The sequence below is a fragment of the Heterodontus francisci genome, chromosome 26 (genome assembly GCF_036365525.1).
Source record: "Heterodontus francisci isolate sHetFra1 chromosome 26, sHetFra1.hap1, whole genome shotgun sequence".
In the NCBI taxonomy this organism is placed as follows: Eukaryota; Metazoa; Chordata; class Chondrichthyes; order Heterodontiformes; family Heterodontidae; genus Heterodontus; species Heterodontus francisci.
In genome coordinates, this window is record NC_090396.1 from 59,222,070 (window position 1) to 59,366,248 (window position 144,179).

General features: G+C 42.7%; 2 protein-coding genes across 6 annotated transcripts; one reads left to right on the top strand and one right to left on the bottom strand.

Moving 5' to 3' along the window:
- Positions 1 to 876: 876 nt before the first annotated feature.
- On the bottom strand, positions 877 to 56,715 carry cog1 (component of oligomeric golgi complex 1). 5 transcript variants are annotated; one of them, XM_068058342.1, is made up of 14 exons: positions 56,126 to 56,715; positions 47,446 to 47,681; positions 40,838 to 41,019; positions 40,448 to 40,618; positions 31,816 to 31,972; positions 29,213 to 29,423; positions 27,036 to 27,833; positions 23,657 to 23,803; positions 9,853 to 10,014; positions 7,708 to 7,835; positions 7,483 to 7,591; positions 6,130 to 6,239; positions 4,864 to 4,942; positions 877 to 1,100 (listed from the first exon to the last, which is right to left on the bottom strand). In XM_068058342.1, the coding sequence occupies exons 1-14, from the start codon at positions 56,438 to 56,440 to the stop codon at positions 957 to 959; spliced, it is 2,949 nt and encodes a 982-aa protein (XP_067914443.1). In that variant the 5' UTR covers positions 56,441 to 56,715; the 3' UTR covers positions 877 to 956. The 5 variants fall into 5 exon arrangements, with proteins under 5 accessions (XP_067914443.1, XP_067914441.1, XP_067914442.1 ...); XM_068058340.1 differs by having other exon boundaries at positions 40,799 to 41,019; XM_068058341.1 differs by having other exon boundaries at positions 47,446 to 47,684.
- Positions 56,716 to 56,732: 17 nt separating this feature from the next.
- LOC137384380 (soluble calcium-activated nucleotidase 1-like) lies at positions 56,733 to 78,089 on the top strand. Its single transcript, XM_068058344.1, has 4 exons — positions 56,733 to 56,908; positions 72,889 to 73,545; positions 74,560 to 74,763; positions 76,576 to 78,089. Exons 2-4 carry the CDS (start codon positions 72,912 to 72,914, stop codon positions 76,944 to 76,946), a joined length of 1,209 nt encoding a protein of 402 aa, XP_067914445.1. The 5' UTR covers positions 56,733 to 56,908; positions 72,889 to 72,911; the 3' UTR covers positions 76,947 to 78,089.
- Positions 78,090 to 144,179: the final 66,090 nt, after the last annotated feature.

Here is a 144,179-nt window from a genome sequence, read left to right on the forward strand (position 1 = left end):
AAGGAACTATTACCTCAAGTGCTAATCCATTTACAAACTTGGGATATGAAATTCCATTTAAACTTTATTGCTAGAAAAAAAATTACTGACCGCTATATTTGACAGTGCAGCTTCATTTGGGAGGTTATGAGACAAGAAAATATGTTTTTTCTCTAGCTATGTGTTGCTTTGGGCACTAATGCATAAAAATCATATGGCTATAATCCAACCCTCCATTTCCACAAGCACTAGTAACACAGATAATGGTTCGATCCAGCTGAAAGAACCAGTCAGCAAACTATTTAGTGTTGATTTTTTTGGAAAGAGAATTCCATCTTTTTGTGATTCGTAAAGGCGGTAAATCTGTTTTCTAATTTAACTGAAATCTTGAAACATTCTTTGTGCTCTAGTTTATGATTTTGCTACAAAGAAGAAACAGGAAATATTCCCGAGCTGTTTTTCTTGCATCTGTGCCCTATTAAAGAAAGATGTAAGCATTGAAAGATACTTCTTCAAAATAGGACTACATATCCCATAGTCCTAATGAAATGGAAGTTTGCTATTTGATGGATGTGTACTGACAAAAACTGCATGTTGAAAGAGAGAATGGCTGCTTGTGTGAACAGCTGAAGAATTCATTCATTAGAATGCTGCCCCTGCTCATGTTACCAATCTAGTTAACTAATTCAATTTCATTAGGATTTGATCGATATTTCAATTCAATAAAAGGTCCAAGTTGACATACTGCTGTCCACATGATACTGATATATGCTTTTTATAGAAAAATTGTATCCTAATAATGGTAACAGATGACCATAGCTATATTAAAGCAGCTGCCCATGGTTACAAACACGTGTTTTTGTAAGTTACAAACAGCAGTAACATTTACATTAGTGGTAATTGATATTTCTGTATTTATTAATTTGCATTTACATCACACCTTGCATCCACCAATTTTTTTTTGAAAGCTGGTATTATCACTTTGTCATACTCGATAGCCACCCTAGTTTAAATAGGGATGATGATGCTGATGATACATCATCTTCTTGAAAAGCTGCTAGCTGCCGAAATAAGGAGCCAGGCCTCAGACTTGCATCTTCTGTGACCAAAGTGGGAAGCATCTGTACAAAAAAAGACAAAAAAGTGTTAAGTGCTATATGCTGGGTACATTTACTGTTCAATATATAAAGTTTTACAGTGAAACAGCAGAGCTACCTTTAAGCTCTTTTTTCACAGCCAAGCCAACAATGTGGTCTGCAATAATTATACATTTGTAACTCCATGAAGAACATTTTAGCTTCCTTACCAAGTCAACTAGCTCAATTAGCAATTACATAGACTCACAACCACCCCCCCCCCCCCCCAGAATGAAAAGATAAAAAGACCCCATTCCAAATGTGTTCTCTTTCTGTCCTCACAGGAACATGATTAAGTCTTCCCAGAACATCTCTTTGCCCATAAACTGCAAGACTAGTTCAGAAAGATTCCTCTTTAGAGTTCAGGTGGATCATGTGTTTCAAAGCACATTATTCTATGCATACTTGCCACTGAATTAGAATATTAAATAATATACTGTTGTCATAGTTCATTAATAAAAACATGCAAACCAGAAATCAAGCTGATTTGTCGTGACTCAGGATCATCATTTTTGGAGTAACAGATCACACAAGGTAAATAGATGATATTGTGACAGTCACTTCTTTTAATTATGACAAAATGATGTCATCACATGAAGCTGAGTGAAAGCCTTTAAGTACTATTAAGTTTGGATTAGTTCTGGTCAGTCACACAGCTATTCCACCCGACAGCAAACTAGATCTGTGGGACCAGTTTTGGCTCCAACTGAAATTTCCATTGGCTCAAGGTACTAAACAGAGGATAGCTAATTTTTGGAGCCAAACTCTTTTTTCCATGTTTGGATTTAATGTCACTCAGTAAGTTCAGATTAATTTCCCCAACACCTTCTCCTTCCCAGCAAGTCAAAAAAACAGTGACAAACAATTCTCGACAACACCAACAGCCACAAGCTTTGATACATTAGATTTTCAGCAATGTAAGAGTAACTCAACTAGGAAAAAATACATTGGAAACAAATATGAAGCATTTGCAGTAATTTGTAGTAAAATCAATCACTCATTTTTGAATATAACTACACAGCTGTTTGACAGCAGTTCACATTAGAACACAATCTATTTGTCCTGTGTATATCGTTGGCGCAATACTAAGTAGGAGTTCCCGATATTGAGATGGTCATTCTAGTCGCAGACATTTGACAGGAGAAAGAGATCTGAATTTAGAACAGACCCCATCCAAAAGCTCCCATAGCACAGGCACTAGTTAAATGACTGAGCACCAACAACTAATAATGCCTTAATTAAATGGCCCTGGATGATGTCAACATACATTCTTGTTTGTGTTATATGTTACAAATTAATTTCATATTTGTGTAGTATGCACATTGACAGACACTGCAACAAGCTGGCAAATTACAGCCAACAGCATCACTTCAAAAGAACAAAACACACTGCAGTACAAACATATTTTCCATAGCAGTAAATTAAGTTAGTGAATTTGGAATACAAACAATTTATAGGAGGTATGCAGTGAGTATCACAGACAAAGACTATTAACCCTCTGAGAACTATGGCAGCATTTTACTCTACAGATTTCAGCTGAATCATCAATATCATGACTAAGTAATAATTTTGTTGTTCCTCATGTTTAATTGTACTCCTTAGCACTCAGATATTTTTATTTATAGAACTTATTTATTTGTATATGATGCCGGATAAAAGTCATGTGCAATTTGAAAGCTACCTAAAAATTCAGTCTCAAAGGATTTGGCACAATCAATTGTAGCCAAATATTAAAATTGCTACGTCTTCAACTGTGGTAGCCAAAGAGAGAGAGAAAAACTGCCTCTTTCACGCTTGCCTAATTTCACAGCAGCTTATGAATCATCTGAGTAACTAGTCAATCACCACAAGTCAATCTTGCCATAGCCAGGTGATTATTCACAGCTTCAGCTAAACAGTTCAAATAATGTACACTAAAATCGAACCACAGAAAAATATCAACTGAGTAACAAGGGGAAAAAAAAGGTAAATTATTACAATTGGGTAACTATAAAACCAGTGCATTTGAATTTAGCAGACTGCCAAATTTTACAGCAAAACAGCCTCCATAAGATCAACTTCAATTTTCCTCAAGAACAAGAAAATCTTAAAGCTATCAAAGGTTATAATACTCAAAATAATGTGTTCATTTCATGATTAACTTTTAGACTACTGGTATTTTTCTTCAGTATATACTACATGGCAAAAAGTCTTAACTAAAATTATAATAAATTGAACTGTTATGTTTAAATCCACAACACTGTTTCCTTACTCTAGATTGTGCGAATGTAATTGAATCATAAGTTTAGATAAGGGATTTGTACTTGTTTGTCAAATTGGAGTAACCTCTATTGTAATTTTGATGCAGGTTTGGTTAATCACAAAATTTGCACAGCTAGCCAAGGATTAAAAATGAGGTTTTAGATATCAGATTTTGTGCCATTTTCATACATTAGGAGATTGTGGGATCATCTTTCCTTTCCCCTACTCTCCAAAATACATGGTAGGAACCAGGATAAAGAAAAATGGTAACTATAAAGGTTTTAAAGTTAGTAAATGGCTAGAAAAGATAGATCAGGAAGAAAAATACAAGTCAGAAAATAGAACTAGCAGAGAGAATATGAAAGAAGTGGAAATGGGGGTAGAAAAGATAGGGCAAGCAATTTTTTTTTCACTATTTAACTTTCAATTTAGCAGTTTAGGATCAATATTGTAGTCTGGGAATACTAATCTGACATTTTAAATATTGTGCTTATTTCACACTGTCAGTCTGCTAGGGAAACAGGAAGCTCTGAGCTTAAAAACCAATGTGAAACTCATTGTTCTATAGTTGCTTGGAAGAAATGAGATTTCTTATCTATTTTCAGAGAACAATTCAATTCAGAGAGTGACATTATTTAACTTGGAATTGGACTGGTTCAATGTTGGATTTGGTTTTAGCAAAGTTGCTCTTAAATCGGCTTGACTGCAGCTTCACACTACACTGTACTCACTCACCACAAATCCACTGGTATTGGTAGTTACCTGATCATAATACTGTCTATTGTATATATTTAAGCTGCAATGCAAAGCCAAGTACACTGCACACAGGATGATGAAATACCCAGTGAAGCTTCATCAAGGAGATTGTAGCTGTGAGAGCTCAATGTGTCAACTGAAATTGAATTTACAGAAAGCAGTTAAATCACACACTTTACAGATAAAAATGTAATTTTTATTTAAATTTCTTATTTGTAAGACCATGTAGTGCAGTACCAACAATAAAAATAAAATGCACGGTACCAATTTAACAATCAAAATCATCCATTGTGTTGATCAGTGGGACAAGAGAAGAGCCAAGGGTTGTTTTTGTCAAGATGATGCACTTGTTTCACTGAATCAGTGTTTGGTACTTGCAGAAAAAGGTGTGCCACTTTTTCAGAATATCAATGTATTTAATTGTTAGCAGTATCTGCATGTGGCACTGAACATTAGAAAAGAACAGTACAAATAGATTTTATTCATCACTACTATAAAAGATCACTGTTTAAGTAACACATTGTAACCATGAATGACAGGTAATGCTAATCTGTCAGAATATCACCGTGCTATCATTTTATGAGGAAAAACAGGTCAATATACTAAAGGCAAACAAGCTTCAATGAGGTAAATAAACATATTTTGTAAAACATAAGGATTTAGACACTTCCTTTTATAGTATTAGAGTTAAATTTTAAACCAAGCCAATACATCACAGTAATATGAGAACGAACAAAATAATTACACTGACCTGATTCTTAACTTCGTTTCCCTGGACAGATGATTTAGGTTTTCGTGAACTTGCCATACTAAGTGGCAGCAGACCAAATCTGGAAACAGATTTACAATACTGACACCATGTATGGTTTAGTTAACCACTAGTGACAAACTATTACAGATCAGAACAAGTGAGCAAATTAGCTACACAAACATATTAAAATGCAATAAGTTAGCTGAATTGTTGACCTGCTAATGACAATATCAAGGCACAGAAATTGGAATTTGCTTCTTTGGGTCAGCTGCACACACACTTCATTTTTACCTGGCCAGGTTGCAAGTTGGCACGTAGGGGATAGAACTTTTCACCAAAAATACACATTGTAAACTAAGTTGTTGCTGTAAACTCAGGTGATCTACATGCACTTGAACATTAACAGCAGAACTGAACATAATATGGACGTTTCATCTTAATGAGTTAGAGTATTAGTTTTGCTGCCTTTTAATGCAATAAAACATAAAATTGTAGAGCAAGTGTTATTTTGAGGAAAGGTCCAACAACCTGAAACGTTAACTCCGTTTTTCTCTCCACAGATGCTGCTAAATATTTCCAGCATTTCACAGTAGTTTGCTTTTTCTATCCAACTGGTCCACTTAAAAAGGAATGCATTATTGAGGCGCACTGGGAAGATTTGAGAACTACTGTCTGTGATATAAATGAGCAAAGCAATGCCCATATGGTACTGAAGCAGAATCGCTGTGCTGGCTAATGTATTTCAACCTTAGTGGGTTTCAAGAATAAACTAGACGGGTTCTAATCAACAAATGATATTTAGGATTATAAGAAATGGACCAAGGAAATACTGTGGCTATGTAGATGAAGATCTCCTCCAGGCTGCAAGTGTTACAGCACTACCAAGCATACAGTTAAAAATGAGGACGGTATCTAATCAAGCAACTTAAATTGAGTACAAGAACATGTACTTATTTAGCACCTTTAACATAGTAAAACATCCCAAGGTGCTTCACAGGAGTGTAACCAAACAAAATTTGACCAGCAATCCTTTGGAACGGAAGTCTTCTACTTTGCAGAAGTTTAATTTCTACTGGCCAAGCAATATTATATTGGTACATACTGCTATATAGTCTCATCTGTTTCCCATTTGGATAAAAGACAGGTCACTGGTATCTAATTATCTAGCATGGATTGTGTTGCAATTCTTATCAGACCACATAAACATGTTTACTGCAGTACAACACTTTCAAGCTTGCTGCAGAAATGCAATGAGGATTCATTTACCGGATCTGACTAGAAGCCAGTGGCAAGATGTTATGAGGTTCTTGTGAGTTATATGGTACACTTCTGCTGGTGTATTGTTTCTCTGTGCCTGTTAATAACCCAAACAGCACCTAAAGGACAGAAATATGTATTTTACACAGTTATTTTCTACATCAATATAACATCCTCAGACATTATGGGCCACTGAAGTTTTGGCAAGCTTTACACTTCAAAGTCTGTCATGGTTACAAGAGCTTGGGCTTTCAATTCTGTGAAAACGCTTTCAGCTAATGAAAGACATTTTTTGGAATTGGAGATTTAAAGAGATTCAAGGCACTGAAGGATAGGGAACCAACTTATCAGTGAGAATATGGGTAATGCATGAGCAGAATTTGATACAGTACAAGATACAGCTGTGTTTTGGATTTTTAAAAAAATATATAGTATGGTTAACAATACAGTAATAAGGCTAAACTGACAGCTGGAGTTGCTTTATTATGGTATCATTAATGATTTGCTTCAGTATCACAGTACATCAAAGCATAAGGAGAAAGCATTTTACTCATTTCACAGTTTTTAAAAATTCTTTTATGGGATCTGGGCATCACTGACAAAGCCAGCATTTGTTGCCCACCCCTAATTGCCCTTGACAATAGACACATTGCTGTGGGTCTGGAGTCACATGTAGGCCAGACCAGGTAAGGTTGGCAGATTTCCTTCCCTAAAGGGCATTAGTGAACCAGATAGGTTTTTACAACAAACAATGATAGTTTCATTACTGAGCTTCGCTTTCAATTCCAGATTTTTATTAATTAATCGAATTTAAATTCCACCAGCTACCATGGTGAGATTTGGACCCGTGTCCCCAGGGTATTAACCTAGGCCTGCTGGACTACTAGTTCAGTGACATTCCCACTATGCCACCATCTCCCCCTACCAGTATTCAACCAGTACAGAAAAGCTTAAAAAGGATTTTCTGAGTCTTTCTCAGAGTATATGCTACTTTAAGTAATGGTAGGTTATAAATAAAGATGGTATTTGCAAAATTTAACTCATTGCTAAATATACTTCAAAGTGCTAAATGAGCAATTATACATTTTTTCACTTATTACAATGGAAAGTATATATATTTTCTAGTAAAATATACATTATATTTCTGTTTTATCTGTACTGCATCTCAAAAGGGAAGCATGAGAGCACACAGCCTTAGATATCTATATAGACACTGCTGCCTTGGTAATACTCCACCAACTTCCTCTTTCCCAGATCAGCTCATCAATTCAGTTTCATTAAGTATTGGCCCAATAATCCAGCCAAGGTTGCAACCTGAAAAAGACGAGACAAACTTGTTTTGAATATGGCTGCTGTACTTACTGAGGTCCTTTGTGAAAGTTTGTTCAGATTGTTGTTAAGGTGCGGAGTAAAAACATCCAAATCAAATGGATCAATATGGCTTTCCAAAGTATCTGCCACATTCTGAACCCTGATTCAATAAACAGAAGAATAGTAACCTTAAGATTTGTCTCTCCAATACCAGGAATATATAAAAGTAAGAATATAAAATGAAATAACTTTGGTATTTAAAAGGATGTTCAGTACCTCGGGTCTTGCTGGATCCTGCTGCTTTTCACCTCTTCATTTTTGGCTGTTAAAACTGAACCAAGGTACCTTAGATCAAAAAGCAGTTGCAGAGCTCTATTCTGGGTTAAAGGGAATGCAGAATCAACCTGAAACAGAACACAAGTTGAATATCAAAATGTGTGTCACATTTAGCAATTATGCTGCAAGGAAGTTAGTTCAGTAATCTAAGTTGTTTGAGAGTCAGGAAAAAACGACTTTTTGAATGAAGGACTTCTGTTCCTTAAGTACTGTGGATCTTACTTAAAACTCCACAATCACACCCTGTTGTGATTGCCTACAAGTAGTAAATTTTATAACTGAAGGTTATCAAGAGACAATTTTATCCTTCTACCTGTGTAATTTTGTCAGAAGTAATTCAGCTGGTTACCTGCCTACCCCACTGTTCGAGATAATTTAAATCAATGAGGACCTAAAGCAGAAAATAAAATAAGCTGTAATAAAAAATAAAGCCACACATTTTCTCCTGGCCCATGCTGCGCCAATGTTGCATGTGGCCCATGCATAACGCATTGTTGACTTTAGTATCTTCTAAATACTCCCAAGATCAGATTGTAATTGGATAGAGTGAGGAAGGTGCTGCCAATGTAAGCAGGATCTGTCAGTATATTCAGGAACTAGCAATTTTTGAATGGCATTCATGTGACTGTAAATCAAATAAAGAGGGATTATTCGGGGTTGTAAAGAAAATTTTTCAAAAGTCTGTTGTATTTACGCAAGTCATTTTCTTGAATGCTGGAACAGATGAAAAGTCAAAGTAACTATTTGAGACATGTGCTGCAGGGAAGGTACAAAATTGCTGTTGCCTCCCACCGTATTAAAAATGTTGACAGTAGCCTCCTAAAATACTAAAAAAAAATCAGTTAATGATTTGCTTCTCTAATCTGTTGTTACATTTCAATATGAATTTCATTTGACACTTCTCATACTTAGGTGAAGAGTTGTAAAGGATTTTCTTGTGTTTGAAGAACTGTAGATCAGTTTGGACTGTGTCAAAATGAGTCAGTTCCAACTTCTGTGCAATTGCAGCCTGGTTACTTATTTTCACAGCTATAGTTCTAGAGAATGAAAAGGTCAAAAACTTTGCTGCAATATCTAGTAACCACCACCAGATCTCTTCACATTTTTGAGCATCCATGGGCCTGCAGTGGACCAGACACAGGGATAGGGGGAATGAAACAGGCCATCTATAGGAACTTCAAGATATTCAGATTTTTCTGTCAGAGATTATATACTGTATCATAGAAATTGGGAATTAGAAGGCTGGTCTTAGTAGTGGCATTTTAAGACATTAAAAATATATTTTAATCTTTTGATGCAGTAAAATTATGAAAATAATGATGGGAAATTTTCTTAAGAGTTGCTCCCACTCCAATGATGTAACTTTACTGGAAGTCATGCCAGTAGATAAATGGTTAAAAAGCATCAGCGTTCATCACAATCTCTTACTTTTCAGTTTAATGACACAGCAAAGACAATGATCTGTGTGGATGCATGAACTGCATAGTAAATTAGTGACACCTACAAGACTTAATATACATAAACATGTATATAAACCTTTGAAATTTAAATTAGACTGACTGCTTAATTTTTGTATGGTTTTCAACCTTTTTTTGCTTTATGAAAACAATGCCTATAATAGTTTTTATTTAAAGGATTACAGATGCCATCATCAACTAACCAAATATAAAATATTTTACAAGATGAAGTAGGGGTGGGAGTTTGATACCATCATTGTGTACATGGTCTGGCTTAGATAACTGTGACTACACATACAGTTTCCTAGGCAACACATTTTTACATCCATTATCCAATCCATAAAAGTGGATTTGCTTATCCCCCTAATACCAAAGTGAAGGACACAACTCTTCATATGTGTACACACCAAAATGGTCAACTGTTTGCTTTTTATTCCAAAGGATGGACTATAAAAGGAGTTAAAGACAGCAATACATATCTGGGTTTAATGAGACTTGCAATTGTTAATTTTTTTGAAGTGCATTTCATGACTCAGGGCTTTGAATACTTTGTGTAGTATTTTACAGTTACAATACTACTTAGAGCAATGCCAACAATTGCCTGACAAGTTTGTTTTTAAATACGCACCTTATCCAGTTTTACGGAACACAGTGTTTCATAACCAGTAAGCACTTCATCCAAACAAGTCTTCAGCAACTCCTGAAGCGTGACCTTAGGAAGAGCATGACCTCCGACACGGTTTACTTCTTGGCATAAATGAAAAAGCAGTGACTGGATGTACCAAGATGGCTATGAAAAAAAAATCAAAGACATAAAACAAATTAAGTTCCAAAATAATTATTGAATGTTCTTGAAAAAATAATTTACTGAAGATAAACAACAGTGCAAGTGGTTTAGTAATTTTAAAAAGGCAACTTTAAAGAAAGGTGCCTGATAAGTGTAAAAATTCAAAATAAATACAAGGAAAATATACTTATAGTCTACAATTCTTTCTTTGGCCTCCTTATCTCAAGAGACAATGGATAAGCGCCTGGAGGTGGTCAGTGGTTTGTGAAGCAGCGCCTGGAATGGCTATAAAGGCCAATTCTAGAGTGACAGGCTCTTCCACAGGTGCTGCAGAAAAATTTGTTTGTCGGGGCTGTTACACAGCTGGCTCTCCCCTTGCGCCTCTGTCTTTTTTCCTGCCAACTACTAAGTCTCTTCAACGCGCCACACTTTAGCCCCGCCTTTATGGCTGCCCGCAATTCTGCGGGTCTATAAAAATACTATAAAATTAGATAGATGAGATCTTGCCATTAGTATAACTTTTGCAAAAAAACTCATTGTATCAAAAAATTGTGATATCTTTGACAGACTGTCTATAATATCCTTTCCAACGAAGCTTTTTGAAAATAATTTTTACAGGGAGCAGGTTGCTATCATTCAAGAAGCTGGCTGAGGGAAGTTACTGAGGCAGACAGCAAGAGAAAGCTGAGTGAACTTCAACGAAAGTTTGATCTAAGATGCTTCAACAACGTTATCATTTCAACTACTAATATTAATAAAGCTCCTTCAGTATAGAGCCCCGCAACACCTGTCAATCTCTAAAATGTCAGATGTGCTTATTAAATATTCCAAAACATGCACATAAAATCTGTCAAAGATATCACAATTCTTTGATACAATTTGATGTTTTTTAAAATAAAGTACGAATAAATGAATTTGGTGGCACTGTGGTTTAGGACACCTTTCTTGCACCTCTGGCAACTGGAGGCAAATCCACCAAAACTGATCATTTGTCTATATCAATGACCTGGATACAAACCAGATGGAGCAGTAGAATTGGAGGAGGCAGCTCAGAAATTACAAAATGAATTGAACAACTGGGCAAAATAGGAACAATTTAATGTAGACGACTGTAGAATGTTCCACGTAGGAAACAAAAAGACAACATGCATATTCCATGAATGGTATTAAAATAGCTATGGATGAAGTTAGAAGTAACCTAGGAATCTTAGGACATATTTAATGCCAAGTCTACAATCAATGTAGAACAGCAATCAACACAACCAAAAGGATGTTGAACTACAGAGCCAAAATAATAGAACACAAGTCAGAAGAGGTAATGTTAAACCATAGAGTACCCTGAATATTGCATCCAGTTCTAGTTCCTGAGAAACTAGAGAAAGACTCAAGGACTGGAAGCAATGCAGAGCATGGCCACAAGACTGATCCCCAGTAACTGGAGTCTGATTAGGAGGCAAGACTCGTGCTCTTCAGCTGTTACGGTCAAGTGAGGAGGGGTGGAAGGACTTCCCTCTTTTCCCTCTCCTTGTTTGACCGCAACAGGTTTAATTCTTTCTTAAAGTAGGTATTTGATTACTTACTTGCTATGATCATAACAAGAACCAATTGGACAGGTTTCCTTGAGTTAACAAAGAGAGGTTAACTTTATTGTACCTGAACTGAACTAATAAAATAATAAACAACATGCCAACTTTCACTCTCTCACACACACAAGAGTGGGGAAAGGTCGATTGGTTGAGTTAAGAGTCCATAGAAAAATGTTATACAGTCTGTGGAGTTTGGTGATTCAGCTGGTTTCTAGCTGAATTCAGTGGGCCTGAGGCTTTTAGTTTGAAGTAGATGACTGGTTCGGTGAGTCTCTTGAAGACAGCAATGTGGATGATTTCCTCCAACAGGGTTTCTGATCATAGCCGGAGTATGCAAAGGTGGTCAGTCAACATGCAGGATTTGAAAGCTTTCAAGCTGGAATGGAGAAAGAGAGAGAGAGAGGGGCCTCCATTTAGGGTCTGCTCATGTCAGAGTCCAGTTGCTTCTGCTCGGCTGCAGAGAAAAACACCAGCTAAAAAACAGATGTGGAGGGGCTTGTCACATGATAGTCACTCGGTGATTCAAAACACTGCAGTTAGCAGTATTTCTCTGCTTGCTGAAAGAAGGGTAGTTCCTTTAAACTTCCTGGGTCTTGGTTCTTGCTTGGAAATGCATAGACATTTCGTCTCTCTCAAGAACACAAGAAATAGGAGCATAAGTAAACCAAATGGCCCATCGAGCCTGCTCCGTCTTTCAATACGATCATGGCTGATCTTGGACTTCAATTCCACTTTCCTGCCCGTTCCCCATATCCCTTGATGCCGTGTGAGACCAAAAATCAATCCATGATGGAGTATCCACAACCCTCTGGGGTAGAGAATTCCAAAGATTCACAAGCCTTTGAGTGTAGTAATTTAAGAACATAAGAAATAGCAGGTGTAGGCCATTCAGGCTTGATGCCCTGCCATTCAATAAGATCATGGCTGATCTTCCCTAGACCTCAACTCCTCTTTCGTGCCAGCTCCTCATAGCCCTCAACTCCCCGATATTTTAAAAATATATCTATTCTTTAAATACTTTCAGTGATCTAACCTCCACAACACTCTGGGGTAGAGAATTCCAGCTATTCACTACTCCTCATCTCAGTCCTGAATGATTGGCCCCTTTTCATGAGACTGTACCCCATGTTCTAGACTCTCCGACCAGCGGAAACAATCTCTCAGCCTCTACCCTATCAAGCCCTTTCAGAATCTTGTAGTCTCATTAGATCGCCTCTCATTCTTCTAAACTCCAGAGAATATAGAACCAATTTAATCAGCCTATCATAGGACAACCCCCTCATCCCAGGGACCAATTTAGTAAATCTTCACTGCACTGTCTCCAGTGCAAGTATATCCTTTCTTAAATGCAGAGACCAAAACTGCACACAGTATTCCAGATGCAGTCGCACCAAAGCCCTGCACAGTTTTAGTAAGACTTCTTTATTCCTGTACTCCAATCCCCTTGCAGTAAAGGCCAACATACCATTTGCTTTCCTAATAGCCTACTGTACTTGCCTGTTAACTTTCCGTGTTCCTTGTAGTTACAACTTCACACTTCCCTACATTATACTCCATTTGCCATCTTGTTGCCCACTCACTTAGCCTGTTTATATCTCTTTGCAGTCTCTCTACGTACTCCGTGCAGCTTACCTTTCCACAGAGCTTTGTAACATCAGCGAACTTAGATACATTACTCTCTGTCTCTTCATCCAAGTCATTAATATAGAGTGTAAATAACTGAGGCCCCAGCATTGATCCTTGCAGCACCCCACTATTCACTGCCTGCCAACTTGAAAATGTCCCTATTATGCCCACTCTCTGCTTTCTGCCTGTTAACCAATCCTCTATCCATGCTAATATATTACCCCCAAAGCCATGAGCGCTTATCTTGCCAATTAATCTTTTATGTAGCAACTTATCAAATGCCTTTTGGAAATCCAGGTATATTACATCTACTGGTTCTCCATTATCGACCCTACTAGTTACATCCTCTAAAAACTAATAAATTTGTCAAACAGGATCTCCAAAACCATGCTGACTTGGAAAAGCATAGTATGATTCGAACAAGTGCAATGTTGAGACTTCTTTTATAATAGTTTCCAGCATCTTTCCAACAACTGGCCTGTAGATCCCCGTTTTCCCTCTACCTCCTTTCTTGAAAAGCGGCCTAACATTTGCCAACTTCCAATCTGACGGGACAACTCCGAAATCTAAGAATTCAGGAAAATCATAACCAGCGCATCCACTATTTCTTCAGCTATCTCTTTTAGAACCCTAGGATCTGGTCCCAGGGACTTGTCAGGTTTTAGTCCCTCAAGTTTCTCCAATACTTTTTCTCGGTTATCAATATCCTTAATTTCCTCACTCTTTTTAGTCCCTAAGCTACTGCTTATTTCTGGTATGGAACTAGTGTCTTCCACTTTGAAGACAGACACAAAATATTTGTTCAATGCCTCTGCCATTTCCTCATTTCACTTGATGATTTCTCCTGTCTCTGCCTCTAAGGGACCAACATCTACTTTAGCTACTCTCTTCCTTTTTATGTACTTATAAAAGCTCTTACAATCGGTTTTTAGATTGCTGGCTAGTTTACTCTCATTCTATTTTTTCCCTTTTCATCAACTTTTTGGTGGCCCTTTGCTGGTTTCTAAAACACACCTAATCCTCGGACTTGCTACTATTTTTTGCAATATTATAAGCCTCTCCTTTTAATCTAATACTCTCCCTAACTTTCTGAGTGAGCCGTGGAGGGGTCTTTCTTGATGAGTTTTTGTTTTTGAACAGAATGTACTTTTGATGAACCCTTTAAATTGTTTCTTTAAATGTTTTCCACTGTTCATTTACCGCCATACCTTCCAGTCTATTTACCCAATTAACCTTAGCCAGTTCTCCCCTCATAGCTTCGTAATTAGCTTAAATTTAAGATTCTTGTTTGTGATTCATAGGCATTGCAGTGTAGGATACAGTGTTGCAAATTAGGTGATCATCTTAAGCTGAAAGGATGACTTTGCTGGCAGCTTGCCTTAAAAACGTCTTTTAAAAAAAATAGAAATTCAGATCTCCAGCCAGTGGACCAAAGAAAATTATCATTCAACAAAACAGTGGTGTAACACAGCTCATCAAGGAATCATCTTCTTCTAAGATCATCTCTTAGATAAGACTGTTAAGGATATTAACAAAGTTAAAACAATTAAACTGTGGCGGCGGACTTCAGAGAAAACTGTCCACAAAGATGTAGCAATCTCTGTAGTGTGGATTTTCCCTTTCCCAATAGCAGTTTAAATCTGGCACCAAGTGAAGGGGATTTCCAGGCATCCAGCAGCAGTGATGTCAGCAAGCAGGGTAAGCAGCCAATCACATTTAAGTATTCTCATAGACAGCAAACTAGGAAATTAAAAGCAGATTATCCTTCACTTTTAATTTACATTTTCAAATAGCGAGATAAATGAGTAATGGATTAAGATAGAAGCTAAAATAACTTCTAAAAAATTAAAATATGGAGAAATGGGATATTCCACAAATATAAAATTGGCTTTTCAGAACCAGTGAGTTTTTAGCAGCAATTATGGACTTCATACACCATTTAAAGCCTAGTTACACCTCATTCAATAAGATGTAAATTTTGCGAAGGTTTTTACAGCAAGACCAACAGTGTAAAAGTGAAAGTTTCTGTCAATTCACTGACAAGAATAGAAGAAATAGGAGGAGTAGACCAAACAGCCCGTCAAGCCTGCTGCGCCATTCGATACGATCATGGCTGATCTTAGGATTCAACTCCGCATCGCTCCCCATATCCCTTGATTCCCTGAGACCAACAATCTGTCTATCTTGGCCTTAAATATATTCAATGATGGAGCATCCACAACCCTCTGGGGTAGAGAATTCCAAGGATTCACAACCCTTTGAGTGAAAAAATTGCTCCTCATCTCAGTCCTAAATGATCATCTCCTTATCCTTAAATATGGAGACCAAAACTGCATACAATATTCCAGGTGTGGTCTCACCAAAGCCCTGTACAATTGTAGCAAGGCTTATCATTGTACTCCAATCCCCTTGTAATTAAGGCCATGCCATTTGCCTTCCTAATTGCTTTCTGTACCTGCATGCTAATTTTCCATGTACCTTATATGAGCACATCCAAGTCCCTCTGAACATCAACATTTACAAGTTTCATGCCTTTAAAAAAAATCCAATAAGATGTAAATTTTTCAAAGGTTCTTTGCAGCGAGACTAACATAAAAGTGGAAGTTTTCATCAATTTGCTGATTGCTTAGGGATTACAGTCTACAACTACAACCTGCAACAACTACCGTGGAATCTCCCTGCTCAGCATAGTGGGGAAAGTCTTTGCTCGAGTCGCTCTGAACAGGCTCCAGAAGCTGGCCGAGCACGTCTACCCTGAGGCACAGTGTGGCTTTCGTGCAGAGAGATCGACCATTGACATGCTGTTCTCCCTTCGTCAGATACAGGAGAAATGCCGTGAACAACAGATGCCCCTCTACATTGCTTTCATTGATCTCACCAAAGCCTTTGACCTCGTCAACAGACGTGGTCTCTTCAGACTACTAGAAAAGATCGGATGTCCACCAAAGCTACTAAGTATCATCACCTCATTCCATGACAATATGAAAGGCACAATTCAACATGGTGGCTCCTCATCAGAGCCCTTTCCTATCCTGAGTGGTGTGAAACAGGGCTGTGTTCTCGCACCCACACTTTTTGGGATTTTCTTCTCCCTGCTGCTTTCACATGCGTTCAAATCCTCTGAAGAAGGAATTTTCCTCCACACAAGATCAGGGGGCAGGTTGTTCAACCTTGCCCGTCTAAGAGCGAAGTCCAAAGTACGGAAAGTCCTCATCAGAGAACTCCTCTTTGCTGACGATGCTGCTTTAACGTCTCACACTGAAGAGTGCCTGCAGAGTCTCATCGACAGGTTTGCGTCTGCCTGCAATGAATTTGGCCTAACCATCAGCCTCAAGAAAACGAACAGCATGGGGCAGGATGTCAGAAATGCTCCATCCATCAATATTGGCGACCACGCTCTGGAAGTGGTTCAAGAGTTCACCTACCTAGGCTCAACTATCACCAGTAACCTGTCTCTAGATGCAGAAATTAACAAGCGCATGGGTAAGGCTTCCACTGCTATGTCCAGACTGGCCAAGAGAGTGTGGGAAAATGGCGCACTGACACGGAACACAAAAGTCCGAGTGTATCAAGCCTGTGTCCTCAGTACCTTGCTCTACGGCAGCGAGGCCTGGACAACGTATGCCAGCCAAGAGCGACGTCTCAATTCATTCCATCTTCGCTGCCTTCGGAGAATACTTGGCATCAGGTGGCAGGACTATATCTCCAACACAGAAGTCCTTGAAGCGGCCAACACCCCCAGCTTATACACACTACTGAGTCAGCGGCGCTTGAGATGGCTTGGCCATGTGAGCCGCATGGAAGATGGCAGGATCCCCAAAGACACATTGTACAGCGAGCTCGTCACTGGTATCAGACCCACCGGCCGTCCATATCTCCGCTATAAAGACGTCTGCAAACGCGACATGAAATCGTGTGACATTGATCACAAGTCGTGGGAGTCAGTTGCCAGCATTCGCCAGAGCTGGCGGGCAGCCATAAAGACAGGGCTAAATTGTGGCGAGTCGAAGAGACTTAGTAGTTGGCAGGAAAAAAGACAGAGGCGCAAGGGGAAAGCCAACTGTGCAACAGCCCTGACAAACAAATTTCTCTGCAGCACCTGTGGAAGAGCCTGTCACTCCAGTATTGGCCTTTATAGCCACTCCAGGCGCTGCTTCACAAACCACTGACCACCTCCAGGCGTGTATCCATTGTCTCTCGAGATAAGGAGGCCCAAAAGAACAGTCTACAGCAGCATAGAATCACTGATTTCAGCGTTAATCTATGCATGTATGGATTCCCAAAGTTGCTGTCAGTTTCAGTGGAGTAATGATGGCAAACGCCAACAGTTTCTTCTTCATTACCACTGCAAAATCGGGCCCAAAGACAAGAAAGGCTATAATCGAGAGTGAGGTTTACGCTGGAAGAGCATGAGGGGCCACCGACAAGACATGAAGCCATTTCTTGTATTCTGTCCACCTATCCAACTGTTTTGGAAAAGCCTCCCCACATTAACCTCTTGGGCATTATGGAGTTACGGTTGGTCGAGTGAAAAAAATATATGTTCACGTGCCCAACTCTCCTTTTCCTACTCTATGGACCTACTTGACCAGCAAAAATCGAAGTGTGACGTCACAGGAGGGCTGGTAAGTGACTGGTGGGTATTTCTTTCCTTCTTCCGTGTCTCTTGTTGTTTTTTCCTTATTTTTTTATTTTAACCTGTAATTTAAATCAGGCGATGTCATTACAGGTTAAGAGTACACTTAAATAGTTTTTTTTCTCTTAAATACTGTGATCCAAATTAATTAATTAAATAGAATAGAGTTGGCTGGGCAGGCGATGTGTTGCAGCTGTAGTATGTGGGAGCTGGTGGACGCTAGTGTGATCCACGGTGACCACATCTGCAGCAAGTGTTGGCTGCTCAAAGAACTTTGGCTCAGAGTTGATGAGCTGGAATCCGAGCTGCGGACACTGCGACACATCAGGGAGGGGGAAGAGTTACCTGGACACTGTGTTTCAGGAGACAGTCACACCCCTTAGATTAATTACATCCAATCTTGACCCGTTATCAGGGACAGGAGGGTGTGACTGCGAGTGAGGCAGGTATGGGGATCTAGAATTTAGCTTTGGAGGAGCCTCAGCCAGTGCCCTTAATCAATAGGTATGAGGTTCTTGCTCCCAGTGTGGACAAGGGCACAGGCTGCAGGGAGGATGAGCCAACTGACCACAGCACCATGGTTCAGAATGCCATTCAAGTGGGGGGAGAAAAGAGCAATGTAGTTGTAGTAGGGGATAGCATAGTTAAGGGAATAGATACTATTCTCTGCAGCAAAGATAGAGTCCCGAAAGCTGTGTTGCCTAGCTGGTGCCAAGGTTAAGGACATCTCTTCTGGGCTGGAGAGGAACTTAGAGTGGGAGGGAATAGATCCAGTTGTCGTGGTCTACGTAGGTACCAACGACATAGGTAGCACTAGAAAAGAGGTTCTGCTGAGGGACTATGAGCAACTCGGGGCCAAATCAAAAAGCAGAACCACAAAGGTAATAATCCCGGATTACTACCTGAGCCACGTGCTAATTGGCATAGGGTAAATAAGATTAGAGAGGTAAATGTGTGGCTCAAAGATTGGTGTGGGAGAAATGGGTTCCGATTCATGGGACACTGGCACCAGTACTGGAGAAAGAAAGAGCTGTTCCGTTGGGATGGGCTTCACTTGAACCATGCTGGGCCTGGCGAATCGTATAACTAGGGTTGTAGATAAGGCTTTAAACTAAATAGTGGGGGGGGGGGGGGGGGGGGTTCAACTGAAAGGAAGTTTAAAAAATCGAAAAGTAACGAGAGAGCAGAGGTGCAGGGTAGTGAAGGAACATACATTAATCAGAGAGGGACAGGAAGGGAGAGAGAATACAAGCACAAGTGTACAGCAGAAATTAGAAACAGAGTAGGTATAAATGGTAAAAAGTCAAAGCTTAAGGCTCTTTATCTGAATGCATGTCGCATTTGTAACTAGATAGAAGAGCTGACGGCACAGATAGAAATAAATGAATATGATTTGATAGCTTTCTCCAAGACATGGTTGCAGGATGACCAGGACTGGAATCTAAATGTTCAAGGATATTCAACGTTCCGGAAGAATAGGCAGAAAGGAAAAGGCGGTGGGGTAGCTTTGCTATTAAAGGAAGGGATCAGTGCAGTTGTGAGTAATTATATATGTGTAATAGATCGTGATGTAGAATCAGTTTGGGTGGAAATAAGGAATAGCAAGGGAAAGAAATCACGGGTGGGAGTGGTCTATAGGCCCCCGAAGAGTTGCCTCTCTGAAGGACAAGATATTAAAAAGAAAATAATGGAGGCGTGTAAGAAGGGCACTGCAATTATCATGGGTGATTTTAATCTGCATATTGACTGGACAAATCAAACTGGCAAGGGTAGCATTGAAGACTAATTTGTAGAGTGCCTCAGGGATTGTTACTTAGAGCAATATGTTGCAGAACCTACCAGGGAACAGGCTATTTTAGATTTGGTATTGTATAATGAGGTAGGATTAATAAGAGATCTCATAGTTAAGGATCCTTTAGGGGGGAGCGATCATAACATGGTAGAATTTCAAATTCAGTTTGAGGGTGAGCAACTCAGGTCTCAAACCAGTGTCTTCAACTTAAACAAGGGCAATTACAGAAGTATGAACAAAGAGTTGTCTAAAGCGGGCTGGGAAGATAGACGACAGGGGAAGTCAGTAGATGAGCAGTGGCTTTTAAGCAGATATTTCACATCACTTAGCAAACATTTATTCCAGTCAGAAGGAAGGACTCGAAGAGAACGATAAACCACCCATGGATAACAAAGGAAGTTAAGGAAAGTATCAAATCAAAAGCAAAGGCGTACAATGCGGTGAAAACAAGTGGTAGGCCAGAGGATTGGGAAGTTTTTTTAGAAACCAGCAGCAGGTGACTAAAAAACTAATAGAGGGAGAACAAGAAATGCTGGTACCACTCAGCAGGTCTGGCAGCATCTGTGGAAAGAGAAGCAGAGTTAATGTTTCGGGTAGGTGACCCTTCTTCGGAAGGGTGTTCCGAAGAAGGGTCACTGACCCGAAATGTTAACGCTGCTTCGCTTTCCACAGACGCTGCCAGACCTGCTGAGTGGTTCCAGCATTTCTTGTTTTTATTTCAGATTTCCAACATCTGCAGTATTTTGCTTTTATTATAATAGAGGGAGAAAATTGATTCTGACAGTAAATTGGCAAGAAATATAAAAACAAACAGTAAGAGCTTCTATGGGTATATTAAAAGGAACAGAGTAGCTAAAGTAAGTGTGGGGCCATTAGAGGATGTGAATGGGGAATTAATAACAGGGAACAGGGAAATGGCAGATAATTTAAACCAATATTTTGCATCAATCTTCACGGTGGCGGACACCATAAACATCCCAACAATAATAGATGAACAAGGTGTAAATGGGAGGGAGGAACTTGTAACAATCTCCATCACAAAGGAAAAGGCGCTGGACAAACTGATGGGACTAAAGGCAGACAAGTCGCCAGGACCTGATGGCCTGTACCCAAGGGTTTTAAAAGAAGTGATTGCAGAGATAGTGGAGGCATTGGTCATGATATACCAAAACTCACTGGATTCTGGTAGGGTACCAACGGATTGGAAAACCGCTAATGTGACACCCCTATTCAAGAAAGGAGGGAGACAGAAAGCAGGAAACTATAGATCAGTTAGTTTATCAGTCATTGGGAAAATGCTGGAGTCCATTATTAAGGAAGAAATAGCAGGACATTTAGAAAAACATAATGCAATCAAACAGAGTCAACATGGTTTTATGAAAGGGAAATCATGTTTGACAAATTTGTTGAAGTTCTTTGAGGATATAACAAGCAGAGTGGATAAAGGGGAACCAGTAGATGTTGTGTATTTGGATTTTCAGAACGCGTTTGATAAGGTGCCACATAAAAAGGCTATTGCACAAAATAGGAGCTCAGGGTATTGGGGGTAATGTGTTGGCATGGATTGAGGATTGCCTAACATGCAGAAGGTAGAGAGTCGGGATCAATGGGTCTTTTTCAGGTTGGAAAGCCATAACTAGTGGGGTGCCACAAGGATCGGTCCTAGGGCCTCAGCTATTTTCTATCTACACTAATGACTTAGAGGAAGGGACAGAGTGTAGTGTATCCAAATTTGCTGACGATACAAAAATAGGTGGGAAGGCATGTTGTGATGAGGACACAAAGAATCTGCAAAGGGATATAGATAAGTTAAGTGAGTGGGCAAAAATTTGGCAGATGGTGTTCAATGTGGGAAAGTGTGAGGTAATCCATTTTGGTAGGAAGAATAAAAAAGGCAAATTATTTAAATGGAGAAAGACTACAAAATACTGCAGTACAGAGGGATCTGGGTGTTCTTGTGCATGAAACACAAAAGGTTAACATGCAGGTGCAGCAAGTAATTAGGAAGACAAATGGAATTTTGGCCTTTATTGCTAGGGGGTTAGAGTTTAAAAATAGGGAAGTCCTGTTACAACTGAACAGGTTGTTGGTGAGGCCACACCTGGAGTACTGCGTACAGTTTTGGTACCCATATTTAAAGAAGGAAATACTAGCATTGGAGGCAGTTCAGAAAAGGTTCACTAGGCTGATTCCTGGGATGAAGGGGCTGTCTTATCAAGAGCGGCTAAACAGGTTAGGCCTTTATTCATTGGAGTTTGGAAGAATGAGAGGTGAACTTATAGAAACATATAAGATTTTAAGGGGGCTCGACAGGGTAGATGTTGAGAAGATGTTTCCACTAGTGGGGGAATCTCGAACTTCGGGACATAATTACAGAATAAGGGGGCACACATTTAAAACAGAGATGCGAAGGAATTTCTTCTGAGGGTGGTGAATCTCTGGAATTCTCTGCCTCAGAGTTGTGGAGGCTAGGTCACTAAATGTATTTAAGGAGGAGGTAGATAGATTTTTGAAATCTCGGGGAGTCGAGGGTTATGCAGAGCAGGCCTGAAAGAGAAGTTGAGGACTGGGACAGATCAGCCATGATCTTATTGAATGGCGGGGCAGGCTTGAGGGGCTGAATGGCCTACTCCTGCTCCTATTTCTTATGTTCTTATGACTTTACTTAATAAAAATCACACCAGTAATCAGCAGGATTCACAGGAGAAAGAAAAAAGCCTGGCTGGATGGAATTGGTGTCCATCAGTAAGGCATACTGATCACGCACATTAAAAAATGCATGTGATGTACTGTAAAAGAACTCACATTTCTGGACTATCTTATTCACATCAGGGCCCCATTTTTTCCAAGCAACAAATCAGTACAAATATGCAAAAGGAGCCTTCTAAAAATGAAGTTCCAATTCCATTAACAATTATCCTCAGAGTCAATGTTTCAATAGCTGTGTTGTAATTATCCATACAATTCTACATTTCAATTCTGTATTGTATATAGTCAGGGTTTATGGTCTCACCACATCTACAGTACTGATAGATTAGATTACAGACATCTGTGGTTTCACATTACTATGAGCACTACTTTTATTGCCTCAGAAATAGCCCAGCAAATTCCATCAGCAGTCAAGTAACAGTTGTACTTTACTATAAATAACAGTAGGAATAATTATGCACACGTGAACGAATGAACATTCTACACCTCATGCTGCTTTCTGCAACAATTCCAAATCCTAGGCCAACAATGGTGCAAAACAAAGTGTGTTATGGGTTAACATCTTTTCTGAGTTTTATCAAGATAAATAACTCAATTCAACAGTGTTGGAAGCCTGTGCTAAAGGTTATCCTTGTGAAAATTTCTGGATTAACTTTGTCATACGTGGAGCAAAATCTTTATGACAATCAAAATCCTGGAACTCCCTCCCTAACAGCACTATGGGTGTACCCATAACAGATGGACTGCAGCAGTTCAAGAAGGCAGCTCACCACCACCTTTTCAGGGGCAACTGGGGATGGGCAACAAATGCTGGCCTTGCCAGTGACACCCACATCCCATGAAAGAATTTAAAAAATTGTAATTCGTCACACGAATATGAGTAGTTACCATCACCACACCCCACCATTCACCCTGCCGCCCTCAACTCCACCACCCCACACCGGCAACAAATTTGAGTAGTTTGGAAAATACCCTAACAGCAGTCCTACAATTAGTGCAGCACGTATAAATGGAGGAGCTGAAAAGCATACACAGTTTGAGGGGTCGTGGAGGGGGGGGGGGGGGGGGTAGGGGTAGTGGTTGCAGGGGGTGTATCCCTTGTTGAACTAACCTCTCCACCTTACTGGTAAAACCATCAGACAAAATAAATGGAAGTTTTACCAGAATAAAAGGAAAAATTTCAAACAATGATCAGGTATTAAGGAAGACTGTCAGCAATTAATTATATCAGTTATGTTTTTTTAATACAGAAAAGTGATTTATAGAGTTCCAACGTAAAAAAATCATCCTTCAAACCTGTACAGGAAGACGAATTTTGGAAGTAACACTATTTCCAGCTTCTGTTTCCTCTTGAATTTCAATTTCATCCCAGTTGGTGGCCGTAGATAAAATAGCTCCAGCTGCATCAGAGTGCAATGTTTGAGTGAAACGGTAAACAAGAGCCTTAAAGAAGGAAATCAAAAATAATAAGTAGTTATAAAAGGAATGAAAATCCCGGAAAGTAGAATGGCTAGTCTTCACCTCAATCTTCAAGTAAATTAATGTTTCTGCTTCCAGCCTCCAGTTGTAACAATCTCAATGTACCATGATTGTAAAACATGACATCAAAATTTCACAAAGTATAAATGATATATGAGCCCGTTATTCTAGAACTTCATGATTTAAAGATTATTGCTGAGAAAAGATACATGCTGTTGAAGCTTTTTGTCTTATCAGGACAGATGCACGGATGCCAAATTTCTAAGGGAGCAACAATTTATACTGCATGAGAAAAGGATGCTGATTGGTGGCAAGTTTGGTTGAGGAGTTGCCCTGGAGAATGCACCAGGGAACTATTGCCCCCCACGCTTTTGTTTAATTCAAAAAAGGCTCAACTCCTGGACATGTTCCTTTTGCCTGCAGAGGACAGGTTCCTATGTATGAATATATGTAGCTTCTAGCAAGCATTCGTGAGCCACATTGCGAGCCCGACTGATAATCTTAAATTGGTTGTTAGTGTAATTCAATCAGCACCCTTTTGTCATGCAATATAAATTGTTGCTACCTTTGAAATTTGGCATTCTTGTGTCTGTACTGATGAGTGTAAGACGAAAAACTTTGACAGTATGTCTCTTTTTTCCAGCAATACTCAAGTTCTGTACTACCAAGTGACTATACAAAGACTATACATAAATTTACAATCTTCACATTTCTTAGTATGTCTCAAATCCAATAAAACATACTGCAATCATAAATTCCAACAGTTTAGAGCACCAGTATTTAAGACATCTCTATTCATAGGAAATGTGGCCTTCAGTTATTACACTTATTAAAAAGCAGCCAAGCCACAAACACCATGCAAGTCATTTCATCTCGCACATTTTGCAGACTGAGTCACAATTAATCCACATGTCTATGTGTAGGAGTCCTTCATTGCAACAAATCCACCTGCAGACTCATTATTAGCTTTATAGAGTCATAGAGAGATACAGCACTGAAACAGGCCCTTTGGCCCACCATTTCTGTGCCGACCATTAACCACCCATTTATAATAATCCTACATTAATCCCATATTCTCTACCACATCCCCACCTTCCCTCAATTCTCCTACCACCTACCTACCCTCGGGGCAATTTACAATGGCCAATTTACCCATCAAGCTGCAAGTCTTTGGCTGTGGGAGAAAACTGGAGCACTCGGCGGAAACCCACGCAGTCACAGGGAGAACTTGCAAACTCCGTACAGGCAGTACCCAGAACCGAACCTGGGTTGCTGGAGCTGTGAGGCTGCAGTGCTAACCACTGCGCCGCTTTGCAATGTGACATTTCAGTTCAGTGGCATCTGATGCTAATGCTGGACAGTGGAGAGAACTCATATGTCAGGTCATTTCTATCATTTGCCCCTAATCTCAGCAATCAGCTGGCAGTAACACTCTGGAGGTGGAAGTTGCAAGTTACCATTATAATTCTCAAAAGGAACTTTCTGTTATGATGAAAAAGCCAGTGCAATAAAAAAATGAAACTTTAGTATTCTACAATAACATATGACTTAACATATTTGAAAATGATTTCTTTGTAGAATTAAGCTCTATATGTTCTGCATGAAAGTCTATGGGTATATTTGCAGAATAGATCACAGTTTCAAGCTTTTCTACAGATGAGTTCCCAAACTCCTGCTAAAATGATCTCATTTACATTGCAGCAAGATTTTACAAATAGAGATGGAAGGTATGACAAAAGGAAGTAATGCAGCTGCTAGCCCATGTGACTGAAACTTCCTGCTTCTCTCCCCCCTATCCAAGCAGCATTCAGCTGCACAGGAATCCCTCAGCAATGAGATATGCTGCAGATAATTTATTTTTTAAATCTTGCATTAGCTTTGGCAATTAATGGAAGCTCTATACAGGGAACCCATATATTTCGCAATTGATTTATAATGCTGTTAAGGCCAAAGGCCTTATGAAGCCAGAAGCAACAAAATCACCATGTTTCTAATACAGATCCATCACTTGTATTAGCAGTTAAACCAGCAGCAGATTTGTATGATGGGCTATAAAATATACTCTTTGCTGCAAAGACAACATTCCAGACAGACTCTAGCAAGAATCATCAGTATGCCCTATTGGGATTTGATAACAAATACAATGGATTAAGTACTGGTGGAACTGTCAGTTGAACAAAAACCTGTATAATGTATGGTTAACATATGAAATTAAATCAGGCAAAAGAAGAAATTGTCTGTCAGCGACTGAAATTTACACAACCATAAATCTAATACAACTACTTATAATAACAAAAGGTAAATATTTGTGTTATATACAATCCACTCTTACAGCTAACATTTGAATGGCAACTCTACATTCGATCTCCAGTCTCAGATACAGTGGGAGCTATTTTGCTGGGGTTATTTAATTTTAAATCAGCAGCAGGAGCCTGGGCTGAAGGCAGATAAAAACATTATGATCTAAACACTACAGCTCCAGAGAAGTAGAGCAACAACTCCTTCCGTGCTGTGATGCAATAACCCTTCCTTTAATTTTGGTTCCTACAACCCATTTAAAATTAAAGATAGCCCAGAAGGAAATGAGATTAAAAATCAGTAGTGCAAGACTGAACTGGAATTAGAAGAGAGAATCGGAGCACTGGGGAAGCAGAACAACAGCTGATTGAAGTACACTCGGGACAGGGATTGGCAACCGTAATTACAAGAGCAGCCATTTTTTAAAAGTTAGTCAAAAACGCAATATCTTGAGACACAATGCTGTTACTCAAATGCCAATATAATGAAAAACAAGACAGAGACACACACCAACATTTAAAACATTTTTGCAAAAAAGTTGTTAATTGTAATTATAAGAAAGTATTAGTGTGAATCAAAGTTTAAAAAAAACTAAATGAGCCATTTATTTACCATCAAATGGGGTCAATCAATTAAGGTCAGGAGCCGCATGAGTCCTTAATGAGCCGCTGTTTGCAGACCCCTGCTCTAGGACAAATGTGCTTTCCAGAAGGAAAAATAATCAATCACATTGCCCTGCAACTGTTCAGCACTTTTTTCTGCATCAATCTTTCTAGATTTTAGATACCTCTTTTTGCAGAAGGAGGAAAATTTGAATTTATAAAAACAATTCTATAGTATAAAAGCACTGTAAAATGCTCGATTTATAAACAAACATTAGGTAAAAGTAGTCACTGACCTTTGATATGGTAACATTCCAAATCCTATAAGCACTCAAGCTCTGTTGCAACAGCTGATCCTTTGCTTCCTGCCATTTAATATGTGCTGGTTTCACTTCTTGCAGTTTCCCCTTACCCAGTTTCTTGACAGGGCGGGGCTCACGTACAAGATCATTACTATTCGACTTACCCAAAATGCACTGCTTTAGGTGAGGACAGAGTTCTCCTATAGATTGGCATAATCGTGCCATGAAAAGGACAGCATTGAGATTGCAATCATTAGGAGAGTAAGTGCAGTTTTGTAATCTCTCTTCTGCCATTTTAAGCTCTGCTTTTACACAGTCCAGGATGTATTGTACACAAGAAAGGCAATGTGTCCGAAGCATTTCTTCAACTTTAGCTGTATCAGCGTACCTATCAAATGCAGAACTCTGTAGCCGTGAGGATGAGTGGTCATTTAAACTGTCTTTAACAGTAGAAGAATCTGGTGGAAGGTACATAACTAAATCATCCAATTTAACTTTTAACTTGGAGTCAAGTGCTGAACAGAAACTTTGAACGCAAAGTGAGAGAGCTTGGGCCTTCATAGAGAGTCCACTCTTTACAAACTGGCTACGATTTGTAACGCTGACCCAGGCAGTGTCTGATAAAAGGTCATTACTGCTCTCTGACCAAAGAAATGCAGCAACATTGTACTCAAACTCAACAGGTTTGTTAGAAGGAGTGGTGGAGTTCTTGGCCTGAAGTTCCTGTAGAGCCGAAACTAAGAGCAGTTTGGAACTCTTTGAGATGGATTCTAAACCTTCTTTTGTCAGTGCCTACAGAGAAGAAGGGCTTTTTATTAAATGTGTCCAATAGAACCAAAATCCCCAATTACCATCTAGAATAAAAATATTGTTGATATTCTATAACTACATTTTAAATTTTGTAAACGAAGAGACAGCATTCCTTGATTTGGTCTCAATGTGACAATAGGCATTTATATAACACTTTTAACAAAGAAAAACTTTCCACAGGTCTTTACAAAGCCTTAAGGATAAAATGAACACCAAGCCAAAGGAGGAGATATTACAGCAATGACCAAAAGCTTGGTCAAAGATGTGAGTTTTACAAACGATCTTAACAGAGGAGAGGAAGTTGAAAAGGCAGAGAGGTTTAATGAGAGGGGCTTGAACATGGAAGACGTATCTGCTAATGGGAGGGGGGTGCATAATACAGCAGCATCTGAAGAAGAGCTTGGGAGCAGAAGGGGGTGGAGGAGAGTTGCAACATTGGAGGATGTTACCGAGAAAGGGAGGAGTGAGGTCATGGATGGAATTTGGGCACAAAGATTAGAATTTTACATTTGAGGCATTGAGAAGACTGGGAGCCAATGTAAGTCAGTGAGGACAGAGGCGATGCGTGAAGAACCTGGTGCAGGATAGGATTTAGTCAGCAGAGTTATGAATGAGGTGAGGTTTATAGAAGTTGAACACAGAAGGCCAGATGTGAAAACATTAGAATAGTTGAGGCTGGAAGTCATAGAAATTTGGATGAAGGTTTCAGCAGCAGATGGATTGAAGTAGAGGCGGAGGCAATTTTACAGATGCAGAAGCAGATTTCCTTAGTAATGAAGAGGGTATGAGGCCGGTAGCTCAGCTTGATCTCAAATATGTCACCAAGCTTGCTGACAATCTGGCTCAGCCCAAGAAAGTGATAACAATGGCCAGGGCTGAAGACGATAGCCCATGTTATAATCTTAAACTATCAGCAGGTTTGTTCTGTAACTTCAAAACATATGACAAGGAGTTCTCTGATGTATCAGGTACTCTGTCTCCCCATGTAATGTTAGATTGCTGTAATTATAAGAGGTAAATAAAACAATTCCTCACTTGATTTTTCAAACATTTTAGAAATTATAAAGTATAGACTAATGCTCCCAGCTTTATCCTTTGAAACCCATCTTTTTATGCCTATTATAGAGGCCACAGGAGAAGTGAATCATTTCCTTCCCTAAACCCACAGATCAAGAAAAGGGTTACAAGATCACTATACAGAGGACATTAATGATTTGGACAGTGAAAGTGAGATGCCAGAAAACTGAAAATTTTAAGGAATCACTAACAGATTAACAACCACTAAGTTTGAGTAAGAACCTAACCACTAAACAGAACTAAATTTATTTGCATTTATTAGGTAAAGGCTTGATATTACCTACCTGTAATCTGTCGAGGAAGAGCTGCTGAAGGAAGTCCTCCCAGAAGGAGAAACGTTTCTCCAGTAGTCGGCAGCACACAGTTTCCCAGTTCTGACTTATTGATTCACTAGTGAGGAGTTCCCACACTGCGTCTCGAATTCCAGCAAGGCCCTTCAGACTTTTCACATAGATTAGCAGGTTCCCAATTCCCATCTTTATGTCATCTTTACACCTTTTTTAAAAAAAAGTGAAAGTCTAGGTCAGGATTAAAAAATAAAAATCATTGTATTTGACAATCTATATATTATTAAAAAGGTCGCATAGTTTCACAAATTTTACTTCCTGTTTCCTGATCTTTGGCCATAAATTTCTGTTGCCAACTAATATTTTGAATTGCTATACTAACATTCCCCATTCTGTTTTGTTATATTAACTATCATGATGCAAATGCATGCTCTGTAGAGCAAAATGCTAAAATCTCTCACAATTCCAATGCCAACTTGTACATAAAAGAATTTATACTCATATAATGCCAATGTCACGGAGATTTACTAATAATGAAAGAAAAGTTATGGTCTTTAAGTACAAAAGCAGATCCCAAGAACAGCTAGGCATGTAATTTAGTATTGGTGTAGGATGATCAAATGTATCTGCGAACTTAGTTTATTGTTGTGTACATTTCTCTGTTATAATAGCATTAATTTTCATCAGTTTGACTCAATGGCAGGATTCTTTATATTCTGAATCAGAAGTAATGGGCTCAAGTCAGATATGAGCATATAATCTAGCGTGAACCAAACAGATGTTGCAAGGAGGAACTTTCGGGCTTTCTAACTGAATAACTGTAGCCTCTCATATGTCATGATCTAGTGAGACTAAGTAAATGCTGAACCACAAACAGAAAATGCTGGAAATACTCAGGTTAGGCAGCACCAGTGGAGAGAAAAGCAGAATTAACATTTCAGGTCGATGGCCAGTCATCTGTTTGTGTTTCAGATTTCCAGCATCCACAATATGTTGCTTTTGTATAAGTAAATATCAATTTCCTTTCATAAATAAATGCCAGTTTTGTATTCAGATCATATTCAATAGAAAATTGTATTACTCCTGTAGGCAAAGGTACTGTTTGACTTCTCCAGAGAAAATAGACCATTTGAATTTTCGCATAAATAAAAATTACCGCAGGTACAATGTTCATCTAAATTTTCTTTGTACTGGGTGGGCTACGAACTCCACTGTGTACTACTTTTTGTCCATGGGTAGTTTAAATTTGAAAAGTCACGACTGGCATAATGCTGGAATTTCTCCCGACAAACTGAGCAGCCTCTATATTTCAATGCGCAATCCAGATTGCTGCTTGGCCACCCACACATGCATCTTAAAGGGAACACTGCACAGGTGTGTAATTAGCTGTCTGTCACACTTGAAGTGGGCCTCTGTTTTTCTCTTTAAACAGCTATGCCTACACACGAACACATGGACAGCTCCTCGGTTTCAAAAAACACAATATTCATTTCACCCGAATAAAATTTCTGAAATTTGTATGCTAGCTTTTCTTTAAATAATTTTGAAAAACAACCAGACACTGCTGCAGGGTCAGAGTAAAGAGGAAAAACACAAAAAGGGAGAAAACAGGAAGCAGATGAAAAGAAAGAGGCAGCAAAGACAGTTTGATGGTCTCAATTTTAAAGGTGAAGAAATCCATGAACTCTCTGCATTTGCAGTTGGCAATTAATCCAGAATTTAATTTTTCCAGCTCGCCGCCGATCTCAACAGTGAGCTTCAAAAAAATGGTGCGGCACACGCTCAAGATGTGCACCGCTGAGACACCGCGATATTTAGCGTGGCTGCTCATTTACATGGAGGAGGCAGAACGCCTGCCCCCGATGACGTAGAGGGAGCGGGCGCTCCGTCCCTGGCACTGGCTTCCGGCGCCACTGCACAGGCACCATTTTTAAAGGGCTTCAAGCCCTTTCGATCCATTTAAAATTTTAAAGATACAGCTCTTTAAAAAACAAATTTAAAACTTCATTAACACTTTCAATCCCCTCTCCCACGCACCCCCCCCGCCCATGACTACTTAATTTATTTGCCCTCTCCCCCAAAAAAGACAACTCTCAACCCCGAACTTTCTTCACTTTAACCTTCAACCTCTGCCCACCAACCCCTCAACCAATGACAAGAATTTCCCCGCTCCCACCTCCCCCAACGGCCCTGAAAACTTCACTCCTACCTCTCTCCGCACCAGTGTTCTGCCTCTGATCTCCAAATGGAGATTCGAAGGCATGGGAGTTCCGGCAACTGGCTGGAATATCAGAGCGGGACAGCCGTCGCATCAAGGTAGGTCTTTATTCATATAACTTAAATAAATTAAAATATTTTAATTGGGTTCCCGTCGCCGAGCGGCACAGGGGGCCACCACGAGGCCTCACCGCCGGTAATATGGGGCGGGGCTTTCCCGGCATCGAGGCCCATGGCAGGCCCCTCTCAGAGGTGTCTTCCGCGTCCTCCCATGACCCCCGACATCGGGGGCCTGGTAAAATCCAGCCCAGTGTCTTATTCTAAGGCCACTGGTTTCTGCTCTCCAGTGTTCAACAATGTGCAAATAAAATCCACTTGCTTACATGTTGATCCATTGCTGCAGAGTGTCTCTCAGGTAATCACGGTTTATTGGATGAGCAAGGGTCCTCAGAGGTGGCTGAAAATCCACAATAGAAGGTGGCAAATATTTGAACCAGGTCTCAGATTTCATCTCTTCTTTCAACACTGTGATTCCTTTATCTGCAAAGGTTAAACAAAGATGTGCTTAGTTGCCTTGCCCTGTCAATGCAACCAAAAATTCTCACCAAGGTTTGCAAATACACACTCTGGCTGAAAGCAATGATCTTCTACCTCAGATAACTGCATTTAAAACTACAGCTTTCATACAACTGAAATTTTCAACAAGACACAGAATCCAATGCTATTATTATACGCCAGTGCTTTCTTCAGTGTAGTGGGAACCATCAGTTCCAAGTTATGCTGCTGAGACTTGGTAAACTCATGTGCAAACTCATGCTGAAGTATCTTTCTATGATTGCTGGTATCCCTCTAGATCTTATGCAAGCAATCATTCTTGTAAATTCAGAGACAGAAACCAGACAAGTGGATCACAGGCTGCCGAACACCCCAGTCCAACCCTGACCGAAGCCAACAGTAACCCACTTGCAAGCTTTTTTGTTTAAGTGCTTCATGGGATGTGGGCGTCACTGGCTAGGCCAGCATTTATTGCCCATCCCTAATTGCCCTTGAGAAGGTGGTAGCGAGTCGCCTTCTTGAACTGCTGCAGTCCATGTGGGGCATGTACATCTACAGTGCCGTTAGGAAGGGAGTTCCAGGATTTTGACCCAGCGAGTGAAGGAACTGTGATATAGTTCCAAGTCAGGATGGTGTGCGACTTGGACGGGAACCTGCAGGTGGTGGTGTTCCCATGCATCTGCTCCCCTTGTCCTTCTAGGTGGTAGAGGTCGCGGGTTTGGAAGGTGCTGTCTAAGGAGCCTTGGTGCGATGCTGCAGTGCATCTTGTAGATGGTACACACTGCTGCCACTGTGCGTCAGTGGTGGAAGGAGTGAATGTTTGTAGATGGGGTGCCAATCAAGGGGGCTGCTTTGTCCTGGATGGTGTCGAGCTTCTTGAGAGTTGTTGGAGCTGCACCCATCCAAGCCAAAAGACTTGCAGGTTGGTAGGTAAATTGGCCATTATAAATTGTCACTAGAATAGGTAGGTGGTAGGGAAATACAGGGGCAGGTGGGGATGTTTGGTAGGAATATGGGATTAGTGTAGGATTAGTATAAAATGGGTGGTTGATGGTCGGCACAGACTCGGTGGGCCGAAGGGCCTGTTTCAGTGCTGTATCTCTAATCTAATCTAATCTAATCAAATGGCGAGTATTCCATCACACTCCTGACTTGTGCCTTGTAGATGGACAACAGGCTTTGGGGAGTCAGGAGAGGCAAGTTACTCGCCGCACGATTCCTAACCTCTGACCTGCTCTTATAGCCATGGTATTTATATGGCTATTCCAGTTCAGTATCTGGTCAATGGTAACTCCCAGGATGTTGATAGTGGGGAATTCAGCGATCATAATGCCATTGAATGTCAAGGAAAGATGGTTAGATTCTGTCTTGTTTGAGATAGTCTTTACCTGGCACTTTTGTGGCCAATTATCAGCCCAAACCTGGAGGTTGTCCAGGTCTTGCTGCACTTCTCACAGTCATAGTCATAGGGAGATACAGCACCAAAACAGGCCCTTCGGCCCACCGACTTCGCGCCGACCATCAACCACCCATTTATACTAACCCTACATTAATCCCATTTTCCCTCACACATCCCCACCTTCCCTTAATTCTCCTACCACCTACCTACACTAAGGGCAATTTTTTTTACAATAGCCAATTTACCTATCAACCCGCAAATCTTTGGCATGTGGGAGGAAACTGGAGCACCCGGAGGAAACCCATGCGGTCACAGGGAGAACTTGCAAACTCCACACAGGCAGCACCCAGAACCGAAGCCGGGCTGCTGGAGCTGTGAGGCTGCGCTGCTAACCACTGCGCCACTGTAGACGAACTGTTTCAGTATCTGAGGAGTACTGCATCCAGTTCTGGTCACCACACTTTAGGAAGGATGAGGGGGTTCTTGAGAGGGTGCAGAGGAGATTTACTAGTGTCAGCAGCATAACTTGGAAATAATTGTTCCCACTACACTGAAGAAACCACTGCTGTATAACAACAGCATTGGATTCAGTGTCTTGTTGAAAATTCCAGTTATATGAGAGCTGTAGTTTTAAATAGTATCACAAATGGTGCTGAACATTGTGTGAACATCAGCGAACATCCCCACTTCTGACCTTATGATTGAAGGAAGGTCATTTATGAAGCAGCTGAAGATGGTTGGGCCTAGGACACTACCCTGAGGAATTCCTGCAGTGATGTCCTGGATCTGAGATGACTGACCTCCAAAAACCACAACCATCTTCCTTTGCGCTAGGTACGACTCCAGCCAGCAGAGAGTTTCCCCCCGATTCCCATTGACTCCAGTTTTGCTCGGGCTCCTTGATGCCATACTCGATCAAATGCTGCCTTGATGTCAAGGGCAATCACTCTCACCTCTGGAGTTCAGCTCTTTTGTCCAAGGCTGTAGCTGAGTGGCCCTGGCTGAACCCAAACTGAGCATCAGTGAGCAGGTTATTGCTAAGCAAGTGCTACTCAATAGCACTGTTGACAGCACCTTCCTTCACTTTACTGATAATCGAGAATAGACTGATGCGGTGGTAACTAGCCGGTTGGATTTGTCCTGCTTTTTGTTGACAGTACATACCTGGGCAATTTTCCACATTGCCAGGTAGATGCCAGTGTTGTAGCTGTACTGGAACAGCTTGGCTAGGAGCACGGCAAGTTCTGGAGCACTGGTCTTCAGTACTATTGCCGGAATGTTGTCAGGGCCCATAGCCTTTGCAGTATCCAGTGCCTTCAGTCGTTTCTTGATATCAAGCGGAGTATATCGACTTGGCTGAAGACGGACATCTGTGATGCTGGGGACCTCAGCAGAAGGCTAAGAGGGATCATCCACTCAGCACTTCTGGCTAAAGCTTGTTGCAAATGCTTCAGCCTTATCTTTTGCACTGATGTGCTGGGCTCCCCCATCATTGAGGATGGGGATATTTGTGGAGCTACCTCCTCCAGATAGCTTTCTTCCTATCTAGACTCTATCTTTTCTCCGCTGGTCCAGTCTCTTCCCACCTACATCCGTGACTCTTCTGACGCCCTACGTCATTTTGACAATTTCCAGTTTCCTGGTCCCAACTGCCTCCTCTTCACTATGGACGTCCAATCGCTCTACACCTCCATCCCCCACCAGGATGGTTTGAGGGCTCTCCGCTTCTTCCTGGAACAGAGGCACAACCAGTCCTCATCCACCAACACCCTCCTCCGCCTGGCTGAACTTGTTCTCACATTGAACAACTTCTCCTTCAACTCCATGCATTTCCTTCAAGTAAAAGGTGTCGCTATGGGTACCCGCATGGGTCCTAGTTATGCCTGTCTTTTTGTGGGATATGTCGAGCATTCTTTGTTCCAGTCCTACTCAGGCCCCCTCCCCCAACTCTTTTTCCGGTACATTGATGACTGTATCGGTGCCGTTTCCTGCTCCCGCCCCGAACTAGAAAACTTTATCAACTTTGCTTCCAATTTCCACCCTTCTCTCACCTTTACATGGTCCATCTCTGACACTTCCCTTCCCTTCCTCGACTTCTCTGTCTCCAACTCTGGGGATAGGTTGTCTACCAATATCCATTATAAGCCCACTGACTCCCACAGCTACCTCGACTACACTTCTTCACACCCTACCTCCTGTAAGGACTCCATTCCATTCTCCCAGTTTCTCCGTCTCCGACGCATCTGCTCTGATGATGCTACCTTCCATGACGGTGCTTCTGATATGACCTCCTTTTTCATCAACCGAGGATTTCCCCCCACTGTGGTTGACAGGGCCCTCAACCGTGTCCGACCCATTCCCCGCACCTCTACCCTCACCCCTTCCCCTCCCTCCCAGAACCGTGACAGGGTTCCCCTTGTCCTCACTTTTCATCCCACCAGCCTCCATATCCAAAGGATCATCCTCCGCCATTTTCGCCACCTCCAGCGTGATGCCACTACCAGTCGCATCTTCCCCTCCCTTCCCCTGTCAGCATTCCGAAGGGATCGTTCCCTCCGCGACACCCTGGTCCACTCCTCCATTACCCCCACCACCTCGTCCCCGTCCCAGGGCATCTTCCCTTGCAATCGCAGGAGGTGTAATACCTGCCCATTTACCTCCTCTCTCCTCACTATCCCAGGCCCCAAACACTCCTTTCAGGTGAAGCAGCGATTTACTTGTACTTCTTTCAATGTAGTATACTGTATTCGCTGCTCACAGTGTGGACTCCTCTACATTGGGGAGACCAAGCGCAGACTGGGTGACCGCTTTGCGGAACATCTCCGCTCAGTCCGCAAGCAGGACCCTGAGCTTCCGGTTGCTTGCCATTTCAACACTCCCCCCTGCTCTCATGCTCACATCTCTGTCCTGGGATTGCTGCAGTGTTCCAGTGAACATCAACGCAAGCTCGAGGAACAGCATCTCATCTACCGATTAGGCACACTACAGCCTGCCGGACTGAACATTGAGTTCAATAATTTCAGAGCATGACAGCCCCCCACTTTACTTTCATTTTTAGTCATTTTTAGTTATTTTTTTCTTCCTTTTTTTTACATTCCTTTTTACATTTTTTGCAATCTTTTTTTGCATTTATTTCATTTCATCTTAGTTTGTTCAGTTTGCTTACCCACTGTTTTTTTCAGGTTGTTTTTCTTCAGGTTTGCACTTGCTGCTGTTCAATATTCAGTATATTCACACCTAATCTGTACTAATGCTTTGTCTTTCAACACACCATTAACATATTGTTTGCCTTTGCTCCGTGACCTTTTGGTCAGCTATGTGGCCTGGTCCAATCTGCACCTTCTCCTTTGTTATCTCTTGCCCAACCCCCACCTCACTTGTTTATAATCTGTGACTTTTCTAATATTTGTCAGTTCCGAAGAAGGGTCGCTGACCCGAAACGTTAACTCTGCTTCTCTTTCCACAGATGCTGCCAGACCTGCTGAGTGATTCCAGCATTTCTTGTTTTTGTTTCCTCCAGTTAGCTGTTTAATTGTCCACCACCATTCACGACTGGATATGGCAGGACTGCAGAGCTTAAATCTGATCTGTTGGTTGCGGGATCGCTTAGCTCTGTCTATCACCTGCTGCTTACACTGTTTGGCACGCAGTCCTGGGTTGTAGCTTCACCAGGTTGACATCTCATTTTTAGGTATGCCTGGTGCTGCTCCTGGCATGCCCTCCTGCACTCTTCATTGAACCAAGGCTGATCCTCTGGCCAGCTGCTAACACAGACTAGCAGCTATATCCTTTAGGACTGGGCCAGCTCGGTAAATAGTGGTGCTACCGAGCCATTCTTGGTGATGGACAGGCGTCATTGAATAGTTATGAGGAACTATAACCAAATCCTTATTTCCCTTCCCAATGGCCAAATGTACCACTCCCTCCCCACATCGATAATTTCTGCCAAGATCAACTAATTCAAACATAATCATGATCCAACCTGGTCTGTACGGCTTATTCTACCCAATATTACACACACCACTAATCCTGAACCTTTATAAAGCCCTGGTTAGGCCCCAACTGGAGTACTGCATGCAGTTCTGGTCACCACACTTCAGCAAGGATGTGAGTGTTCTTGAGAAGGTGTAGAGGAGATTTACCTGAATGGTTATTGGATGGAGGATTTTTGTTACAAGGTTAGGTTGAAAAAGCTGGGTTTGTTCTTCTTAGAACAGAGATTGGGGGGAGATTTAATAGAAATGTACAAGATTATGACAGGCTTAAATAAATTTGACAAAGAAAAAACTGTTCCCATTAACAAATGGTACAAGGGGACACAGATTGAAAGTTTTGGGCAAAAGATGCAGGGGGAATATGAGAAAGCACTTTTCTTCTTTTTTTTTTTTTACACAGCAGGTAGTAATGACCTGGAACTCGCTGCCCACAAGAGTGGTGGACGCGGAGACGATCAATGACTTCAATAAGAAGTTGGATGGCCACCTGACAGAAACAGACTTGCCGGGCTATGGGGATCGAGCTGGGGAGTGGGACTGACTGCAAAGCTCTGTGGAGAGCTGGCATGGACTCAATCGCCGAATGGCCTCCTTCTGTGCTGTAACTGACTAACTCCTTTGGGCACACTAGCTCATACTTACCATTTGGCCAGACAGCTAAGCATATTCAGGAAGTTTTTTTATTACAAGAAATACTCTTCCACATTATTTACAAAAAGGGGATATAGTATGAGACCCTACAGAACAATGTTAGTCATAGAGTCAGACGGCACAGAAACAGGCCCTTCGGCCCAACTTATCTGTTCCGGCCATGAAGCACCTATCTATTCCAATCCCATTTTCCAGCACCTGGCCCGTAGCCTTGTATGCTATGGTGTTTCAAGTGCTCATCTAAATACTTCTTAAATGTTTTGAGGGTTCCTGCCTCTACCACCCCTTCAGGTAGTGTGTTCCAGATGGAGGCCTACTACCCAACCCAAAGGGACCCAACGACATGTGTCGGGTTCAGGTCAGGCCCATCTTCCGGGGCCGGCTTTCGGGCTCGGTTTGGGTCGGGCCAGACACACACGGTAAGTGCTCTGCTGGTAAATATTAAAAATAAAAACTTACCTGAGCTGGGAGTCCGGGAGGAAACTGAGTCTGCGCAGTGAGCGAGTGACGTCTCGCACATGCGCTGAAGCTTCCTGCAGGTTCGGTGTCAGGAAGGTAAGTAAACGGATGGTCGGGTCGGGCCGAGTAGTGGGAGTTTCGGATCGGGTCGGGCTCGGGGCAAAATCGGAGGGACTCGGACCAGGTCAGGCTCGGGTCCGCTGTGGTTCAGTCGGGTTCTTTTTCTGGACATAAAGCAGGCCTCTAGTTCCAGATTCCAACCACCCTCCGGATGAAAACATTTTTCCTCAAATCCTCACTAAACTTCCTGCCCCTTACCTGAAATCGCTGCCCCCTGGTTATTGATCCCTCCACTAAGGGAAAAAGTTTCTTCCTATCTATCCTATCAATGCCCCTCATAATTTTGTATACCTCAAAGATTTGAAAATTTGTGTCAGAGCCCCTGCTATCTCCTCCCTTGCCTCACACAACAGCCTGGGATACATCTCATCTGGGCCTGGGGATTTATCCACTTTTAAGCCCGCTAAAACAGCTAATACTGCCTCCTTTTCAATGCTAATTTTGTTCAAGTATATCACAATCCCCCTCCCTGATCGCTACACCTACATCGTCCTTCTCCATTGTGAACACAGAGGAAAAGTAATCATTTAAAACCTCACCTAGGTCCTCCGGCTCCACACACAGATTGCCACTTTGGTCCCTAATGGACCCTACTCTATCCCTAGTTATCCTCTTGCCCTTAATATACTTATAAAAAGCCTTGGGATTTTCCTTTATCTTGCCCGCCAGTGTTTTTTCATGTCCCCTCTTCGCTCTCCTGATTACTTTTTTTTAACTACCCGCCTACACTTTCTATACTTCTTCAGCACTTTGAATCTGCCATAAGCCTCCTTTTTTTTCCTTATCCAATCCTCTATATACTTTGACATCCAGGGTTCCCTTGATTTGTTGGTCCTACCTTCATCTTTACGGGAACATGTTGACCCTGAGCTCTCACTATTTCCTTTTTGAATGACTCCCACTGGTCTGATGTAGACTTTCTGCAAGTAGCTGCTCCCAGTCCACTTCGGCCAGATCCTGTTTTATCATATTGAAATCGGCGTTCCCCTAATTCAGTACGTTTATTTTCAGTCCCTCTTTGTCCTTTTTCATAACTACCTTAAATCTTAGAGTTAGGGTCACTATCCCCCACTGACACTTCTACCACTTGTCCGGCTTCATTCCCTAGGATTAGGTTTAGTACTGCCCCTTCTCTTGTTGGACTTTCTATGGACTGGCTCAAAAAGCTCTCCTGTATGCACTTTAAGAATTCCACCCCCTTTAAGCCTTTTGCACTAAAACTATCCCAGTTGATACTGGGGAAGTTGAAATCCCCTACTATTATTACCCTATTATTTTTCCACCTCTGAGATTTGCCCACATATCTGTTCCTCTATCTCTCCCTGACTGTTTGGAGGCCTGTAGTACACTCCCAGCCAAGTGATTGCTGCCTTTTTGTTTTTAAGTTCTACCCAGATGGCCTCATTTGAAGAACCTTCTAAGATATCATCCCTCCTTACTGCAGTAATTAACTCCTTGATCAACAGTGCAATGCCATCTCCTCTTTTACACCCTCCCCTGTCACGCCTGAAGATTCTATACCCTGGAATATTGAGATGCCCTTCCCTCAACCATGTCTCTGTGATAGCAATAATATCATATTCCCATGTGTTAATCAATGCCCTCAATTCATCTGCCTTACTAGTAAGAGTCCTTGCTTTAAAATAGATGCAATAGAAAGTCACAACTTCCCAGCCAGAGTTTATTCCATTTGTCACCAGCTTCTGATTTCTGGTGTCAAACAATTGTCAGTTAGTAAGCAAGCAAAAGATAAGGTCTAGAATCACTTCTGTAGGCATGTTACATCTTTAGAAACAAATTTGAATAGCGACTGATATTGATAAGAACCACACATACCTGCTGGAGATTCATTTGTGATGGATGCCAAGGTAGTGAAGAGAAGGCCGCAGGTTAGTGTAACATCTGGCACTTTTCCTTGAGTCGGTGTGTAAAACACAGCTTGAGCCTGATATAATGTGGTGGCTAACAGCTCAACCAGTGAACATATCTGTGCCTTAATACCAGCACCTAAAGAAATAACACTAATTAACTTCTGCAAGTTTCGAAATGTGACTTAGCTTTTCAATCCTTAAAAGTACCATTAAAATAAAATACATTTAATCCATTAGGATCAACCCTAGACACTGGTTACAATAAATAGACAGTTTTCCTTTTTCATTTACCTAAAGGCTAGATTCAAACACTTACTTCTTTTTCGACAGAAATAAGACCAGGACTGGTGCTCACCATGGTGGGGCTGGTTAAGTAATTGCTGAATTGCTGATTTCCTAGCTAGAAGAAAATCAGCAAGAGCTTGGCGTGGTGAACTGTCTTCCAGGAGCATTATGGAACAGAGAGCCTCTGCAATAGCTTGGTCCGATACTGCTCGGCCCTTCAGAAGTGTTTTACTCTCCTGTAAAATGGATGCTCTAGAAAAAAAACAAACTGACTTAGAAACTGTACTCCAGAACAGAACAAAGCTTTCATTTCACAGATAATTAACATTAGCACATTAGCTCTCACTAAAACACAGATATTTCATTCTTTATGACTTATAGCAAGACCAAGAGTTAAGTTCTTCCTATAAAAAGATGAACGATTAAGAAGCAATGAAATGTAAACTGTTGACCGTGCTCGTTTTTGATTATGTAATAGGACAAATATTTTTGCTTTGCATCCAATAATTACAAACTATTTCAAGTTCTATCTGTGTCATCTATAACTACAGCTCTCCTACATTAGTCACTCATTCCACTTTAACCTCATCAGAAGTGCAAAACAGCCTACCGTCACTTTCATACCAACAATCTTTATCCTTGTGATCACTCGGAGACTGTCAAATTCATGCCAACTACAACTAATTCAGAAGGCAGTTGGGTGTAGTTTTAAATCCAAAAGGAACTGAATTAATATTTTTTACTCAGCAACAACGTCACTGCAGAACTGGTAAGCTTATATGCAAACACATACAGTTACTAAAATATCGCACTGAAAGATAATATACTTTACATCCAATCCTGTACAGTGGGTCACACTAGTTGTAGCGATGGTAAAGAGCTTTGTGCCTGATACCAAATGGTTTGTATAGCTGAAGTGAACCTCATTAAGCATCCTTATTAGGATGTGTGATTGATGGAGAGACAACCCCACCAACTGAATCAGCTAAGGAACATTTTCAATAGTGGCAGTAGGAATCGGGACTTGTGTGCCTGCGCTTTTCCCAAAAACCTTGTAACTTGATAAATTTTAATACAGGACTAAAGGCCTGCTTGGGTATGAAATTGAAACCCGACCCGACCACATCCAACCCAAACCCGACCTGGGCCCGAGTCCTTAGATTTTTTCCCACGCCCAACTCGACTACCTTTATAAAGTTAATTATAGCAAACATACCTTATCTAAATGTTGCAATAATCTGTTCCAGCAGCAGGCTATTCCTGCAGAAGTTCCCTCTCTGAGCAAGGCAGCACTGTGTCCGCATTCAACCCGACCTGACCCGAGCCCGAAAGCGAGACCCGACCCCGACATGTTGTCGGGTCTGGTCGGGTTCGGGTAGCCATGCTTTAACAGGGACGACCCTAAATTCTGAGTAACGTACTCTGATCTGACATTGCAAACAGACAACCATGTCTTTCAGCAGCACAATTTCTGCACATAAGTTGAATATTTACATTATAGTGTTGAGAGGCTTCTATAGTTATTTAAAAATATATTTTTTTTAAGGACATATTTAAATTGTGGAAATGGATTTAGTTGGAAGTTTTAAGAAATACTGCACTTTGGTTTTTTTTCCACTGAGGTCATTGAAAGGACACTTGACAGAAAACACTTACTGGAAGAATCAAGGAGTGCTAAAAAACCACCTCTAGTGGAGATCACCTGCCTTAAGATAAATAAACAACAAGAACCTTGGACTAAGGGGAGATGTTTACAGAGAAGCCACATGCAAAGGTTTATGGCAGTCAAGAGGTTGACTTGGTGTTTGGGGTTTGGGTTGTTTTCAGTACAGTTGGGATTTGAACTGTTTTGAAGACAGTTGGTGTTTGCCCTGTCAAGGAAGAAGACACCCCCAGCTCATCTTTCCTGCACCTCTCGAAGAGACCCTCAAAAGTCAAGTGTATCAGCTCCTCTTTCCTCTTGTCTTTGGAAAAACCCTGCATTTCAAGTGTGTGCTGGCTGAAACCCCTGAAGCAACATTTCTCCTGGAAAAACCTGCCAGATTAATTTTCAACGCCACCTGAAAAGAACTGCTCCAGAAAAGATCCCAGTGACCTGTCACCGTATATCCAGACGCCAGACCAAAAGGGACAACTAACATCCTTCCATATCTTTTTTTTTTCAAGAATTAGCAAGTATTTGGCCAAAATATTCCTATATAGTAAATGGCAGAACCCTTAGGAGTATTGACAGGCAGAGAGATCTGGGCGTACAGGTCCACAGGTCACTGAAAGTGGCAACGCAGGTGGATAGGGTAGTCAAGAAGGCATACGGCATGCTTGCCTTCATCGGTCGGGGCACAGAGTATAAAAATTGACAAGTCATGCTGCAGCTGTACAGAACCTTAGTTAGGCCACACTTAGAATATTGCGTGCAATTCTGGTCGCCACGCTACCAGAAGGACGTGGAGGCTTTGGAGAGGGTACAGAGGAGGTTTACCAGGATGTTGCCTGGTCTGGAGGGCATTAGCTATGAGGAGAGGTTGGAAAAACTCGGATTGTTTTCACTGGAACGACGGAGGTGAAGGGGCGACATGATAGAGGTTTACAAAGTTATGAGTGGCATGGACAGAGTGGATAGTCAGAAGCTTTTTCCCAGGGTGGAAGAGTCAGTTACTGGGGGACATAGGTTTAAGGTGCGAGGGGCAAAGTTTAGAGGGGATGTGCGAGGCAAGTTTTTTTACACAGAGGGTGGTGAGTGCCTGGAACTTGCTGCCAAGGGAGGTGGTGGAAGCAGATACGATAGCGACGTTTAAGAGACATCTTGACAAATATATAAATAGGAAGGGAATAGAGGGATATGGGCCCCGGAAGTGCAGAAGGTGTTAGTTTAGGCAGGCATCAAGATTGACGCAGGCTTGGAGGGCCGAATGGCCTGTTCCTGTGCTGTACTGTTCTTTGTTCTCTCTGTTTTTTCTTGTAATAGACCTCTGCAGAGAGAATTTCTGTATATTTTTTTTTTAAAGAGTGTGTGCGAGTTTGTGTGTGGGGGATTTTAAAAGGGAACTTTCATATTTCAATCTGATGCTTTGCTTCATTACTGGATAAGTCTTGTTTTATAATAAACTGATAATTTTGCTGTTTTATTAAAGAAACCTGGTTGTGTAGTTTATTCTGGGATAAACAGGAGAGATTATGATCGACCGCATAGGTAACCAGGTAAACATTTAAATATATGTTGTGACCTGTGGAGAAGTGGAACTAGAAAAGTCAGTGCACTCCTCCTCCCTCAATCGTAACAATAGCTATATTTGTGGCCTTTCTTGTCAGTTCTTTTTGTTCATAAAGCCTCTGACAGTCCTGAAAAACCAGCTGTCTGAAGACCGGGTAATGAATGTAGCAATACTAAATACCCATTAGTTCATAATCCAAGCATGGGTTAGTATTCTCTTTAATAATTGGTGTTTGTAAGTAAGCACCTTGAAGGCTGTTGAACCTAGCTGAAAGCTTTCTTAGCAATGGTTCACCATCCATACATGCTGATGTTTCTGTTTCCATTCATCTTTAAACTCCCAGTGACGAATTTGATCATCTTAAACCGAGGCGGATAATTCTGATCAGTTTTATGAGTAACTGGGAAGCATAAAGAAATAAACCAACAAAGTTGTACATTTTGTTGTAAAACTTTATGCCAGTTCATGCTCTAATCAGAAGTAGCATCCACTTAGATCCAAGATTGGCTAATTTTCCCAAACTCCTGAAAGCACTCAAGAAATATCTGGCACATCTGACCTACATCCGTGTAGGCATATGTTGATATCTTCAGAAAGTTGCCAAGCGTGATCTTTGGCTATAAAACAGAGCAAAAAAGGAACAACCTTGTTCAGGAACTTGCTGTCTCTCGCTGCCGCCCGATCAATCCTTCTAAAGAACCTACCCAAAAACTAATTTGGCCTCAGAATAGCTAGATCCAATCTAATGCTGCAGAGCACTTCATCCATTCAAACAAGTTACAGATTGGCCCTGTCTCATAGTCCTGATTTACTGCAGAACTGGAATATAAACAAAATGCTTTAGTAAATGGGAAATTCAGATGAGCAAGAAGATGGAAAAGTCTACCTTGACGAAGATTTTTCAATATAAAATTATGACAAAGTCATCAAGAATAATGTCACATGACGGGGAGGCACAGTGGCGCCGTGGTTAGCACCGCAGCCTCACAGCTCCAGCGACCCGAGTTCAATTCTGGGTACTGCCTATGTGGAGTTTGCAAGTTCTCCCTGTGTCTGCGTGGGTTTCCTCCGGGCGCTCCGGTTTCCTCCCACATGCCAAAAGACTTGCAGGTTGATAGGTAAATTGGCTATTATAAATTACCCCTGGGATAGGTAGGTGTTAGGGAAATATAGGGACTGGTGGGGATGTGGTAGGAATATGGAATTAGTATAGGATTAGTATAAATGGGTGGTTGATGGTCGGCACAGACTCGGTGGGCCGAAGGGCCTGTTTCAGTGCTGTATCTCTATATGACAAAGTGGTGGATCATAACACCAGCATTAACATAAATGTATATAGGGCCTTGAGAGTAAAATGTCCCTAAGTGCTTCGCTGGAGCATGGTGCAACCCTCCAGAACAGTTAACTCAATAAAGTTGAGAACTATGGTAACGTATTGCACAACCACCCCTCCACTAAGGTACCATGATCTCTTCAGCTACAAATATCTAACTCTTGGTAGTGTGTCTCAAACATAATCACCCAAGACGCATTTTCGATTTGCTGCTCCAGTGTAAAACTGACACTGCAGATCAGCCGCCCATTATAAAGAGAGCCCGATTTTTATTTCTACAATTGCAGATCTACCCCACTAGATAAAATAGTTGGTCAAAGTGACTGAAAACTGGTACAAGTCTGGAGGTTCTTAAGAAAACTACTTTTCCGTGTCAGTGACTCAATAACTACTTAACAATGGAAGGTAGGCAGCCTTCTAGAAGATCATAACCAGTGCATAGTACCACAAGAGTTGCTGGAGGTTCTTCACAATGCAGAGCCAGAGCTGTACCTCAGCATTTCCTATTAATTAAATACTAGTGATGGATCTTGACATCGTGTCTCCTGTTCTGTGGAAGCTTTCTCTAGCTTGTGCTCGGTCAGAAACTCCACCTCTTGATCAATGAAGTCCAAGCCTTTTCAATAAGATCATTGGAACAGACATTCGTCCATGGGAAAGCTCGGGCTTGTCCGCTGACACACCTGTAAAGATTTCCTCGGCATTTTTATGTTGGCTGCATTTGCTGACAATGCAACCACTAAGTGGCGCAGTACTTGCACATGTGCAAATGCAGGCTCTTCAACTGGAACGTCAGTGTCTGCGACATTCAGGCAGCTGCCAGGATTAAAGTTGGCACTGCTCAATTTATCACAGGAAATGCTTATGGTTAGATCGATCTAGCAAACTAACCTTACATTAGGTTGGATGGATGCCCAGTAACATGCTATGTAGTTATAGAATACTAACTGTAATCCCTAGATCCATTTAATATTCCAGTAATCCTATTAAATAAAAAAGGAACTTTATGATTGCATTTTCATTGGAAGACAGTGAATTGGCACCCTCATGGATGGATAGGAAAATTGAGCAGAGTATAAAATGTGCTGCCAATTCATTATTGTGATTCTTTTGTATGACTGACCAGTACTGATTTCACCCAAACTCAGCCTCTTGCTCCCGCCCCAAAGGCCGCTCACCTCCCTTGGCAACTCACTTTCACCCCCTCCCTACCAGCCGCTTCCCCCCTTCAGCCGCTTGCTCCAGACCTCGCTGCTCTCCGACTCGATTGTTCACCTCTCCTCGGCACCTCGCTCTCCCCCACCCGCCCACCTCCAGCCACTAGCTCCATGCCACATCGCTTCCCTCCTCTCGGCCATTCGCTCCCACGTTTGATCGGTCTCAACGCGCTGCCTGGAGAAGCAAGGGGCGACATAGGAGCGAGTGCCCGAGAGGAGGGAAGTGGCACGGCGTGGAGCTAGACAGTTTGGGGGGGGGGAAAGTGGGGAGCGAGCGGCCAGAAAGCGGTGGTGGCGCGAAGCAAAGAGAGGGGAACAATCGGCCAGGGGAGTGGGGGGAGCAACGAGGTCTGGAGCAAGCGGCTGAGGGAAGCATCGAGGCCTGGAGCGAGTTCCAGCCTCAAAGTCTGAGTGACGGGCTGGATACCCGATGACGCTGCATTGCGCATGCGTGAAGATGGACCAGGCGCAGATACGCGATGACGTTGGCGCTGCGCAGTGACATCATTCTGCGCATGCGCCACTTAGTCCTGGCAAGATGTAGCTGCGCATGTGCGCAACTTGGCGCACTCTGATGACGTCAGAGGTCCGCTGCGTTGTCAGGAATCACTTTGTTTTATGTTCTCAACAACCATCAAGATTAATTTTTAAAAACTGCACTTAGTTGTCATTTCACCCAATATACAAAAGTTAACAAATCTGACTTAAAACTATAATAATTTTCAAACAGAAGCAATTTCACAGGCATGGATCCAAAACTAGAAACAGTGTGTGAAATGTGATTTTAAAACACTGTAGCACTACTACTCAAGCCTCCAAAATTGGTGTTAAAACAATGCCAATTTATTAAGATAATGGTATTTGACTGTTAGATGAAGTGATACACAAAAGTTATTTTTATTCATGACTGACTAACCTGAAATGACCTGCTGCTGCTACTTGTCGAACAAGGATGGGAAAGCGGGCCAGGACAGGACTGTAATAGGAACCCGAGGAGTCCAACTGAAGGATACTATGAATGTGACAGCACAGAAGATACATCTGAGTAGCATGGAGATACTGTGATGACTCTAAGGCACTCCAAATTTGTTCTGGCATATTCAGAAGGAGCTTGATCTGTGCTGCCATACTGTAGAATTTCTCCTGGGATTGCTGCTGAGCGTGAAGCAGAAATATAAAATCACTGTCTGCATTATACATTACTGTTGATCACATATCAGTAACATAGATTAAAGATCAAATTAGCCAGGATCATAACAGCAGCCTGTCTTTTACCATTACAAATGCTGACCACCACAAGCTGTTTTTACTCTTATTTGTCCCATAGTCAGAACATCTCCTGCATTGGCTTTTCATCCCAGCATCATGACATAAAAACTGACTGTAAAAGTTTCTATAGGTATGTGAAGAGAAAAAGATTAGTGAAGACAAATGTAGGTCTCTTAGTCAGAAACAGGGGAATTTATTATGGGAACAAAGAAATGGCTGACCAACTAAATGCATAATTTGATTCTGTCTTCACAAAGGAGGACACAAATATCATACCAGGAATGTTGGGGAACACAGGATTTAGAGAGAGAGAAGAACTGAAGGAAATCACTATTAGGAGAGAAACGATGTTGGGGAAATTGATGGGATTGAAGGCCGACAAATTCCCAGGGCCTGATGGTATGCATCCCAGAGTACTTAAGGAAGTTGCCCGAGAAATAGTGGATGCATTGGTGGTCATCCTCCAAGATTCTATAGACTCTGGAACAGTTCCTACAGATTGGAGGGTAGCTAATGTAACCCCACTATTTAAAAAGGGAGGTTGAGAGAAAGCAGGGAATTATAGACCAGTCAGTCTGACGTCGATAGTGGGGAAAATTCTAGAGCCCATTATCAAAGATTTTATAGCAGAGCACTTGGAGAACAGCAGTAGAATCGGACAGAGTCAGCATGGATTTACGAAAGGGAAATCATGCTTGACAAATCTACTAGAATTCTTCGAGGATGTAACTCGTAGAGTTGATGAGGGGGAGCCAGTGGATGTGGTTTATTTGGACTTTCAGAAGGCTTTCGTCAAAGTCCCACATAAGAGATTAGTGTATAAAATTAAAGTGCATGGGATTGGGGGTAGTATATTGCGATGGATAGAAAATTGGTTGGCAGACAGGAAACAAAGAGTAGGGATAAATGGGTCTTTTTCTGAATGGCAGGCAGTGACTAGCGGGGTCCCGCAGGGATCGGTGCTAGGACCCCAGCTATTCACAATATATATTAATGATTTAGATGATGGAACTAAATGTAATAACTCCAAATTTGCAGATGACACAAAACTGGGTGGGAGAGCGAGTTGTGAGGAGGATGCAGAGGCGCTTCAGGGTGATTTGGACAAGTTGAGTGAGTGGGCTAATGCATGGCAGATGCAGTATAATGTGGATAAATGTGAGGTTATCCACTTTGGTAGCAAAAACAGGAAGGCAGATTATTATCTGAACGGCTATAAACAGAGAGGGGAATATGCAGCGAGACCTGGGTGTTTTCGTACACCAGTCGCTGAAGGTAACCATGCAGGTGCAACAGGCGGGAAAAAAGGCAAATGGTATGTTGGCCTTCATAACGAGATGATTAGAGTACAGGAGCAGGGATGTCATGCTGCAATTATACAGGGCCTTGGTGAGGCCACACCTGGAATATTGTGTGCAGTTTTGGTCTCCTTATCTGAGGAAGGATGTTCTTGCTATAGAAGGAGTGCAGCGAAGGTTTACCAGACTGATTCCTGGGTTGGCGGGACCGTCTGAAAGATTGAGTCAGTTAGGATTATGTTCACTGGAGTTCAGAAGAGTGAGGGGTGATCTCATAGAAAACTATAAAATTCTAACAGGACTTGACAGGGTAGATGCAGAAAGGATGTTCCCGATGGTGGGGGAGTCCAGAAAAAGGGGTCATATTCTAAGGATATGGGGTAAACCATTCAGGACTGAGACGAGGAGAAATTTCTTCACCCAGAGAGTGGTGAACCTGTGGAATTCACTACCACAGACAGCAGTTGAGGCCAAAACATTGTATATTTTCAAGAAGGAGTTAGATATAGCTCTTGAGTTTAAAGGGATCAAAGGATATGGGGTGAAAGCGAGATCAGGTTACTGAGTTGGATGATCAGTCATGATCATAATGAATGGCGCAGCAGGCTCGAAGGGCCAAATGGCCTACTCCTGCTCCTATTTTCTATGTTTCTCTGTTACTTCTCATAGTCCAAGGCTACATCTCTAATTCCCCCCAACCTCAGCTACATGCTGTCCCTCTGCAGGATTATTTGTAGGCATGGAGTCAGTTTCTATATGCCACCGCGTTCATCTGCTTCCTTGTCCCACAGGAAGTCATAAATGATCCAGAATTTTCTCCAATTTAATATTGCCAAACTGATACCACCCTTTTCAGTTCCTACCATAAAATATGATCTTAGACTCCAAATTCATACCTTCCCTGCGTGCTCATTACTGAACTCAATGGTGTGCAAAATCAATGACGTAATGCATGAAAACACTTCAAACCATATACAGTGGCAATGCAAGATGGCTCCCAAACTGGCAGTTGTCTGCTAGGTTCCTCTCCTTTGCAATTTGTTCATTGCCATTCTTAGCCCTGAATTACCACCCCGCAACAATCCCAATCCCTCAGATGGCCGAACCTCCAATGCCATATTCTCTCTACCAGTGGCGCAGTGGTTAGCACCGCAGCCTCACAGCTCCAGCGACCCGGGTTCAATTCTGGGTACTGCACTGTGTGGAGTTTACAAGTTCTCCCTGTGTCCGCGTGGGTTTTCTCCGGGTGCTCCGGTTTCCTCCCACAAGCCAAAAGACTTGCAGGTTGGTAGGTAAATTGGCCATCATAAAATTGTCCCTAGTATAGGTAGGTGGTAGGGAAATATAGGGACAGGTGGAGATGTGGTAGGAATATGGGATTAGTGTAGGATTAGTATAAATGAGTGGCTGATGGCCGGCACAGACTCGCTGGGCCGAAGGGCCTGTTTCAGTGCTGTATCTCAAACTAAAACTAAATTAGGGTGAGATGGTGGCGTAATGGTAGTGATGCTGGACTAGTAATCTAGAGGCTCAGGCTAATGCCCTGGGGGCATGGGTTCAAATCCCACCACAGTAGCAGGTGGAATTTAAACTAAATTTATAAATTCGAATACTGAAAAATCTGGAATTGAAAGCTCGTTTCATGGCACCATTACTGAGATTACTGATTGTCGTAAAAACCCATCTGGTTCACTAATGTCCTTTTGGGAAGCAAATCTGCCATCCTTACCTGGTCTGGCCTACATGTGACTCCAGACCCACAGCTCTGTGGCTGACTCTTAAATGCCCTCTGAAATGGCCGAGCAAGCCACTCAGTTCAAGGGCAATTACGGATGGGCAATAAATGCTGGCCTTGCCAGCAATGTCCACATCCCATGAAAGAATAAAAAGAACTATACTGTACCTCCATAATATCACCCACTTCTGCTCCAAGTGCACCCCATCTACTTTCAAAACACTCATCTATGCCTGTTACTTCCAGATTCCATACTGCAAACTCTACATTAACTTCAGCTCATCCAAAACTCAGCTGTCCATACCCTATCTTGCAGAATTTCCTCCAACATAAATTTAAAACGCTTATCCTCATGTTTAAATCCCTCCATAGCCTCACCCTTCCCTAACTCTAACTTCTTCCATGCCTTCAGTAAATCTCCATTCCTTTGATGCCAGCTACTTGTATGTCTACCTTCCCTTCACCGCAATATTGGTGGCCATGCCTTCAGCCCTTCCTAAATCTCTCCATCTCTTTGCCAAAGCATTTGCTCGCCGCTCTTAATATCTCCTTATTTGGTGCACAGTCCATTTTTTAAGTACACCGTTTGGATTTTTCTACATTAAAAGGTGCTATATAAATACATGTTCACGCACTATCAGCAAGGCGCCTTTTTCCACTTCAAATATCATCTGTCTCTGCTCATACCAGCTGCTCAAAGCCACATCAATATTATGGTTTTCAGTAGGATTAACTTTGCCAATCATTTGAGTATCACTCTACATAAACTCAGACTTAACTGCTGCTTGCATCCTAACTCCCATGCATCTATTACCCATCGCACCTTTAGCATTCTTTAATCTTATAAACTGGAATTCTTTCCCTCAACTCCACTCCCATTGGCATGTCCTGTCCTACTTTCAAAAGCATCCTCAAAAACCAGTCTCTTTGCCCACCCAGTAATTAGTTCACCTCTCCTGACTCTACTGCTAATGCTGGGTACTGTTTTTTTGGTCAGTGAGTACCATGAGAATAGCATCATCAAATGGTAGCCTTGCTTCCGAGTTTGGGCTGCTCTCGTAATTAACCTGGTTATTCCTACTTCGTAGCAAGTCCTCTTCTTCCTGGTTTATATTTACAGTAGACATCTCTGCCGGGGGTCCAGGTCTGCCTACATCACTACTGCTGTCTAAACTAGATTCCATGACTAACAATGGGTAATTACTTGGTGAGTATCCTGAATCTTCCAAGGTGACTGGCCATTTGTCCTTAAGTATCATGACTCTGCCCTGGATGGGTCTCACATTTTGCTGCTGCGCCTTCTGAGCCATTGACTCCAAGTAGTGAGTGAATTCTTCTGCCTCAGCCGCCAGTCCAGGCTTCGTGCACTTGAAAAGGCTAACAAAACTTGAAAGAAAGGCTACCATCTGATGATGCTACTCTCAAACCCAGACAGGAACTCTTGAAAATCGGAGCATGGAATGCGAGGACACCCTACCAGAGTGATAAAGTGGACAACTGCACGAAAGAGATGTTAAGACTCAACATCAACATTTTAGGTTTGAGAGGTTAGATGAACAGAATCTGGGAAAATAGACAAAGGAAAGGAAGTGTTGATCTTCTCAGGTGGTAGAGAACATAAAAATGGAGTTGGAATAATAATGATAAAGAAGGTAGCATGAATTATACAGGGATACTAGCTAATATCAGAGAGAAACAAAATTTAACGGGAAACCAATAAACATTCTGTGTTTACAACTGTATGGGCCCACGCAGGATCACAGTGATGAAGAAGTGGAAGTATTCTATGAGGAGTTGCAAAAGCATTGAAGCGTGTGATGAGCAGAGACATCTCGATAGTCAAGGGTGATCTGAATGCAAAGATTGGTGGAGAGAGGCATGGAAATGTGGTAGGAGCTTATGGATTAGGAACTAAGACTAGCAGAGGTGAACGCCTGATACATTTCTGTAAGGAAAACTGCTTGGTCATCTTAAATACACTCTTCAAACAACAGCCAAGAAGACTGTACACCTAGAAGAGTCCAGCAGATGTTCAGAGAAATCAAATAGATTTTTTAATGATCAATGAAAGAACAGCATCAAGAATGCCTTCACTTACCCAGGCAGGAACATAGGAGCAGGAGTAGGCCATTCAGCCCATCGAGCCTGCTCCGCCATTCAATACAATCATGGCTGATCATCCACTTCAATGCCTTTTTCCCCCACACCATCCCCATATCCCCTTATGTAATTTGCATTTAGAAATCTTGTCAATTTCTGCTTTAAACATACTCAATGACTGAGCTTCCAAAGAGCTCTGGGGTAGAGAATTCCACAGATTCACGACCCTTTTGAGTGAAGAAATTTCTCCTCATCTCGATCCTGAGTGGCTTCCCCCTTATTTTGAAATTGTTTCTCCCGACTCTGGAATCCCCAACCAGGAGAAACATCTTTCCTGCATCTACCCTGTCCTTTAAGTATTTTGTAGGTTTCAATGAGATCGTCTCTCATCGAAACTCTAGAGAATACAGGCCCAGTTTCCCCAATCTTTCTTCATAGGACAGTCCCGCCATCCCGGGAACAAGTCTGGTGAACCTTCGTTGCACTCCTTCTATGGCAATAACATCCTTCCTAAGGTAAGGGGACCAAAACTGTACACAGTATTCCAGGTATGGTCTAACCAAGGTTCTATACAATTGAAGCAAGACTTCAGTACTCAAATCTTCTTGCAATAAAGGCTAACATACCAGTAGCCTTCCTAGCTTTCAGTGACTTATGGACGAGGACACCCAGGTCCCTTTGTACATCTACACTTTCTAAACTCTTACCATTTAAGAAATACTCTGCACATCTATTCCTCCTACCAAAGCGGATAACTTCACATTTTTGCCACATTATATTCCATCTGCCACGTTCTTGCTCGCTCACCAAGTCTGTCCAAATCCCCTTGAAGCCGCTTTGCATCTTCCTCACAACACACATTCCCACCTAGTTTTGTGTCATCTGCGAACTTGGAAATATTACATTTTGTCCCCACATCCAAATCATTGATTTATATTGTGAACAGCTGGGGCCCAAGTACTGATCCTTGCGGTACCTCATTAGCCACAGCCTGCCAATGCAAGAATGACCTGTTTACTCCTCCTCGGCTTCCTGCCTGTTAACAAATCCTTTATCCATGCCAGTATATAACCTCCTATCCTATGTGCTTTAATTTTGCTAACCAACCTCCTGTGGGGGACGTTATCAAAAGCCTACTGAAAATCCAAGTATACTTCATCCACCAACTCCCATTAATCAATTCTGTTAGTAACATCCTTAAAAAACTCCAACAGGTTCGACAAACAAGATTTCCCATTCATAAATCCATGTTGACTATGCCTGATCAGATCATTATTACCCTAGTGTCTATTTAACACATCCTTTAGAATAGATTCTAGCATTTTCCCTACTACTGATGTAAGGCTAACTGGTCTGTAGTTCCCCATTTTCTCTCATCCTCCCTTCTTTTGCTACCTTCCAATCTGCAGGAACCGTTGCAGAATCTATAAAATTTTGGAAGATGATCACCAATGCATCCACTATCTCCACCTGTTTCAACACTCGGATGTAGAATATCAGGTCCCGGGGACTGATCAACCTTCAGCCCCATTAATTTAATTCCCCATTCTCCCTAGTCCCTTGGATCTCTAACTCGGGGAGATTTCTTGTATCTTCCTCAGTGAAGTCAAAGTAATCATTTAACTTCTCTGTCATTTCTCTATTCTCCATTATAAATTCTCCTGACTCTGCCTGTAATGGACCCACATCTGTCTTAGCCAAACATTTCCTTTTTATGTATCTATTAGAAGCTTTTACAGTCCATTTTTAAGTTTTTTGCTAGTTTACATTCATATTCTATTCTCCCTTTATCAGTTTCTGGTCCTCCTTTGTTGTATTCTAAAATCCTCCCACTCCTCAGGTTCACTACTATTTCTGGCAACTTTCTAGGCATTTTCTGTTAATCTTAACTTCCTTCATTAGCCACAGTTGACTGCCTTTTCTTTTTGGGTTTTTGTGCCTTGAAGGAATGTATAGTTGCTGTAAACTATGTAATAATTCTTTAAAGACTATCCATTGCCTATGTACTGTCATACCTTTTAATGTATTTTCCCAATCCACCTCAGCCAATTTTCCCCTCATATCTTCATTTCCTTTGTTCAAATTTAACACCCTGGCTTCAGATTGAACTACCTCACTTTCAAACATAATGTAAAATTCTATCATATTATGGTCACCCATTCCTAAAAGTTCTTTTACAACAAGATTAATTAATTAACTCTTTCTCATTACATACATGGCCAGCGCAAACATGATGGGCTGAATGGCCGCCTTCTGTGCCATAATTTTCTATGGTTCTAGAATACTAGGTCTAAAGTAGCCTCTTCTCTATTTGGTTCCTCAACATCTTCTTTGGCTTCCTTGTCTCGGGAGGTGGAGCGGAGTACTTCCAGAAAGTACTATATTAATGCAAATTGTAAATGCTAGATGCAACAGGTCCTTGCTAACGTCATAATAAAACACTGAAAACATTAACTGAAAATTGATAAACATGTAAAAAGAAAAATGAAAATGTAATACCCTATGCAGACAATTATAAGCTTACTACTGCTTTAGCCACCAGTCGACATTCCACCAGAAAGAATTCATACAGAAGAGACCAGTGGGATGGAGGATTGGAGCAAACTTAAGGAGCAAGAGAGGGCCATGCAGCCCCTTGAGTCTGCTCCACTCACTATTCAATAAAATTGTGGTTGATCTTTGACCTCAGCTCCACTTTCCCACCCAATCCCTATATCCCTTGATTTCCCAGAGCCTAAAAATCTTTCAGCCGTGAATATACTCAACAATTGAACATCCACAGCCCTCTGGAGTAAAGAATTCCAAAGATTCCCAACCCACTGAGTGAAGAAATTTTTCATCTCAGTCCTTGGTGTCCCCTCATTCTGTTGAAAGGTCATTAACCTGAAACGTTAACTGTTTCACTGTTCATAGATGCTGCCAGAACTGCTGAGTATTTCCAGCATTTCCTGTTTTTATTTCAGATTTCCAGCGTCCAAAGTAAACAGCCCCTCAGCATCTACCCTGTCAAAACTCAATGGAAAAATAAGCTAATCTATGGCACAGTACAAGAGTAGCTTTTTCTCTCTTAGGCCTTTATTAAACGCCTGGGGACGTTTTCCTGAGGTGATGGCGCGATATAAACGCCAGTTGTTCGGCAGACACGGGCAGCTGATGGAGACTGATGAAGCTGCCGGCAGGCCACACACACATACCTGGCTGCGCTTGGCGGTGACCGGAGTCACTCTGACAGCGGCGGACGGTTTGATCCTGGTGCAGTACTCGTACATCTCCTGAACCGAGTTCACCACTTTCTCGGAGCACAGCCTCATTTCGGTGATAGTGTCGGCCGCCTCGATCAGGTCGCGATACCTCTCGCCCACCATCTGGCGCAGCTCCTCCTTCTTCTGCTCGATCTCAGCGCGGACCCTCCGCTCCACCTGCCGGATCTCCTCCGTGCCGTAGCGCTCGAAGAGGGAGACGGGGTCCTGGATGTCGGTGACACGGAGGTTCCTGGCGGACACGGCCATCTTTCCGGCACCGGGAGCCAACTCGGGGAGAAAATGGTCGCTCCTCCAACCCGGTAGAAAGTGATGGTGAGACCAGGCCTCACACAACCCGATTTAAAACCACCGGAGGGTCTGGAATCGAACAACCGGTAAACAATGGTTGAAGCTCGGAATCGTTGCTTTTCATTCAGCTGTAACTGCCATTAAACAGACGTGGCTCTCAACAAAGATGTGGGTTGGGCATCATGCGCAGGCGGGTAGCAGCCCGGCCGGCGCATGCGCGCCGGTTGACGCATGCGTGGATGTAGCAGTATGGCTGCGCTTGCGCGAATTATTCCCCCCACCCCAGGTGGGGTTGGAGAGGGGGCGGGGTGGCTGTATGAACGGAAGTTCACAGGTTAGTGAGTGTTGTGGCAGCTCTCCGTCCTCGGCTCTAATGTGGGCGTGAAGTACTGGAGCGCCGCTGGTGACCCTCAAACCGCTCGTTCGGTAAGTGTTATCAGCTCTTTAATTACTTACTGGACGCTCTTGATAATAGGTATATCTGAAAGGCGAAAATTCCGAGTCCTGGACCCCGGGCCCCCCGCCGGCGTTACCAGGGCAATGGAAGGTTCGCGGTGCGCGTCCCCTTGTCCCGGAAACCAGTGCTACTGCTCCGCTCTGCCCAGTGAAGAAGGGCTGGTTCCATCAGCAAGTTCAGCTACAAAAATATCTGTCGTCTCGCCCAGATCCGGTGGCACTGCTGCACAGAGACTGGGTTAATAAAATTAATACGAGGTGCTTTGTAAGAGCAGGGAAAATCTGATTGCTAACTCATTATTACATCCATGAGATATACTGCAATTTGATGATACCTGTTATAATTTGAGGCATAGTTTTGTACCTAATCTTAACTGCTTCAAATAAACCTTTTGCCCCCATATTATACTCTACAGTCTTTATGCAACCATACCCTTCCCTTTTGCATGTAGCGAGAGAGTGCAATATTATTCAGTTATTAAACCTTAGTGATGTTTTCTATTTGGGAATTATCATGGTTATCTGCAACTACTCGAATCGGATCCGTTTCCTGTAGCAGTGAGTTGTGAGCTTTGGGCATGGATTTGCAAATTTAAAATCTATCTTGTGATTCTGTCTTGATCAATCCCATAAGTTTACATATAATGTGCCAATTTCTGTCTATTTATGTATAACTATAGTTTTAAAGTATCATGTATGATAAAATGGCTGGTGACTGTCTAGTAGATAAGCTGCTGTGTTTTCTTTTCATTTTGGATTATGGGTACCACTGGCAAGGCTCCACTCGCTAGCCTTTCGTATTGTATGGAGGTGTTAGTGGGGCTTTTTAGCCCGGCAACTGCTGAGTTAATTTGCTGCCAGCAACCTGTGGTTTGTACTGACTGCCTGGAATGAATCTCAATCGCTCTCTTTTTTTCTTTCTCACTTATCCCCTGCACCCCAGTCAGGGGAGATGTGCACCCAAATGCAAAACTTGCTCTGGTGCCAATAACTTTTGACAGGTAGAAATTTGTCTCAGGAGGTGGCACAAACCAGGCAGTGTCGGATCAACTGCCTGCTAGCTAATTCCATTGATTGCAATGAAACTGACTATCAAACGCTGTATATAATGGGTGGCCAATCCAATATTGCCTATTTTGTGCCACCACCTGAGATGAATTTCAACTCCTGGATGTTTTGAGACCACAAGCAGGAACATTGCTGCACTTGAAACAAAGATTAAGTTTATTAATTGGCCAACCTACCCTCTTACATTTTAATTTGGCTTCATGCTCCACTCGAGTTCTCCTCCATGCGACATCAAGCCTGAGTTTTAGATGGCAGTGACAGGTCACGCATTACTTACTGCTTCTTAAGTTGGATCAGCACCTGAATCTGAAGTTATTTCTACAAAGTGGAAAATACTTTACAACATTGCATGAGTAGCACTACAATTATACTATGGCCCAGTTTTATGACACTATGGTGAAGTATTGCAGCATAAAATATGATGCCTCTATAAGGACGCTGAAATTTTAATGTTTCTCAAAGCACGTAGGTACATTTAATTTCTTTTTGCTATGAAATGGATAGGGTTGATAGCCAACCATTCTTGCCTTCCTCCATCCAGCCTTGGGCAGATTTAAGTGGTACTTAGCGCATTGAGTAACGCTAATCATAGCAACAGTGAGCAGCGTACCTATGGTTGGAATTATTTACAGTAATTTAAAAATTATTTCTCTAAATTTGTGATAAACAGTTCACTTAGTGTATAGTTTTAATACTTTGTTGGTTTCCCCCTCGTAAAATTCCAGTAACCTGGAACATCCTAATTCATTTGTAATATTATGCCTTCCGTAAGAGTTTAGGTCGTGATTGATATGAAATGCCTGAGGTAAGCTGTACAAAAGTTAATTGCTTCATTAGTTTTATTGCCATTTATTGCAAACTACTTGGAATCATATTTCTTCAATGAACTGTCTTGTAGGATGTACTGGTCACAAACATCTCCTAGTCATGCGCAGCTATGTACATCTGAGCTAAATTTTAAGAGAAAGCCAAACTGAAGCTTCTGTAAAGTCGGCAGGTGCCCTAATGGAGCTAAGTCAGTTGTTCAAACTTTACCCAGCTGTGAGTTTAAAGTAAGGAATTGGATCTATTTGCCAAGTTTCTTGCCAAGATTTCATAACACTTTAACTGCAGTTCATATATAATGATTAAATCTACTGACAGCATTGGTCAAAAGGCAATTCACATTCAGTTTATAGGAGGGAGTTAAACCAAGATTTTAATATGATTGTAATCCAATAATGCTTAAATAATTGGTTTCCAAGCAGACATACTTAGAGCCTGAGTTGGGGGCTGGGGAAAGAGAAATGAGGAGAGGAAAAAAAATCGCACCACCTGCTATTGTGCTTAAGAATTTAAGAAATTGGAGTGGAGCCATATGGCTCCTTGGGCCTGCTCCATCATTCAATAAGATCATGGCTGATATGATCTTGGCCTCAACACCACCTTCCTGCCCATTCCCCATAACCCTTGACTTCCTGTAGTTCAAAAATCTGTCTGTCAGCCTTGAGTAGATTCAGCCTCCACAGCTCTCTGGGGTAGAGAATTCCAAAGATTCACAACCACAAGAAGTTCCTCCTCATCTCCATCTTAAATGGGCGACCCCCTTATTCTAAAACTATGCCTCCTAGTTCTAGATTCCCTCAAGATGGGTAACATCCTCTCAGCATCTACTCTTTCAAGCCCTCTCAGAATCTCATTTGTTTCAATAAGATCACCTCACATTCTTCTAAACTCCAATGAGTATTGGCCCAACCTGCTCAACCTTTCTCATAACATAACCCCTTCGTCCCAGGCAGTAACCTAATGAATTGCCTTCAATGCAAGTATATCCCTTGTCACGCATATTGTAAGTGCAATGATATAACAATCATAGACTAACTCTGAAGAGTTATGAAAAGTGGACTTGGTCTTTTTTTTTAAAAAAAACTTTATTTTATAAAGTGAGCAATGGTCCACAATAGCCACCGAATAAAAGGGGAATTGGCCTTTTGTGTATTCAAACTGACTGACAAAGAGAAAGGACAAATCTTTAATGCTAAAAGGTGTCCTACACCCATCCTAAAAACAATCCAGAATTGAATGTCTTCTGAAACAAAGGAGGTGTGAAGTATCCATGTCCTGGGCCATTATACGATTACCATGGGGAAGAGATGAGAATGTCTCCTACCGGGAAGTGAGAGGTGTCACAGTTTTACCTTAAAAGACATCCAGAGAGGGCGAGATACTCACCCAAGAGTGAAGCAACATCGAACAGGTAGCATTACAGCAAGCCAGAAAACACATGCCCTGCTGAAAAAATCTGACACCTACATGATACAGCAGTGAGAGCTAGAAGTAACCCACTGTCTTCAACAGAACCTTCAATCAAGAGAGAAATTTATAATTGTCTCAGGACTGCATCCATGTGTAACTTGATTCTCAGGAGAGCTCAACAGGTTTATCATAACTTTTGCCCCCACTGAAAGCCACCTTTCTTTTTCCCTTCTCTGTCTGTTTCTTTGTGTGAAAATGCATGAGTGCATGCGGTTGCGACACTTTCGGGATAAGACATTTTGATCATAAACAATTGATTTTCTGTTTTTAAAAACCTACGCGAGAATCTGTCTGTCTGGTTATTTGAAAAATAAAACACCAAGGGGTTAAACTCTAATGCAAATACCTTGCTGCGGTCAGGTGGGGAGTTGAACACTGGGAACCACCACGTCACACCATGTGGTCGTAACACCCTCCTTAAGTAAGGAGACCAAAAGTGTACACCGTACTCTAGGTGTGGTCTCAGCAATGTCCTGTACAGTTGTACCAAGACTTACCTACATTTATACTCTATCCTCCTTGCAATGAAGGCCAACATTCTACTTGTCTTCCTAATTATTTGCTAACATTTTGTGTTTCATATATGGGGACACCCAGATCCCTCTGTACCGTGGCGTTTTGTAGTCTCTCTCCATTTAAGTAATATTTTGCTTTTCTATTCTTTCTGCCAAAGTGGATAACCTCACATTTTCCCAAGTTATACTCTATCTGTCAAATTTTTGCCCATTCACTTAACCTATTGGTATCCCTTTGCAGACTTTCTGTCCTCCTCACAACTTGTTTTCCCACTTATCTTTGTATCATCAGATTTCGCTACAATACACTCAGTCCCTTCATTCAAGTCATTAATATAGTTAGTAAGTACTTGAGGTCCCAGCACTGATATCTTATGGTACCTCACTAGTTACAGTTTGCCAACCTGAAAATAACCCATTCATCCTGATTTTCTGTTAGTTAGCCAATCCTCTATCCATGCCATTATATCACCACCACCACCAACACAATGGGTTCTTATCTTGTGTAATAACCTTTTATGTGGCACTACATTGAATGTCTTTTGGAAATCCGGATACACTACATCTATTGGTTCCCCTTTATCCACCCCGCTTGTTACATCCTCAAAGAACACTAAGTTTGTGAAACATGATCTTCCTTTCTTAAAACCATGCTGACTCTGCTTGCTTGTATTATGATTTTCTAAATGCCCTCCTACTACTTCCTTAATAATGGATTCCAGCATTTTCCCAATGACAGATGTTAGGCTAACTGGCCTATAGTTTCTTTATTTCTGTCTCCCTCCTTTCTTGAATAGGGATGTTACATTTGCAGTTTTCCAATTGCTGGGACCTTTCCCAAATCTGGGGAATTTTGGAAGATTACAACCAATACAGCCTCTATCTCAGAAGCCACTTCTTTTAAGACCCTGGGTGCAGGCCATCGGGTCCAGGGGACTTGTCAACCTTTAGTACCATTAGTTTGCCTAGCACTTTTTCATTAGTGATTTGTTTTAAGTCTCATCCTCTAAGAGAGTAACATTTACTTTAACTACTCTCTTCCTTTTTATATACTTGAAGAAGCTCTCACTGTTTGCTTTTTTATTTATTGCTTGTTTACTTTCAATCTATTTTCTCACTTTTTAATTTTTTTAGTCATAGTTTTGTGGAGCAGCACTGTGGGAAATGAAGGTAAACTGGAGAGGGGTTTTCTTTTTGCAGACTTATTGCTACCATTATCCTTCGAAAGATATGAAAGGCTGAGAATTTAATGGTAGGACCCAGCCTGGAATAGTTTGAGACCACTGATGCAACCAATAACACCCACATTAGACATACATAGAGTCAGCTAGTCAGCTTCCAATTAACGAACAAACTACTGGCTTGGTTTGTTTCTTGTGGAGACTTGAGATAGCTCAAGAGATGTAACCCATTTATTGGCAATGGACACATTTAGCAGATGAGGAAAATTGTATGAGTGGAGACACAAGGTTTTTGTCATGTTTTGCTTACTTAATTGCATTCATGCTGTTGGGCAAATGAAAGTGAAAGCTGCAAAAAGTTAAGCAGACAGAGGCTGAAGAGACATGAATAGATCTGGACTGAGCCAACAGAATGGTGGGAATTAAAGAATGATGGGAGCTTTTTTAATTCATTCATGGAATGTAGGCATTGCTGGCAAACCAACATTTATTGCCCTTGAGAAAGTGGTGGTGAGCTGCTGCCTTGCACCGCTGCAGTGCAAGTGGTGTAGATACACCCACAGTACTGTTGAGGGAGTTCCAGGATTTTGACCCAGTAACGGTGCAGGAACACCAATGTATTTCCAAGTCAATGGTGTGTGACTTGGAAGGGAACTTGCATGTGTTCCCATGCACCTGCTGTCCTTGTTCTTATAGGTGGTAGAGGTCGCAGGTTTGGAAGGTGCTGTCATCGAAGTCTTGCTGAGTTGCTGCAGTGTGTCTTACAAGTGGCACACACTGCTACTATGGTGCACTGTAGTGGAGGGAGTGAATGTTTAAGGTGCTGGATGGGGTGCCAATCAAGCTGAAAAATCAAAGTATTACAAAACCTGCAGATGGTGCCAGTTGATCAAGGGGTATAAGAATAAGCGTAAATAGCAAAAACCTATTTGCCGGGATCGGGGCTTCTCTGCTCGGTTCTGTACATGAGGAATGGTTTAGTGGGTCCTTGATCTAAAAGTTTATTCTGACTTACTAACAGTAGCTTTAAAATAATTCATTGTCAGTGAAACCTTTTGGTATAGATTCATAGAGTCATAACCCCACAGATGGAGACCATTATTTGAAAGGCTTGATGAAATGCTATATTATAAAATGTATTTATTCTTCACCATGTAACGCCACCATGGTACAACTGTTGTTCATTTAATTTATCTGGACATAAGCACTACATAAGTCTGCTTTTCTCCACAGTCAACAAACCCAATAAAATAAATTGCATGGTCTGAAATCTCCAACACTTCATTGCAAAATTAATTAATTGCTGTGAAAAATTGATCTCTAGTTTAAGAATTACATCCCCTTCGTGCCTACAGTGCATTTGCATGTTATCTTCTGCACAATTTTTATGAGTACTTTTTTGGGTGGAGGTGAAAGGAGAAGCAGGAAATGATGCAACAGGAGGTTGATAAGCATCTAAAAAATACAGACTGATTAACATTTCAGGTATAGCCTAGTATCTGGCAGTGATCATTGTGTAATAATCTGGTCGTGGGTCATTCTGTAGAACTACAAATTACACTAGCAATGCTACCTTATGAATGCTTAGCCTTTTTCCACCATTTTAGTGGTGACATTAGTTCCTTGGAAATAAAAGGGTCAATGCCTCTCAAGATAGCAGAGTGAGGCTTGGATTGGAATATTATACAGTAACATGGCTTACAATGTCTTCCAGGCTATAGTTTCAGTAATGCTTTTTTCCCCACAAGATGCTTCATGGTGACCAGTAATATCAACAATTGTGACATCAATGAAGGCTTTTTGGTTCAAGTATGAATCCTTTATTATTGAACAAGTCTGTCTTTGCCTATATTGTAATCGATAATACAAGCAGATTGGTGGCAGCCCAGTAGCTATTGGCCTGTAATTTCCTATTACTGGATGTTGTATAATTGAACCAAGAAATTAACCAGAGAATCTATCATTAACTGTTTTTCTCTGAATAAGCATATTTTAGTAAATATGTGTTATGCAGTTCTTAATATTCATTTTAAATAAAAAGGTTGGATCCAAGTGCTTTGTGAGCTCAAACCATTCGAATGCAAGTTTGCTAATATTAACCTCCCAAAGAAAGTTCCTGATCATAGTTGTGGCAATGGGACAAGCATAGAGCTCACAACTAAAGCATTTATTTGAAAAAAATCTAACATAAAAAGCAAAATTTAGATGCTGAAACTGAAACCCTGCTGGAGTACTGAATAATGAGGTCTTTTATTAGTTGCTATTGGGTAAATGCAGTGTTAGAGAAATCTCTGTCTTATTTGTAGACAGATGTGGTCTGCTGAGGTGGATTTTTCTATAAGTTTGATACCCTCTGGCAAACAGCCACATATGGTCAGATCTGTAGTTAGCCTGTTTAGATCTCAAGGCAGTGCTTGTCTAAGCTGATTCTAAAGCACCTTTTAAGTTTTTTAGAAACTGGTGTCTTCAGTATATCATGAACACATTACAATCTGATGTCAAGACTTAACGGTTCAACTTGTGTCACGATGCTTATCTATTATGGTCCTGAATAAATATATATAGTAATTAATGTAATGTTTCCTTTAATTGTGTTTATCTGAAGCCATCATAAAACCGTTTTACCCTCAAAATTTGGGGTGATGAGCCATTGGTTAAGTTCTCCTGGATCTCTAATCCTAAAGTATTTTCACTTTTCTACTTAAACTTGTTTGTAGCATACAGAATTAAAATCTGATAGGTTGTATTTGCTGACAACGCAACCACTAGGTGGTGCAGTGCTTGCACATGCGCAAATGCAGCCTCGTCCACTGAAACGTCACTGACTGCAACGTTTTAGGCAGCTGCCAGAATTAAAGATAGCGCTGCTCAATTTATTGCAAAAAATTAAATTCAATCGCTGCAATCCCAGTCCACCCCCAACAATATCCTGCTTCTCTTCCCCGGAGCAGCCTCCCGCGCCTATCTGCTCACCGCACGCTCCCAGCCTAGCCGCTACTTTCCCTCAGCCATACGCTCCCTGCTACAATCTCCCGCCCCCCCCACCAACCCGTCGGCCATTCGCTTCCCCTCACCGCTTCATCTCTATCAGCCGCTCACTGCTTCAAACCCCAACCCCGTTGTTCACTTGCTGCCGCTCACTGCTTCAAAGCTCCTCTTCCCCCCCCCCCCCCCCCACCCCATTGGCCACTCACTCCAGGCCTTGTGAATTCATTACTCCACACCTCCCCCTTCTCAACACCAACTGCCCCCCCCCCACTCCTGCTTCCCACAGGGGAAGCGGGGGGAGAGAGAAAGTGGGAAGATAGGGATAGGCAGGGGAGGGGAAGAAGGCTGCAGGAGAGGAAGAAGCGGAAGGAAGCTGGGGGAGAAGCGGCGGGGGGAGGGGAGGTGGGATAATGAAGCAACGAGGCCTGGAGCAAGTGGCCGACAATAGGGGGAGCGGATGATTTGAATCGATGAGCGGAGCAAGCGGCTGATGGGGAGCAAGTGGACGACGAGAGTGGGGTTTGAAGCGGTGAGTGAAGCGAGCAGCTGATGGGGTTGAAGCAACGAGGGGGAGTGAGTGGACAAAGTGGGTGGGGGGGGGGACGTTGTTGAAGCGGGGAGTGTGTGGCTGAGGGAAGGCAGTCGCGATGCCAGGAGCAAGCATTGAGGCACCACGGGGAAGAGAAGCGGGATGACTTTCCAGTACACGATAGCATTTTTGCGCACGTGCGCAAATTAGTCCTGGAAAGAAAGTAGGCTGCACGCGTGCAGCACCTTACTGACAGCAAGAGACACTTCTGCGCATGTGTGCATCTGGGAGCGCTTTGATGACATTGGGGCGCCGGATGCATCGTCAGGAGTCACTTTGAATCTGATAAGCTTAGCTCGTAAAAGAATGGAAACTTGACATCCGCTCAAAAAGGCAAAAGAGCCTTTGATGTGTGTCTGATCTAAATCCTTTGTGATTGCCAGGTAAAATCAAACACTGCGATGTGAAATTTTGATTAAATTGTGCAGTTATCGAATAATTTTTTTAAATTGTAGTTGAGCATTTTTCAATTTTGTCTTCATTGTAATTGCTAGTTAGTGAGCAGAGATAAATTGCTCCATATTCAACAGAATTTTTTCCACAATTTACATGTATAATGGGAAAATTTTGAAGTATACTTTTTCCATAAAATCAACTTGGGTCACTAATGCAGGATTACAAAGCATACATTATGAAATAGTACTAAACACAGCAAATTTTATCTGAATTGAAATTGCAGTATTCAAAAATTGTCAGCAGTCACAAGTTTACAATGTTGGGTTCAAACCTAGTCACTGTGGTACTTTTGTTTGGCAGTTCTGGTTTTGGGACGGTAGCACTATACTAGCATCCTTTTGCAATTTTTGTCCATTGCGCTCTGCATTTTCCATTCCCACCGAGTTCTCCATCAGACCCCAGGCAGTAGCCGAAGTTGCATGTCCTCCAGGTTAAAAAAAAAATCCATGAAAATGTGCATCTTCCTTGTCTGAACAAGAGTGGCACAGTGGTTAGCACCGCAGCCTCACAGCTCCAGCGACCCGGGTTCAGTTCTGGTTGCTGCCTGTGCGGAGTTTGCAAGTTCTCCCTGTGACCGCGTGGGTTTCCGCCGGGTGCTCCAATTTCCTTCCACAGCCAAAGACTTGCAGGTTGATAGGTAAATTGGCCGTTGTAAATTGCCCCTAGTGTAGGTAGGTGATAGGAGAATTGAGGGAAGGTGGGGATGTGGTAAGGAATATGGGATTAATATAGAATTAGTATAAATGGGTGTTTGATGGTCAGCACAGACTCAGTGGGCCGAAGGGCCTGTTTCAGTGCTGTATCTCTAAATAAATGAATAAGACTGCACTTCAGTATTTCCTAATACATTCTATAATGAGATCTGTGCCTTTAACTGCATTTGGAAAAACTTGAATGAGAAATTAAAGTTATTGTAGGGACTCCACCCCAGTGGAATGTGGACAGGATACACAGAAGCTTACTGAAGAAGCAGCTGGGCTAGTTGGGCTGGTTCTATTAATCATGCCCTGTACAAGGAAAAGTGAGTCAACAGTAGTGTTCTTTATTTAGGGTGGATCTCTGAATAATTGAGCTAAAGGCCTTGCTAATATATGGCATTTGCTTCTGGACAAAAATAAAGATAAACTACTGAATGTCAGTTCGATTCCATTGGGCCAAGGCAACTTCAGGCACAGCTACCATTGGAGGGGGCGAAGGGTTGGGCAGATGTAGAATGGGTCAGAGGCGTGAGGTGGTTGCAGAGCTGCAGAAGATTACAGCAATAGGGAGGAGCAAGGCCTGATAGGGATTTAAATACCAGGATAAGAATTTTAAGTTTGAAGCATGTAAGTCAATTGGAATGGTATGAAAAAAATCACTGTTCTAAGTTTCATTTCCTCCCATAAATGAAAGTGGATCCAGAGAAGACCTGAAAGATTTTTCTCAGAAACTTAGGGCGGGGTGGGGGGGGAGGTGCAAAAGCAACCAGAATATTGAATTAATTTCAGCAATATTAAAAAAAAAACAACTGGACTTCACAAGTGGTAGAGAATATCTTGAAAAATAATCCTTTCCCACACAAACCTCCATCAGGTTTCACAATCAATAGGCACAATCAATTTGAATCCTAATATTTTTTTAAATATTGAAACTTAATTGCTTCCAAAAGCACTTTGTTTGAATAACTAAGCTGAGCATGTCAAATTTAATTGGCTAGTTCCAGAAGTTTTGTAAGTTTGAAGACTCCAATTTAAGAGTAAAAATAGTGTGTTGCATAAAAATGTCAAAAACAAATAAAACCATTTACCTAAATGTTAGAAATGGTAATGTATCATGCTCATGATATCAGTTAGCTCATGATGTTGGTGTGGATAAATAAATAATTGTAATAGCTACAATTTGAGCAAGTTGTAATTTTCAGATGATTAGTGCGAAATAAGGCAAATTGTGTACATTGAGAGAGGTTAAGGTAAGGGCAGCATGAATAACTTGGCTTGTCTGCTTTGAATGAGCTGTGCGTGTGGCAGACAAGATAACAGGTCCAAGAGTAGTGCTTCCTAACTTGACATTTCAGCCCTCTGTAGGGTTGCCAGCTCTGGCTGGAGGCATTCGTAGAGGTTTGATTGTGTGACATTCTAATCATGTGGTATTGCACATACCTTGGAACAGTTGGGCTCCCTGTAGCTGAGTCTTTGCATATGGTTTTGCGCCAGCAGCTCTTGTGTGAAGAACTTTGAGAACCTGGAGACCACCCACAAGCAGGCCTGAACCAAGCAGAGAGATCTCACAAAAGGCAGCAGGCTCAGTATTTGAGGCACTTCTGAAATGGCACATCATCCCAAACTCAGCTCAACACCAACATTTATAAGCCATTTCCTGGGCTCGGACTTGATAAAAGAGAGTTTTCGTGGAATGATCGAAATTACAGCAGAAGTGGAAACCATTCGGTCCCCACTGTGTTGGCACTCTCTCTCCGATAACCCTATTCCCCACAGATTCTATTATGTTCCTCCTTTTTAAATATGTGTCCCATTCCGTTTTAAAATGATGATCCAGTCTCGGCCCTGGTCACCACCACCACCACCACCACCTTGTTTGGCCTCCTTGTCTGGAGAAACAATGGGTAAGCACCTAGAGTTGGTCAGTGGTTTGTGAAGCAGCGCCTGGAGTGGCTATAAAGGCCAATTCGAGAGTGACAGACTCTTCCGCAGGTGATGCAGATAAAATTGGATGTTGGGGCTGTTACACAGTTGGCTCTCCTTGCACTTCTGTCTCTTTTCCTGCCAACTGCTAAGTCTCTTCGACTCGCCACTCTTCAGCCCCGCCTTTATTGCTGTCCGCCAGCTCTGGCGATCACTGGCAACTGACTCCCAAGACTTGTGATCAATGTAACAGGACTTCATGTCGTGTTTGCAGACGTCTTTAAAGCGGAGACGTGGACGGCCGGTGGGTCTGATACCAGTGATGAGCTCGCTGGACAATGCATCCTTGGGGATCCTGCCATCTTCCACGCGGCTCACGTGGCCAAGCCATCTGAAGTGCCGCTGGCTCAGTAGGGTGTATATGCTGGGGATGTTGGCTGCCTCAAGGACTTCTGCATTGGCGATACGGTCCTGCCACCTGATGCCAAGGATTCTCCGGAGGCAGAGAAGGTGGAATGAGTTGAGACGTCGCTCTTGGCTGACATACGTTGTCGAGACCTCACTGCCATAGAGCAAGGTACTGAGGACACAGGCTTGACACACTCGGACTTTTGTGTTCCGTGTCAGTGCGCCATTTTCCCACACCCTCTTGGCCAGTCTGGACATAGCAGCGGACACCTTTCCTATGCGCTTGTTGATTTCTGCATCGAGAGACAGGTTATTGGTGATAGTTGAGCCTAGGTAGGTGAACTCTTGAACCACTTCCAGAGTGTGGTCGTCGATATTGATGGATGGAGCATTTCTGATGTCCTGTCCCATGATGTTCGTTTTCTTGAGGCTGATGATTCGGCCAAATTCGTTGCAGGCAGCCGCAATCCTGTCGATGAGTCTCTGCAGACGCTCTTCTGTGTGGGATGTTAATGCAGCATCATCAGCAAAGAGGAGTTCCCTGATGAGGACCTTCCGTACTTTGGTCTTCGCTCTGAGACGGGCAAGGTTGAACAACCTGCCCCCTGATCTTATGTGGAGGAAAATTCCTTCTTCTGAAGACTTGAACACATGTGAGAGCAGCAGTGAGAAGAAGATCCCAGTGTAGGTGCAAGAACACAGCCCTGTTTCACGCCACTCATTATGGGAAAAGGGTGCTGATGAGGCACCGCTATGCTGAATTGTGCCTTTCGTATTATTATGGAATGAGGTGATGGTACTGAGCAGCTTTGGGCATCCGTTCTTTGCTAGTAGTCTGAAGAGACCACGTCTGCTGACGAGGTCAAAGACTTTGGTGAGATCTATGAACGCAACGTAGAGGGGCATCTGTTGTTTGCGGCATTTCTCCTGTAGCTGGCAAAGGGAGAACAGCATGTCAATGGTGGATCTCTCTGCTCAAAAGCCACACTGTGCCTCAGGGTAGACACACTCAGCCAGCTTCTGGAGTCTGTTTAAAATGACTCGAGCGAAGACTGCTGAGCAGGGAGATTCCACGGTAGTTGTTGCGTTCACCCTTGTTCTTATAGAGGGTGAAGATATTGGCATCGTGCATGTCCTGTGGTACTGCTCACTTATCCCAGCACAGGCAAAGCAGTTCATGGGGTGCTGAGAGTAAAGGAGACTTGGCATTCTTGATGATTTCAGGGGTAATGCCGTCCTATCCAGGGGCTTTTCCACTGACTAGAGAATCAATGGCATCACTGAGTTCCGATTTTGTTGGCTGTTCGTCCAGCTCATCCATGACTGGCAGAGACTGGGCTGCATTGAGGGCGTATCAGTGACAACATTTTCCCTGGAGTACAGTTCTAGGTAGTGCTCCACCCAGCGGTTCTTTTGCTTGCGTTGGTCAGTGATCGTGGCCCCTGATTTAGACTTGAGGGGGGGGGTCGATCATCTTGATGGTTGGCCCAAAAGCTCTCTTAATGCCATCATACATTCCTCTGATGTTTCCGGTGTTGGAAGCCAGCTGAATATGACCGCATAGGTGTTGCCAGTAGTCAATTGCACAGCTGTTCTTTGTGCAGCACTTCTGGCTACTTTAAGTGCTACGGATGTTAATTCGCTCATGGCTTTCTTGTAGTTCAACAAAGCAATGCGCTTAGCGGCTATGACAGGTTCCAGCTCTTCAAAGTGAGATTGAAACCAGTCTGCATTCTGCTTCTCACGTTTGCCAAAGGTGATCATTGCTGAGTCATAGATGGCGTCTCTGATGTGGGTCCACTTGGTCTCTGCATCCCCTGCAGGAGTGTTTGAAGGGCTTTTTCAAGTGAATTTAGAAACTTATGTAACAGTTGTGGATAAGAAATTCTGGTAGTGTTGATGCACGTGCAGCCCTTCTGCTGTGGAGTGATGTAGCTTCTTTGGTTTGAGTCTAACTTTGCTGCACACCAGGGAGTGGTTGGTGTCGCAGTCCGCACTGTGGAAGCTGCGTGTGATTTGGACGCTGTTTATAGAGGCTGGCCTTGTGATAATGAGGTCCAGCTGGTGCCAACGATGTGATCTTGGGTGCCTCCAAGAAACCTGGTGACAGGGTTGAGTATGAAAGAATGAGTTGGTGATGCAGAGGTTGTGATAGGTACACAACTCCAGCAGTGTCTCCGTTCTCATTCATCCTTCCAATGCCATAGCACCCAAGGCAGGAGGGCCATGAGTCGTGGTCGGCCACAACCCTGGCGTTAAAGTCCCCCATCAGGAACAAATGTTCGGTATTAGGAATGCTATTACTGATATTATGGAGTTCCTCGTAGAATTGGTCTTTAGCTTCAGGTGGGGAGCAGAGTGTTGGAGCACAGATGCTGAGTAGGTGTACTGGACCAGAGGCACCACTTGTCCTGAAACGCCCCATTCCGTGCAAAAGCCTTCCTTCTCCGTTCTACCTTGGTTCTTCCAGTGAGAATCCTTGTTCCCCTCTATCCACCAGTGCTAACAATCTTTCACTATTATTCCGAAGCAAAGTCCCCAGATTTCATTTGTCTGTTTGCAGTGTGATCTTCGCAGTGCTGCACTTACTCATCAATGCTGGTTTCCACTTCCTTGTCCTGCTCTCCCCAGTCCACTTTCACTCTCTTTTCCCCTTAGTCTCTGTTCACCCAACTCACCCCATCCCACAGTTCTTCCCCCTCCATCTCTCTCTTTCCTCGTTTCCCCAGACTCACCCTTTGTTTATCCACCAGCCAGTTAAATTTCTGGTCACAGATGAGAACCATCTCTCTGCAGTGGCGAATGTGGGTGGCGTCACTGAGCCAGAGGCGACATCCAGCAACATCATGGAATCGGGTGGGCACTGCTGCTAGAATTTTGCCCTTTAAATTACTCTCTGCAGCGATGCCCTGGAGAGTCATGTCCCATTCAACAAGACACTGGAACAATACAGAAGGTTTGGCACTCCTAGCCCTTTGAGATGCGGGGACAACTTTGTGTATTGTTGGGCTGGGAGGTAAGCAGTCTTCAGATCTGATGGATTTTTGGAAAATAGTGATTTTGTCAATCTACACAGGGTCGACTTTGTAATGGCAAGAAAGCCAGGATTTTAAAGTTTTTTAGCCAATTAAAACATTTTTGAAAAAGCTCCTCTAAAGTGGGAGGAGGGAGGCAATAGCAAGAGGAGTAAAATATTTTAAAGTCAAAATGAATAGTGATGTGTTAGCATTTTAAAAAAACATGGGAAAATGGGGCTAGGAACAGAAAAGATGACAGCACCAGTGAAGCATTCAGTTTTATTTTTACTATGCTAAACTAATCAGAATGGGAGAGGAAATAGGGTGAGCAGGAAGGAGCATGTTAAGCATTTTTTGTTAATCAAAAAGTTAGGGTGTTTTGTGGAATGCCAAGAAAGTTAGATTTTGCTTTTGAGTAGCTTTATTGGTATATTAGGCTTTGCTTCCGTGCCAACTAAAGCTTAAATTCTTCAGGGTGTTTGAAATTCCCTGCCTGTAGTTGCTACTGTGAGGATTAACATACATATCATCTATTTTCTTGTAGACTTGCTATATGTGAAGGTACACATCTTGCAGTGTTTAGTCATGCTAAATATTGTAAAAGTAACTTATTTGCATTGAAGCCACAATAGTTATCAAAGCAATGTCTTCTCCTTTTGCTGAATACTATAATTGAGCTGAGATTACATACAATTGTCATGTTTTATAAACATCGTGCAAGATATTTTTGCATCTTTTGATAGTCTATCGATAGGCTATAAAGACATTTTTCAGAACTTTATTTTGTCTAACTTTGTTTTTCCTTCACGTAGGTCTCTGCTTCTGCTGCAACCTCATGTCTGTACACCTGTATGGTTTATCTGATGGAAATGATTCTATGAGCTCCCTTCACATATCTATTGGTGGTCTTCCTGTTATAGCTTCCATGACAAAAACAAGAGATTCACGTTTTCACCTGAAATGGAAGACTATACTCATAGCTGCTATAGCTCTCTTCATACTATACATGCTATATTTTCACAAGAGTTCCCCAAATAGTTCTTATCCACGAAACGTACACAACTGGCAGATTGATAATTCTCCAAAGGACAGATACAATGACACTTACCCGCTTTCACCCCCACAGAAGACCCTGGAAGGCATCCGATACCGTATTGGGCTGATTGCTGACCTGGACACTAACTCAAAGAATAAATTGAACAGTGACACTTGGTTTAGTTACTTAAAGAAAGGCTACTTGATACTATCAAACAGTGGTGACAAAGTGACTCTAGAATGGGATAAAAATGAGTCCATTCTCAAAACGCATCTGTCAGAAAAAGGACGTGGCATGGAATTGTCGGAACTCATAGCATTTAATGGAAAGCTTTACACTGTGGATGATAGGACAGGAGTGGTATATGATATTGATGGAGATAAGGCGGTCCCTTGGGTAATTCTATCAGATGGAGATGGAACTGTTGAGAAAGGTACCTAGTAACTTATTCTATTTTTCATCTGTGCAAGTAATTTTTACTTTCCTTGTGGAATGCTGTAGTTTGTCAATCAATATAAATCTACTATCCTTAGCATGGGAGTCTTTACTCTGAGTAAAGATTGGCTTGTGTAATTTTCTGTTTTGTTTTTATATTATCACATTTGCTGAAAAGTTGCAGTAAACAGTAAGCAAATTATTTGCCAAATAATTTCTACTTGTATATTGTCTGCAATATAACAAAACATCAACAGCTCTACAAGAAAAAGGGATCTGAGCAAAGGAAGGGTAGATTGTTGGATAGTAACTGTAACAATTTTTTTGGCCTTTGTTGTTTCTGACAGGATGGAAAGGTAACCTGCTCGTAATCTATTGTCATTGCTAATATAACTAGATCTTGGATTTTGAATTTTACCTGAGTGTATGGAGGTGTTATATTTTCCCTCGCGCTCTAAAAGAAATGAGACACCTCTGGTTATCTCCCAAAACCACTTCACCAGCATAATGGAATTCTGTGCCGACCAGATTGGTTAATCTATACAAAATAGGTTTTTGTAAGAAAATTTAAAATAGTTTGGAGAAGGAAGGAATTATTCCATACCGCTCCATGGGACACTTTTATGAGCTACTGTTTGAGGCTGTTTGGTTGAAACACTGAAACCAAAGCTTCCCACTGCAGCTGTTTAATTATAGTGCTATGGGAACAGTGGTAGGAGTCCCAACCACTGCAGCACTCCACAACTACCAGAAGCAACTAAACATGAGTGTATCCACAATCTGAGGATACCACCTGGGGTAATTGGAGATATATTTTCAGTTAGATGCTATTTTAGTTAATTATATCAGTGCAGTGATGTATATGTATTACACAAAAACAGAACTTGCTGGGTATACACAGGTCTGTAAAAGGAAAAGGCTAGTTGATGATTTAGATGTATGGGCTTAATCCAGAACATTACTTGTCTAATACCTTTGTTATGACCCTATTTTTCTTGTGCTATCCCTTAAGGTTTCAAAGCTGAATGGTTGGCAGTAAAAGACGAGCACCTTTATGTGGGTGGACTTGGTAAGGAATGGACTACCACCACAGGAGAGGTAGTCAATGAAAATCCAGAGTGGGTGAAAGTTATTGGTTACAAAGGTGATGTAAATCATGAAAATTGGGTGTCTCACTACAATGCACTCCGCACAGCTGCTGGAATCAAAGCCCCAGGTAAGAAAGTTTTGAAGAAGGGGAAGATGTTTTGGTGACTCAATGCATGTGGAGAAAAGTAGTATTATACATAAATATCAAAATCACTCGGGTGAATGCTCCAGTGAAGCTTTTACTGAAACGGACCATTGTGACTATGTTCTGTGGTTCAGTCTGCTTTAACTGATGTACTTCAGAGTTTATGGGAATTTTATTGTCTCAAGTAAGCCATTGTCATCTCTGACCTCAAGGTAAGGATCTGGGTTCTAGAATTTATACCTCACTATCTCCTGATCAGATTTAAATTTATTACGTAAAGAGCATTGGGTGTACTCTTTGGCATGAACTGCAATCTCAACAATAGTCCTGGATCATTAGGAATTCTCACCTCTAAAAACTTCCCCATCTTTCCTGTCATTCTTTCATTTCCTACCTCTCCCCTCATACATTTACCTTGGAACAACCTGCAAGAATTTTCTTTAGCCCCACCCAGCCAATGTTGAAGTGCCTTTTAACTTCCTGTAGAATTTAGTGCTTTTCGAAACAAGGGCGAGGTACACAAAGTCCACTTTACTCCTGAAAAACAGCCCTAGAAATCTGATGGCTTGGTGTAGAAGGCTTCATTTTACAAAAACATCTTAGTTGCATTACATCTCATCCCATTTTTTGTAATATTGTCAGACATCAATTTCTACCAAGAGGATACAGTGTTCACCGCAACTCTCAAAAGATCAGAGCCACCTTCTTTAGAGCTCTGGCATACAGTGGTTTTCATCAGAGCTATTTGTTTTGTTAAAATATTAGCCAATCTTATCAGTAAGCAATTTATTACGTTGTTTCCATTGTGCTTTAAAAATTTGATTATGACTTTCTTGAACTATAGCCTACACTGCAGTTTGTTTTGTCAAAAAAAAACTTTTGAAACACTGCCTTTGGAATTGCTTGCCTAGATTTATTGCCACATACACTTTGTACGCTAATTGGCTTGGCTTTACTTTTCTGCTTTACACTGGAAATGTACAACTTCGTTGCATTTCAATGTAAGGACTGGGAGAGCATGCCAAATACTCCTAGAACCAGTTAACACAGTTAAAAGAACTCAAATCAGTTTGGAATTACACCAGTTAACTGGCCAACCAAAAGCATTCGTTTTTACTGATTGCCATTTAACTATTAAGGTCATCACTTTTTAAAATAGGGTTTAAGAGCAGCCAAATAATGCTAGTGGTGGTTATCGCCTCTCATTTTGAGAGGCGTGTTGTCAAATGCACCTTTTCCAATGCCTTTCATTTGTACTATAGTATTCCTTGATAGAAGGATCTGCTACAGGATCTGTTGATTATCTGTATAGTTTTAATTTAATTTATCAAAACTGTGGTTTCAGACTGCCTCAAGAGTCATTGATACAATTGTTGGCCAATTACCTGATTGCTGTCTTTGTCATCAGTACTGCCTGTATACTACATTTGGGATTAAATCTTAAGAGTTTTAATGTAATTTAGCTATTTTTACATAACCATTTTCAAATGTTGGTTAGCCATTCTAGATCATTTTGTTTTTGAATTATCAACAATGTTGTATATGCTTGTTTGATAGTGTTCTATGTCCCCTTTTATTAAGAGTTAACATTTTATTTACTGTCTTTTGTGCAGTTTTCCTTATGTTAAACAACTCTGCTGTGGTCACTAAAATAAATGCAATCTGGCAAGATTTTTTTTGTGGGAAGCTTACATGGATGAATATAGTGTAATTGAGTCTTCACAATGTGAATTACAGTATAATTTTCCTTGTCTGAAAATGTAACCTTTTTATTCCCCCACCCCCACAACATAGGATACCTCATTCATGAATCTGCAGCCTGGAGTGATCGACTACAACGCTGGTTCTTCCTTCCACGGCGAGCGAGCAGTGAGCGCTATAATGAGAAAGATGACGAGCACAGAGGAACAAACCTCATTATTAAATGTACTCAAGATTTTAAGGAGATCTTGGTGAGCAAGATTGGAGTAGTTAACCCTACTCATGGATTCTCTTCCTTTAAGTTCATTCCAGATACGGACGATCAAATCGTTGTGTCGCTGAAATCTGAAGAAGATAATGGGAAAATAGCTACTTATGTTATGGCTTTTACTTTAGATGGACGCTTCCTTTTAGAGGAAACAAAAGTGGGGGATATAAAATATGAAGGAATAGAATTTATATAAGCCATTTCCTGGTCAAAAGTGTACAGATCTGGATTAAAGTACTATTGTTTCCAAGAATACTCAGAAGGGCAGTTCCCCATTTTGGCATCATCCTTTTAAATGGTTCTTGGTCACCATTAATCTCAAATAATGTTCTTTTCTGATCTCCTATGTTTACATGTAAGAAACTGAATACAAGGTATTGCAAGATTCACACTTTTCTCTTTCCTTCAAACATCAAACAATTTTTGCTGAAATTAATGAAAATGTACTGGGGATGTTGCCTTGTGCTTACATGGTATAAAATTCACTACTAATCCAAAAAAAATTTGCAGGTCCTTTTCTTTAAATGTAAATCAGCACTGGCCCAGTTCGTGAACTTGTTAACTTTGCACTTACTAAAGTTGCATAGCTTGGAGCCAGAAAGAATTGTAAAATTGGCCACCTCACGAAGATAGTAGATTTGGTCAATGTTACTGACTTTTTTAAAAGATATCCCGAATTTGACTGGCACAAGTGATTTTCAAGCAGCAATTAATTATTCTGTGCCATTATATGGGTACTTCATAACCTGGACTACTATTGTGGAGTATTTTGAGGGAACAGACAAATGTCAAATATACTTGTGTAGAGTTTCCACTAGATTGCGCTGGTTTTTCCAGCATAATTCATCCAAAACCAGCCAATACAGAGCAAAAGATTGTCGAATGTCAGGCATAGGTTAGATCTAGCATAAATCGAGTTTCTGCAATCCTTTGCGCTATTTTAAAAATACATTGTGCTGGGAGCCATCCCTGACCACAAAGCTGGCCATGACCCCCGGATTAAATTAATCACAGTGGCAAGTTTCTGTTAATTGCATCCATTTGCAACCCTATGAGGAGGCTCTTTAAAATTGAGATTGTTTTTAGTACATGGGCAGTAATGGGCACCTTTTTTAAAAAGTTTTTTTGACATTAAATATTTAATTTACTAAGACGTTGACTAGGGTACAGTAATGAAACTAGTAACAGGATCTGTTTAGTTTTTTTAAAAGTCATTTTCAGTTATTTAAAATGGGGTTTTCTTACAGGTGATGGACTAGAAGTCTTATTAAAATGCTTTTTTGTAATAAATACATTTCCAACTGTGTTAATAAAACTGCAGCAGGTTATCACTCTTAAATGTCTATCAAGCAATTTTTTTAATGCAAGGGGAAAAACAATAAGCAATTGCGTTCTAAGATGCTGCCCAATTGTACTGGTTCATGGAAGATTTTAATTTTGTGATCATTCAACTAAGTTTGAGTCAAAATTTGAACCTTAGATTCACTTCAGAAAACTGGCACAATTTTGAGAGCAATTTGCACCCAATTGCCGATTGCACCCAAAGCAGAAACTCTACCCTTATAGAATCGTCATTGCCATATAGCTTTTGGGGAAAGGTTAGCCACCATGTTGCAGAAAAGGGCACATGAAAAATAGATTTGGTTTCTTATCCTGTTGTCCAATATATTCTGCAGTTTCTTTCTTACTTAAATCAAGGTGGAGGAGGAAAAATGTACTAAAGACAACAAAATAAGCACATTCCATTTCATCACTACACCTGATTTGGAGAAAATGCATCATATAGATCAGTCTGACTATCAAATGTAGCAAAGCCCCACCCCAGTTAATGCAATATAGATTCCCTGAGTTACAATGATTCAATACAATGACATCACACAAGCATTTAGACAACACCCCTGTCAATTTCATATTTTTTTTTATAAAATCTTCAGAACTGCAAGATTTCAAAATTTCAAACTCTAGTAGTTGCTGTTCCACTTAAACCATAAACTGGCAAAGGAATGTCACTTTTTTTATAACAGATTGCGTTCTAGAATCCAGAAATTACATTGAGCCATTGGAGAATATATTTTTTGGTCTATTTTAGCAGCAATTCTGTTACTTAGAAACAAGATTAAATCGTTTTAAGATTAAAATGACTCCAAAGTACATCTTAAATCAACTGGTAAATCAGAAAGAAAGGAAGACTGGTAAATCAGTCGCATTTGAGTTTATGTATGTTTTGATCATTATTTTCCCTCTGAGTTGTCATTTTAGATTTTGTGGTCTGCATAACCGTTATAGTCATAGGAAGTAGTAGCTATGTCATTTTATTTTTTGTTCGTTCATGGGATGTCGCTGGCAAGACCAGCATTTATTGCCCATCCCTAATTGCTCTCGAGAAGGTAATGGTGAGCTGCCTTCATGAGCTGCTGCAGTCCATATGGTAAACCAATTATTTTTAAATATTTTTTCCTCAATTGTTGATTTTCCTTTGATTTGAATAGGCTGTTAGTCTTAAACCATGTATATAAGGTCCACCTTATCAACTTCTGTTGCCTGGGTTACTCCTTTCCACAGTTCCTCATTTACTTGTTGAGGGACCGTATGATTTAGGTGGTTGGGTTCTGTTTGTCTTCTGTAAGACCAATTTTGGTGTCAGAAGCCAGAACACTGAACATTTATCAACAACAATGGGTACGGTAGTATAGAATCTTACAGAACAGGAAGAGGTCATTCAGCCCATTATGGCTGTGCCACTACCCTGTTCTTTATCCATAGCCCTGCATAGTCCTTTTCAAGTATATATCCAATTCCCTTTTTGGAAGTTTATTGAATCTGCTCCAGCAGAGAGGCCCAGGGTATTTCAACTCTGGGGCCTTTTTTAAATCCCGCTGGTTGACTTCCTATCCATTCCAGGTGTATAGTCAGCGGGGAGCAGCGGAAAATCTGCATGGAAGTAACTCAACGATGCTTACCTGTTTGTTTAGAGATACAGCACTGAAACAGGCCCTTCGGCCCACCGAGTCTGTGCCGACCATCAACCACCCACTTACACTAACCCTACACTAATTCCATATTCCTACCACATCCCCACCTGTCCCTATATTTCCCTACCACCTACCTATACTAAGGGCAATTTATAATGGCCAATTAACCTATCAACCTGCAAGTCTTTGGCATGTGGGGGGAAACCGGAGCACCCGGAGGAAACCCACGCAGACACAGGGAGAACTTGCAAACTCCACACAGGCAGTACCCAGAATTGAACCCGGGTCGCTGGAGCTGTGAGGCTGCGGTGCTAACCACTGCGCCGCCCACATGTTTGGACATCTTTGGGCCCCAATCCTCTTCCCAGCTGTGGTCACCTGGCAGGAAAGTTACCATCTTCCCCCATTTTTTTTTTTCTCAATTGTGTCCTCTGGTTACAGACCAGTAGAAAGTTTCTCCTTATTTTCTCTATCAAACCCTGATAATTTTGAACACCTCTATCAAAGTTCCCCTTAACCTTAAAACAAAAGCAAAATACTGCAGATACTGAACATCATCTGAAAGTAAAGTTCTAAAATAAAAATCCCTTTAACCTTCTCTGCTGTAAGGAAAACAATCCCAGATTCTCTACTCTCTCCACAAACCTCAATCTTCTTATCCCTGCTATAATTCTGGTAAATCTCATTGGCAGAAGCCAGAACTCTGTGGTGTTATCTACTACAATGAGCACAGTAATATAAAGATTATGACACTAGACCAACTGCCCAAATCCATGACCTACATAGAACCCGAATTGCAATTTCAAGATAGAAATGGGTAGAGCATAAGCCACATGTGATTTGTCTAACCAGCAATCCTTACAGGGATCACTAGAATCCTCACAAAACATCCCAGAAAATATACTTCTGCACCTGCAAAAAAAAAAAATCCAAAAGGCTGTTGACTTGTCCAAGGGCTGTCCCTCCCCTCCCAGGCTCTGATTTGTCAACCAGTCTGGCTTGGGAACTGGCCAATTTCACACCCTCTCAGAGCCAGTGGGGCACCTGCAGTTGGTTGTTGTAGACTGCTCTAAGTGGCTTGTCCCTCCCACTGGCAAGGAGTTGTGAGCAGTAGGCATGCTTTGCTGATAGTTAAAATCATCCTTCATAATTCTACTAAACATCCTTTGGATAGTAAATATTACCTGTATTGGGTCAGTTTTTAATGTGTAAAGTTTTGTGGTGCAGCAGACCACAAATCCTATTCAGTCTCCACTGTATTGACAAATGTATTGTTGCCTTAATAGCGGAAGAGCATTATGCAGTTGTTCATCCTTCTGCCCATATATCCACAATCGTGAATTAGCAACATGTTTGAGATTTATATGTCTAAATTTGCTCACTTCAGACTACAACATAACGCAGTCTGAAAGGTACCAATTACTGACCAACCAAATTTGTCAACAGCAGCCCAATGCTGAGTTAACTGCAACTTAACTCTTGCCAGAGTCTTCAAAGATTGTGGTATATTACGAACTACAATTGCAAGGGTACAGTTCATGCCATCATAACATTAGAGGCCAGATTTTAACTTTGAGAGATTTGAATGGGTGCGTAGCATTGTGAGTTAGAAACACTGCAAGCTGCAGAAGAGAGGCCCAGGTTATTTCAACTCTGGGGCCAGATCTAAATCCCGTTGGCTGATTTCCTATCTATTCCAAATGGGTAGTCAGCGGGGAGCAGCAGAAAATCTGCATGGAAGTGACTCGACGATGCTTACCTGTTTGGACATCTTTGGACCCTAATCCTCTTCCCAGCTGTGGTCACCTGACAGGAAAGTCATAGCTGGTGTGGTTAAAATTGCCCCTATAGTATCAGTGATACTATGTCAAAGGTATATTGATCCTGAAGATCATCAGAATCCAAAACACAAGTACAACAATAATCATATAGAAATTTACAGCATGGAAGGAGGCCACTTGGCTCATCATGTCCGCAACAACTGGCAAGGAGCCATCCGGCCTAATCTCACTTTACAACCTTTGGTCCGTAGCCTTGTACATTACGGCACTTCCAGTGCATATCCAAGTACTTTTTAAATGTTATTAAGGTTTCTGCCTCGACAACCTTTTCAGGCAGTAAGTTCCAGATACCCACCACCCTCTGGGTGAAAAAAAGTTCCCTCCAATCCTCTCTAAACCTACTTAGCCTAAATCTATGACCCCTGATTATGGATCCCTCAACCATGGGGAATAGGGCCTTCCTATCCACTCTCTCTAGACCCCTCATAATTTTATACAATTCAATTAGGTCTCCCCTCAGCCTCCTCTGTTCCAAAGAAAACAACCCTTGCATATCCAATCTTTCTTCATAACTAAAATTCTCCAGTCGAGGCAGCAACTGCATAAATCTCCGCTGTATCCTCTCTAGTGCAATCACATCTTTCCTATAGTGTGGTGACCAGAACTGCACGCAGTACTCCAGCGGTGACCTAAATAGTGTTTTATACAGTTCCAGCATAACCTCCTAGCTCTTGTCTTCATTAGTCGAGGCATAGAATACAAGTACCCCATGTGCCTCCTTGACCCCCTTATCCACCTGTCCAGCCACCTCCAGGAATCTGTGGACAGGCACTCCAAGGTCCCTCTGATCCTCTACACTTCTCAGTATCCTACCATTTATTGTGTATTCCCTTGCCTTGTTAACCTTCCCCAAATGCATTACATCACACTCCTCCAGAATGAACTCCATTTGCCACTGTTGTGCCCATCTGACTGGTCCATTGATATCTTCCTGCAGTCTACTGCTTTCTTCTTCATTATCGACCACGGACAACTTTTGTATTGTCTGCAAACTTCTTAATGATATGCCCTACATTCAAGTCCCAATCATTGATATAGTAAGGGACTAGTACTGAGCCCTGCGGAACCCCACTGGAAACAGCCTTCCAGGTCATAAAATCATTGATCAACTGTTACGCTTTGCTTCCTGCCTCTGTGCTAATTTTGGATCCAACTTACCATTTTGCATTGGATCCCATGGGCTTTAACTTTTGTGACTAGTCTGCCTTATCAAAAGCTTTGCTAAAATCCCTAAAGGCTACATCAAATGCACTACCCTCATCAACCCTCCTTGTTAGCTCCTCAAAAAATTCCATCATGTTAATTAGACACAATCTTCCCTGAACAAATCCGTGCTGACTGTCTTTAATTAATCTTTGTCTTTCTAAATGAAGATTTATCCTGTCCCTCAGAATTTTTTTCCAATAATTTTTCCCATTATCAAGGTTAGGCTGACTGGTCTATCCCTTTCTCCCTTTTTAAACAATAGTATAACATTAGCTGTCCTCCAGTCCTCTGGCACCATGCCTGTAGCCAGAGAGGATTGGAAAATGATAGTCAAAGCCTTCGCTATTCCTCTTGATTCCCTTAACGGCCTTGGATACAATTCATCGAGGCCTGGAGATTCATCCACTTTCAAAGGTGTGAAACCTCTTAATACTTCTCTCTCACTGTTAATGTCATGTAATATTTCACACTCTTCCTCCCTGATTGCAATGTTTGTATCGTCACTCATTATTTGTGAAAACAGATGCTAAGTATTCATTAAGAACCATACTCAAGTCCTTTGCCTCCACACACATTACCCTTATGGTCCCAAATAGACCCTACTCTTTCTTTATCATCTTGCTCTTTACGCTTTTATAAAAAAAACTTCATTTTCCTTGATTTTACTTGCTGATATTTTTTTCATGTCCTCTCTTTGCTTTCCTAACTTCCTTTTTAATTTCACCCCACACTTTTTATATTCCTCTAGGTTTTCTGCAGTATTGAGCCCTTCGTATCTGTCATAAACTTCCCTTTTTCTCTTTATCCTCTTCTTTAAGCCTCTTGACAGCCAGGGGGCTCTGGATTTGTTCGTCCTACCCTTTTTCTTTGAGAGCATACTTGTTCTGAATCTTCGTGATGTCTTCCTTGAATGCCTTCCACTGATCTGGCATTGATTTACCTTTAAGTAGCTGTTTCCAGTCCACTTTAGCTAAATCACATCTCTGCTTAGTAAAATTAGCTTTTCCGCAATTGAGAACTTTTATTCCTGGTCTATCTTTGTCCTTTTCCATACCTACCCTAAATCTAACTGAAATATGATCGCTTCTGCCAAAGTGCTCCCCAACTGGTTACCCCGTCCACCTGCCCAGCTTCATTCCCTAAAATAAGTCCAGAACCACTTCCTGTCTTGTTGGGTTTGCTACATACTGTTTAAAAAAAGTTTTCCAGAATACATTTTTAGAATTCTGCTCCTTCTGTACCTTTCACACTAATTCTATCCCAGTTAATATGAAGGTAGTTGAAATCCCCCCGCTATTACTGCCCTATTGTCATTGCACCTCTGAGATTGGGCGCCACATTTGCTCTTCTATCCCTAGACTTCCTGCATTGAAGTATATACCATTTAGCACTGCCATACTCCCTTCTTGTCCATTTTCTAGCCTTTGTTTCCGCTGATTTCCAAATATGCTTAATAATTTTTTGCCTTCCATTTCCAACTTTTCTCCTTTCTGAATCTAACTCGGGTAGTTTAAACCCTCCCCAACAGCACTAGCAAAACCCTCTGCAAGGACATTGGCCTCACCCCTGTTGAGGTGCAACCCGTCCAGCTTCTGCAGCTCCCACTCCCCTATAAGCAGTCCCAATGCCTCAGGAAGTTAAAGCCTTCCCTCCTGCACCATCTCGCCAACCACGTATTGATCAGCTCCATCTTCCTATTTGTGTACTCACTGGCAAATGGTGCCCGGAGTAATGTAAGGATAGCTACCTTTGAGGTCTTGCTCTTCTTTCTCCCCACCCTGTGCAGCTGAGCCATCCATGGTGCTGTGGACTTAGCTCTGCTTACATTCCCCAAAGGAACCATCGTTCTCACCAGTATTCAGAACTAAATACTGGTTGGAGAGCAAGATGCACTCCAGGGGCTCCTGCACTACCTGGATGGTCTTCCTTGACTGTCTGGCAGTCATCCATTCCCTCTCTGCCCTGCACACAATCAAACTGTGCGGTGACCACATCCAGAAATGTGCTGTCCATAAAACTTTCAACCTTGCGATACACTGTATTGACTCCAGCTGCCACTAAAGCTGTAAAACCCAGAGCTCAAGTTGCTGTAGCTGGTGCAACTTCCTGCACATGTGGTCGTCCAGGATTTCCCACATGCCACAGGATATGCATTCCACGGGGCTGAGGTATCCTGCTATGCCTTTACTTTCTAGACTATTAAGTAGAAATACCAGCTACTGACCAATCGGCTCCTTCCCTGGTTGTGACATCAATATAGTTGTTTTGCAGATGTTGCTTTAGTTGGTGATTTGGCTGGAAGCTCTCAACCCTGTTTTAACTCGATCACCGCTCAGTCTCCACCCAAATCTAAAGTCGCCTCTGCTGTCGGTGAGTCTCTGGGCTTCCTCGGTCGCTGCGCTCCGTCCCCACCCATGTCCGCCACCGCCACTGCTGCCAATGAGTCCCTGGGCTGCTGTCTCTCCCCCACTTTACCTCCTTGGTCTCTGCGTTCGGTCTACACCCAGGTCCGCCACTGCTACCAGAGAGTCTCTTATTTGATAGTAAAGCTCACAATATCTCGACATTAACCAGGTTACACTTGTTCATAGTATAAGTGTTAGATTAGATTGTCCATGGTTAACAAGGGTATTAATATGTTTAAGTTCCAAGTCAATATTCAGTGCATCATTGGTAGATCTCTTGAATTGGTAACAACATAAAATCCATACAACCCATCCCATCCGAGTGTCAGACAGGCTGTTGTCAGATGTTGCACATTGCTGCTCTTTTCACTGATGCTAAAAAGCCACTGTTGAAATGTGTCTGCAGTGAGTCATTGAGGGTAAAATGGGCGATAACGAGTCAGCGTCCCATTTTACACAGCTTTATTTTCTTTGTTTCTCAGATAAATTGGTATCTATTCTAGCTTTCTGTATTTACTTTTATATGGTACTTAGCGCATAAAACTTATCAATTGGCATTTTCTATTTCACAGTCAAATGCATCTTTGAACATCTTTGTATCCAGGCAGGCAGGATGAATTCAACAAGTTCTTGCTGAATACCGTTTAAATTTCAGCTAATGTGAAGAGAATCCAACTTCACACAATTTAGGCAATTAAAGTCAGTTGAATAGCCTACCCATTTCAAAGGAATTAGTCAAATACACAGCATGTCTTCATTCAGTTAAACTTTTGCCTGTGGGACGTCTAACAAAATGCCACACTATATTGATAACTGGGTCACGAAGGGTCCAAGTTCATAGTTTTTATCCTTGGTATCTTGACCCAACGAATCTTTGTTGAATTGCACCTACCTCTTTATGCGTTGTGAGGCCATTTTGTCTGAATACTGAAATCATACTACAGAATTAATTAATTCCCTTAGTTAGATTTTTTGGAAATTAAGCTTTTTGGTTGTACTATCTCTACTTCAATTTGAATGCAAATTTATTAGCACCTGTTTAGGCTCTGAATGGCAATACCAAAATCCCTATCAGATGTGTAGAATTTAACGAAATTGGTGCACAGGGATACAGTGACATTCAGCGTGTTGGGTAAATGTTATGCAGTCCTCATAAGTGTGCTTCTATATATTTTATGTAGGACATGATTACAGGACTTTCTCATACTTGTATTAATTGCAGAAACCATGTTTTTAAATTGGCATTCCTCCATCTGTGTTAAACAGTTCAAATTCATAAATGGATGGCTTTTAATCAATTAAATGCAGTTCTGTTGCTGTTTTTAACTACCAGTAAGCACTAGGGCTGAATCAAGATGTTTGTAATTGTCACAGTCAGTTCAGTACAATATTCTCAAACTGTATCAAACTTTGATTTTCTGCTTTCACATGGAATGTATCTTTGTATTTTAATGTGCCAGCTCTTGGTAAGATTTAGTATCAAAGAGTTAACTCCAATTAAAATCTTACACTGTCTTCATATTTTTTGATACTGGCTCTAAATCTCTTTATCCCTTTGATAAAATGTGAACAAGAACAAAATATTAATAAATCTTATGTCCATTAAGTGTCTTTACTGTTTTTCCTTCAATGCTGCTTAATTGAACAGGATTAAAGAAAGCCTAAATTAGCCACATAATGTTGAAATGCTGCCATTTCAATTCAATACATAAGAAGCTAATGACCACTTCCTCTTGTTGTAGGTTGCATAACAAACTTGAAAGAACAGAAGGGGTGAAATTGGTCTTCGCCAGCAGCATGAAATGGGCTTGTAATGAATTGGCAGCCACTTTTTCACTGCGCTTAATTTTACCGCTGAAGTTCATGGAACAATAGCTGAGACACTTTTTGGAGACTCATTTCCTAGTCTCTCTGTTGCTTTTGCTTAGCTTGAAATTAAAAAATGTTTTCCAAATCAATTGAAAATAAAAACCGGCGCAGTGTACAACAGGCTGCCGATTCGCTGTGAGTCTGTTTAGTGCTGTTGGCATCAACCAGTTGCACCGCCAGAGTCTCTGATTAACTGACGAAAGTTGAAGCTATGCTTGTATTGTATTTGGATTATACTGTGAATATTTTGTTTACTTTTGTACCATGCATACACTGAGTCAGATGTGCAAACAAACCATCAGCCCTGCCCCTTTGGTAAATCAGTTTTTTTCTTGTCATCTGCATACTTGAGACTTGAACATGATTGAAGATCTCTCTCAACTCATTCTTTGACATACCTTGTCAAAATAATGCAGTTGATCATCAAGAGTAAACCTGAGGATTATATCAACAACAATCTAGTAAACAGTAATCAGCTTAACTTCAGAAGTGGAAAATCCTGCCTGACCAATCCCAGTGACTTCAAGGAAATGACCGCACATATGCACCAGGAAACCCAACTAATGTGGTTCACTTAGACTTCTAAAAGGCATTTAACAAGGTTGAACACAAAAGGCTATTATCTAAACTCCACGCTTAGATTCCAGAGTAAATCTTGAGATTGGATACAAACTTTTCTGAAGTGTAGAAAACAGGTATTTATTCGCAGAATAATGGGGTAAAGGCAGGTACTAAGTGAGTGCCCCAGAGTGCATTATTGGGACCAATACGGTTTCAATGATTTGGATTCAGAAACTTAATGCAAATTAGCAATACATATTTGCAAATGATACAAAACCAGGAAGAGCAGTGGAAAGAAGGAGGCTGTTCACAAATTACAAAATGAATTGTGTAGGTGTGCAGAAAGGGAGTAGGTTAATTTAATCTAAGTAAGTATAAAATGCTGCACATGGTGTTGAAACGGCTAAAGGCGAAGATGAATGACTTGAGGGCATTGTGTCCAACCAATCTACAGCAACAATCAACAAAACCAATAGAATGTTGCATTACATAGCTGAAATAGTAGAATATAAATTGGAGAAAGTTGTGGTTAAACTTTGGTAGTCTGATCAGACTCAACCTTGAGAACAGTGTCCAGTTCTAGTCAGCAAGAAAAAAAAGAGATGCGTTCAAGTGCTGGTGGCTGTGTGGAGATGAGCCACCGGACTGATCCTATTGCAAAAGGTCTAAGAAGGGAAGACGAGAGGTATTTTTCAGCTCAAGTGGTCACCTTGGAGATATACAAGATAATTCAGGGTATGGAAACAGTAAATCCAGAATACTATTTTAATTTCAGGGGGCTGCAGGTTCAAACCAGTAAAAGGTAAATTTACAACTTGTATCAGTAAACTGTTCTCTCACTGAGCAATACGTGGAATGGAATTACATTCAACTTGCAGCGCAGAAACAGATAATTCAGACCACCGGATCTGTGTCGGTGTTCATACTCTACATGAACATCCTCCCACTGTATATCATCTCACCCTATCGGCATATTGTATTCCTTTCTCCCTCATGCACTTACCTAATTTCCCCTATAAGTGCATCTATACTACTCGCCTCAACCACTTCATGTGGTAGCAAGTCCCAACTTCTAAGCATTGAGTAAAGAAGGCTGCCCTGAATTTCTTATTGGAACTATTACTTGTCTCGTTATTTTACAGATCAATGCAGTGGTAAATAGATGAGATTTTGGATCTTTCGTGGAAGATCCATTTCCTCATGGAAAGTATTGAATTACTCCTTTTCCAGAGTTATAGTTGCAGATGGAGTAAGGGTCAGATTTCTTGCCTGGAAGCAGTATGATTCCCTCATTTTCCTCATTTCATATATATGTATTATAGGGTATTGTAAGATTTTACTCTCAAAGAATGATTACACCTAAACATTAGTGAAGTGCTCACACTGCAGGTAATGGCTGCACAGGCAGAAAAGGAATGGGTGACCACCAGACCAGTAGTAGGTGCAGGCAGGTAGTGCAGGAGTCTCCTGTGACCATCCCCCTCCCAAACAGATATACCACTTTGGATAGTGTTGGGGGAGATGACCTCCCAGGGGAAAGCAGCAACAGGACCGTGGCACCACGGAGGGCTCTGCTGCACAGCAGGAAAGGAAAAGGGGTGGAAGAACTATAGCGATAGGGGATTCTATCGTTAGCGGTGCAGATAGGCGTTTTTGTGACCACAAATGAGACTCCAGGATAGAATGTTGCCTCCCTGGTGCTGGGGTCAAGGATGTCTCGGAGCGGCTGCAGGACATTCTGAAAGGGGAGGGTGAGCAGCCAGACGTTGTGGTCCATGTTGGTACGAACGACAGGCAGGAAGAGAGATGAGGTCCTGAAAAGTGAATGTAGGGAGTTAGGCAGAAGGTTAAAAAGCAGGACCTCTAGAGTTGTAATCTCAGAATTACTCCCTGTGCCACGTGCGAGTGAGGGTAGGAACAGGAGGATAAAGCAAAGAACAAAGAAAATTACAGCACAGGAACAGGCCCTTCGGCCCTCCAAGCCTACGCCGCTCCAAATCCTCCCTCTAAACCTGTCGCCTATTTTCTAAGGTTCTGCATCTCTTTACTTCCTGCCCATTCATGTATCTGTCTAGATACATCTTAAAAGAGGCTATCGTGCCCGCGTCTACCACCTCCGCTGGCAATGCGTTCCATGCACCCACCACCCTCTGCGTAAAGAACTTTCCACGCATATCCCCCCTAAACTTTTCCCCTTTCACTTTGAACTCGTGTCCCCTTGTAATTGAATCCCCCACTCTGGGAAAAAGCTTCTTGCTATCCACCCTGTCTATACCTCTCATGATTTTGTACACCTCAATCAGGTCCCCCCTCAACCTCCGTCTTTCTAATGAAAATAATCCTAATTTACTCAACCTCTCTTCATAGCGAGCACTCTCCATACCAGGCAACATCCTGGTGAACCTCCTCTGCACCCTCTCCAAAGCATCCACATCCTTTTGGTAATGTGGCGACCAGAACTGCACGCAGTATTCCAAATGTGGCCGAAACAAAGTCCTATACAACTGTAACATGACCTGCCAACTCTTGTACTCAATACCCCGTCCGATGAAGGAAAGCATGCCGTATGCCTTCTTGACCGCTCTATTGACCTGCGTTGCCACCTTCAGGGAACAATGGACCTGAACACCCAAATCTCTCTGTACATCAATTTTCCCCAGGACTTTTCCATTTACTGTATAGTTCACTCTTGAATTGGATCTTCCAAAATGCATCACCTCGCATTTGCCCTGACTGAACTCCATCTGCCATTTCTCTGCTCAACTCTCCAGTCTATCTATATTCTGCTGTATTCTCTGACAGTCCCCTTCACTATCTGCTACTCCACCAATCTTAGTGTCGTCTGCAAACTTGCTAATCAGACCACCTATACTTTCCTCCAAATCATTTATGTATATCACAAACAACAGTGGTCCCAGCACGGATCCCTGTGGAACACCACTGGTCACACGTCTCCATTTTGAGAAACTCCCTTCCACTGCTACTCTCTGTCTCCTGTTGCCCAGCCAGTTCTTTATCCATCTAGCTAGTACACCTTGGACCCCATGCGCCTTCACTTTCTCCATCAGCCTACCATGGGGAACCTTATCAAATGCCTTACTGAAGTCCATGTATACGACATCGACAGCCCTTCCCTCATCAATCAACTTTGTCACTTCCTCAAAGAATTCTATTAAGTTGGTAAGACATGACCTTCCCTGCACAAAACCATGTTGCCTATCACTGATAAGCCCATTTTCTTCCAGATGGGAATAGATCCTATCCCTCAGTATCTTCTCCAGCAGCTTCCCTCCCACTGACGTCAGGCTCACCGGTCTATAATTACCTGGATTATCCCTGCTACCCTTCTTAAACAAGGGGACAACATTAGCAATTCTCCAGTCCTCCGGGACCTCACTCGTGTTTAAGGATGTTGCAAAGATATCTGTTAAGGCCCCAACTATTTCCTCTCTCGTTTCCCTCAGTAACCTGGGATAGATCCCATCCGGACCTGGGGACTTGTCCACCTTAATGCCTTTTAGAATACCCAACACTTCCTCCCTCCTTATGCCGACTTGACCTAGAGTAATCAAACATCTGTCCCTAACCTCAACATCCGTCATGTCCCTCTCCTCGGTGAATACCGATGCAAAGTACTCATTTAGAATCTCACCCATTTTCTCTGACTCCACGCATAACTTTCCTCCTTTGTCCTTGAGTGGGCCAATCCTTTCTCTAGTTACCCTCTTGCTCCTTATATATGAATAAAAGGCTTTGGGATTTTCCTTAACCCTGTTTGCTAAAGATATTTCATGACCCTTTTTAGCCCTCTTAATTCCTTGTTTCAAATTGCGGCAACAATCCTGATATTCTTCCAAAGCTTTGTCTTTCTTCAGCCGCCTAGACCTTATGTATGCTTCCTTTTTCCTCTTAGCTAGTCTCACAATTTCACCTGTCATCCATGGTTCCCTAATCTTGCCATTTCTACCCCTCATTTTCACAGGAACATGTCTCTCCTGCACGCTAATCAACCTCTCTTTAAAAGCCTCCCACATATCAAATGTGGATTTACCTTCAAACAGCTGCTCCCAATCTACATTCCCCAGCTCCTGCCGAATTTTGGTATAGTTGGCCTTCCCCCAATTTAACACTCTTCCTTTAGGACCACTCTCGTCTTTGTCCATGAGTATTCTAAAACTTACGGAATTGTGATCACTATTCCCAAAGTAGTCCCCTACTGAAACGTCAACCACCTGGCCAGGCTCATTCCCCAACACCAGGTCCAGTATGGCCCCTTCCCGAGTTGGACTATTTACATACTGCTCTAGAATGGACTATTTACATACTGCTCTAGAAAAGCAAATGAATGTGTGGCTGAAGAGCTGGTGTAGGCGGGAGGGCTTCAGCTACTTGGACCATTGGGATCTCCTCTGGTGCAGAGGTGACCTGTACAAGAGGGACGGGTTGCATCTGAACTGGAAGGTGACCAATATCCTTGTGGGGTGGTTTGCTATTACTACTCGAGAGGGTTTAAACTAGTCTGGCAGGGGGGTGGGACCCAAAGTAGTAGTCTCTCCGATGAGATAGTTGAGACAAATGTAGAGGTTGAAGCAAGCAAGTCCAGTAGGCAGGCTGGGCAGGGACAGGACAGGGAGCGTGGAAGGTCTGGTAGGCGAAACTGCATTTACTTTAATGCACGAAGCCTTACAGGTAAGGCAGATGAACTCAGAGCATGGATTGGTACATGGGATTGTGATATAGCTATTATGGAAACATGATTGAGGGCTGGGCAGGGCTGGCAGCTCAATGTTCCGGGGTACTGATGCTTCCGGCGTGACAGAGGTGGAGGTAAGAGAGGAGGGGGAGTTTCATTATTGATAAGGGAGGACATCACAGCCGTACTTAGAGAGGATATCCTGGGGAGGGAATGTCCAGTGAGGCCATATGGGTAGAACTTAGAAATAAGAAAGGGGTGATCACTTTGATGGGATTATACTATAGGCCCCACAATAGTCAGAGCAAATTGGAGGAGCATATATGTAGGGAAATCACAGATAGTGTAGGAATTATAGGGTTGTAATAGTAGGTGATTTTAACTTCCCTAATATTGACTGGGACTGCCTTAGTGCTAAGGGATCAGATGGGGAAGAATTTGTTAAGTGTGTCCAGGATAGTTTTCTGAAGCAGTATGTGGATGGCCCATCAGAGAAGAGGCTACAGTCGACCTCCTCTTGGGAAATGAGGCTGGGCAGGTGGTTGATGTGTCAGTGGGGGAGCACTTTGGGACCAGTGACCATGACTCTGTTAGCTTCAAGATAGTTATGGAAAAGGATAGGACTGGTCCTCAGGTTGAAGTCCTAAATTGGGGGAAGGCTAATTTCGATGGCATGAGACAGGAGCTCTCAAAAGTTGAATGGGAGAGGCTGTTTACAGGTAAAGGGACGTCAGGCAAGTGGGAGGCTTTTAAAAGTGAGATAAGAGTTCAGGGCTGGCATGTTCCTGTTAGATGGAAGGGCAAGGCTGGCAAGTTTAGGGAACCTTGGTTAACGAGGGATATTGAGGGTCTAGTTAGATCCTGCTGTCTTCACCGCCCAGAGTGTCTGCAGCCACGGCGTGCGGTAAGTCCATTGAGGTGAAGAAGGAGCAGCGGGACCCTAGAGAAGTCTTGAGAAAAGGTGCCCCAAACACCCAAAAAATCCACGAACAGCCCCCCGGCCGCAACTTCAAAGCGGAGAGCTTCTGCAGCGCACTGTCGGCAATGCTGCATGCCTTTATTTAAACCACTGCAAAAAAAAAAACCCTTAGCGAATGTAATCACCTCTGTAAATCTGCCAAAAGATGCTTCACCTCCCGAAGGACGTGGATGAGCTTTCCTGACGTCGATGGTGGGCACTGAGGAAATGGCTTATTACCTGCACCCGCTTGCCCCCCCCTCCCCTTCCCCCCCCCACCCTTTCCCCCCTTCCACCCCCCGTCCCCTTCCCTGCTCCACCCTCTCAGCTCACCCCCCCACAACCCCGTCCCAGCCCGCCCCCCCTCGCACCATCTTCCCCCCACATCTCCTGACAGCCCCCTTCCCAGCTCCCCCTCGCACCCCCCTCCCTCTACCCCTCCCCCTCGCATCCCCTCCTCCCACCGGCACCATCCTACACCTGTGTAGGGGCCCCAACAACCCCACTGCCTTGTGGGCGTCTCGGGAGAGACCAAGGCTAAGGGAGTAAACCCTAACAGATAATCCGGAGCATAACCCCGTAGGCGGTCATGTGTCACCTTTGGCATGTTTCCGGCAGTTCCTGCAGCCATACTGGTGCCAAACGTCGTGCCCTGTGCTCCTTTGGACCCCACCAGAAAGGCCGAGAGGGGGGTTTTGACGACTGGGCAACTCTCAACCTCCATAAATTTGCCCAGGCATGCGCCATGGAGAGGTCACTCCATAGTTGCCTCACACCGACAAACAACACGGAAGGCAGCAGTTACGGGTTATAAGTCCAGATAAATTGGCGTAGAAACTGGGCGCCACGGGTTGCCTTTGTCGGTGGGAGAGGTCATCGCACCTCACTGGACAGCTACCGCCAGCCTCAAACCGGGCAGCCCCCGGTCAGTAAGGTTCTGTCCCGCCACAGTCGACCTGCTTCAATGGGTGCTTGGAGCTCAGGGTCATTGCCCGAAAGGTGGACTGATACACCGCACCAAACAACACGAAAAAAGGAAAGAAGGTACCAGCCCTTCGCTTTGCAAGCTGGAACGTCAGAACTATGTGTCCTGGCCTGTCGGAAGACCTTACACAAATCAACGATTCTCGGAAGACCGCCATCATTAATAACGAGCTCAGTAGACTCAATGTAGACATTGCAGCACTTCAGGAGACTCGCCTCCCCGCGAGTGGATCTCTAGCAGAGCAAGACGACACCTTCTGGCAGGGCAGGGTTCCTGAAGAACCAAGACAGCATGGAGTGGGCTTCGCCATCAGAAACTCCTTGCTCAGCATGATAGAGCCTCCCTCAAATGGCTCGGAACGCATACTGTCCATCCGACTGCTCACCACCACTCAGCATCTATGCTCCAACACTCTGCTCCCCACCTGAAGCTAAAGACCAGTTCTACGAGCAACTCCATAACATCATTAGCAGCATCCCCAACACCGAACACCTATTCCTGCTGGGGGACTTTAATGCCAGGGTTGGGGCCGACCATGACTCATGGCCCCCCTGCCTTGGGCGCTATGGCGTTGGAAGGATGAATGAGAACGGGCAGAGACTGCTTGAGTTGTGTACCTATCATAACCTCTGCATCACCAACTTGTTCTTTCACACTAAACCCTGTCACCAGGTTTCATGGAGGCACCCAAGATCGCGTCGTTGGCACCAGCTAGACCTCATTGTCACAAGGCGAGCCGCCTTAAACAGTGTTCAAATCACACGCAGCTTCCACAGTGCGGACTGCGACACTGACCACTCCCTGGTGTGCAGCAAGGTTAGACTCAGACCAAAGAAGTTGCATCATTCCAAGCAGAAGGGCCACCCGCGCATCAACACGAGCAGAATTTCTCACCCACAGCTGTTACAGAAATTTCTAAATTCACTTGTAACAGCCCTTCAAAACACTCCCACAGGGGATGCTGAGACCAAGGGGGCCCACATCAGAGACGCCATCTATGAGTCAGCTTTGACCACCTACGGCAAAAGTGCAAAGAGAAATGCAGACTGGTTTCAATCTCATAATGAAGAGCTGGAACCTGTCATAGCCGCTAAGCGCATTGCACTGTTGAACTACAAGAAAGCCCCCAGCGATTTAACATCCGCAGCAATTAAAGCAGCCAGAAGCACTGCACAAAGAACAGCCAGGCGCTGCGCAAACGACTACTGGCAACACCTATGCAGTCATATTCAGCTGGCCTCAGACATCGGAAACATCAGAGGAATGTATGATGGCATGAAGAGAGCTTTTGGGCCAACCATCAAGAAGATCGCCCCCCCTCAAGTCTAAATCAGGGGACATAATCACTGACCAACACAAACAAATGGACTGCTGGGTTGAGCACTACCTAGAACTGTACTCCAGGGAGAATGTTGTCACAGAAACTGCCCTCAATGCAGCCCAGCCTCCAGCAGTCATGGATGAGCAGGACATACAGCCAACCAAATCGGAACTCAGTGATGCCATTGATTCTCTAGCCAGTGGAAAAGCCCCTGGGAAGGACAGCATTACCCCTGAAATAATCAAGAGTGCCAAGCCTGCTATACTCTCAGCACTACATGAACTGCTATGCCTGTGCTGGGACGAGGGAGCAGTACCTCAGGACATGCGCGATGCCAATATCATCACCCTCTATAAAAACAAAGGTGACCGCGGTGACTGCAACAACTACCGTGGAATCTCCCTGCTCAGCATAGTGGGGAAAGTCTTTGCTCAAGTCGCTCTGAACAGGCTCCAGAAGCTGGCCGAGCGCGTCTACCCTGAGGCACAGTGTGGCTTTCATGCAGAGAGATCGACCATTGACATGCTGTTCTCCCTTCGTCAGATACAGGAGAAATGCCGTGAACAACAGATGCCCCTCTACATTGCTTTCATTGATCTCACCAAAGCCTTTGACCTCGTCAGCAGACGTGGTCTCTTCAGACTACTAGAAAAGATCGGATGCCCACCAAAGCTATTAAGTATCATCACCTCATTCCATGACAATATGAAAGGCACAATTCAACATGGTGGCTCCTCATCAGAGCCCTTTCCTATCCTGAGTGGCGTGAAACAGGGCTGTGTTCTCGCACCCACCTTTTTGGGATTTTCTTCTCCCTGCTGCTTTCACATGCGTTCAAGTCCTCTAAAGAAGGAATTTTCCTCCACACTAGATCAGGGGGCAGGTTGTTCAACCTTGCCTGTCTAAGAGCGAAGTCCAAAGTACGGAAAGTCCTCATCAGGGAACTCCTCTTTGCTGATGATGCTGCTTTAACATCTCACACTGAAGAGTGCCTGCAGAGTCTCATCGACAGGTTTGCGGCTGCCTGCAATGAATTTGGCCTAACCATCAGTCTCAAGAAAATGAACATCATGGGGCAGGACGTCAGAAATGCTCCATCCATCAATATTGGCGACCACGCTCTGGAAGTGGTTTAAGAGTTCACCTACCTAGGCTCAACTATCACCAGTAACCTGTCTCTAGATGCAGAAATCAACAAGCGCATGGGAAAGGCTTCCACTGCCTTGTCCAGACTGGCCAAGAGAGTGTGAGAAAATGGCGCACTGACACGGAACACAAAAGTCCGAGTGTATCAGGCCTGTGTCCTCAGTACCTTGCTCTCTGGCAGCGAGGCCTGGACAACGTATGCCAGCCAAGAGCGACGTCTCAATTCATTCCATCTTCGCTGCCTCCGGAGAATACTTGGCATCAAGTGGCAGGACTGTATCTCCAACACACAAGTCCTCGAGGCGGCCAACATCCCCAGCTTGTACACACTACTGAGTCAGCGGCGCTTGAGATGGCTTGGCCATGTGAGCCGCATGGAAGATGGCAGGATCCCTAAGGACACATTGTACAGCGAGCTCGCCACTGGTATCAGACCCACCAGCCGTCCACGTCTCCGCTTTAAAGACGTCTGCAAACGCGACATGAAATCCTGTGACATTGATCACAAGTCGTGGGAGTCAGTTGCCAGCGTTCGCCAGAGCTGGTGGGCAGCCATAAAGACAGGGCTAAAATGTGGCGAGTCGAAGAGACTTAGTAGTTGGCAGGAAAAAAGACAGAGGCGCAAGGGGAGAGCCAGCTGTGCAACAACCCTGACAAACAAATTTCTCTGCAGCAGCTGTGGAAGTGCCTGTCACTCTTGAATTGGCCTTTATAGCCACTCCAGGCGCTGCTTCACAAACCACTGACCACCTCCAGGCGCATATCCATTGTCTCTCGAGATAAGGAGGCCCAAAAGAAAAAAGAAAGAAAAGTGAGGACAAAGGAGGCATATCTCAGGTATCGGCAGCTGGGATCAAGCGAGTCCCTCGGAGTATTGGGGATGCAGGAGTACACTTAAGAAGGAAATTAGGAGGGCGAAAAGGGGCCATGAGATCTCCCTGGCAGATAAGATAAAGGAGAACCCTAAAAGATTCTACAAGTATATTAAGAGTAAAAGGGTAGCTAGGGAGAGAGTAGGCCCCCTTAAGGATCAGTGTGTTAACCTCTGTGTGGAGCCACAGGAAATGGGCAAGGTCTTAAATGAATATTTCTCGTCTGTATTTACTGTGGAGAAGGTCATGGAAGCTAGTGAGTTCAAGGGAGGGAACAGTGATATCCTGGAGCATATCAACATTACAAAGGAAGAGATGTTGGAGATTTTGAAGTGCATTAAGGTGGATAAATCCCCAGGGCCTGACCAGGTATATCCTAGGATGCTATGGGAAGCGAGGGAGGAGATTGCTGGGGCCCTGGCAGAGATTTTTGTATCATCGTTAGTCACGGGTGAGGTACCGGAAGACTGGAGGATAGCTAATATTGTGCCTTTATTTAAGAAGGGCAGCAGGGATAAGCCAGGGAACTACAGGCCGGTGAGCCTTACATCAGTGATGGGAAAGATATTGGAAGGGATTCTGAGAGACAGGATTTATATGCATTTGGAAAGGCAAGGTCTGATTCGGGATAGTCAGCAAAGCTTTGTGCGTGGGAAATCATGTCTCAAGAATTTGACTGAGTTTTTTGAGGAGGTGACCAAGATGAGGGCAGGGCGGTGGACGTTGTCTACATGGACTTTAGCAAGGCCTTTGACAAGTTCCCGCATGGTAGGCTGGTCCACAAGTGTCCTGGTTCAGGGAGCAGCTGGGAAGGTAAGTTTCAGTATAAAGTATTTACCTAGCGATTCAGCAGCTTCTTTTTGAACAGCGGTAGCAGTGAGAGTGCGAGCCAGGGGGCAGCTGGGAAGGTAAGTTTCACTATAAAGTACTTACCTAGCGATTCGGCAGCTTTGGCAGGGTGGGGGAAAAAAACTGAAAAAGTGACGTCACAGGAAAGCTGTGACCTGATTGTCTGGTAGGGAATCTATACCGAATTTGAAAATAAAACTGATAAAAATTGATTAAAACACTAATTAACTAATTAATAAGTAGAGTAACTAAACCAGAGGGAGGAGATTACTGTATTTAGACAGCATTTAATATTTATTGTAGAAATCTAGCACTAGGGACCACATAGTGAAGTGTATCATAATTTAGTAAGGATTTAATAAGTATTTATTTTATATCAATTAACTAATTAGTGATAGAAATGACAGTTAGAGGGGGTGAAGTGCTTCACCTGTGAGATGTGGGAAGTCCATGATGCTTCCAGCGTTCCGGGCGACTACATCTGCAGGAAGTGTACCCAGTTGCAGCTCCTCACAGACCGCATGGATCGGTTGGAGCGGCAACTGGATGCACTTAGGAGCATGCAGGTGGCGGAAAGCATCATAGACAGGAGTTTTAGAGAAGTGGTTACACCCCAGGTGCAGGCAGATAGATGGGTGACTGCTAGAAGGGGCAGGCAGTCAGTGCAGGAATCCCCTGTGGCTATCCCCCTCTCTAACAAGTATACCATTTTGGATACTGTTGGGGGGGATGGCCTATCAGGGGAAAACAGCAGCAGCCAGAGCAGTGGCACCACGGTTGGCACTATTGTTCAGCAGGGAGGGACAAAGCGCAGAAGAGCAATAGTTATAGGGGACTCTATAGTCAGGGGCACAGATAGGCGCTTCTGTGGACGTGAAAGAGACTCCAGGAAGGTATGTTGCCTTCCTGGTGCCAGGGTCAAGGATGTCTCTGAACGGACAGAGGGCATTCTGAAGGGGGAGGGTGAACAGCCAGAGGTCATGGTACACATCAATACCAATGACATAGGCAGGGTGATGAGGTCCTGCAGGGGGAGTTTAGGGAGTTAGGTAGTAAGTTAAAAAACAGGACCTCTGGGGTTGCAATCTCTGGATTACTCCCTGTGCCATGTGCCAGTGAGGCTAGAAATAGGAAGATAGTGCAGCTAAACACGTGGCTGAGCAGCTGGTGTAGAAGGGAGGGTTTCAGATATCTGGACCATTGGGCTCTCTTCAAGGACAGATGGGACCTGGACAAGAAGGACGGGTTGCATCTAAACTGGAAGGGCACTAATTTCCTGGCTGCAAGGTTTGCTAGCGTCACTCGGGAGGGTTTAAACTAGTGTGGCAGGGGGGTGGGAACCAGAGCAGTAGGACAGCTAGTGAAGTAAATGAGGAGGACATGGTAAATAAGGCCAGTAGGACTAAGAGGAAGAGCAGGCAGGGAGATGTTGCTGAGCACAGCGGGACTGGTGGTCTGAAGTGCATTTGTTTCAATGCGAGAAGTATAACAGGTAAGGCAGATGAACTTAGAGCTTGGATTAGTACTTGGAAATATGATGTTGTTGCTATTACAGAGACTTGGTTGAGGGAAGGGCAGGATTGGCAGCTAAATGTTCCAGGCTTTAGAAGCTTCAGGCGGGATAGAGGGGGATGTAAAAGGGGTGGGGGAGTTGCATTACTGGTTAAGGAGAATATCACAGCTGTACTGCGGGAGGGCACCTCAGAGGGGTCATGCAGTGAGGCAATACGGGTGGACCTCAGGAATAGGAAGGGTGCAGTCACGATGTTGGGGGTTTACTACAGGCCTCCCTACAGCCAGCGGGAGGTAGAGGAACAGATATGTAGACAGATTTTGGAAAGATGTAAAGGTAACAGGGTTGTAGTGGTGGGTTATTTTAACTTCCCCAATATTGACTGGGACTCACTTAGTGCTAGGGGCTTGGATGGGGCAGAATTTGTGAGGAGCATCCAGGAGGGCTTCTTGAAACAGTATGTAGATAGTCCAACTAGGGCTGGGGCCACTCTGGACCTGGTATTGGGGAATGAGCCCGGCCAGGCGGTCAAGGTTTCAGTGGGGGAGCATTTCGGGAGCAGTGGCCATAATTCCATAAGTTTTAAGGTACTTGTGGATAAGGATAAGAGTAGTCCTCAGGTGAAGGTGCTAAATTGGGGGAAGGCTAATAAAAACAATATTAGACAGGAACTGAAGAATTTAGATTGGGGGCGGCTGTTTGAGGGTAAATCAACATCTGACATGTGGGAGTCTTTCAAACGTCAGCTGATTAGAATCCAGGACCAGCATGTTCCTGTGAGGAAGAAAGACAAGTTTGGCAAGTTTCGGGAAGCTTGGATAACACGGCATATTGTGAGCCTAGTCAAAAAGAAAAAGGAAGCATTTGTAAGGGCTGGAAGGCTAGGAACAGATGAAGCATTTGAGGAATATAAAGACAGTAGGAAGGAACTTAAGCAAGGAGTTAGGAGGGCTAAAAGGGGTCATTTAAAGTCATTGGCAAACAGGATTAAGGAAAATCCCAAGGCTTTTTACACATATATAAAGAGCAAGAGGGTAACCAGGGAAAGGGTTGGCCCACTCAAGGACAGAGATGGGAATCTATGCGTGGAGCCAGAGGAAATGGGCGAGGTGCTAAATGAGTACTTTGCATCAGTATTCACCAAGGAGAAGGACTTGGTGGATGATGAGCCTAGGGAAGGGAGTGCAGATAGTCTCAGCCATCTCATTATCAAAAAGGAGGAGTTGTTGGGTATCTAAGGTAGATAAGTCCCCAGGGCCTGATGGGATCTACCCTAGAATACTGAGGGAGGCAAGGGAAGAAATTGCTGGGGTCTTGACAGAAATCTTTGCATCCTCATTGGCTACAGGTGAGGTCCCAGAGGACTGGAGAATAGCCAATGTTGTTCCTTTGTTTAAGAAGGGTGGCAAGCATAATCCAGGAAATTATAGGCCGGTGAGCCTTACGTCAGTGGTAGGGAAACTATTAGAGAGGATTATTCGGGACAGGATTTACTCCCATTTGGAAACGAACGAACTTATTAGCGAGAGACAGCATGGTTTTGTGAAGGGGAGGTCGTGTCTTACTAATTTGATTGAGTTTTTTGAGGAAGTGACGAAGATGATTGATGAGGGAAGGGTGGTGGATGTTGTCTATATGGACTTTAGTAAAGCCTTTGACAAGGTCCCGCATGGCAGACTGGTGCAAAAGGTGAAGTCACACGGGATCAGAGGTGAGCTGGAAAGATGGATACAGAACTGGCTCGGTCACAGAAGACAGAGGGTAACAGTGGATGAGTGTTTTTCTGAAGACCGCAATTGTTGACAACGCGATCGGTAGGTGGCGCTGTTTTGGCACATGCACAGATACAGCATGTGCCACGAATACGTCACAGCCTGCGACTGTTGCAGCTGCCAGGACTAAAGATGGCGCTGCTCAAAAAATCACAGAGATGAAACCTAACAAACACGTGGCAGAATACAATGGCCGGAGTGAGAGAGTGGAGCGGGCCGGGGAGATCAGCGCGGGGGCCGGGGAGATCAGCGTGGGGGCCGGGGAGATCAGCGCGGGGGCCGGGGACAGCAGCGCAGGGGCCGGGGAGATCAGCGCGGGGGCCGGGGACAGCAGCGCGGGGGCCGGGGAGAGCAGCGCGGGGAGACCAGCGGTAGCGGTGCTGGGGAGGGGGGGGAGAGGGAGGGGGGAGAAAGAGGGAGGGGGGGAGAAAGAGGGAGGGGAGGAGAAAGAGGGAGAGAAAGAGGGAGGGGGGAGGAAGAGGGAGGGGAGAGGGAGGCCAAACTGGCGCGTCGGCGAGGAAGACGAAATAACGCGATGACGTCATCTGCGCATGCGCACAACCTTACCGGCAGGTTGGACCGCAGCGCATGCGCAAAGATGAAGAGACTGTGTGCGCATGCGCGTACCGTGTCGTCTGCGCATGCGCAAAGCGGTCCTGGTAAGTCGGACCGCAGCGCATGCGCAGGGGGCATGAGACCGTCTGCGCATGTGCGCACCGCGGCGCATCCTGATGACGTTGTCCGATGAAGTAGCGTTGTCATGAATTACTTTGTTTTCTGAAACCCTCATCCATATATTTGTCATCTTCAGACCAGGCTATTTCAATGCTTTTTGGCTAACATCCTATTCTCTACCATCTGTAAATTTCAGTTCATCCAAAATTGGTGCCCAATCCCATGTCAATTCCCACTCATGCATCCTGTCCTTCCTGACTAACATTGAGTCCCAGTCTCTCAATGTTTCAAATTTAAAATTCTTATCCTCACACTGACTGGCCTTTTGTATACCCCTCCTTCCTTTACTCCACCATTGGTGGCCGTGCTTCCTGATGTCTAAGCCTCATACTTTGAAGTTCCCTCCCTAAAAACCCTCCACCTCCTACTTTTAAGGCTCTCCTTAAAACTCAACTCTTTAATCTAGCTTTTCTTGCCCTTTCTAATATCTAACTCCTTGACTCACAGTCCATTTTTGTCTGATCAAACCTCTATAAAGCACCTGGGACATTTTGCTGTTGTTGAAGGCACTTTGCATGATGATGACGACGACGAACTACGTCTAATACAATGACTAACTACCATAGTACGACAATGACCAACGAACTACTACAACGATGACAAACTACTGCTATGATGACTATGACGACCTTCAATGATGAGCTACTACTACTATGACGAACTGCTATTACTACGACGACAAACTACACCAGCCATGAACTATTGTTACTAGGACGACAAGGACAAACTACTCCCACCAGTGTTTTCTGATTATTGCTATTCCTTATTTCCAGTGTCTGGAAAACCCTATATGCCAAATGGGACACATTGATTTCATCATTTGGAGACTTAGCTTAGACTTTTAATGGAAAAAATCTTACAAGTTAACTTTAAAAAAAAACTAGGAGCCAAGATGACCACTGCAATTTGTGTTTGAAATACCAGGAGATTGGACTGGAGACTGAGTGTAACAAAGGTCCCAGCCAGAACAATGCTTTGGCTAACTGAGTCGAATAGCCAGATGATCCTCGTTAGCGAACCATTCAATGTCATCCTGAGGCATTCATAAGTGGAGATGTCTCTCCAGGGAATACACACTGGCAACCCACCCCTGTCCCACCCCCTCCTCCTTTTCTCTCTCTGTCTCTGTCTCTCTCTCTTTTCTCTCTCTTTTCTTTCTCTTTTCTTTCCCTTTTCTTTCTCTTTTCTCTCTCTTTTCTCTCTTCTCTCTCTCTTTTCTCTCTATTTTCTCTCTTCTTTTCTCTCTCTTCTCTCTCTCTCTTTTCTCTCCTCTCTCTCTCCTCTCTCTTCTCTCTTCTCTCTTCTCTCTCTCTCTTTTCTCTCCTCTCTCTCTCTCCTTTTCTCTCTCTTCTCTCCTTCTCTCTCTTCTCTGTTCTCTGTTCTCTCTTTTCTCTCTTCTTTCTTCTCTCTTCTGTCTTCCTCTCTGTCTCTCTCTCTCTCTCTGGCTGGAAACATTTTTGCATACCAAGAGACAGTGGACTGGACAGACAATAGAATGGCTCCCCGATCCAGTTAACCCAAATGGATTTTGATCACCAGACATTCAATGTGGAAGAAGGTGGCATTCTATTATTGGCACCCCCCACTCTGGGTGTCTGCTAAGATGAAAAGAATACACAAAAAACACAGGAGGGTTTATCAAAAAAACACCTAGTCACAAGACTAACCTGCTGGCCCAGGTTTGGTTTTGAACTGCTCACAGAACAGTTTGGGTTAGACTGCAACTGAACTCGAAGAAAGAAGCTCTCTCCTGGCTGGCTCGCTCACTGTCTCTCTCTCATGAATTTCCACATCCACTGAAGACATTTAAATCTCGAGAAAAGACTCCTACATTGAAACAAGTTCTATCTTTCTGTCTCTATCTGCATGTGTTTATCGCGTATGCATGCTAGGGTAGTCACGTCCACCTTCCTTGTTTAAATCTTAAGAAAACCTGTCTGGTTGATTTCTTTGCCTTACAATTGGAGAGCAGTGAACAAGGATTTACTGAAGGGGGAGCTAAAAATACAGTGTTTTAAAAAATAAACCCTGTTACTGTTAAACCGGGCAAAGGCTGAGAGGGAACCCCTAGACCCCTTCCTCACCTGGTCGTAACAATATCAAGGAAAGAACCAGACTAGGGACCCTCCAAACCTACAGTACGCTATAGCCAGCAACCAGGGGAAGAGAATCAGCTACCAATTCTGCCTTTAAGAAGACACTGAGCAGAGCAAGCCAACCAAATTGCACTCGGACCAGCAAAGACTTCAAGACTACAGTTTCAGCCGAGGACCACTGGATTTACAGACTGTATTTAAGTTAATCCATTTATTCTGGACTTTAATCCAACCACCAAATCTGTTTCCCTCTAATCTATTTGTGCGTGTGTGACTCGTGTAAATGTATAGCGTACTTTAACCCGATTTAAAATGCTAAGAGTGTTAAATATAATAATCTTACCTCTTTCTTGTTTAAACTCAGGAAAACCTGTCCGATTGGTTCTTTTGCAATCAGTTTAGAGGAACAAGGTAAAATACTCAGCGGTGGTAAGCACAACCACTGGTTTTAAAAAGGAATAAACCCTGTTGCAGTCAAACGAGAGGAAGGGCAAAAAGGGAGCCTGAGACCCCCTTCTCACCTGGCCATAACAAAAATTTGGGGGCTATAGCCTGGGATCATGACCCAATGACAAATGAGAAATTGGAAGTGGGAAACCAAATTGATCCCTATCAAAATTTGAAAAAAAACTTCAATGCAGGTTTTCTTGTGGTTTTTTCAGCTAGAGTACTAACATGTCTGCATCCGAGGCCAGTATCTTCCCAAGCCAGGATGAAGTAACTTGGGATAAGTTAAAAGCCCTATCTGTTGAAGAGTTGATGAATGTAGCCGCGTTGTTTATGATTACTTGCTGTGCAAAAGCTAAGAAATTCAAAATCCTAAGACCTATGGCCAACCATTCTTCACTTGAATCTGAAGATTCAGAAACAGGGTTGGAGTCAGATACAGACAGGATAATGTTAGCTAAAATACAATTAGAACAGAGGAAACTTGAATTGGAAGACAGGGAAAAAGAGAGGGAAGAAAGGGAAAAAAAAAAGAGAATTTTCCAGAAGGAGAAGGAGGAAAGAGCTAAGGTGGATTAAATTAACTAGGGGGACAACTCCACACCCCCAATGAAAGCATAGCTAGTGAGGAAGCTACCCCTAGCTCAAGCCATGTGCTGAGCTCTTAAAGTTCTCCCAGTCGATTCCTAAGTTGAGTGAGGGAGATGTGGAAGCATTTTTTGTCACATTTGATGGTTGAAATGGCCGGCTGAGAGCTGGACCCTTTGTTACAAAGCAAGCTAACAGGAAATGTTCATTCACTGTTGCCAGATGAAAGTTCATCTGATTATGAGATGACTAAAAATGCTATCCTCGGGGCATAAGCACTAGTACCAGAAGTGGACAGCCAGAAATTCCAAACCCTCCAGAAGCAGTCTGACCAAACTTACCTCGAGTTTGAAAGAGTTAAGCAGCATGCTTTTGACCAGTGGCTAGGGGCACTTAAAGTACAGCCCATATATGAAAATCGCAGAGAGGTCATTCTTCTCGAGGAATTTAAAAACTTGCTTCCCCTTTTTATTAAAACCCACATAGAGGAACCAAAGTTTCACAGAGCCAGGCAGACTGCAGTTCTGGCTGATGAATTTGCTTTTGTACATAAATCCTTACCCAAGGAAACTCTTCCCTAGTCACCCCCACAAATCTGAAAAGGATAAAAGGTGGGAGGCTTTTAGGAGTCTGAGCAGCCCTGGGCGAGAAAGGAAAGCTGGGCCCTCCTCAAGCCAATAAAGATGGTGCTGAGAGCAGGAGTGAGACCCAAAGACCTGTATGTTTCCATTGTAACAAGGCAGGTCATCTCCGAGCTGACTGCTGGAGATTACGGGGAAAACTGGTAGGATTAATCAGAGCCAGACGTGCAGGAGAGGGGGCCCTGATGGAAAGCAGAGCAGGCTGTGGCTTTAACTGCAACAATAAGGCCCAGTAAACCTATTGTGGGAAACATTACCAAAATCCCTGAAGGTTATCTGGATTTTGTGTTCTAAGACAATGTAACCCCATACCCCTCGAGTGGGGCAAGCGAGACCATAGTCATACACAGGGATAGGGGGCCACTCAATCCCTTCTGCTGGGAAAAGGCATGACCTTTCCCCCAGAGAGTGCAGTAAAGTGCTAAGGTGTTAGTGAATGGTATCGGAGGGCGGTGTATGCCCGTACCTTTATATCCGGAGCACTTGGAGTGCGACCTAGTTTCGGGACCGGTGACTATGGGGATTGGACCTACTTTTCCTGTGGATGTGGTCGAGCTGCTCCTGGGCAATGATCTGGTGGGGGCAAAGGTGGTAGCTTCCCCAGTAGTGGTAGAGAGACCGAAAGAGGGCAGACAGACAGGGCAGTGGCAGAAGACAGTCCCCTGCATTTCCCTGACTGTGTGGTGACTCAGCCCATGGCCAAACCAGCTCCCACAGAGGAGACTGAACTGGCACTGCAGACAGATGACCTTCCTGTTTGGTTGTCAGAAACCTTCGTTGGGAAATTAGAGGACCAAAGGAATGGGTCAAATAAATCTTACCTAGTTGAGGCTCAGCAAGCTGACCCAGTACTAAAGAAGTTAGCACAGGCTGCCCAAATTGAAACTGAAGCAGAGAGAGTCCTTGAGTGCTACTATTTGAAGAATGATGTGCTGACCTCCTCACGAACCTGCAGATAAAGAGTGGACAGTGGTTCACCAGATAGTGGTGCCGCTGAGGTATCGTAAAGAATTATTAAGAATGACACACAAGCTTCCAATGGCTGGACATGTCAGTGTCCGAAAAACCAAAGCCAGCATAAGACAGCATTTTAACTGGCCAAAACTCCACAAAGATGTGGTGGCGTTCTGTAAAACTTGCCACACATGCCATGTTGTGGGGAAACCCAACCTGTAGTAAAACCTGAACCCCTAATTCCCATACCGGCTTTTGGGGACCCCTCCAGCAGAGTGCTGGTGGATTGTGTGGCACCCCTGCTGAAAACAAAAGAGGACAGACGAGCACAGGTCTGTCAGACAGTTAGGGAGGAAGGGGATGAAAAGGGCAGTGAGGACAGGTCAGAGGAAGGCCAGGAGGATTCCCAAATGGAACCCCCTACTGTCTGGTTAGCCAACACTGAAATGTTTGAAAAATTCAACCCAACACCTTCCTAGGTGAATGCAGGCCAAAGAAGCACCCTACCAAGGCTGTTACCAGCATTTACAGAAACCTGCAGGGCAAGGAAAGTTCCGAAAAAGGCAAGTCAACAGAGCTGGTGATGCCTCACTAGTCAAAGTGCCATAGGGGAGTGCAGTGGAAGCTGTACAGATGACTGCGAGCAGGAATGTCCCAGAAAACATGGGAACGATTAACAAAGAGACCCTCCCCACACTAAAGAGAAAAGGGAAACAGAAATTCCCTAGGGCGGCACAGTGGCGCAGTGGTTAGCACTGCAGCCTCACAGCTCCAGGGACCCGGGTTCAATTCCGGGTACTGCCTGTGTGGAGTTTGCAAGTTCTCCCTGTGTCTGCGTGGGTTTTCTCCGGGTGCTCCGGTTTCCTCCCACAAGCCAAAAAGACTTGCAGGTTGATAGGTAAATTGGCCATTATAAATTGTCGCTAGTATAGGTAGGGAAATATAGGGACAGGTGGGGATGTTTGGTAGGAATATGGGATTAGTATAGGATTAGTATAAATGGGTGGTTGATGTTCGGCACAGACTCGGTGGGCCGAAGGGCCTGTTTCAGTCTTGTATCTCTAATCTAATCTAATCTAAAAAATAAAGTGAACAGCACTTGTATGACTCACCAAAAAACTAAAAGTGAGGTCAGGGTGCATTTACCCACTGGAGAACCCAATGATCAGGGCCCAAGCCCAAAGCTAATCAAATCCAACAATTTCACTTCAGAATTCAGCAAGAACAAGGACCCAGAGGAAATTTCAGACACCTCACAGGGGCTTAAAACCAATTTATTGCCCACTACCATTGTAGGGAGAAAAAATATCAAGGTACTGGAACCTGAATGGTTAAAGCCATGTGTTGCAAAAAACAGCAGTTGAGGGGTTAAAACTTGTATATACAGGAGAACTTGCCTTAGATAATCATGGAAATTTGCATACCCCAAGCTTCCTCAATGACCGCATGTTTATTGAGATGCACATCCATTGGGTGGCACAGTGGTGCAGTGGTCAGCACCGCAGCCTCACAGCTCCAGCGACCCGGGTTCGATTCTGGGCACTGCCTGTGCGGAGTTTGCAAGTTTTCCTTGTGACTGCGTGTTTTCGCCGGGTGCTCCGGTTTCCTCCCACAGCCAAAGACTTGCAGGTTGATAGGTAAATTGGCCATTATAAATTTCCCCTAGTATAGGTAGGGGAAGGTGGGGATGTGGTAGGAATATGGGATTAATGTAGGATTAGTATAAATGGGTGGTTGAAGGTCGGCACAGACTCGGCGGGCCGAAGGGCCTGTTTCAGTGCTGTATCTCTAAATAAATAAGAAAATAAACCAAGAAAAAGGGAAATTAAATCAGCATTTCTGTTGCAGAGAAAAGCCAGCTGCAACAATTCTAAGATTAATAGTGAAGTTGAGGAGTGAAAGAGAATGAATGTGGGTTTTTCTCTTTTCCTTTACCATTCCTTTAATGAAATGCTCCCATCATCACATTTTATTCTGCGTGCTACGGAGGTGTCAGGAAAACCCTATATGCCAAATGGGACACCTTAATTTCATCAGTTGGAAACTTACCTTAAACTTTGAATGGAAAAAATCCGACAAGTTAACTGTTTAAAAAAAACTAGGAGCCAAGATGGCCACTGCAATTTACATTTGAAACATCAGGAGCTTGGACTAGAGACAAAGAGTCCAACAAGAGGCCCAGCCAGAACAATGCTTTGGCTAACTGAGTAGATTAGCCAGATGATCCTCGTTAGTGAGCCATTCAAAGTCATCCTGAGGCATGCATAAGTGGAGATGTGTCTCCAGGGGGCTACATGCTGCAAACGCAAGAGGGGTTTTGGGTTTTAGACTTTGGACCTCATTAAAAACAAAGGGGATTGATGGAAACCTCATTAAAAACAAAAGGGATTGATCGAGCCATGTGACTGCTTGCTCATCTCTGAAGAAACTGGAAGTTTTGTCACATAGATGGCAGACAGGCTGTAACTGAAAATACAGCAACGAAGCAGGTGACTGCTCCCCTGTGTCTCCTCTCTCTCCCCAGAAAATATCAAGGAAAGAACCGGCTGCGACTGGGGACCCTCCAAACCTACAGACCGCTACAGCTGACAATCAGGGGAAGAAAATCAACCACCAATTCTGCCTTCAGGAAGGCTCTGAGCAAAGCAAACCAACCAAAGTGCACTTGGACCAGCGAGGATTTCAAGAATACAGCTTCAGCCGAGGACTACTAGATTTACAGACTGTATTTAAGTTCCACTTGTCCTGGACTTTAATCCAACCACCAAATCTGTTTCCCTCTGTAATCTATTTGTGTGACTCTCATGTGAATGTGTGCCTGAATATGCAGCGTATTTTTAGCATTTTAAATCGGGTTAGAGTGTTAAGTATAATAAATTTGATTTATTAATTTTCTTGATTAAATTCAAGTAAACCTGTCCGGTTGGTTCTTTTGAAATCACGTTAGAGGAACAAAGTAAAACACTCACTGAGCTGGTAAGCACAACCACTGTTGCGGTCAAACGAGAGGAAGGGCAAAAGGGGAGCCCGAGACCCCCTCTTCACCTTGCCATAACACCACCCATACTGATTCTACTTCATGATCTTCTGAGGCCAGATCCTTTCTCATTAATGCCCTTATGTCATCCTTTACCATCAGTCTACCCCTCATCCTTTGCTATTCTGTCTCTCAGGTGGATGTAAAACATCCCATGATATTATTTTGAAAAAGAGCAGGGGAGTTATCTCTCAATCAGCATCACTAAAACATTATTTGGTCATTATAATGTTGTTTTGTGGGATCTTGTGTGCAAATTGGCTGCCGCATTTCCTATATCACAACAGAGAATACACTTCAAAAAGTATTTCGTTGGCTATGAAGTGCTTTGGGACATCCTGTTGGTTGTGAAAAGTGCTATGCAAAGGCACGTTTTTTTTCCCTTTGAGATCTTGAATGTCTCAGGCATTCTCGATCTCAGGTTTCCCCTTTTCAAGTACAAACAAACTCAAGTTCTGTTTACTTTCCTTTTAGCTTAGGTGTCTGATGCTCTCACCCAAAGCACCCATACATTTTCCTCTCGTTGCTCTCACTCCACGCTGAGGACTTCATGCCTTTCTCCCACTCTTGACTGCTGAACAACCCGACAAATCAAAAAAAGCATTTAAAGATCTTAAAACCTGATTATGCTCGGAACAGGCTTATGGAATTGTGGGAGGTGGGATCTAGGGAATTGAAGTTGGGTTGGTACTAAAGGTCTGATTGTTGCAGGAGGATGAGCATTTGTCATATGTTTGCCAGCAGTGATCTGGAGAAATCTATATTATTTGAAATACATGTGCAGCAGTGGTGCTGGAGAAGCATTTTTCTACACTTTTGGGGATTAATACTCCATCAACTTCATCCTAGCTCCTGCCCCAAGCACCTGGACCTCCTCCCTCTCCCACCTTGAGTATCTGTACATTTCTCCCCTTCCACTCCCTCCTGCACACCCCCGCTGAGAACCCATGACCTGACTGTCCTAACCGTTCCATAGTCTTCATTTCTGACACACCCTGAGTACTCCTCCTCCTGGATCCAGTTAAGCAAAACAACTTGAAGTTTGCCTTTTGGGTGGCAGCCACGAGCTGTCCCTTTATGACCCATTGGTTTGGCTGCTGTGGTCACTCTCAATTGTGTTTCACAAAGGAGCCTGAAATAGGTGTTTGGCTTCCAATTTGCATAAGCAATAGATCTAAGGCCAGTTTGAAACAGGCGCCCTGCATGACTGCAGGATGCTTTAGCCTATAAGACACTTCTGGAGTGGAAGGAGCAACACACTCGATTATTTTCTGCCCAAAAAATGGGCACTGCCCAACTCATTTTCTGTGGTCCTAATCATAGGCTCTGAAGATCTCGGACAGTGCCCTGAGGAGCTCCAGCAACAATGTCCTGGGGCTGAGATGATTGGCTTCTAACAACCACAACTATCTTTTGTGCTAGGTATGACAGCCAGTGGAGGTTTTCCCCTGATTTGACTAGGGCTCCTTGATACCACACTTATTCAAGTGCTGCCCTAATGTCAAGGTAGTCACTCTCACCTCGCCTCTGGAATTCAGCTCTTCTGTCCATGTTTGGACCAAGGCTGTAGTGAGGTCTGGAGCCAAGCGGTCCTGGCAGAACCCAAACTGAGCATGTTATTACTGAGTAAGTGCCACTTGATAGCACTATGGACGACATCTTCCATCACTTTCCTGATGCATGAGAGTAGACTGATGGGCAGTAATTGACAGGATTGGATTTTTCCTGCTTTTTGTGGGCAAGATGTATCTGGGCAATTTTCCACAATGGCGGATGGATGTGAGTGTTGTAGCTGGAATGGCTTGGCGAAGTGCATGGCTAGTTCTGGAGCACAAGTCTTCGGTACTACAGCTGGAATGTTGTCAGGGCCCATAGACTTTACTGTATCCAGTGCCTTCAGCCATTTCTTGATATTACTTGGAGTGAATCAATCTGGCTGAAGATGCATCTATGATGCTGAGGACCTCAGGAGGATGCCAAATGGATCATCCACTCGGCACCTCTGGCTGAAGATACTTGCGAGCGCGTCAGCATTGTCTTTTGCATTGACTTGCTGAGCTCCGCTATCATTGGGGATGGAGATGTTCATGGAGCCTCCTCCTCCTGTTGTTTAAATGTCCATTACCATTCATGACTGGATCTGGCATGACTGCTGAGCTCTGATCTGATCCGTTGGTTGTGGTATCGCTTGACTCTGACTATAGCATGCTGCTTCCACTGTTAGCATGCATGTCATCCTGTGTTGTAGCTTCATCAGGTTGGCACCTCCTTTTCAAGTACTACTCCTGGCATGCTCTTCCATGTTCCTAATTGTTCCAGGGTTGGTTGCCTGACTGAATGATAATGGTAGAGTGAGGGTTATGCCAGGCCATGAGGTTACAGATTGCAGCAGAATACAATCTTTCTGCTGATAACTCCACAGCGCCTCATGGATGCCCAATTTTAAACTGCTGGATCTGTTCTGAACCTGTCCCATTTAGCATCGTGGTACTGCCATACAACACAATGGAGGATGTCTTCAGTTTGAACACAAAGCTTAATTGCCACAATGTACAGTGGTCACTCCTATCTATACATGGACAGATGCATCTATAACAGGACAATTGATCAGGGCGAGGTCAAATAGGTCTAGCAGAAATGTCCTTCAGGACTCTGCCACCCTGGTGGTCTTTGTGATGGACAAAGAAGCTCCCCCATCCAGAGTACATTCTATGATCTTGCTACCTTCAGTGCTGCTTCCAATGGTGTTCAACACAGAGGAGAGCTGATTAATCAGCTGAGAGTGTGCACTCTGTATCAGGCAGTCAAAAATTCTATAGGGGTAGATCTCTCAATAGTTTGGTTTGTAAGTTGTGAAGCATGATGATGGATTTTTTCCATGTGTCAGACAGCTGAACCCCCTTTCCCCACCCAAAAAAATGGTTTTAGTAACAGGATAACAGGAAATGAGCCTGAGTTTCTGTTAAGTTTCTGAAACAAGTTCTCAGCCACCATCACTTCTTACTTTTGGCACCAGATGGCTCTACATCCCACGTACTGTAAATTGAACCTAGTACAGTATTTGGTGTCCCAGAAACAGTTTTAATGCATAGTGATCGCTTTGCAGAACACCTCCGCTCAGTCCGAAAACAGGACTCCGAGCTTCCGGTTGCTTGCAATTTCAACACCACCCCCCTACCCCCACTGCTCTCATGCCCATATCTCTGTCCTGGGCCTGCTGCAGTGTTCCGGTGAACATCCATGCAAGCTCAAGGAACAGCACCTTATTTTCCGATTAGGCACGCAACAGCCCACCGGACTGAACATTGAGTTCAATAATTTCAGAGCATGTCTGGCCCCTTTTTATTTTTATTTAATTGTATTTTGTTCCATCTTTTTTTAACCATGTGCCTGCCTACTTTTTTCATGTTTGTGCTTTTGGCTAGGGCTGCTCATTATTCTGTCATTAACACTCCCTCTGCACTAATGCTTTGTCTTTCATCACACCATTAGCACTCCCTTTGCCTTTATCCCATGACCTTGTCAGTTAATTTCTCCGGCCCTCTGTCCTATCACACATCTTTCCTTTTGTTCTCTTTCCACCACCCCACCCCCCCTCCCCGCACCCCCCCCCCCCCCACCGCACCCCTACTTTACTTGTTTAAAACCTAATGCATTTCTACCCTTTGCCAGTTCTGATCAAAGGTCACTGACCTGAAACTTTAACTGTGCTTCTCTCTCCACAGATGCTGCCAGACCTGCTGAGTTTTTCCAGCACTTTCTGTTTTTGTTTCAGATTTCCAGCATCTGCAGTATTTTGCTTTTATTTATTTGAATGCATAGGGTATGATATTTATTTCAGGAAGTGGTTATTATTGCAGCAACTTGACCATTAAGGAACCTGATACATTAGCACCTGATACTTTACTGTCATAAACTACAGATGTTGAGTTTTTATTCCTGCATGACATTGAGAAAGCGGGGAGTTAGGTGACTTATTTTACACAGAAATCATAAGCACTTGTTGACTAACTGAAAAGTGCTCTATTTGAAAAATAAGACAATGTAAAGTTTCATTAAACTATATATGTGATACATTTTTTATGAACACGTTGGATTCCAAAGTATTTAATATTCATTCGGAAAGCTTTATAAGCTTTATATATTCTGCATGGTTTGGTAACAACTTGCCTTAATATTTAACGTAGAAAAATGGCCCAAGGTACTTCATAAAAATATCATTTAAAATTGGACACCAAGCCAAGGAAGGAGAGATTAGGAGGGGAGACCATAAACTTTGTCAAGGCGATGGGTTTTAAGGAGAGTTGTATAGGAAAAGACAGAAGTGGAGAGATGGAAATAAAAATGTAGAGCGATGTCTAATGGGTGATCAAATCAATATCGCCCATTTTGCACAATCACCCGAAGTCAAAATTACCCCCGTTGTTGCATTTATGGATATTTCTCTAATTTTACTTATCCCTATTTAGGGATAATATCTGTATTCTGACTGTTTCACAACCAACATCAGTGACAACATGGCAATAACATGAACAATAATGGTATGAAAATATATCCATTAAAAATAGTTTAAAGCCTTTCTTGTGAAAATGGTAACTAAGCAGTACAACTCGCTGAAAAGCTAAAATGGTTCCTAGTCTGTACAGCAGATGGCATTAGTTTCAAATGTGTACTTGTTAAAAACACAGATGAATTTAACATGCTTAAAATCTATGCAATGAATTATTTACAATGTTGATAAGTAATGATAATCCTTGAAAATTAACAATGTTGAAAATCTTCAAAATGTGGTCTGTGCATTTGACAAGTTACACAAAAGCAGTTTATGTTCAATTAATCATGTTGTGTATGATGAGTCACATCAAATCTTCAGAATGTGTCTCTGGAAATTTTAATTTCCATGTTATTTCAGAATTAGTTTGTCATACATTCACTCCATCCTGCATCTTCCATATATATTGGGAAGATAGCCTGGTACTTCCAAAAGTGGAGTAATCGACTTTCATTGAAAGTGCTTAGGTTTGAATCCCAGTCTCTGCTAATATTCAGATTTGGCTAACTTCTACGCATGAGTTTCAACAGTGTTCAGCCAGAGTTCTTGATCAAGCATCTTGGCGCAAAGGAGTACTTTATTTTCAGGGGTTGAAAAATTGACAGAAGATCCCACCCACATAAGCTATCTCCTGCCACTGACCACAAAGTGCCATTAAGAGCAGCCCTGGCAAAGTTTATAAATCAAACTGTTCCATCCTGCTGGCTGGCTGAGGACAAGTTGTAAGAGAGAGGAACAAAGGCAAGAAAAAATTAAATAAATACAGACAAATGTATTTGGAATAAGCTTAGGTTCCTATGAAATGGACTACTATACATGTATTGAATTGATATGTCTTTGCAAGATCTGTAGAAGAAATATTGGAAAGTTATGGGAGACAAAATGTGTCCAGCTTCTGAAAAAGGCTTGAGATGTTTAAGAAATGGTAGTGTGAAGCTGTTGATTCCCTATTTAGAAATAGGAATGTTGTCATTCTTCATTGTGTTCTTATCCAGTTTATTTAAGATATTAAAAGGCTTGGTTGCAGTATGCACTCCCTTCAGTGTAACACTTCTTTCCTATCATGTTTCTTTCACCAAAAATCTTTTGTTTCACTTTGAGCCAGTTAGATCAGAGGAGTTAGGGAACAGACAAATCAAAAGGTGAGAAAACCAGCTAGTAAACTGCCAATGAGAAGCTACTACAGACTTCTGAAAACAACCAATCCTGGATTATAAACAAGAAATGCTGGAACCACTCAGCAGGTCTGGCAGTATCTGTGAAAAGAGAAGCAGAGTTAACGTTTAAACGTTAACTCTGCTTCTCTTTTCACAGATGCTGCCAGACCTGCTGAGTGGTTCCAGCATTTCTTATTTTTATTTCAGATTTCCAGCATCCGCAGTATTTTGCTTTTATTTTAGTAACCAATCCTGGATGATGTGTTTTGTCTTCTTTTATTTATATGTTTGTCCAATCAAATCATTCAAACCACTGCCATGAGCTAAAAATAGGAGTGTAAAAGCTTTGCCCTCGACACCATCCGAATCCCTGGGACAGGGTCAATAAAATAATAGGGCGGTGTCTGCCTTACAAAGCCAGCAGGATTTCAGAGCAGCATCCATTTGGATACAGCATTGTGATGCCCCCTTATGGCACCATAAACATTAGTATGCTTGCTTTATGCAGATGTACTAACTAGCCGGTTGCCATATAGTAGGTAGAAATGACAAATTTGCAGGAAACCCTGGCATCTTATCCTGTCAGTTCTTCAAAAGTGCCAGTGGAATTTCTCCTCAACCAAAAGGGGTTTCACACAAGCTCCTGCGCTTTTACTCCCATTGTGCGAAATTACAACCTCATAATTTCGAGGCTAAACTTTTAAGCGTAACAAAATCTTTCACAATAATTAAATTTGCCGGCAGAGTTGTTAATCGGAATAGTTTCATCAATGTTTTTATTTGAAGGAATTTTGACAAACAGCTATCACTTTGTTCCTTTAATGGAGATGACTCCATTAGATACAGACCCTTAGAAAATAGGCGACAGGTTTAGATAGAGGATTTGGATCGGCGTAGGCTTGGAGGGCAGAAGGGCCTGTTCCTGTGCTGTAATTTTCTTTGTTCTTCTTTGTTCTTTGACTCAGTCTAAAAACATGCAGAATTATTCGTTGCACATAAGTCGCATTCTGTCACAGAAATGGCAGGCTGACTCGCAACTAGAAGGGGGTAACTTCACATACTGGAAAAGGAGTTTTTAGTTTATGTTAAACAAATAGAAGAATCATTTTTAAAATCATGGAACTGTACAGTGCAGAAGGAGGCCATTGCCCCATTGTTCCTGTGCCTCTTTGAAAGAGCCAATTAGACCCACTCCCCTGCTCTTTCACCATAGCCCTGTAATTGTTTTTCTTTACCAGTATTTTCCAATTCCCTCTTGAAAGTTACAATTGAATCTGCCCTAGTTTGTGTAATCTCTCCTCGTAATTTAAGCCTTGGAGACTGTTTGGGTGAGGTACCAACATGAGTGATCAACAATCATGGAACTGACCCTAGCAAGAGAGAGGAAGAAATATGAGAAAACTGACAAGGAAAAAAAGGCAAATGGGTGTATCTGCTAAACCGCCAGAATTCAGCTGACCAAAAAAAAAATTGTATGAGAATGCATTTTTCAGTAGAATAAAACAGCTGGTCTAAATTGCTGAGCCAGTCAGTAGACATGTGATGTACTAACTGGAACCATGTGTAGTCTGAACTTTATAACAATGCTATCATTAACTTCTCGAGCATGGTATGTTACATATGTATCTCTCAGTTGGGCTACATGAGCTGCACTCCATGAATTTGTTAAAACCACATATGTTATGCTTTTTATAAAATGGCATTCTGTTTCTCATCATCATCCATAACAGAGCACTCTTTATACACACACTGTTCAGACACTGAGTTTCTTGAGTTATTAAGAACATTGAATATAATAGGCCCAGTTGGCAGCATGAAGCTTTTGCTTTTGAGCAATTTCAAGAACACCAACAACAACTTGTATTTATAAAGAGCCCTTAATGTAATAGAATGTCCCAAGGTCCTTCACAGGAATGTTACAAAGCACAATTTGACACTGAGCCACAGAAGGGGATATTAAGTCAGATGACCAAAAGCTTGGTCAAATAAGTAGATTTTAAGGTGCATTTTAGAGGAAAGAGAGGTGGCAAGATTTATGGAGGGAATCCCAAAGCTTAGGGCCGAGAGTGATCAAAATTGGAGATGCCGTAGAGGCTGGAATTTGAGGAGTGCATCTTCCTCTGAGGGTTGTGGAACTGGAGGAGATTACAGAGATCAGGAGGGGGCAAGGCCTCAGATGGATTTGAAAACAAGGATGAGAATTTTAAAATAAAGGAGTTGCCTAACCAGAAGCCAATGTAGGTCAGCGAGCACAGGTGATGGGTGAATGCAATTTAGTGCAAGTTAGGACATGGGTAGCAGAGTTTTGGATGACTTCAAATTTACAGAGAATGTGAGAAGTTAGCCAGGAGTATATTGGAATAGTCACGTCTAGAGGTAACAAAGTCATGAGCGAGGGTTTCAGTAGCAGAAGAGCTGAGATGGGGTGAAGACGGGCAATAGTACAAAGGTGAAAATAGGCGGTCTTAGTGATGGTGTGGATATGTGGTCAAAAGCTCATTTTGAAATCAAATATGACATCGAGGTTGTGAACAGTCTGGTTCAGCCTCAGCTAGTTGCCAGGGAGAGGGTCAGAGTTAGTGGCTAGGGACTAGAATTTCTGGTGGGGACCGAAGACAATGGTTTTGAACTTCCTAATATTTAGTTGAAGAAAGTTTCAGCTTATCTAGTACTGGATGTTGGTTGAATAAGCAATCTGGAAATTTAGTGGCAGTGGAGGTGTCAAAAGAGGTAGTGGTGTGATAGAGATGGGTGTCATCAGCGTACATGTGGAAACTGACATTGTGTATTTGGATGATGTCGCCGAATGGCAGCAAGTAGATGAGAAATAGGGGGCCAAGGATAGAGCATTGAGGACACCAAATGTAACACTGCAGGAGTGGGAAGAGAAGCCATTTCTCTTCGTATTTTGCATAATCCCATGCATTTATGCATCTTAAGCAACCCTCAAGTTCTGTTTACAAATAGTGAATTTGAAACTTAAATTCCAATTAAACTTTGAGCATCTCTGATAAACTAAAAAAATGAGTAAACAAAATCCTTTAGAACCATTTAGAACTTAAAAGTCTTTGTAGGTGTGAATTTATTTCCTGTTCACTCATACTTGGACAAACAGGATGCATCAGTACCTCACGAAAGTAGCCAGAATTGTCTTTCTGGAGCACCTGATAAGCTAGTTACCCCAGAACCATTGGAAATACAGCACAATGTCTACCGCAGTGCACCATGAGTTGTATTTCAGCTCATTTCAAATTAACAATTTGCTTAATATTATAATGTGTTTCCTTAAATGGAAAGCAACATAATGTAGCGAGTTACAGATTTAATCCCCTAATCCCAAACACTGAGATCCTGATCCGGGCTGGAAAGGGAGGAAGGAAGAACAGATGCACTTGCATTTATTTTGCACCTTTCATGATCTCACGGCATTCCTTACAGCGAATGAAGTACTTTTGCATTGTAGTCACTGTTGTAATGCAGGAATGCGGCTGCCAAATTGCACACAGGAAAATCCCGCAAACAGGAATGTAATAACGACCAGGAAATCTGATTTGTTTTTAAGGCATTGGTTGAAGGATAAATATTGGCCAGCACAGTAGGGAGCTTTGCTTTTGTTCACCTAGTGGCATGGGACCTTTTCCGTCCACCTGAGAAGGTAGATGAGACCTCGGATTAACCTGGGGGGAATGAGCTGAGATTGTGCACTTTTCCAAAGAAGTCAAGGAAAATCAGAGAGCTCATCCTCCTGCCCTCTCTCTTGCACCCCCTTACTAAGGAGCATGAAAGTCTGGCATGATTTATATTTCATCAGCATTCCATCTTTTCACAGATTCTGACAGATTTAGTATAGCTGTAATGCTGCTGGAGTAAAAACAGTAATTATGTCAATTGTCTGTAGTGTATCCAATTAGCTTAGGCATGCTGCAACTTCTGAACATTAATGTGACGTATTCTATTGGAATTATAATTTGTGCTCAGGGCAGGCCTTAATCTCCCGCCTCCTCATCGCAAAGCAAAATGTCACCATATTTCATACGATAATGTAAGACATCATTTATGAGAGGAAGAAACATTGATCAGTTAGAAGAATATTTAAAATTGAAATGAAAAGAAATTGAAAGAGATTCTCAATAAGGAAATACAACATAAATGCCATTTTTGGGTCAAATTAATTTAACAAGTAAAAATACAAAAAAAATCTAATTTCTGGTGAACAATATCAGGATTCAGCAATGCAAGGATGAAGTTCATCACAGTGGTTGGATAAACATATTGAATACAACAGGGGTGAAACAAAATGATATGGAGTTATAATGATTTACCCTGTGGGAGCTTCAAGAGATGCACGAGGCAGGTAACAAGAAGGGCTCCATCGTTCAGGCCACACGGGATCAGCCCTGGAAAATTAAAAAGAAGTTTGAAAGAAACAGCATAGGGGAAAGATAGGTATTAGCATAATGTTAGGACCAGGTGACAAATGTGGCTAGAGGTCTCTTACTATCTTCACCTGGTTTTATTGTAACAGGGTTTAATTTTAAACACACTGTGTTTTGAGCTCTCCCTTGGTGAATCCTTATTCACCGCTTTCCAATTATAAGGCAAAGAAATGCGCACTCCAGGTTTTCTTAGGTTTAAAGAAGAAAAGTGAAATTTATTTAAACTTAAACTTAAACTCTAATACGGATATACAACACGCCCACTCTAGCATTCACACCGATACGCACATGCAAAAATAGGGACAGAAAAGAGCAGAAGAAAAATAAAATGGATAAGTTTGCGGCAATATCAGAAGAGTTCATTCTGCTTCAAGCTCACTGTCGTCCTTTTGAAAGTAGTCTTGCTTTTCGTTGGGGCCCAGTATTCTTCTTAAACCTTGTTCATTGTTGGAGACTTTTCTCTCTTGGGGGTTCATGTGTCTTCAATGGTTTCCGAAGCTGGTGAGTGTGAGATTTGAGCAAACAGGAGAGAGGTGTTCTCAGTCCAGGAACAAACAGCTTTCTGAGTTTTAACCCTGTGGCCAGTTCAAATTCAAAAAACTCCAACAGTCAGCCAGTCATGTGACTAAACTGGTCTGACCACGACTGTTGGTGTATTTGGCCATCTTAGTTAACCTGAAATGCTTCAACATCTGGTAATCAAAGGTCCATTGTGGATTAAACTGGAGCAGGGAATAGCCCCTTTGTCCTTTGAAGTACTGTCTGTTGATATGCTAATGTCTCTCTCCAGTCAAATTCTCCAATTCTTTTTAAAGCAAGTTCTTTCTTCACCAACAATAGTTTAAAATCAATGTTCATGTGGCAAAATTAATTTTCCTCATTCTTGGCAGGTGGGGGGCTTGCCTAACACCTCCAGACCCAGGGCAATGAAATGCGATTTGAGAAAAAAGGCGCATTTCATTACAGAGTTTGAGAGAAATATAAGATACAAAAGAAAAACCATGCATCTCTCTCATTCATTTCCATTCATTCACAAATCTTCAAACTTATTAAAATGGTATTTTCTGGGGGCCAGTGCTGCTTTGATTTCCCCTTTTTTTCCTCAGGCGAGTTAGTAGTGGGTGGGTTTATCCTGAACTCTCTGAGTCATGCAAAGACTTTTGACTTCAGGGGATGGGTGGTTCCCTTTTCCTCTGACTGTGGAGGAGGATTCTTTGTTACTCTCCCCTTCGTTCTCTGGGACACTCCTACCTGCAGTTATTTGTGCAGACTTGACAGCACTCTCCTGTGACACTTCGACTAGGTGAGGTATCACCCTCACAGTTTCTGTGCCCCCTAGAGGTCTCTCTTTGTCTCTGCAGGTTCCTGTAAATGCTGTTAGCAACTCTGGTGGGGCGCTTCTAGAGTCTGCATTTACGTAGGAGGATGTGGAATTTAACGTTTCACATTTTGCGGTGTTGGTTGACCAGACCAAAGGGGTTTTCATCCAGGATTCCTCCCGGACTTCCTTTAACCTGTCCTCTTGGTCACATTTTCCCCTTTTCTTTCTAAACTTTTGCCAGCCATGTGCCTATCTGTCCCTTTTTGTTCTCAGCAGGGGTCCCTTACAGTTCACCAGCCCTCTGTTGGAGGGTCCTCCTAACACCGGTACAGGACTTAGGGGTGCAGGTTTCACTATAGGTTGGGGTTTCTCCTCAACCAGGCATATGTGGCAACTCCTGCAGTACTCCACCACATCTTTGTGGAGTTTTGGCCAGTCAAACTGCTGTCTTATGTGGGCTTTGGTCTTTCATATACCGGCATGTACAGCCACTATAGTCACGTGGGCTCTTCTTAATATTTCTCTCCGGTACTTCTGTGGCGCCACTAACTGGTGAACTACTGTCCACTCCTTGCCCTCAGGTCTGTGAGGAGAACTCCATTTCCTCATCAGTAGCTCATTCTTTAAATAGTAGCAGTCAGGGACTCCCTCTGTTTCACTTTTAGATTGGGCAGCCCGTGCTAACTCTTGCAACACTGGGTCAGCTCGCTGAGCCTCAGCTAGGGAAAATCCATTTAATTCATTCCCTGGGTCTCCTAACTTTCCAAAGAAAATCTCGGACAGGCAGACCTCATGGTCATTTGCTTGCAATGCCAATGCAGTCTCCTCTGGGAGAGCTGGTTTGATCATGGCCTGATCCACGACACATTCAGAGATTCTGCAGTCTCCTGCCACTGCCCTGTCTCTCTGACCACCTGCGGTCTTTCTTTCACTACTGGGAGGGCTACCACCTTCACCCCTGCCAGATCATTACCTAGGAGCAGGTCAACCCCGTCCACAGGCAAACTAGGGACAATCCTTACGGTCACCAGTCCCGAAACTAGGTCACACTCCAGGTGGACCCAGTGTACAGGTACAGGCACAAACTGCCCTCCAATATCATTCAGCACCATTTTGGTGTTCACTGCACTCTCTGGGGGAAAGGTCAGGCCTTTTCCCAGTAAAATGGATCTAGTCACCTCTGAGTCCGTGAGAATCACTATGGGTTTGCTTGCCCCACTCGAGGGGTATGGGGTTACTTTCTCTTCAAACACAAAACCCTGATAACATTCAGGAATCCTATTAACTTTTCCTGCACTGGCCGTAGTAAGCTTTCTGGGTCTCACTCACTGCAGTTAAAGCCACAGCTTGTTCTGCTGTGCTTTCCATCAGGGTCCCGTCTTCATTGAACGGGTGTGTCCTGATTAACCCGACGGTTTCCCCTTCAGTTTCCAGCACTCAGCATTTAAATGCCTTGCTTTATTACAATGGAACCACACAGATCTCTGGGCCTCACTCTTGCTCACAGCACCTTCCTTTTGGCTGGAGGACAGCCCACTGTGTCTCCTGCTTTCCTTTCTCCCCCAGGATTGCCTGGGCTTCTATCACCTTCCCACCATGTGTCCTTTTTGGATTTGTGGAGCGATTAGGGAAGATTCTTCCTTGGGAAACCGAGTTATAAATTAAAGCAAACTCATTGGCCAGAATGGCCACTTGCCAGGCTCCCTGAACCCACTGCTCCTCTAATGGGTTTTTAATGAGAATAGGTGAGAGTTTTTAAATTCCTCTAACAGAATTACTTCTCTGAGAGTCTCATAACTTAGCTGTACTTTAACAGCCCTCAGCCACTGTCTATGCAGAAGCAAGCTGCTTACTTCTTTCAAATTTCAGATAAGTTTGATTAGCTTGCTTTTTGAGGGTTCTAAACTTTTGGCGGTAGGCTTCAGGTACTAATTCATATGCCCCGAGGATAACCTTTTTGGTCAGTTCATAATTTGATGAACTCTTATCTGGCAACAAGGAATAAATCTCATGGGCTTTTCCAGTTAGTTTGCTTTGCAATAAGAGAGACCAGGTCTCAGCTGGCCGTTTTAGCTGCTTTGTCAGTTTCTTGAAAGACACAAAAAAATACTTCCACATCTTCCTCATTGAATTTTGGAATTAACTGAGCAAGTTTGAGCAATTTTGTACTCAGCTCTGAATTCTGCTCCTTCATATTGGCTATGCTTTCACTGGGGTTACTCTGTCACCTAGTTAACTCAAGCCGCTTCAACTCTCTCTCTTCAGATTCTTTCTTGAATATTCTTTCTCTCTCACTCTCTCTCTCCCCCTCTCTCTCCTGCCTTTCCTGTTCCTTCTCCTATATTTCTTTCTCTTCACGTTCCTTCTGAAAGACTCTTTCTTTCTCCCTCTCCTGCCTCTCGCTCTCTTTTTCCTGTCTCTCTCTTTTTCCTCCAATTCAAGTTTTTTTGTTCCAATTGTAACTTTGCTAGCAGTACCCTCTCTGGGTCTGCTTCTAACCCTACTTCCGCTTCTTCAGATTCAAGGGAAAAATGGTTGGCCACTATCTTAGGAGTTCAGACTTCCTGGCCTTGCCACGTATAGTGATCCCACACCGTTCAGCCATTTTTCTCAACTCCTCCATAGACAGTGCTTTTAACTTATCCCAAGTTACTTCACCCTGGCTATGAGAGCTACTTGCTTCAGTTGCAGATATATTAGTATTCAATCGCACACAACCACAACAAAACCTGTATTAATCTTGCTCTTTTTTGATTGGGAGCAATTTAGTTTCCCACTTCCAATTTCTCTTGTTTGTCTGTGGGTAAAATTCTGAATGCTAGCACCCAAATTTCTGTTATGACCAGGTGAGAAAGGTGTCTAGGGGTCTTTTACTGTCTTCACCTGGTCATATTGTAACAGGGTCTAATTTTAAATACACTGTGTTTTGAGCTCTCCCTTGGTGAATCCTTGTCCACCGCTTTCTAATTATAAGGCAAAGAAATGAGTACACCAAGTTTTCTTAGGTTTAAAGATGAAAAGTTAAATTTATTAAAACTTAATCTCTAATACGATTAATGCCTATGGATATAAGACGTGCCCATGCTAGCATGCACTCGTGATATGCACATGCAAATAGGGACAGAAAAGAGCAGAAGAAAAATAAAATGGAGAGGTTTGAGGCAATATCAGAAGAGTTTCTTGTTTACTGTGCTTCGAGCTCACAGTTGTCCTTTTGTGAGTAGTCTTGCTTTTCACTGGGGCCCAGTATTCTTCTTAAACTTTGTTCACTGTAGGAGACTTTTCTCTCTTGGGGTTCATGTGTCTTCAATGGTTTCCGAAGCTGGTGAGAGTGAGATGAGAGCAGACTGGAGAGAGGTGTTCTCAGTCCAGGAGCAAACAGCTTCTGAGTTTTAACCCTGTGGCCAGTTCAAATTCAAAAAACTCCAACAGTCAGCCAATCATGTGACTAAACTGGTCTGACACGACTGTTTGTGTATTCGGCCATCTTAGTTAACCTGAAATGGTTCAACGTCTGGTAATCAAAAGTCCATTGTGGATTAAATTAGAGCAGGGAATAGCCCCTTTGTCCTTTGTAGTATTGTCTGTTGATATGCTAATATCTCTCTCCAGCCAAAGTCTCCAATTGTTTTTTAAAGCAAGTTCTTTCTTCACCAACAACAGTTTAAAATCAATGTTCATGTGGCAAAATTAATTTTCCTAATTCTTGGCAGGTGGGGGGGCTTGCCTGACAATAATAATTGGGAATATGAAATCAACATTATTGTTAATTAGTAAAGTATGATATAATCTACTGATGCACAATAAAAGTAAATTAATTACATGTTCTATTCTTTTATTTCTTTCTATTTGTGTATTACAAATTTCGAGTCAGCCTTGGATATTCCATTGGCGGCGCTGGTCACTCCTGTAAGCAATCCCCTCATCTTACATTCAGGAGTGTGCTTGTACTGTTCAATATCTAGTCATACAACATCATAACTTGAGAAGCCATAATATCTCCTCGTGAGTTGAACTGGATATTGCACCTGTCACATGCACTTCTCCAGTCTTTAGACCTATAAGATTGAGTTGAACACAGATATGTATCATTACATACATTTATTTTACCAGCAGCAAGTGAATGTGCAAAGTAACACAATCAAATCTCACTTCTCTTAACTTGAAACCCTTCCATGCAATTACAAGAAATAATAAACCATGCTGCCTTGCCCTTGGTTAGCAGGCTAACTAATGCTTGGTTTGATTAGTCTAGGATTGAAACAAACCAAGACTTATATGAGCTTGGTTGGCACCCGTCTTACAATAAACTGCATGGCCTTCATTGCCTTTCAGCAGACCATTCAAGATCTTCGGAATTGCTTTCCAGTCAGTCTCACTCCCCGCTTTATCCTCGTTGCCCTGCAAATTTTTCCTTTTCAAATACATCACCGACCCTTGAAAGTTACAACTCTTGTAGTCAGTTCATTCCGAATCAGAACAATTTGCTGTATAAAAAAAACTTCTCATCATCTTCCCTCTGGCTGTCTTACCAATTATTTTAGATCTGTGTCCTCTAGTTACCAAACCCTCTCTGCCGTCCCCATCACCCCATCACCAGTGGAAGTAGTTTCTCCTTATTTGTTCTATCAAAGCACTTCATAATTTTGAACACCTATATTAAATCTCCCCTTAGCTTTCTGTGCTCTAAGGAGAACTATCCTGGTTTCTCTAATCTCTCCAAAATCAAGCAGGGCAGATCATAGGAACAGGAGTAGGCCATTCAGCCTATCGAGCCTGCCCCGCCATTCAATGCGATTATGGTTGATCATCCACTTCAATGCCTTTTTCCCACACGATCCTCATATCCCCTTATGTCATTGGTATTTAGAAATCTGTCAATCTCTGCTTTAAACATACTCAATGACTGAGCTTCCACAGTCCTCTGGGATAGAGAATTCCAAAGATTCACAACCCTCAGAGTAAAGAAATTGCTCCTCATTTCAGGTTGTAGGTTTCATTGTAGGTTTCAATAAGATCACCTCTCATTCTTCGAAACTCTAGAGAATTCTCTAGGGGACTCTAGCGACTTTCCCCAATCTCTCTTCATAGGACAGTCCCGCCATCCCAGGAACAAGTCTGGTGAATCTTCATTGCACTCCCTCTATTTCAATAATATCGTTCCTAAGGTAAGGGGACCAAAACTCCACACAGTACTCCAAGTGCAGTCTAACTAAGGTTCTATACAATTGAAGCAAGACTTTACCACGCCTGTACTCAAATCCTCTTACAATAAAGGCTAACATACCATTAGCCTTCCTAATTGCTTGCTGCACCTGCATGTTAGCTTTCAGTGACTTATTGACAAGGACACCCAGGTCCCTTTGTACATCTACACTTTCTAAACTCTTACCATTTAAGAAATACTCTGCACATCTATTCCTCCTACCAAAGTGGATAACCTCACATTTTTCCACATTATATTCCATCTGCCACGTTGTTGCCCACTCATTAAGTCTACCCAAATCCCCTTGAAGCCACTTTGCATCTTCCTCACAAAATACATTCTCACCTACTTTTGTGTCATCCGCGAACTTGGAAATATTACATTTGGTCCCCACATCCAAATCATTGATATATTGTGAACAGCTGGGGCCCAAGTACTGATCCCTGTGGTACCCCACGAGTCACAGTCTGCCAACATGAGAATGACCCGTTTATTCCTACTCTATGCTTTCTGCCTGTAACCAATCCTTAATCCCCGCCAGTATATTACCTCCTATCCCACGTGCTTTAATTTTGCTAACCAATCTCCTGTGGGAGATCACATCCACCAACTCCCCTTTCTCAATTCTATTGGTAACATCCTCAAAAAACTCCCACAGGTTTGTCAAACATGAGTTCCCATTCATAAATCCATGTTGACTATGCCCAATCAGATCATTATTATCCAAGTGTCCAATTATCACATCCTTTAGAATAGATTCTAGCATTTTCCCAATGACTGATGTAAGGCTAACAGATCTGTAACTCCCTGTCTTCTCTCTCCCTCCCTTCTTAAATAGTGGGGTGACATTTGCGACCTTCCAATCTGCAGGAACCGCTCCAGGATCTATAGAATTTTGGAAGATGATCACCAATGCATCCACCATCTCCACAGCTACGTCTTTCAACACTCTGGGATATAGAATATCAGGTCCTGAGGACTTATCAACCTTCAACCCCATTAATTTCTCCAATACAACCTTCTTACTAATACTAATTTCCTACAGTTCTTCATTCCCCCTAAACCCTTGGATCTCTAATTCTGGGAGATTTTTTGTATCTTCTTCAGTGAAGACAGACACAAAGTAATCATTTAGCTTCTCTGCCATTTCTTTATTCCCCATTATAAATTCTCCTGACTCTGCCTGTAATGGACCCACATTTATCTTAGCCAAATGTTTCCTTTTTATGTACCTGGAGAAGCTTTTACAGTCCGTTTTTATATTTTTTGCTCACTTACATTCATATTCTATTCTCCCTTTCTTTATCAATTTCTTGGTTCTCCTTTGCTGTATTGTAAAATCCTCCCAATCCTCAAATGTACTACTATCACTCATTGTATCAGGGCCAATTTGTTTTTCCCCCATGCTTGCCCAAGTTATGCTTTACATGCAGGCAATAAAAAGGAAAAGTACTACGCTTAGTGCACACTGAGCATGTGCACATGCTACACCAGGGTTGTCCAACCTTTTCAGGCAGAGGCCAAATTATGATTTTTGCTCGGCCCAGGGGACCGGTGAGCAAATTTCAAAAGATAAAGGCATTAAACATTTATCGTACGAATAAAACAACAACAAATGTGCATCTTTGTGAAGAGGCTTTAAATGAGAAGACTAATTTATTGACTTACTTTCTCATCATGATATTGAAAACAGATTTCGTGACATACCTGGCATTGTCTTTGCTTGCATAAGTAGTCAATCTCTGCCCGCTCACGTGATTTAGTGATGCAGAGTATTCTCAATAGATGTTCATTTTTCAGGAGAGACCTTGATCTCTCTCCCCCCTCTCCCCGCGCTCTGTATGTGCGTGTCTTGTTCTCTCTTTCCCCTCCCCTCCCCTCTGGGACTAGGGGACACAGATTGAAGATTTTGTGCAAAAATGCAGGGGGAATATGAGGAAGCACTTTTTTACACAACAGGTGGTAATAACCTGGAACTCACTGCCCACAAGGGTAGTGGAAGTGGAGACAATCAATGATTTCAAGAGGACGTTGGATGGCCACCTAAGAGAAATAGACTTGCAGGGCTACAGGGAATGGGACTGACTGCATAGCTCCATGGAGAGCCGGCATGGGCTTGATGGGCAGAATGGCCTCCTTCTGTAAGTAAATGACTCGTTGAATCTCTCCCACCCCACCCCCCCTCCCCCCAGTCCGTCTGTCTGTCTCTCTCTCTCTCTCCCCCCACTCTATATCTTTCTCTGTCTCCCTCTCCCCCCTCTCTCTCTGTCTTCTTCTTCCCCTCTCTCTGTCTCTCTCCACCCACTCTCTCTCTGTATCTCTCCCCCTTCTCTCTCTCCACCCCCGTGTCTCCAGAGTTCCTTGCTCAGTGTTCCCCACCCCGTGTTCCCCACTCCCCACTCAGTGTTCCTTGCTCAGCGTTCCCACTCCCTGCTCAGTGTTCTCCATTCTCCCTGTCCCCTCTGTTCACCCTCTCTCAGTTCCCCCCTCTCTCTGTTTCTCTCCCCCTTTTTCTCTCTCTGTTCCCCTTTCTCGCTCTCTGTCTCTGTCCCCCTCTCTCCCTCTCTCTGCTCCCCCCTCTCACTCTGTTCTCCCCTCTCCCTCTCTTCCACTCTCTCTCACACAGTTGCAGAGAGCGGAATGCAAAAAAAGATTGCTGTCAATTTCACAGCTGACAGCTGCTGGCATCGGGAACAGCCGTTTTGCAACAGACTCAGGGTTTTCCAGCGGGCTTTTTAAAAAAAGTCAGAACCCACTGGAAAACCTCGAGTCTGTTGGGAAATGGCGATTCCCGATGTCAGCAGCTGTCAGCTGTGAAACTGACACCACGATGTTTTTAAAAAGGCCGCTCTGTAAGAAGAAGACAAAGGGAAATTTCCCATCTCCAGTCACAATGAGATAAGGAACGGCCCCGGGAACAGTTTACATCTGCAGGCCGGATGGAAATGTTTGGCAGGCCAGATCCTGACCCGCGGGCCATATGTTGGACAACCCTGTGCTACAATGTACAGAGCAATGTTATCTCCTAGTGCCTTGCAGTATACATATCAAAAGTATTCATGGGAACAGTAGACCATTCAGCCCCTTGAGTCTTTTCCACCATTCAATAAGATCATGACTGATCTACACCTTAACTCCCACCTTGATTCCATAACCCTTAATGCCCTTGCCTAACAGAAATGTATCAATCTCAGTCTTGAAATTTTCAATTGACCTTGCCTCAACATCTTTTTGGAGGAAAAGGAGTTCCAAATGTTCACTACCCATTGTGTGAAGAAGTGTTTCCTGATATCACCCCTGAATGACCTAGCTCTAATTCTATGGTTATGTACCGTTGTTCTGGACTCCCCCATGAGAGGAAATACTTTGTGGGTGAAATTGGTCTACGCCAGCAACGCAAAATGGGCTCGGAGCGAACCAACAGCCGAGTTTTCACTGCGCCAGTTTTTATTTTCCATTGACTTGGAAAATATTACCAAGATTTTTAATTTGAAACCAAGTAAAATGACAGTATGACTAGGAAATGAGTCTCCAGGAAGGGTTTGAACTATCATTCTGTGAACTTTAGTGGAAAGTAGATTAGGTATGGTGAAAAATCAGGGATTGATTTGCTACAAGCCCGTTTCATGCTGCTGATGTAGGTCAATATCACTCTCTTCATCTCTATCTACCTGATCAATTCCTTTTAATCATCTTAACACCTCAATTAGATCACCCCTTAATCTTCTATACTCAAGGGTTACAAGCCTAGTCTAAACAACCAGTATCATAATTTAACAGTTTTATGGCCTGGTTTCATTCTGGTGTATCTGCAGTGAAAGCCCATCCTATCAGAGGTGCAGTCGCCAGAGCTGGGGTGTAATACTCTAAATGCCTTCTAACCGGAGTTTGATATAACTATAGTATAACTTCCACCCCTTTGTATTCTAGTCCTCTTGAGATAAAGTGACATGGCTTTCATAACTCAGCTTTTTAAACAGTCCAAACTAATAAAAGCAACATGCTAGGGCAGCACAGTTCTTGTGGGAGACAGTCACATGGTTGATTTTTACACATCTGGACTACTGCAGATGTTCGTGGTTGCAGTTGCATTATTTATGTGAGTCCCTTAAGAACTTTGTGGGTGTTTTGTTGCTAGTTTATAAACTTTTAAATAGCCCAAATGAAAATAAACAGAATTAAACGATTCAGCTAAAAGAACAGTGAGGATTGAGAATACCCCCTTTTTAAAGATTGAAAAGAGTTTGAGCTGTGATAACCTCCATTTGGCAGATTGTACTGTAATGATCACATGGCTGGACTTGGTGCAACAGGGATTTTTTCCATTGCTGCGACTGTTCTTTTGCCCTGCTTATTGGCTAATAGTTCTGAGCTTTTAATGTGCACTGTTTTTCTGTAGACCCAATTGTTTCTGTTACAATTATGTACTTCCAGCACAGATGAACATAATACAGTCTGACAAAAAGCAATTACTCCAACCCACACACCCCCGCCCCCATTCCTGTAATAAGTTGCAGCTGTAGATAATACTATTCAGCGTGTCAACAATTTCAGCTCCTTTTACGGTCGAAGTCAGGCTTTTGCTGTGAGCCTGTCAAAGCCAAAACAAGCACCATTTTGTGGAGAAAACATGTGTTAATAGAACATACCCTATGTGCACAGTGAAAATAAATGATCTGGGAGGAAATAAGCAACTTGATTATGCCAAGTAAATGATCTAAGTGCTCTTGCAGAGAGTAAACAGAACATTACAAAACACTTTTATAAATATTACCTACCTTATGTGTATCTATAATGTGCTTTGCTTCAATCTGCGACCTGCAAATTAGTGTAAAAGAGGACTTTCCCAAAACGCCTTCTCTTTTTTTAGACAAATTGATTTTTTTTTAAATTAGTTTGGGGGATGTGGATGTCGCTGACTAGGCCAGCATTTATTGCCCATCCCTAATTGCCCTTGATAAGGTGGTGGTGAGCTGCCTTTTTGAACCGCTGCAGTCCTTAGGATGTAGGTACACCAACAGTGCTGTTAGGAAGGGAGTTCCAGGATTTTGACCCCGCGACAGTGAAGGAACGGCGATATAGTTCCAAGTCAGGATGGTGAGTAACTTGGAGGGGAACTTGCAGGTGGTGGTGTTCCCATGCGTCGGCTGCCCTTGTCCTTCTAGTTGGTAGAGGTCGTGGGTTTGGAATGTGCTGTCTAAGGAGCCTTGGTGAGTTGCTGCAGTGCATCTTGTAGATGGTACACACTGCTGCCACTGTGCATCGGTGGTGGAGGGAGTGAATGTTGAAGGTGGTGGATGGGGTGCCAATCAAGTGAGCTGCTTTGTCCTGGATAGTGTTGAGCTTCTTGAGTGTTGTTGGAGCTGCACCCATCGAGGCAAGTGGAGAGAATTCCATCACACTCCTGAGTTGTGCCTTGTAAATGGTGGACAGGCATTGGGGAATCAGGAGGTGAGTTACTTGCTGCAGAATTCTCAGCCTCTGACGCTCTGACGTACTCTTGTAGCCACAGCATTTATGTGGCTGGTTCAGTTCAGTTTCTGGTCACTGGTGACCCCCAGCAGGTTGATAGTGGGGAATTCAGCGATGGTAATGCCTTTGAACGTCAAGGGGCGATTAGATTCTTTCTTGTTTGAGATGGTCATTGCCTGGCACTTGTGTGGTGCAAATGTTACTTGCCACTTATCAGCTCAAGCCTGGATGTTGTCCAGGTCTTGCTGCATAGGGACACGGGCTGTTTCAGTATCTGAGGAGTAGCAAATGGTGCTGAACATGGTGCAATCATCAGCAAACATCCCCACTTCTGACCTAATGATTGAAGGCAGGTCATTAATGAAGCAGCTGAAAATGGTTGGGCGTAGGAGCTCCTGCCGAGATGTTCTGGAGCTGAGATGATTGACATCCAACAACCACAACCGACTTCCTTTGTGCTAGTTATGACTCCAACCAGCAGAGAGTTTCCCCCCTGATTCCCATTGACTCCAGTTTTGCTAGGACTCCTTGGTGCCATACTTGGTCAAATGGTGCCTTGATGTCAAGTGCAGTCACTCTCACCTCACCTCTGGAGTTCAACTCTTTTGTTCATGTTTGGACCAAGGCTGTAATGAGGTCAGGAGCTGAGTGGCCCTGGCGGAACCCAAACTGAGCATCAGTGTTACCCAGTGTTTTCTCAAAAACAAGCTGTTCATACACGTTAATAAATGATTACTCAATAAACAATTGTTTATAGTCAAGTCACACCATAGAGTTATGGTATTAACAGTAGATTATAAATTGGATAAAAGATTTGCATTGACAGTCACACAAAACAGTAAAATACGTTTTAAGACAAGAGGATTTTGGTGCAATTAAAGTGCACCTTCCAAGCTGGCCTATGATTTTGGGGTCCTCCCATTGTCCCAATTACTTCCTCCCCCGCTCCCCTCCCCTTTCTTTTCCCCTCCCCTTCCTTTCTGCTCCCTCCCTTCCACCTTCCTCTCTGCCACTGGATTTATTTCCCCCAACTCACATCACTGCATATGAGTAGAAATTCTTCAGAAACTTAAAGCAAAAATAGAGTACGGATACAATTGATTCTGACATCAGTAAAGGAGAAGAAATGCATGATGTTAAATGCCAGAACTAAAATTTGTAATTTGGCATTTGTTGGAAAATATTATAAAGACTGATAATTGTAAAATGAAAATGTAACTACTGCTGACTGCAAATACAATATTCCAATGGCAAAGACTATCAATTAGCTGTAGTGGAAATCTGTTCAATGAAATTATCATCATGCTAGCTCTTTTTCTGCCTCACTCAATGGGTCTTGACACTGTCTACCAACAAATTGCAACTTCGACTGGATACCCAGGCAATATGATATTGGCAGGGCAATGTTTTGCTGCATCTTTCAGGTGAGCTGGTTACACAGGGTCACTACCGTAAAAGAAAAAATTGAAATAATCAAGTGTGGTTGGAATATACTGCATGGAAGCAAGAAGGATGGAAGCATGTCAAATCACTGACATCACCCTTGTCAGTCACTCAGTTCAGTAGTAACAGCATCCCCGATCATCAACTCTCATTTAGCTTTGGTTTAAGGTTGCAGCCATTGAGGCCTTACAATGGTCCGACATCACTCATTTCTCTTCTGTATAATCTGTAGGCTCAGCTATCTTTCAGTCACCTTTTCTCTGATAGACTCAGTCCAGCTGAGACCAAAGTTGCGAATACCTCAAATGCTGTTTACATCCATCTTTGTGAACCATACACCGACTGAAAAACTATGGCCATAAACTTGTTAAAGCTCTCACCATCCAAAGGCCAGAACTGTTTGCATTCATTAGATTCTGACCATTATAGACTTTGTTCAACAAATCTTTGGTACAAATAAAAATCAAACTGATTCAAACTACTGCAAACTTAGATCATATCCAGTTAAACCTGATTTGTTTCCTCAAAGTTGAGTCTTTTTGTAAGATGGGGACAAAACTTGGTTGGAAATCTGAACGCATCAGTACCCGGACAGTTCAGCATGCTTGGATAGATTTGGATTTGTTTCCAGTCACAAGATGGAAACTTGGAGTTGAATCAAGTTTTCACTTAGTCATTGAGCTGGATTAAAGAGTAAGAGTGTTAGCAGCTCAGATTTCATTTGGATTCTATGGACTTGGCTGGATTTGGATCAAACTGAACTAAGCCACAGAGCCAAGGCCATTCATTCATTTCTTTCTCTCTTTTTTCATGATTGATTAAATTAATGGTCAAATTTCAGTCATCTGTATTGGATCCTTAGTAAAAAGTATTTATTTTCTGTATATTGACTCCATTTATATAGGAATATAATAGTGGTTGACATCCTTCCATCTATAAAAGATGATGGACACACAACAAACAATCCATTTAAGTGGAGTTTCTTGGTGCACCTTTGATGATGGCTGTGAAGGCCAATCCTTGAGACGCAGGTTCTGCCACAAGTGCTGCACCTGGAGCTGCCAAATGTCACTGTAAGTTGTTGTTTTTGATGTTGGTGCCTGTTGCCAAGCTGCTGTATCAACTGGTCATTGTGGTAGTGCACACCAGTCCACAGGATGTGGCGCCATTTCCCTATTTCGCCAGCTCGTAACTCCCAAGTGTGACAGTTGACATACAGGGCCTTCATGTCACACTTGCAAGCATCCTTGAAGCAGAGCTTTGGACGACCCACTGGTCGTCTGGCCCCAGCCACCTCACCATACAGAAGGTCCTTGGGTATGTGACCGTCTTCAATCCTGCGAATGTGTCTGATCCACCGAAGCTGCCTCTGTTTGAGTCATGCCAACACATTTGGGAGCTCTGCCTTTGAGAGGACTGCCACATTTGTGATTTTGTCCTGCCAGGATATACCCATAATGCGCCGCAGATGGCGAAGATGGAAATGATTGAGCTTCTTTTCCTGGTAGCTGTAAGTCACCCATGTTTCACAGCCATACAGCAAGGTGCTGAGAACACAGGCCTTATAAACCATGAGCTTGGTCCTAAGGGTCAACTTGGTGTTATTCCACGTGCGTTTCACAAGTCAGCGAAAGGTGGTAGCTGCTTTCCCAATCCGTGTATCGAGCTCTGCATCAAGGACAGATTGTCTGTCACCGTGGACCCAAGGTAGCAGAATTTGCTAACCACTTCCAGTGGGGTGTTATTTAGTGCGATATAACAATATAATAGTAAAATCATTTAAATATGTCATCATTCAATAAATATGATTGTAATGATAAAACTGAAACACCAGCTGAAACATCAGAAAAGAAATTACACAAGAAAACAAGAAATGGGAGCAGGAATAGACCATATGGCCATGGAGCCTGCTCCACCATTCAATACGATCATGGCTGATCTTAGGATTCAACTCCACTTTCCTGTCTGTTTGCCATATCCCTTGATTCCCTGAGAAACCAAAAATTTGTCTATCACAGCCTTAAATGTATTCAACTATGGAGCATCCACAACCCTTAGGGGTAGAGAATTCTAAAGATTCACAACCCTTTGAGTGAAATAATTTTTCCTCATCTCAGTCCTAAATGATCAGCCCCTGTGACTGTGTCCCTGTGTTTTAAATTTCCCGACCAGCAGAAACAATCTCTCAGTGTTTACCCTATCCAACCCTTTTCAGAATCTTGTACGTTTCAATGAGATCGCCTCTCATTCTTCTAAACTCCCAAGAACATGGGCCCAATTTACTCAGCCTCTCATCACAGGACAACCCCTTCATCCCAGGGACCAATTTAGTGAACCTTTGCTGTACCGCCTCTAATGCAAGTATATCCTTTCTTAAATGTGGAGACTAAAGCAGCACAAAGTATTCCAGATGTGGTCTCACCAAAACCCTGTACAATTGTAGCAAGACGTCTTTATTCTTGTACTCCAATCCCCTTGCAATAAACGACAACGTGCCATTTACCTTCATAATTGCTTGCTGTACTGCATGCTAACTTTCTGCATTCCTTGTACAAGCACACCCAAGTCTCTTTGAACATCAACATTTAAAAGTTTCACACCTTTTAAAAAATATTCTTCTTTTCTATTCTTACGCCCAAAATGAATCATTTCACACTTCCCTACATTATATTCCATCTGCCATCTTGTTGCCCACTCATTCAGCCTGTCTATATCTCTTTGCAGCCTCTCTATGTCCTTCCCACATCTTACCTTTCCACCTACCTTCCTATCATCAGCAAACTTAGATACATTACTCTCTGTCTCTTCATCTGTCATTGATACAGATTGTAATTAGCTGAAGCCCCAGCACTGATCCTTGCGGCAATCCTCTATTCACTGCCTGCCAACTTGAATATGTCCCGTTTGTGCCCACTCTTTGCCTCCTGTCCATTAACCAATCCTCTATCCATGCTAATATATTACCCCCAAGTCCATGAGCCCTTATTTTGCCGATTGCCATTTGAAAATGAGGGAATGTGTTCTCTTGCACATGGTGAGGCTGAGTGAGCACACAGAGCCATTACATATAAATAGAATCATAGAATGGTTACAGCACAGAAGAAGGCCATTCGGCCCTTCGTGTCTGTGCCAGCTGTCTGTAAGAGCAAATCATTTAGTCCCACTTCCCCATCCTTTCCCCGTTGTCCTGCAATGTTTTTCTCTTCAGACAATTATCCAATTCCCTTTTGAAAGCCATGATTGAATCTGCCTCCACCACACTCTCAGGTAGTGCATTCCAGATCCAAACCACTCACTGCATAAAAAAGCTTTTCCTCATGTCACCTCTGGTTCTTTTGCCAGTCACCTTAAATCAGTGTCCTCTGGTTCTTGACTCCTCCACCAATGGGAACAATTACTCTCTAACTACTCTGTACAGAACACTCAAGCTTTTGCACACCTTTATTAAATTTCCTCTTAACCTTCTCTGAGGAGAACAGTACCAGCTTCATCAATCTATCCACATAACTGAAGTCTCTCATCCTCTGAACCATTCTCGTAAATCTTTTCTGCAACTTCTCCAAAGCCTTCACATCCTTTCTAAAGTCCCATGCCCAGAATTGGATACAATTGAAGCCAGACTAGTGTTTTATAAAGTTTCACAATAACGTCCTTGCTTTTGCACTCTATGCCTCTATTTTTAAAGCCCAAGATCCCATGTGCCTTATTAATTGCTTTCTCAACCTGCCCTGCCACCTTCAACAATTTGTGCATTATATACCCACTGTTTCTTGTTCATCCATGACTTCCATAATGATGCCCTATAATTTAGCTACAATTGGTCATTGCTGTTATTGAACATTTAAGTCTTCATCTTCAGATGTTTGAGGGCAATCATTTTCTGGTTTCTGCTGTGTTGAACTTTATCCAAATAAAGAAAATCAAAATCTTCTATTCAGTTACAAGGTGAGACTAATAAACTGGTTACACTTTTCATTAGAACAAAGAAGGATAAGAGGGAATCTGATAGAGGTATTTTAAATTATGAGCAGTTTTGATAATACATCAGGGATAATTATTTTCCCTGGTTGCTGAGTCAGTAACTAGAGAGTATAAATTCAAGATCATCACCAAAAGAGCAAAGTGTGCAGTTAAGTGAATTCTTTTTGTTCAGAAAGTGGCTAGGACATGGAATGCCTAAAAAGAAATAGTGGTGGAAACAGAATCCATAATAGCTTTCAAAAGATAATTGGATAAATATTGGAAAAAGAAAGTAATTAAAAGGGTATAGGTAAAGGGCAAGGGATTGAGATTAAGCAGATAGCTCTTTCAGAGAGCAACTGGTACAGATGTTAAAGGACCTAATAGCTATTGTTGTGCTCTGAAGACTCAACGGTGTCACTAGGAGAGGCAAGGCAGGCTGGAAACCTCAGTGCATCTCCAAGTAAGTTAATTAAAAAAAAATTCAGGAGCCATGGGTCAGATGGGAAAACCCTCTGGTGGGGAGTGGGGGGTCATTGGGGCCACAGGGGCAGCCTTCCCTACTCACGGCCCCCTCTTTGGGCCATGGAGCCTTGGGCTACAATGGTCCCCGGGCTGCCGCCAGGAGGCTGCCTCAATGAAGCTGGCAATCACCCTACATGTCAGGGGGTTGCCCAGCTGTAGACAAGATGCTGGCGGCCCCATAAAAAGGCTCTTAATTCGGCCTTTAATTATGTAAATCAGCCGATCTGCCTCGCTGGGAAAAATCCCCAGCGGCGGAACATAATCAGAGAGCCCTCCCAACATTGCTCCCACTATTTTACTGGCCCCCACCCCCCCAACCGCCTCCCAGCCCACAACCCAGGGGCCTGTAAAATTCTGCCCTAGGATTCCGTAGTTCAAGGTCAGCGCTATCTAAATTGTCCCAAAATAGAAGCCAAAGACTTGGGTAAAAATCTGAATGCCCACTGTAAGGCTGGAATAGTTTGGCCCTCTTTCTTCAGAATTTTCTTACTCAGATGTGTACATTTTAGGAGTCGTACATTAGTCTGGTCTCAGTGGGAGCAATCTTGCTTCTGAGTCAGAAGGTTGTGGATTCAAACTCCACTCCAGAGACATGAGCACAAAATCCAGACTGACACTCCAGTGCAGTAATGAGGGAGTGTTGCCATGGCAAAGGGGTCATCTTTTGGATGAGATGTGAAACTGAGGCCCTGTCTGCCCTGCCAGGTAGACATAAAAGATTACATAACCCTATTTGAAGAATAGAACTGGAGTTCTTCGCATGTCCTGGCCAATATTTACATTCCAGCCAACCATCCCTAACACAGATTATCTGGTCATCAACTTATTGCTGTTGGTGGGATCTTGCTCCATAGAAATTAGCTGCTGCTTTTCCTACATTACAACAATAACTGCACTGCATATGTACTTCACTGGCTGTAGAGTACATTGGAATGTCCTGAGGTTGTGAAAGATGCTTCAGAAATCCCAACTCTTTCATTTCTTTCAAATTTACATTCATGTAAACCTTGGGCAATGCCTTCCCTTTTATTGGTTAGTTGGTTTTGAAACAAAGTTTGGTTGCAGTGCAAAGGTGGGGTACACTATTAAAGTTCTACCATCTCCAGGGAAGGGGAATGCCGATGTAAGCAGGCTGTGGGTAAACCAGTCTCTAAACAGTGCGTCCAAAGCCCAGAGAAGTGCAGAGGTTTTGTTGTCTGGAGAAGGAGTATGGAGAAAATAGGGATCAATATTAAAAAAGGCACTTGAGGGTTATGGTGATAATAATGCATTTATTTAACACACATGGAAGTTAAGAGAAGAGTATAGAGATCTTGGGATGGGCATGGAGTGGGATAGTGAATACATACTCTGGAAAATTAGATACTCAGTTTTAACTTCGCTGATACCTAAATTTTGAGGAGTCTAAAACAAAAACTTAGAGCTGAAGCCAGAAGGAGGAGGGATTGCTTTATTTTTAACTTATGAGTAATGTTCAGCTGTGCTGAAAATATGGAGAGAACTTATCCAGTGAAGAATCTCCTTCGCTGCACATCTCCCTCCTGATGATTGATCCACCACCCTATTCTTTCTGTTGATGTAACCATGGTCCATTCTCATCTCTAACAATGGATGTTACCAAAAACCTCTAACAAATACTGAATTATTGAATCAGTCCCATGATTCATGAATCATATCTTGCAATTAACTGGCAATATTTTGTCTAGAAGCTTTCATTAAAAAAAATTCATATCAGCTGTTGACAATGCTACATTGGTATCTGACTGCTGCTTTTGTACCAGTAAACTCACTTTCTTTTGAGTCAAGCTGATCTTAATCCTATCTCACACCACCTGATGATGTAAATTTTGGCTAACCAGTTAAAAGGCAAACAAACAGCATACATTTCACTTTCCTGTGAGTCAGCACAGCTGGTGGTTTGTTATGATACAATTCCAAAGAACCCTACAATACAGTCCTGAAGTCAATGTCATAAAATGCATCATTCTGTAAAAAGCAACATTGTCATAAGCTGATTTGAATGTCAAAAAAAACCTCCCATGTAAATCAAATATATCTATAAATATCTCCAGAATTCTTAATCCACTGTTTCCATATGTATTGATCCTGATTAAAGTTTTCAGTTCACTCAAAATTAATTATTATTTTTGGTAGTCCGTTCCCACAATTCTGGAAGAAAAAATGTCTTCTAATCCCATGCCTTGGTCGAGGTTTGTTAATTTTGTAATGATATTCTCGAGTGCTCACTATCCAAGAAAAATAGCTTGCTTAACTTCATTTTATCAATATGTTTCATTACAGTAAATGCTCTGACTCACATTAAAAACATGCTATACCCTCCATCACCAGCACACCATAGCTACAGTGTGTACCATCTACAAAATGCACTGCAGCAACTTGGCAAGGCTTCTTCAGTACCACCTCCCAAACCCACGGCCTCTACCACCTAGAACAAGGGCAGCAGGCGCAAGGTAGCACCGTCACCTCCAGGATCCTCTCCAAGTCAGACTCCATCCTGACTTGGAACTACATCATCATTCTTTCATCATCGCTGGGTCAAAATCCGCAATCTCGCTACCTACCAGCATTGTAGGAGTACATTCGCCACAAGGACAAAAAGATCCAACACCACTTTCAGGGAATCTAAGAATGGACGATAAATTCCATCTTTGCCAGCATTGCCCATATCCTGAGAATTAACTTTTTAAAACTGTATCAAAGTAAATAAGTTGTGACCAGTTTTTTTCGCAATACAGTTCTTTAAGGCCTGGACTTTTTTCTGTCACTTTTTCCAATGTATCTATTTCCTTTTGGGTTAAGGTAACCAATTCTGCATACTATTCTGCAATGCGACATATAGCATGACAGTATAAACTTGTTCTTACTTGTAAACCAAGACCCTTCAGATACAAGCAAGTATTCCATTTTCCTTACTGACATCTGCTTCACAATCAACAAGATACTTTTAGAAAAGGAACAATGTCCATGTCATGTTAGGTTAGGGAAAAAAGGCACTTGTGTCATTAGCCATAGCAAAAGTGAGGCATGTAAGTTGACTCAATGGCTGCCAGTTGTCATCATGGCAAAAAAATAAGGTATGATATGTCAAATAATTGCAAATGTGTATCTCAGGATGTAAGAATATGTATCATCATTCATTTTTGCTCAGCTGTGGCTCAGTTGGTAGCACTCTTGCCTCTGAGTTAGAAGGTTGCGGATTCAGGTCCCAGCCCAGGATTGGAGCATAAAAATCTAGGCTGACCCAACAGTGCAGTATTGAGGGAGTGCTGCATGGTTGGAGGTACTGTCTTTTGGATGAGACATTAAACCAAAGCTTTGTCTGCCCTCTCATTTGGATGTAAAAGATCCCATGACACGATTTCGAAGAACAGCAGGGAAAATATCCCTGGTGTTCTGACCAATATTTATCCCTTTATCAACATCACAAAAAAAGGTTATCTGATCATTATCACATTGCTGTTTGTGGGAGCATGCTAGGTGTAAATTGACTTCCGCGTTTCCTGCATTACAATGGAGATTACACTTCAAAAGTACCTCATTGGGTGGAAAGTGGTGCTACCTAGATGTTAAGTCTTTTCTTTCTTTTTAAAGCAGTTCAAACTAGCCTATTTCAAACAAAAGGGAGCGGAATAGACCCAAAATACATGTCCAGTATTGAAACTTGTCGTGCGTATCCCTAATGGTAAATTTTGAATAGGAGACAGCATCCAAATTCCAATCATGTTCCATGCAAACAAAATAAATCATATGCTCCAACATTTTAAAGGAAAATACAGATATCAATATGAGAGATAATGGTGAAATGTTCCACAATCACAGTGATCCCTAAATTCTTACACCCTTACTTACATCTTTGACACATTCTTGGGTTATAAATTCTTCTTGGCAGAAGTGGTTCCACCAACAGAGGTTTCTGCCTTTGCCTTTTTTCGGACTAGCAAAAGAATCCTGCACTGTTTTCACCAATTCACTGCCCATAGGTGTGCCAAACAAATGACTGATCATTGTTCACCTTGGCCATCTCCTAACTCATTGAATAGCAACAGCAATAAAGCACTGCTACCAAATTTCACCACACTGTTGCATTTTACAAAGTGCAGGGGTCACTGGTGGCACCCATGTGGCCACCTTCTGTTGGAAGGATTTGTAGTGTGATGATTTCATTGTGACAACAATTTTGCATATAAGATGCATCCTGTGTGTATGTGTGGTGCTATTGTATGGTTTTGCATGTTAAACATTCCAAAAGTTGTAAGGTTGCGTGTACGTTTTGATGGGTAAGGCAGTAATGATTTCTGAAGACATACTTTGTGGCTGGCATGCTTGAGACAAATAGCTGCCATAGGAACCTGTTGGGTACTTGGGCACCTTTTCCAAGTCTGGCAGCCTCTATATTTGCAGTCAGGTTCAGGAGGTGTCCTGCCTGGAGAACTCTCCTCTGGGAGTGCAAGTCAAGGGCAATCCTTCTTTGCCTCACTGCTCAATAGAAATCTGCAAATATTCCAGTGTGCATTCAGGACCCCTCCATTGGTGAGAAGTGCTTTACATCTTTGACCCTTTCCCTTCAATTCATAGAAAATAGGGATTTAATGCAGAAATTTGTTTAACTTCCAAATGTTGCACCGTTTATCACTGTTACAACCAGGTGTGAAAGGGGTCTTTTAATGTCTTCACCTGGTTTTATTGTAACAGGGTTTAATTTTAAACACACTGGCCGGAGTTTTACGTCGCCCCAGCGGGTCGGATGGTGGTGTGGGGGTGGTGTAAAATTGAGCAGCAGGCTCCGGGAGGCCTACCCGCCCCGCTTCTGCCTCCGGACAAGTTTACGGCGGTCAGGCGGGGTGTGGGAAACGGCTCGTCCACACAAGGCCAATCAAGGCCCTTAAGAGGCCACTTAACAGCCATTTAAGGGCCCTCGCCCGCTTCCATGGGTATTTTACCCATGGCAAGCAGGTGTAATGGGGTCATGAAAGGCCGCCCAACGATAGCCCCGGTGGGGGGGGCATGGCAGTCGGGCACAGGGTGCCCGATTGAGGGCCACCCCCACCTCCCAACCCACCCCTGGGACCCAAGACACCCCCTCCCCACAAATGACCACTCTAGCCTCACCAGGGAAGGACTGATCTTACCTTTCCTCCTCGATCCATGGCGTCGGCTGGACTGCAGTCCCAGCAGTGGTCACCACTCCCAGTGGCGCTGCAGGGACTAAGAGTTGCGGCCCACTGATTGGTCGGCAACTCACTGAGGCGGGACCTCCTCCCTCAAGTGGGTGGAAGTCCCGCCTCGGGACAATTAAAGCCCGGGGACCCGTAAAATGCGGGACGGATCCACAGGCTAGGCGGAAGCTGGTGCACCACCGACTTTCACGTCGGAGTCCGGCTCCCGTCCATCCACCGTAAAATTCTGGCCACTGTGTTTTGAGTTCCCCCTTGGTGAATCCTCGTTCAACACTTTCCAATTATAAGGCAAAGAAATGAGCATAAACAGGCTTTCTTAGGTTTAAAGATGATATTTATTAAAACTTAAATTTAAACTCTAATTTGGTTAACGCCTACAGATACACGCCGCGCCCCACGTTAGCATGCATACGCGATACACACATGAAAATGGAGACAGAAAAGAGCAGAAGAAAAATAAAGTGAAAACGTTTGAAGTGATCTCTGAAGACCTGTTTTTACTGTGCTCCGAGTTCACTATAGTCCTTGCTTGTAGGTAGATCTTGCTTTTCGTTGGGGCCCAGTATTCTTCTTAAACCTTGTTCACTGTAGAAGACTTTTCTCTCTTGGGGTTCATATGTCTTCAATGGGTCTTCAGTTCCATGAGAAAGAGATGGGAACAGACAGGAGAGAGATCTTTTCCATCCAGGAGCCAAGCG

Bases quoted from the DNA above. Each gene is read 5' to 3' on its own strand.
- cog1 (XM_068058339.1), bottom strand. From the start codon at position 56,440: ATGGCCGTGTCCGCCAGGAACCTCCGTGTCACCGACATCCAGGACCCC. The intron at 7,592-7,707 runs GTACTGAACATC...TTATTGAATCAG, and splicing joins AGGATCCAGCAAGACCCGAG to GGTTCAGAATGTGGCAGATA. The intron at 1,101-4,863 runs GTCAGTGTAATT...TTTTTTGTACAG, and splicing joins GAAACGAAGTTAAGAATCAG to ATGCTTCCCACTTTGGTCAC.
- LOC137384380 (XM_068058344.1), top strand. From the start codon at position 72,912: ATGTCTGTACACCTGTATGGTTTATCTGATGGAAATGATTCTATGAGC. The intron at 73,546-74,559 runs GTACCTAGTAAC...CTATCCCTTAAG, and splicing joins AGATGGAACTGTTGAGAAAG to GTTTCAAAGCTGAATGGTTG. The intron at 74,764-76,575 runs GTAAGAAAGTTT...CCCACAACATAG, and splicing joins TGCTGGAATCAAAGCCCCAG to GATACCTCATTCATGAATCT.